At 41.5% G+C, this 144,179-nt stretch overlaps 6 protein-coding genes and 1 non-coding gene across 11 annotated transcripts in view; 4 read left to right on the forward strand and 3 right to left on the reverse strand.

Annotated features, from left to right (window-relative positions):
* Nucleotides 1–2,839, forward strand: part of LOC110527108 (nerve growth factor b (beta polypeptide)) — a 23,682-nt gene extending 20,843 nt beyond the window's left edge. The window contains exon 3 of the mRNA XM_021608267.3: nt 219–2,839. Within this exon, the coding sequence (XP_021463942.1) occupies nt 231–845 (615 nt within the window). The 5' untranslated portion in view covers nt 219–230 and the 3' untranslated portion in view covers nt 846–2,839. The remainder of the gene's footprint in view (nt 1–218) is intronic.
* Nucleotides 2,840–12,050: 9,211 nt separating this feature from the next.
* On the forward strand, nt 12,051–29,725 carry tspan2a (tetraspanin 2a). Its single transcript, XM_021609256.3, has 8 exons — nt 12,051–12,312; nt 20,252–20,354; nt 24,582–24,679; nt 25,788–25,862; nt 25,990–26,085; nt 26,209–26,271; nt 27,929–28,012; nt 28,153–29,725. The coding sequence occupies exons 1-8, from the start codon at nt 12,244–12,246 to the stop codon at nt 28,216–28,218; spliced, it is 654 nt and encodes a 217-aa protein (XP_021464931.2). The 5' UTR covers nt 12,051–12,243; the 3' UTR covers nt 28,219–29,725.
* Nucleotides 29,726–29,803: 78 nt separating this feature from the next.
* Nucleotides 29,804–46,305, reverse strand: LOC110527759 (solute carrier family 25 member 55a). 3 transcript variants are annotated; one of them, XM_090240799.1, is made up of 11 exons: nt 45,301–46,305; nt 41,685–41,829; nt 41,391–41,516; nt 39,338–39,393; nt 38,722–38,793; nt 38,122–38,212; nt 37,856–37,974; nt 37,580–37,769; nt 31,556–31,710; nt 31,370–31,445; nt 29,804–31,215 (listed from the first exon to the last, which is right to left on the reverse strand). In XM_090240799.1, exons 7-11 carry the CDS (start codon nt 37,947–37,949, stop codon nt 31,068–31,070), a joined length of 663 nt encoding a protein of 220 aa, XP_090096925.1. In that variant the 5' UTR covers nt 37,950–37,974; nt 38,122–38,212; nt 38,722–38,793; nt 39,338–39,393; nt 41,391–41,516; nt 41,685–41,829; nt 45,301–46,305; the 3' UTR covers nt 29,804–31,067. The 3 variants fall into 3 exon arrangements, with proteins under 3 accessions (XP_090096925.1, XP_090096926.1, XP_021464930.1); XM_090240800.1 differs by having other exon boundaries at nt 38,737–38,793; nt 45,301–45,411; XM_021609255.3 differs by lacking the exon at nt 38,722–38,793 and having other exon boundaries at nt 45,301–45,439.
* Nucleotides 46,306–50,406: 4,101 nt separating this feature from the next.
* On the reverse strand, nt 50,407–52,380 carry tshba (thyroid stimulating hormone subunit beta a). Of its 2 annotated transcripts, NM_001124543.1 has the most exon segments (3): nt 50,410–51,065; nt 51,972–52,173; nt 52,364–52,380. In NM_001124543.1, coding segments are annotated over 2 exon segments (444 nt in total). In that variant the 5' UTR covers nt 52,134–52,173; nt 52,364–52,380; the 3' UTR covers nt 50,410–50,783.
* Nucleotides 52,381–64,480: 12,100 nt separating this feature from the next.
* On the forward strand, nt 64,481–74,371 carry LOC110527761 (sodium-coupled monocarboxylate transporter 1-like). The gene is made up of 15 exons (XM_021609258.3): nt 64,481–65,472; nt 66,801–66,866; nt 67,097–67,148; nt 67,487–67,554; nt 67,809–67,963; nt 68,089–68,229; nt 68,342–68,471; nt 71,036–71,124; nt 71,385–71,497; nt 71,753–71,820; nt 71,913–71,999; nt 72,226–72,419; nt 72,667–72,776; nt 72,970–73,055; nt 73,297–74,371. The coding sequence occupies exons 1-15, from the start codon at nt 65,116–65,118 to the stop codon at nt 73,420–73,422; spliced, it is 1,842 nt and encodes a 613-aa protein (XP_021464933.2). The 5' UTR covers nt 64,481–65,115; the 3' UTR covers nt 73,423–74,371.
* A 528-nt stretch (nt 74,372–74,899) lies between these two features.
* si:ch211-105j21.9 (uncharacterized) lies at nt 74,900–84,175 on the forward strand. Its single transcript, XR_016497216.1, has 4 exons — nt 74,900–75,023; nt 77,884–78,458; nt 78,567–78,722; nt 78,958–84,175. It is a non-coding gene; the product is annotated as an uncharacterized si:ch211-105j21.9 (transcript).
* Nucleotides 84,176–100,223: 16,048 nt separating this feature from the next.
* Nucleotides 100,224–112,628, reverse strand: slc16a1a (solute carrier family 16 member 1a). 2 transcript variants are annotated; one of them, XM_021609262.3, is made up of 5 exons: nt 112,267–112,628; nt 107,897–108,165; nt 102,631–102,774; nt 101,100–101,885; nt 100,224–100,946 (listed from the first exon to the last, which is right to left on the reverse strand). In XM_021609262.3, the coding sequence occupies exons 2-5, from the start codon at nt 108,111–108,113 to the stop codon at nt 100,687–100,689; spliced, it is 1,407 nt and encodes a 468-aa protein (XP_021464937.2). In that variant the 5' UTR covers nt 108,114–108,165; nt 112,267–112,628; the 3' UTR covers nt 100,224–100,686. The 2 variants fall into 2 exon arrangements, with proteins under 2 accessions (XP_021464937.2, XP_021464938.2); XM_021609263.3 differs by lacking the exon at nt 102,631–102,774.
* Nucleotides 112,629–144,179: the final 31,551 nt, after the last annotated feature.

Genomic DNA, 144,179 nt, shown 5'->3' on the forward strand with positions numbered 1-144,179 from the left:
ACATTATAATCCTCAAACTACCTTTCTCTATGGACGAATAGGACAAAGTCCCTCACCTATTTTGAAACCACCTGTCTGTATGCTCTATGATGGATGAAGCGGGAATCCAAAGTCAGTTTCTACAATTCTTGAACAGGATTTGATCCCTAATGTTGATGTCTGTGCGTGTATTTGATCCCTGATGTTGATGTCTGTGTGTGTGTGTTTGATTCCGCCAGGTGTGTGAGTCCATGAGGTCGTCCATGCTGGTCCTGCTCCTCATGGTCAGTGCCCAGGCAGTGGCCACCATGGGAGAGGACTTCTGCCCCCCAGTCTCCGCTCAGCAGCAAGGCCCTGCCCCCAAAAGGATCCCTAACTCTGCCCCCACCGTGGATCCCAAACTGTTCACCAAGCGACGCTACCGCTCGCCCCGCGTTCTCTTCAGTGCCCAGCCGCCCGACACTGAGCCCATGGGACGCCAGGGGTCCGGGGCCAGCAGGGCAAGGCGCAGGGTTGGTCAGCCGAAGCACCGGGGGGTGTATTCTGTGTGTGAGAGCATCAGCGTCTGGGTAGGCAACAAGACCAAGGCCACGGATATATCTGGCAACGAGGTGGAGGTGCTCCCGGACGTGAACATTAACAGCGTGAAGAAGAAGCAGTACTTTTTTGAGACCACGTGCCGTGGCGCACGGGGAGGCAGCACTGGCTGCCTGGGCATCGATGGGCGACACTGGAACTCCTACTGCACCAACTCGCACACTTTTGTGCGGGCGCTGACTTCCTTCAAAAACCTGGTGGCCTGGAGACTGATCCGCATCAACGTGGCCTGTGTCTGTGTGCTTAGCCGAAAATCCTGGCGACAGTGACCGTACTCTCACGGGTCATGTGGTCACTTCAGTACTGACGACAGGACCACTTGGTACTATCATGTGGTCACTGCAGTACTGCAGTCCCAACCCCCCACCACCTACCCACTGGAGTGCTCTGAGACTCTGCCCCACTACAGCCCTCACCTAGCCGTCTGCACAAAGTAAATTATTGATTATGAGGACTGCAAGTATATAAACCAACCATTTCTTTATCACTTGTTGTTGTTGTTTTGTTGTTGATATTGTTATTTATTAAACACCTCAGTACATGCACTGCATGTTGTTTGGCATTATTGTCTGGGTGGTGGCTGTCACAGGGACCAATGTCAAAAGAAGTGGCTACACTTTTTTTAAACTGTAGAAATGTCTGCTCCATGAGAAAGTGGATGAATAGAAACACACCTCACTGAGGTCCTTTGGTCAGCATTTGGCTCACGGCTTCTCTGAGATGTATCTCTTTTACTCCAGAACAAATTCAGTTCTGTTTTTCCAATTGTCAATTTCAAGGCGGATGAACAAGCCATACCTAAAATAAAAAGTCCCTGTGGATAACATTTCTCTCCACGGGCTGACTTTCCTAAATGTCTCAATCTGTTTGCATCATGGAAAGAAATAACATGTAGAGAATAGCTAAGGTCCTTGTTAGCTACGAAGCCTTTAGGAAACTCACCCCAGGAAACGTATTTTTGCCACTTTTTATTTGACTTTTTATTTTTAGAAGGTGTGTGTCATGTTCATCACCCTTGAAAGGTTTCGCGTTAGCTCCGTAGCTGAAGTAGCACTTTAATTTCTCCCATATTTAGCTTTTTCACCCATGACTAAACGCAAATACAATACTGACACAGACCACTGCTTTCAGGAAACTCCCCGCACACAGCGTCCCTCACACACTTTTAATGTGGTCCAGCAGTCCTAGCTAGGTGGTCGAAATCAAGGGATTGGAATCTTCTCCTGGCTGCGTAGAGCATTTCCATAGCCCAAACACTCAGCTGGATAGCCATCCATCCACCTCCTGGCTGTGACCCCAGGACCTGGGCAGGTCGGGTGTAAACACTAATAAAGGTCAGGTTAACCACAGGGCAATGAGGTCACATCTGTGAAGTGAGCTACGGCACTGGTCTTCAACCCCAAGCCTGAAAAGACCCACATGGTCTGACTTGTTGTAATGTATGCATTGTATATTATGAAAGTTTGCACAGATAATGATGTATTTAATGTATGTTGCATATGTATTTCATTTATCATTTATTATGTGTGGCATATGCATTTATTCAGAACTTACTCATGGAAAAAAAATATTCAGCCCAGTGCTAACACAGCTGGTTCAATGTATTCAACTAATCAGGAAGCCCATGATTACGCTCTTAGAAAAAAAGGTGCTATCTAGAACCTAAAAGGGTTCTTCAGTTGTCCCCATAAAAGAACCCGTTGAAGAACCCTTGTTGGTTCCAGGTAGAACACTTTTGGTTCCAAGTAGAACCATTATGGTTCCACATAGAACCCTTCCCACAGAAGGTTCTACAAGGATCCCAAAATGGTTCTACATTGAAACAAAAACAATGGTTCTTTTGAAACCCTTTTTTCTAACAGTGTAGTTGAATCAAGTGTACTCATTGGCTGGATCAAACACATGCATACCTGTGGATTTCCTGGGACTAGGACTGAAGAACACGGATCTAAAGTCTGAGAGTTTACAGAAGTCATAGTTAGACAGTATACTTTGATCCCAAAGCCAGAAATATAAGAGCAGACCAGCATTAGTCGTTTTCAGAGCCCTTGTTCTGTTAATTCCAGACGAAGTAGAGGTGATGTTTTTGTTTACATAACCTAAGTGACATTGCGGTGAAGAATGCAGACAAACTATCAACCAAGGACGTATTGGCTAGTAATATGTATCTGAAACTACTATTTTGGACCCATGGTTCTATAACCAATGCTGTCTCGATTGCAACTCCCAGTCTCCCACATCTACTATTAAAACTGTATTTGGATGAATAGTAGGCCTACAGTGCTTATTTTCAAATTCACACTAAAATGCATTTTTATTCCACTGTGATATTTGAAAGGCGGACCTTTTAAGGGATGTTTTAAAGCTGAGCCAAACACTGAACTTTTGCCAACATTGAATAGTGGAGAGTAAACCACATGTCCACACTCCCCTCTGGTGTTCTTTTAGATGATCTACAACCTCCCTACAGTTCAAAGACTGCACAACACTGACCATCGCCCATCCCATTCATACTGTCATAGACAGCTGGTCCAATTCTGGTCATGGAAAAAGGACAGGTAAAGACAACTACACAACTCCTCTCAGAGAGTAATGTTAAACCAACAATCTCTATGAGTGATTTCTTTACCAACTAGTTACATTTAATAACCATGAACTATTCCTAGTTGAAAACAAACATTTTGCTTCAAAAACATTTGTCAAACAGGGATTTTCACAGGCTAGTTGGAGAAAGCAGCCATTCTGACACAGATCCAGAAGGGGTCACTGTTTACATCCCTTCAGCCAATACAGAGTCAAAACAAAGTGATCAGAGATACTGTAGCTTTGACCATCACTGCCACAATTGCTTGACCTCCTTCCTGCCCATGGACAAGAGGCCCAAAGAATACACGATTAGAGGTCCTCTGCTAGTCTTACAATGAAAAGAAAACAGAAGATAACTTAACTGTAAAAAAAATCTAATAAAACATCCTTTAATTTGGTTGAATGGAACAATGATATGTTAGTTAGGATCACGCAGACTAAGATATGCTCCAGGTTGCCTCTGAGAATAACATTGACTGAGTTCATCAGGACATGCATAGAGGATGTTGTTCCTACTGTGGAATCTTGGTGCATGTAAACCTGCATGTAAACCATGCAAACTCCCTCAATTCTTTTTTAGATTGCCAAATTGATTCATGATGATTTATAAAAATGTTACATTAAACCTTTATGTAATTAGGCAAGTTAGGTAAGAACAAATTCTTATTTACAATGATGGTCCAAACCCAGACAACACTGGGCCAATTGTGTGCCGCCCTATGGGACTCACAATCACGACCGGATGTGATACAGGATGGAATCAAACCAGGGACTGTAGTGACGCCTCTTGCACTGAGATGCAGTACCTTAGACTGCTACGCCACTCGGGATACCTTTTTTTTATGATGACTCCTTGTCTAGCTTGCTAGCTAAGATTTTGAAAGTATGACGTTGACATGATCAGTCTAATCCAAGCTACGGTAGATATAAAGTAATTTGACATAAATTTATATGTGGCCAATGACCTTGAGCCTTCTTGGATGGGCACTTCTAATGAATTTAATTGAATTTTCAAGCTCTCCCTGTAGATTTTGCGGTGAAGTAGTGTCCCCATGAGTGACAGAACACAGAGCCAATCATTGCGCAACTAGAGAACATTGAATATTTTCCACTGGCAATTTTTTAAATATTTTTTTTTACATTGTATGCAAACTGATACATTATGTGACATGTTTTAATGCAAAACAGGCAACAACAAAAAAAAACATGTATTTTTTTTATTATTGCTGAACAGGTGGGGCTCTGAATGACGGGTCGCCACTGGAAAGTTGGCAGCATTAGCACAAAACTAAAAGCACAAACCACCCCATTTAAACACGGCAAGATGACTGTGAACATGGACGTGCACAAACAGCCCAGTTATGCCCTCTGAAAGGCAATCAAGCAGGCAAAATGTCAGTACAGACACAAAGTCGAATCGCAATTCAACGGCTCAGACATGAGACATACAGTACCAGTCAAAGGTTTGGACTGTCCTACTCATGCAAGGGTTTTTCTTTATTTCTAATATTTTATACATTGTAGAATAATAGTGAAGACATCAAAACTATGAAATAACACATATGGAATCATGTAGTAACCAAAAAAGTGTTAAACAAATCAAAATATATATTACATTTGAGATTCTTCAAAGTAGCCACCATTTGCCTTGATGAAAGCTTTGCACACTCTTGGCATTCTCTCAACCAGCTTCATGAGGTAGTCACCTGGAAGGCATTTCAATTAACAGGTGTGCCTTGTTACAAGTTAATTTGTGGAATTTATTTCCTTCTTAATGCGTTTGAGTCAATAATTTGTGTTGTGACAAGGTAGGGGTGGTAAACATAAGATAGCCCTATTTGGTAAAGGACCAAGTCCATATTATGGCAAGAACAACTCAAATAAGCAAAGAGAAATGACATGAAGGTCAGTCAATATAGAAAATGTCAAGAACTTTGAAAGTTTCATCAAGTGCAGTCACAAAAACCATTAAGCTCTATGATGAAACTGGCTCTCATGAGGACTGCCACAGAAAGGAAGACCCCAGAGTTACCTCTCCTGCAGAGGATAAGTTCATTAGATTTACCAGCCTCAGAAATTGCAGCCCAAATAAGTGCTTCACAGAGTTCAAGTAGCAGACACATCTCAACATCAACTGTTCAGAGGCGACTGAGTGAATCAGGCCTTCATGGTCGAATTGCTGCAAAGAAACCACTACTAAAGGACACCAATATTAAGAAGAGACTTGATTAGGCCAAGAAACATGAGCAATGGACATTAGACCAGTGGAAATATGTCCTTTGGTCTGATGAGTCCAAATGGGAGATTTTTGGTTCCAACCGCTGTGTCTTTGTGAGATGCAGAGTAGGTGAACGGATGATCTCCGCATGTGTGGTTCCCACCGTGATGCATGGAGGAGGAGGTGTGATGTGTGGGGGTGCTTTGCTGGTGACACTGTCAGTATTTATTTGGAATGCAAGGTACACTTAACCAGCATGGCTACAACAGCATTCTGCAGCGATACGCCATCCCATCTTGTTCACGCTTAGTGGGACTATCATTTATTTTTCAACATAACAAAACACGCCTCCAGGATGTGTAAGTGCTATTTGACCAAGAAGGAGAGTGATGGAGTGCTGCATCAGATGATGTGGTCTCCACAATCACCCGACCTCAACCCAATTGAGATGGTTTGGGATGAGTTGGACCGCAGAGTGAAGAAAAAGCAGCCAACAAGTGCTCAGTATATGTGGGAACTCCTTCAAGACTGTTGGAAAAGCATTCCAGGCGAAGCTGGTTGAGAGAATGCCAAGAATGTGCAAAGCTTTCATCAATGCAAAGAGTGGCTACTTTGAAGTATCTAAAATTTTAAATATATTTTGATTTTTTTAACACTTTCTTTGGTTTATACATAATTCCATATGTGTTATTTCATAGTGTTGATGTCTTCACTACTATTCTACAATGTAGAAAATAGTAAAAATAAACAAAAACCCTTGAATGAGTAGGTGTGTCTAAACTTTTGACAGGTACTGTATGTGACAGGGACTCCAAACAATAATGGGTTATTGTTACGGATACAGATATTCTGTGTGTGTATCCTGTGTGTGTGTGTATTTCTTTTCTCTCCTTCTCCCCTCACAGGTGGCAATCATCATTCCCCAATCAGTCAACATAGATTCATCGATCAGAATACACACCTCCTAATTTTCCCTTATCCTATCACATTTCCTTTCCCTTGGTTTAAAAACCCAATCAGTTGTTTTCTCAGAAGCTCGATCTCTTTGTAGTTCCATCTCTCTGTCAATCTCTCGGTAGGGCTCTGGTTTTGTTTTCGCAACTACATGTCACTTTGTCCCCACCTGTGAGTATTGTTTTTGTAATGGTGTTTGATGGTGCGAAAAGGGGGAATCAAGACAAGTTGCCCATGGGCATACACTACCCACTACCCGTACTACTTTGTCTAAGAACACTAGTTAGAACTGGGTGGACCACCCACTGTATTTTTGGTTAGTTAGTTAGCTGTATGGAAGTAGGCTAGTCTAGCTTAGGGGTATTTTTTGATATTTGTTTCTTTCCTTGGGTCCAGCTCAGCCCCTTTTTCCTGCCCCCCCTTTACCGTGTGTTTGCAAATAAACCCTGAGTGTTTGACGGTAGACATTAGTTGTCTGTGGTTATTTCGTTCTCACCGTTACTTTGTCACTATTACACTTTGCATGATGTATGTTACGGGTCTCGATACCATACCCCCTAGACTGCCGGGCCAAAGGGATTAGTAACAGTTATAAAGGAAAAACCACCCTCTTTGCCTGCTTAGAGGAAAACAGTGTTGTCGAAGCAGCAGATCACCACTGCTCATGAGGACGGTAACTGAACTAAATTACTATCACCCCATGGCACTCACTTCTGTCATCATGAAGGGCTTTGAGGCTAGTTAAGGATCATATCACCTCCACCTTACCCAACACCCTAGACCAACTGCAATTTGCATACCTCCCCAATAGATCCACGACGACGCAATCGCCATCACACTGCCCTATCCCATCTGGACATCAGGAATACTTATGTAAGAATGCTGTTCATTGACTTCAACTCAGCCTTCAACATCAAAGTACCCTCCAAGCTCATTAACAAGCTCATGGCCCTGGGTCTGAACACCGCCCTGAGCAACAGGGTCCTGGACTTCCTGACGGGACGCCCCCAGGTGGTGAAGGTAGGCAACAACACCTGTTACGCTGATCCTCAACAGAGAGGTCCCACAAGGGTGTGTGCTCAGCCCCTTCCTGTACACCCTGTTCAACAATGACTGCGTGGCCATGCACATCTCCAACTCAATCGTCAAGTTTGCAGAAGACACGACAGTGGTAGGCCTGATTACCAACAACGACTAGACAGCGTACAGGGAGGAGGTGAGAGCCCTGGAGTAGTGTTGCCAGGTAAATAACCTCTCCCTCAACATCAACAAAACAATGGAGCTGATCATGGACTTCAGGAGACGGAGGGAGCACGCCCCCATCCACATCGACGGAGCCTCAGTGGAGAAGGTGAAAACAGTGGGGGGGAAAAGTATCCAATTGTCATACTTGAGTTAAGGTAAAGATGCAGTGAGGGGGAAAAAGTATTTGATCCCCTGCTGATTCTGTACGTTTGCCCACTGACAAAAAAGTATTTGCAAAACCCTAGCAAAACCCTTGTTGGCAATCAGAGGTCAGACGTTTCTTGTAGTTGGCCACCAAGTTTGCACACATCTCAGGAGTGATATTGTCCCAGTCCTCTTTGCAGATCTTCTCCAAGTCGTTAAGGTTTTGAGGCTGACGTTTGGCAACTCAAACCTTCAGCTCCCTCCACAGATTTTCCATGGGATTAAGGTCTGGAGACTGGCTAGGCCACTCCAGGACCTTAATGTGCTTCTTCTTGAGCCACTCCTTTGTTGACTTGGCCGTGTGTTTTGGGTCATTGTCATGCTGGAATACCCATCCATGACCCATTTTCAATGCCCTGGCTGAGGGAAAGAGGTTCTCACCCAAGATTTGATGGTACATGGCCCCGTCCATCGTCCCTTTGATGCGGTGAAGTTGTCCTGTCCCCTTAGCAGAAAAACACCTCCAAAGCATAATGTTTCCACCTCCATGTTTGACGGTGGGGATGATGTTCTTGGGGTCATAGGCAGCATTCCTCCTCCTCCAAAGACGGCGAGTTGAGTTGATGCCAAAGAGCTCCATTTTGTCCTCATCTGACCACAACACTTTCACCCAGTTGTCCTCTGAATCATTCAGATGTTCATTGGCAAACTTCAGACGGGCATGTATATGTGCTTTCTTGAGCAGGGGGACCTTGCGGGCGCTGCAGGATTTCAGTCCTTCACGGCGTAGTGCGTCACCAATTGTTTTCTTGGTGACTATGGTCCCAGCTGCCTTGAGATCATTGACAAGATCCTTCCGTGTAGTTCTGGGCTGATTCCTCACCGTTCTCATGATCTTTGCAACTCCACAAGGTGAATTCTTGCATGGAGCCCCAGGCAGAGGGAGGTTGACAGTTCTTTTGTGTTTCTTCCATTTGCGAATAATCGCACCAACTGTTGTCACCTTCTCACCAAGCTGCTTGGCGATGGTCTTGTAGCCCATTCCAGCCTTGTGTAGGTCTACAATCTTGTCCCTGACATCCTTGGAGAGCTCTTTGGTCTTGGCCATGGTGGAGAGATTGGAATCTTGATTGACAGGACAGGTGGACAGGTGACTTTTATACAGGTAACGAGCTGAGATTAGGAGCATGTTCCTAATCTCAGCTCATTACCTGTATAAAAGACATCTGGGAGCCAGAAATCTTTCTGATTGAGAGGGGGTCAAATACTTATTTCCCTCATTAAAATGCAAATCAATTTACAACATTTTTGACATGCGTTTTTCTGGATTTTTTTGCTATTCTGTCTCTCACTGTTCAAATAAACCTATCATTAAAATTATAGACAGATCATTTCTTTGTCAGTGGGCAAACGTACAAAATCAGCAGGGGATCAAATACTTTTTCCCTCACTGTAGCTTAATGGAAAAAGACTCAAGTCAAATTAAAGGTCACCCAGTAAAATACTACTTGAGTAAAAGTCTAAAAGTATTTCGTTTTAAATATTCTTAAGTATTGAAAGTAAAAGTAAACATAATTGCTAAAATATGCTTACGTATCAAAAGTAAAAATAGGAATCATTTCAAATTCCTTACATTGCTAGTTTTTTAAATTTATGGATAGCCATTGGCACTCCAACACCCAGACATCATTTACAAAGTAAGCATGTGTTTAGTGAATCCACCAGATCAGAGGCAATAGGACCTACAAAAGTCATGATGGTGTTTTGGGTATAACGAAGATTCCACAGGACTATTTCCATAATAAACATATTGATTCCAGATTAAAGACCATTGGACACTGCTCATTTATTTATTTCTAATTTAGGAACGCCTATAAAGGCCTACTTACACTCTTAGAAAAAAAGTTGCTAAGTAGAACCATGTAGGGTTCTTAGGTTTGTGCTCATGAGATCCCTTTTTGGTGCTAGGTAGAAACCTTTGCAGAGTTCTACCTAGAACCGTATGTAGGGTTCTTCATAGAACCCCCTGTAAATGGTTCCAGGACATCTACAGGGTTCTACAGATAACCACTTTATTATCTAAAGGCTCTTCCTAGAACCCTCTATGAAGGGATATTTATTTATTTATTTATTTATTTTACCTTTATTTAACTAGGCAAGTCAGTTAAGAACAAATTCTTATTTTCAATGACGGCCTAGGGGGCAGTTCAGGGGCAAAACGACAGATTTGTACCTTGTCAGCTCGGGGGTTTGAACTTGCAACCTTGCAAGTCCAACGCTCTAACCATTAGGCTACCCTGCCGCCCCATATACCGAGAACCCTTTTATCTTTGGAGGGTTCTTCCTAGAACCCTCAAGGTTCCACCAGCCTTATTATCCTTTAAAATTCAATTATTTATGACAAAACATTACATATATCATAAGGCCTTTCTTTGAAGGCCGAGTTATACCCTAACTCAGTGGTGATGGGAAACTCCTGGTTTACAGGCCACATCAGGCCTGTAAGTCACATTGTGCTGGCTTGCAATGTGATGTTTAATTCCTATTGGAATCCAGACAGTTAGGTAGTGATGTTACGTTTGATACTGGAGCTCCATGGCATGCATCGAAATGGCTAAGCAGCTAACTTCGAAACAGTGTGCCAATGAGTATCAATTTATCAGAAGTCCGTCATCAATGACTTCGGAAGGTTCGTTTGATCACATGCTTTTTGAAACCGTGTGTTGCAAAATGCGAGATCCCACTGATCTCGCAGTGGTTCCGGTGCTTTCTTCAATTAAGCTGCTTTCAAACACCAACCTCTACTGGATATCGTACCTATAAATATAGTTAGGATTTTCTACATGTCATTTCACCTGACTGGTAGCTTAGCAGGTAGAGTAGGGAACCTTGGACAATTCAGGGATGTGAGGGCATTAAGTCGAATCATGTTGAAGGCACACTATTTTGAAAATAGTTTTATGTGGAACCACACTTTCTGCACTGCTATAGATTCCATTTTGAAAAATAGTCCATGTGAAGGCAAAACAGGGAAGCATGATGTAAGATGGAATCCAACTGATTGTAGGCTATTAAAGCAAACCACCTTACAGCCGCGCCATGACGTTTTGATAAATCAGTGGAGAAAAAAAGAAACTGATACTCACACTTTGTTTTTAATTGCTGATCAGTAGACGTCATTAATGTGCATTGTGAACTGATAATGAACCTCTTTTCTACACAATTGCCTGGAAAGCTTCAATGCTTCAGGAAATGTCGTTTCCCATCAATAGAGATAGGATGTCCAAACAAGCGTGATTTTTTTTTTATTACCCACAACCTGAATTCCGAATGACTGCCAGGATTGAAACTTTTTCTTGAGACTGCCTCAATCATATAAACTCGAACAACCATCTCAGTAAGGGGTGCAAGAAATCCACCTACTAACAGATTGGATTAGTTTAGAAACATTTATGCTATATATCTTTGTCTAGCATAACATGAATCAACCAATCAATATACATGCAAAAAAAACACATCAAAACAAACAATTCTGAAAATCACCCTGCCATAGCGCATGCTGGGAAATATGATAATGTTCAATGTAGAACCCTTCTTGCCTTCCAAAGAATCATAAAAACAATATTTCTAGAACCTTTTGCATTCCACATAAATGTCACTCCCTGATCTGTTTCACCTGTTTTGTGCTTGTTTCAACCCCCCCACAAGGTGTCTCCTATTTTTCTACATTATCCCCAGTGTATTTATACCTACGTTTTCTGTTAATCTGCTTGCCGTTCTGGATAACCCTATCCCCCCCATAAAGAACCCTTTTGGAACCCGTTTTTCTAAGAGTGTATCATTACAGCCATGGCAATTTATCTTATTGGTGTAAAATGTCTTATGCTTTCTTTTGGCACAATGCACTTCAACGGGTTGGGTAGAAAGTTATTGAATGTAGACATTGGCACCCAAACAAGTTTCAGTTTTTGGAAATAAAATCTTAAACTATAATCTGTAAATAGAATGCCATCTGATTGAGCATGAAATCAACCCACACATTTATATTTAGCGTAGACATATTTTTCTACATGCTTGAATGTCTTTAGTGAAACATTACTGTATTTAAATAATATAGATTATAATAAACCGTTAATAGTTAATATTGCACGTGTTTAAAACATACACTTATAAATGCAGTCCTTCGATAAAGTGTTTCAGCCTAGGATAAAATAGGCTTGTTACAAGAAACAAATACAATCAAATTAAGTGGACGTTTAAAATCCCAAAATATTGATATTGGTTTATTTAATGAGGGCACAGTAGTTTTGCCATCTGATTAATTTGTACCACTCATAAACCAATGACGGAAATGGGCGGTTCAACAACGCGCGTAAAGCTTCTCCAATGTTGTCATTTTGAGATTGCAGCGCGGTTGTAGACTATTGTTGATGTCAAAGACGCATGTAGAACAAAGTATCGCTGTCTTTTCATTATTTTATTGGTCGTATTAGAGACGGATTTACAGAATCTTTGGAATCATGAGTAAAGTGCAAGGTGGGATGAAATGCGTGAAATATCTTCTTTTTGTTTTCAACTTCATATTCTGGGTAAGTGTTGATCCTACCACCGATACATTTATTCGATCATTAACATGGTTGCATGTGTGCAGAGTTGATTGTGATGTATAGTGATTCCTCATAAATTGCAGATGCTTTTTGCAGCAAATCCATCTCTCACGCTGCTGTAGCTGATTCATTTATATTCTTCTGCCGGTCCGGAGGGAAAGTACATTTCCTCTGTTGTTGTCGGATTTTTATCAACGTAACTCATTTTCATGGACGCATGCTGTTACCAAATATACTCATATTCTCTTATTTGATGGTTGAGATAGAAAGCGCGAGTGTGCGCGCTCTCTCGCACGTACACGTTATATTAAATGTTTACAGCCGTATTTCTTCAAAGACATGTTCTCATGGTAACTCCTTTAACCACGACTCACCTCCCTCCAGATATAGTTGAAGGATCTTAGTTTGATCACTCTTTTGTTGTTGAGAATTTGCGCATGAGCTTCATGATTTACATACATTTACTGAAAACCCGCACTAACACTTGGTAATATTAACAGTATTGCACTTCTCATTTAGCCTACTTTTGTCCATTTTATAGTCTGACCAAGCAACTGCACTAATGGACTAAATGTTCAAATCCTGTTGCAACTGCTCGGCATCCGACTGTAATGCGCTACAGACGATAGGTAGTGCGTATGTCCCAGTACATCAATGGAGCCAAGTTTCCTGCTATCCAGGACCGATATACTAGGTGGTGCCACACATCGACTAACCTCTGCCCCCTTTATATAGCCTCGTTATTATTATTTCATTGTGTTACAATAAAAATTATTCTTTACTTTAAGTAAATATTGACCAAATAAACTAAATACAATTTCTTGAACTGCATTAATGGTTATGGGCTTGTAAGTAAGCATCCTGTGGCAGACAGCAATAGCATCGAATAGTCCCTGCGATATGCAACTGTTCAGGGAAGTCAGGAACCAATACACACAGTCAGTCAGGAAAGCAAAGACTGGCATTTTCAAACAGAAATTAGCATCCTGTAGCTCTAACTCCAAAAAGTTTTGGGACACTGTAAAGTCCATGGAGAATAAGAGCACCTCCTCCCAGCTGCCCACTGCACTGAGGCTAGGTAACACGGTCACCACCGATAAATCCATGATAATCAAACATTTCAATAAGCATTTCTCTACGGCTGGCCATGCTTTCCTCCTGGCTACGCCAACCCCGGCCAACAGCTCCTGGCTACGCATCCCCTGCAGCTACTTGCCCGAGCCTCCCCAGCTTCTCCTTCACCCAAATCCAGATCGCAGATGTTCTGAAAGAGCTGCAAAACCTGGACCTGTACAAATCAGCTGGGCAAGACAATCTGGACCCTTTCATTCCAAAATTATTCTCCGCCATTGTTGCAACCCTTATTACCAGCCTGTTCAACCTCTCTTTTGTATCGTCTGAGATCGCAAAGATTGGAAAGCTGCCGCGGTCATACCCCTCTTTAAAGGGGGTGACACTCTAGACCCGAACTGTTTTAGACCTATATTCATCCTACCCTGCCTTTCTAAAGTCTTTGAAAGCCAAGTTAATAAACAGATCACTGACCATTTCGAATCCCACCGTACCTTCTCCGCTATGCAATCCGGTTTCCGAGCTGGTCATGGGTGCACCTCAGCCATGCTCGAGGTTCTAAACGATATCATAACCGCCATCGATAAAAGACAGTACTGTGCAACCGTCTTCATCGACCTGGCCAAGGCTTTCGACTCTGTCAATCACCGTATTCTTATCGGCAGACTCAATAGCCTTGGTTTCTCAAATGACTGCCTCGCCTGGTTCACCAACTACTTCTCAGACAGACTTCAGTGTGTCAAATCGGTACCACAGGGTTCAATTCTCGGGTCGACTCTTTTCTCTGTATATATCAACAATGTCACTCTTGTTGCAGGTGATTCCCTGATCCACCTCTACGACACCATTCTGTATACATCTGGCCCTTCTTTGCACTCTGTGTTAACTAACCTCCAGACAAGCTTCAATGCCATACAACACTCCTTCCGTGGCCTCAAACTGCTCTTAAACGCTAGTAAAACCAAATGCATGCTTTTCAACCATTCGCTGCCCTCACCCGCCCGCCCGACTAGCATCACTACTCTGGACGGTTCTGACCTAGAATACGTGGACAACTACAAATACCTAGGTGTCTGGCTAGACTGTAGACTCTCCTTCCAGACTCACATTAAGCATCTCCAATCCAAAATCAAATCTAGAATCGGCTTTCTATTTCACAACAAAGCCTCCTTCACTCACGCCGCCAAACTTACCCTAGTAAAACTGACCATCCTACCAATCCTCGACTTCGGCGATGTCATCTACAAAATAGCTTCCAATACTCTACTCAGAAAATTGGATGAAGTCTATCACAGTACCATCTGTTTTGTTACCAAAGCGCTTTATACCACCCACCACTGCGACCTGTATGCTCTAGTCGGCTGGCCCTCGCTAGATATTCGTCGCCAGACCCACTGGCTCCAGGTCATCTATAAGTCTATGCTAGGTTAAGCTCCACCTTTTCTCAGCTCACTGGTCACGATAACAACACCAACCCGTAGCACACGCTCCAGCAGGTATATCTCACTGGTCATCCTCAAAGCCAACGCCTCCTTTGGCCACCTTTCCTTCCAGTTCTCTGCTGCCAGCGACTAGAACGAATTGCAAAAATTGCTGAAGCTGGAGACTTACATTTCCCTCACTAACGTTAAACATCAGCTATCTGAGCAGCTAACCGATCGCTGCAGCTGTACATAGTCCATCTGTAAATAGCCCACCCAATCTACCTACCTCATCCCCATATTGTTTTTATTTACTTTGCTGCTCTTTTGCACACCAGTATCACTACTTACACCACTACACCATCATCTGCGCATCATCATCTGCTCATCTATCACTCCAGTGTTAATCTGCTAAATTGTAATTACTTTGCTACTATGACCTATTTATTGCCTTACCTCCTCATGCCATTTGCACACACTGTATATAGACTTTCTTTTTTTTCTATTGTGTTATTGACTGTACGGTTGTTTATTCCATGTGTAACTCTGTGTTGTTTCTGTCCTTTGCTTTATCTTGGCCAGGTCGCAGTTGTAAATGGGGACTAGTTCTCAACTAGCTTACCAGGTTAAATAAAGGTGAAATAAAAAATAAAAATTGTCACCTGTTGTATTCGGCACATGTGACTAATACATTTGGATTTGATTTGATTATTACATCTGTACCTGAGATTCTGAGGTCACAGTTCTACAAGACTGACTGAACTTCATGTTTAGTGTCAACTCAAAGTGTGAATGAAACTCCACATAAAATGTTATTTAAATATGAATGAAATGGTTTATGTAATTGCACTATTACGACATCTATTACAGCAGTATGCATAGTTTGCTACAGACTGTTGTGATTTACACTGTAAGACGTTTCTCTAATTTCAACAGTAAACACTGTAGAATGCACAGCAAAATACTGCAAATGTGTTTTACAGCACACTGTAATACTTTTCTGTAATTTCAACACTAAGACACTAGAATGCACAAAAACTCTGTGGCACAGCGGTAAGTTGAATTGCATCTTACGTCATACTTCCCTTTTTTGCCTTCAAGTTGACTAAGCTTATACTACACTAAATAAAATGAATGATTTGAACAACAGGTCAGAATGTTTGGTTTCACATAAAATGATTTTCAAACTAATGCACTTTAAACAGGATTCAACCTCATACCCTGATGTCCCTGAATGTTCCCTACTCAACATTCTAATCTACCGTTCAGGTGAAATGACATGTACAAAATCCTAACTATATATTTTTAAGTATGTTATCCAGTAAAGGTTGGTGTTTGAAAGCCGCTTAATCGAAGAAAGCACTGGAACCACAGTAAAATCTGTGGGATCTTGCGTTTTTGCAACACAGGGTTTGAAAATGCACGTGATCAAACGAAGCTGATGACGTACTTCTGATAAAGTGATACACACATCCGCACACTGCTTTGAAGTTACGCCTCGATCACACCAACAGTGTCCTTTGCGTTTTGGTACACCGGAAGTACATTCATTTACAAATCAATGCTTTGTGTGCCTTGCAGCATTGCGTTGCAGAGGCAGTTGCAGTGCGTTCTGTGTGGTGCACACGTTGGGTTTATCAAACATGCATCAAATTATATGTGTAGACAGCTTCACAGAAATGGTTGCAGAAGGTGAATATTGAACTTTTGTTGCACACATATCCAGATGATGCTGTGTACCATTTAACGCAAAAAAAAACACTGTAGGTGTGTTTGAGGCGTTAGCTATATCGACCCATATTTCAGAGCTCCAGTATTACACGTAACGTCACTAATAGTGAGTGCATGATATTGATGTTTCTGACTCGTTTAACATATTTTGAGGTGTGTCTTGTAAGAGGCTATATTCGTTGCACCCGTTAGTAAGAAGCTGTGTGAATTTAACTGATATGTTGTAGTGGTTCCCTAACAGTTACATGTATGTATATAGGGGAGAGATCAGAGTAGCAGCAGGTCTTAAACTTTTAATGGTTGAATATTTAACCACGTTCATTTGATCTGTTTTGCCATGTAATCACAGCCAGTTTGGAAGCCTTTGTTTAGGCCTCTAAAATGGTAAGTAATTTGAAACCCATAGTATTCGTTAATGTGCTGAACTTTACAAATGCCTAGCAGCCAACCTGCTTGCTCCAATCCCTTGTAAAATGCTGTGGAAAAAATTACGTTCTTACAGTTTATTAGTCACTTTTAGAGTATTGTAGTATGTTTCATTACTTTTACATTATAGTAACTTACAGGAAGCTGGCATCAAGTTCTCGTCAATATCTCCAGTAATGTATTGGCACTATCCAGAGATCATAAGATATCTCGTTGTAATTATTTTGAAGACCAGTGCATCCTCAACTACAGCAACATTTTCAGTAACTGTTACAGAAACGTTTAACTTGCTATGACTATGATTTGTGTGTTTTTTAAAAATATTTTTATCAACCTTGGTTGAATGCACCGAATGCAAGTTGCTAAGGGACAAGAGCGCCCGCTAAATGACCAAAATGTACTAATTAAAACTTGTAAATAATACTGGGTAATATGTCACTTGGTAATAACAGTAAGATGTTGTCATTCTAATTTATACTGTAAATGAGATTACTGTAACTGACTTGGTACTGTAAGTTATATTACAGTACACATTTAGGCCTATCGCTGCGAGGAAGTTACTGTACATTTTACAGGTAATATTTTACAGTGTGTACATATAGCATAAGCCTACTGAACTTCTTGCAGAACTGCAGTTTGTTGGTACATTTCCAACATACTGTAGCTACGATGGCCAACCGTATTTCTTATCCCCCTCATACAAGTTAGCACTGTGATGTGACTTTCTTTTTGCTGGGGAGAGTGATGTCACGTTGTCAGACAGCAGCCCTTTGTTACCAGTTAAGAGACAAAAAACAGTGTTGTTGTGAGACGAGCCAAAGAGGGCGGGTCATAGTGGACAGGAGAAAGCGTACAGCGTCAGTTTGGGGTACAGTGCCAACGGGCAGCCAATGCCAGTGTGTGTTACATCACCCATCTGTAGGCTGTAGGCCTGTGAGGCTGGCACAGCCTGTTGCTGAGACACTATGGGCTGTCCTGCTCTGAGTTTTAGCTGTAGGCACAGGTCTAGGATCAGCTTACTCTCTGCCTATACTTGCCATTATCATTAGGGGGTTCAAATGCAACACTAATCCCCATGCAATCCCCAGAGGTTAAAGACAGAGGAGATATGTCTTTTTTTTATTACAACATAACACTATTAGTTGTCTACTTGTAATCCTTAAAGGGGGGGGGGGGGGGTTGTAGTAAGCTAACATATGGAATTGCCTGAAGATGGTTATATCAAGGATCATTTAGCCATTTTATTTGGAATTGTATGACTCCTTTAATTATATAAAAAAAAGTATATACAAACATTGAATATGGCCTTACTTCTATTAGTCCATAGAACACACATTGAAAACCAGGTTCATACAGTTGAAGTTGGAAGTTTACATACACCTTATCCAAATACATTTAAACTCAGTTTTTCACAATTCCTGACATTAAATCCTAGTAAACATTCCCTGTATTAGGTCAGTTAGGATGACCACTTTATTTTAAGAATGTGAAATGTCAGAATAATTCCCAGTGGGTCAGAAGTTTACATACACTCAATTCATATTTGGTAGCATTGCCTTTAAATTGTTTAACATGGGGCAAATGTTTCGGGTAGCCTTCCACAAGCTTCCCACAATAAGTTGGGTGAATTTTGTCCCACTCCTCCTGACAGCTGGTGTAACTGAGTCAGGTTTGCTCGCACACACTTTTTCAGTCCTGCCCACAAATTGTCTATATGATTGAGGTCAGGGCTTTGTGATGGCCACTCCAATACCTTTACTTTGTTGTCCCTAAGCCATTTTGCCACAACTTTGGAAGTATGCTTGGGGTCATTGTCCATTTGGAAGACCATTTTCGACCAAGATTTAACTTCCTGACTGATGTCTTGAGATGTTGCTTCAATATATCCACGTAAATTTACTCCCTCATGATGCCATCTATTTTGTGAAGTGCACCAGTTCCTCCTGCAGCAAAGCACCGCCACAACATGATGCTGCCACACCCATGCTTCAAGGTTGGGATGGTGTTCTTCAGCTTGCAAGCATCCCCCTTTTTCCTCCAAACATAAGATGGTCATTATGGCCAAACAGTTCTATTTTTGTTTCATCAGACCAGAGGACATTTCTGCAAAAAGTACGATCTTTGTCCCCATGTGCAGTTGCAAACTGTAGTCTGGCTTTTTTTATCATGGTTTTGGTGCAGTGGCTTCTTACTTGCTGAACGGCCTTTCAGGTTATGTCGATATAGGACTCGTTTTACTGTGGATATACAGTGGGGCAAAAAAGTATTTCGTTTATTTTAGCTGGTACCGAGCTATCTTCAGACAAATCTTGTTGAGGCTTGTGGGTGTCTTAGAGCAAAACATAGAGGGGTCATATTAGTGTGTAGCCCAAACTGTTTGGATGCTACAGACAGAAGTTGGCAGATCGGCGGTCCCGTGCCGCTTGTGGGGGTCATAGAGCATAACAGAGAACACCCTCGTGAGAGTCTCATCTTTCCCTATAGGTGTCATATTAGTTAGTTTGGATTGCTACAGGCAGATTTTCGGGATGTCTCATGGTCTGACAAACACCAGTGTAGCTTGGCCACCTTCCACTGCAGATGCGGAAGGCCGCCATTGGCGGAAGCGGTGGATTGAGACGCAGCCCATTCAAAAAAAACTGATATCTCTAGCTTAAACTGACGGATTTTGATGGGGATGTTTTTATTATGCTAATTCGATTTCAGCAGTGGCGCCAACATCGACACCTCGGACACAAGGGCTAGTTAGCTGTGAAGTCAATAATTTGATACTGAATGTTCATTGAAACAGCCTTTTTGACAGTCATTGTGGTTTTCAGACTAAAACATTTTACTGAACAGTATCTGCCCAAGAATATCTGCCCAGGCCTCTACAAAAAGCCAGATGGTACATGTGACAAAGTCACATGGAGTCATGGGTGACACCACCTTGTGTTACTGGGTTTCAATCAATGGGTTATTCTATTTAAGCTCTCATGGGGACCAATGCTGTGCAGTGTCCTGATCTGTTCTCAAGGTCAGGTCAAGACTAGACAACGTTCATAGACACTAGACGGTCTCTACAGTATCTCACATCTGTAGTATGCAACATGAAGCTTTAAAAAAAGGTTAAGGTTTGTGATGACAAAATACACATTTGTGTAGACTAAACAATAGTGTGCAAGATGTGTTGATTGATTACTGTGTTGCGTTGTTGTTCAATGAATGTTCCCTGAATGTTGAGGATTTATTTATTTCATGTATGTGCATGCTTTAACTTTTCTGCTCCCCAGCTGTGTGGCTCGTTGGTGTTGGCAGTGGGGTTATGGTTGATGTTTGACCCAAAGACAGACCAGCTCCTGAATGAAGAGGGAGCCCCCGAGACCTTCTTCATAGGTGAGTCCACTGTTAGACCAGGACCCTAGACCGGCTGAACACCTTCCCCATTGGTTCTGTTGGAATTATTGTACTGTACTTAGTTACCATGGTCAGTATTGCACAACGTAGCCAGGGCAAAGTGTTACATTTCCCTCTGTTTCAAAAATGTTTTGCACATATCCTAGTACTGAACATGGCCCAGCCACCTACAACGTTTACTTAGGTAGGAATACATTTGATGTACAGTATTTAATGGGTGGGTATCTTTTAGAGGTTGACCGATTTAATCGGAATGGCCAATTTAATTGGGGCCAATTTCAAGGTTTCATAACGATCGGTAATTTTGGATTTTTTTATTATTATTTTTTTTACACCTTTATTTAATATTTATTTTACTAGGCAAGTCAGTTAAGAACACATTCTTATTTTCAATGACGGCCTAGGAAGGGTGGGTTAACTGCCTTGTTCAGGGGCAGAACGACAGATTTTTACCTTTTCAGCTCAGGGATTCAATCTTGAATGCAGTAAGAAGCCAAGGTAAGTTGCTAGCTAGCATTAAACTTAATCAATCATAATCACTAGTTATAACTACACATGGTTGATGATATTACTAGTTTATCTAGCGTGTCCTGCGTTGCATATAATCGATACAGTGCGCATTCGCGAAAAAGGACTGTCGCTGCTCCAACGTGTACAGGCTCCATTAGCAGGCTCGTAAGCATTCATTCAAATAGCACTTTCGTGCATTTCGCCAGCAGCTCTGCTGTTTATGACTTCAAGTCTATCAACTCCCGAGCTTAGGCTGGTGTAACGATGTGATGTAAAATGGCTAGCTAGTTAGCGGGGTTAGCGCTAATAGCGTTTCAAACGTCACACGCTCTGAGACTTGGAGTAGTTGATCCCCTTGCTCTGCATGGGTAACGCTGCTTCGAGGGTGGCTGTTGTCGTTGTGTTCCTGGTTCGAGCCCAGGTAGGAGCGAGGAGAGGTACGGAAGCTATACTGTTACACTGGCAATACTAAAGTGCCTATAAGAACATCCTATAGTCAAAGGTATATGAAATACAAATGGTATAGAGAGAAATAGTCCTATAATAACTACAACCTAAAACTTCTTACCTGGGAATATTGAGGACTCATGTTAAAAGGAACCACCAGCTTTCATATGTTCTCATGTTCTGAGCAAGGAACTTAAACGTTAGCTTTCTTACATGGCACATATTGCACTTTTACTTTCTTCTCCAACACTTTGGTTTTGCATTATTTAAACCAAATTGAACATGTTTCATTATTTATTTGAGGCTAAATTGATTTTATTGATGTATTATATTAAGTTAAAATAAGTGTTCATTCAGTATTGTTGTAATTGTCATTATTACAAATACATTTTAAAAACCGGCCGATTAATCGGTATCGGCTTTTTTTGTCCTCCAATAATTGCTATCGGCATCGGCGTTGAAAAATCATAATTGGTCGACCTCTAGTATCTTTGTGTTTGTTGGAGCATTTCCCCTCAATCTAACCTTGTTTCTGTCTCATAGGAACGTATACGCTATTAAAGGAACCTTGCATTTTTTTTAATGGATTATTCTAAAATTAAAGTTTCACTAAATCGCCTGCGGTCATACCCTTGTAGGACATAATAATAGGTTGATTTCTGCAACAACAGACACATATTCTCCACAAAAGCTTGTTGAAGAGAAAGTGCATGAAGGGGCATTTTCCTGAGCGTCCGGTTAAATGCAAACTACACTTGAAATAACATTTTATTCACACATTGCCTGCCCCATGTCGTGGCACAATCTATATTAGCCATTGTATACTGTATGTATTCAAAGACTCTGTCTTGTGTTTCAAGTGACCTCTCAACGTTCAGTATTAAGTATCGGTGTGCCGTATAATATCCTCTCTCTCAATTGGTCTCCTACATGGACATGAGTAGAATGCAGCCTATTCTTGTTACTTCAAATTTAGAGTGTAACCTAAAATGGTGACTCACTTTACCAACTCTTCACCATGCCTTCACCCAGTTGGCTGCTGCCCTCAGGGTGCTGTAGCTCATTGGGTGGCCTCTGAGGCGACTGTCTCCTAGCGACCGCCACTCCCATCAGCCAGAGAGTCATGATATCATCAAAAACTGCATAATTCATTGCACATTGTGATACCGACATCTGATGCCAGCGTTTTCTATTAAATCCTAGTTAAATGCAGTAAAAGAAGAGTAAAAAAGAAGAGCTGGGTACATGCCCAAGCCTTTTGGGTTGGTGTGTCATCACTGATGGGATGATGTATGCAATGTAGCTGGCTATGATGACACCATAAGTTCATTTTGGCTTTCAATGCAAATACCATACCAGCTTTTGCCTGGGCATCCAAACCATGTGGTACAAAGAGAGCTACCACCAACATAGGGATGTCTGAGTTTGGTCATGTCCAGGCAATGTATAACAATCACCTGTCCTGAACAGATGTGCTATATAAAACAAGGCTTGGGAATCGTGTTACATATAACTTGGACCCCTAGACTTTTCTGTGGAAAAGCAAGCAGTCTGCAGATAGTAAGTATGCGACCGGCTCACAGTAAAAAAAGCAAAGCCCCATAAAGCATCAGATGACAGCTTCGATTAGTAATGAAATGGTAGCAATAGAACAGCAGCAACAGGAATCATAAACCGAACTCAAAAATCATATCCAATAAGGCTTTCTGTATTTGTTGTGGCCAACAATACACGCATAGCCTCGTATTCGGATCCATTTTGAGTTCACATTTTAACGTGGAGACGTTACAAATGTCTGGGCAAAAACATAGCACTAAGATTGATCATGTTTTGTCATAGTCCAAGGGAGCCTTGGATACAATATAAATATTATATTGGGCAGCATAAGAACAATGTGTGGGGGGGAAAGGTTACCTTTTTGCAGTTGCACTGAAGACAAGACTAATTAGACAGGGATATCATAGAGGGACAAGGAGGCAGCATTCCCTACGGGTGATTCACTTTCCATTCTGTCACCTCTGTGCCTCTGTGTCTGTGTAAGCTGAGCCAAGCCTATGGGGAGCAGTGTACTTACAGTGCTCGTCAATTTGCACACTGAACGATCAAAGATTTGCATTGCCCATTGATAACCTCCACCAATGTTGGGGCAGCACAGAAATGCAAATGCTTAGATATCGCAGACACTGAAAAGGAGCTGTACATGTGTTTGGATTGGAGGGCTCTCTTCTCAACATCGCCGGCTTTGCTTGTGTAAAGCAAGGCGCCTGTCTTGTCTCATGATGTTTTCCATCGTGTAAAGCAGGAGATCAGTTATGAGCTTAGCCAAGCCCTCTTCTTTCCAGTTTCCTCTCCCAGCCAGAGTGCAGCCACAGTGGACCGCTTCGCCTCACCTCCTATCTATTGTTCTTAAACAACGAAAACAACCTCAGCGCACCACGGGCCCCCATGTGGTTTAATTAGGGAGCCGTAGCAGTTCCTGCCTGTGTCGTCAATTTTAAGCCAAACACTGAGCATGGGGACTTCCCAGGTGTACCATTACTCTACCTTATCATCGTCTAAGTGTCGCACTGTTTCACTGTCTCAGGGAAGGGCTGGTCGTGAAGGCTGGGCTGAGGGGGCATGGGGGAGCATCACAGGGGAGATGAGATGACACCATCCCAGCCGCAGTGCTATGGTGACCGTGACACTAGTCTCAGAGCAGATGCTACCCCAGCAGAGTCTTTGTTAGGCGTGCCCTGCGATGATGGTCTCTCTTCCTGCTCCTTGTATTGAGAGGGTTATTGTTGCTCAGGCAGGGGTGGAGCAGCTAATGAGGACATCCACAGGCCTCTGAAAATATGAGCGTTGTGTTGATGAGACAGATTACAGAGACATATACCGTACTGCTGCAAATTCATCAACGTGGAACATTGGGTTACCTTAGCAACACGTTGCTATCCAGAGTGTGCAAAATATATTCAAATCAACCGAGAGTAACTTTGAATAATGTGCAATGAGCACTTTGAAGTGGGAAAGTACTTTGTTTTAATGATGAGACTTTTCACCACTTTTCCCTCTGTGACTCATTTGAACTTACAGTTCATAAAGTCAGCATGAAGATAGTATTACATACTGGATACTCCCAACACTTTACTTTGTAGTTAGATTGTGTTGCTGCATGGTAGAATCCATGTCTAACACTCTTGCCTAATGCTTCCACCCTCTGTTGATTCACTGCTCTCTCTCGCTCTCTGTCTCTCTCTCTCTCAGCCGTGTACATCCTGATTGGTGCAGGCGGGGTCATGATGCTGGTGGGATTCTTTGGTTGCTGTGGAGCTGTGAAGGAGTCACAGTGTCTCCTTGCGTCGGTGGGTAATTGGTGGGAGATTTAGCCTTAGGTTGTGTCTTTAGCCTAAGGTCATTCATGTACTGTACATGTTAGATAATAATCTGTTCCACCTGTTGTGCCATCATCATGATTTGTAATTACGTAGTATGCTTTTTGAAGTTCACTGTTAAGTGGAATGGAATTTTAATGGCGTGCCAAAACATCTTAATGGCGTGCCAAAACATTGTGCCAAAACATCAAGACTTCTCTTATACAGCGCTGAGTGAAAGTTTACACATGCCTTGCATAGTCATCACATTTTTTTTGTTGCCTTAAAATGAAATCTAAAAAGGTGTTACAATTTTTTTTTATCCTACCGATCTACACAACCAACTTACTTAAAAAAAAAAGTGAATGACAACTATAGAACATTTTTTTTATTTTTATGGAAATGTCTTGATATGTCTTCACACCCCAGAGGTAATACTTGGTGAAAGCACCTTTGGCAGCCATCACAGCTGTGAATTATTTTGAATAAGATTCTACCAACGTTGCACAACTCTTAGAGCAACAGTATCCATTGGTTTTGTCAAAATTGCTCAAGATCAGTACTTTGATTGGGAATCATTGTAGGACAGCAATATTCAAAACTTGGCTTTGATTTTTAAGCAAATTTGAGTCCGAACTGAGACCAGACCACTCAAGAACAATCAACACCTATTGGAAAGCGGTTCTGGTATCTCTTTGGCCTTCACATTTGTGTAATTGTTCTGGTGAAAAATACAACTTTATCCAGAGTTAGGTTGTTTTTTTTGTAACTTTTAACTGGGCTTTTACCCAGTTCCTGCCGATAACATGATGCTGCCACCACAATACTTTCATTTTGAATTCACTTTGAAAATTTGGAGTCGGTTGTGGAGATCAGTTTAAAAAAAATATATATATATATATATTTTTTTTATATTTAAATTTAAGGCAACAAAATGTGAAGATTATGCTAGGGGTGTGTAGACTTTCATTAGTGACTGTATTAGCATACTGTAGGCCCTGACCTTTAGCTGACCATATGTCCTGACCAGGGAAATCTCCTGGCCAAATGTACAGGATACTCTGTGAATTAACATACCACTGTCCTCTCTGTTTTGCAGTTCTTTGCCTGCCTTCTTGTAATCTTTGGTGCAGAGGTTTCCGCAGGTGTGTTTGGATTCATGAGCAAAGACCAGGTATATCCACTTTAATCAATGTTCCGATATTTAATTAAACGTGAAGTAAAGACAACCACTTGTTTATACTGCAATCTCGATCTCTTACATATTTGAATTACTGATTCATCCTTAATCTATGTTTTAGATCATCGAAGACGTTCAACAATTCTATAGTGAATCTATTTCAGAGAATTCTGAAAATTCCAACGGCACTGCTGTAGCTGAAATGTACCACAATGTTGTGAGTTAAACTACATTTTTTTTTGCTCTCATATGTTCATGATCATGTGTCAGTGTTGTCCATTTCTATGCTTTGATATACAATATTTATTTTTGACATCCTATGTTTTTTTTGTTGCCGTAGCTGAATTGCTGCGGTGTCTCCATGCCTTCTTCTTTGTGTCCTGATGCTGATGAAGACACAAAGGTACAACTCTGATAGAGGCCTCTAGTGGCCAAAAGGCCATATTAATATGGGCAGCGACATTGACGGCTTCCACCATTATTAATTTAGTCAACTGGGTTGGACTTCCAACTTCATTGGCTAATCCCTCCTGGTGACCCTGTTGGAGTCGTGTCCGACCGGGTCATCAGGAGGGATCAGCCAATCGTGAAGAAAACTGACTACATCAAAGTGGAGGTTGCCTCAATGGTGTTGCCTAGTCATTTATACTATGCAGTGACTTTTGGACCTCATAACTTTAGGGGACTTTTCAAAATTATTCTATCAGAAAAGGGACATGTTTGACTTTCAGAAAAACATATTGGTCAATCTCAGGCACTTCATTTTTATTTTGGTGCATACATTTGGAGCCTAAATTAGCCAAAGCTCTGTCAGTGAGCAAGATTGAGCTAGCATAATGGAAATACCTAGTCAATTGTACAACTGACTGCCTTCGACTGAAATGTGTCTTCCGCATTTAACCGAACCTCTAAATCAGAGAGGTTACGGGGGGCCTGCCTTAATCGACATCCACGTCTTCGGCGCCTGGGGAACAGTGGGTTAACTGCCTTGCTCAGGGGCAGAACGACAGATTTTTACCTTGCCAGCTCGGGGATTCAGTCAAGCAACCTTTTGGTTACTGGCCCAACGCTCTAACCACTAGGCTACCTGCTGAGCACTTGAAAATAATTGTAATTTCTCTATCAAACATAGTGTTTGAACAACATAGAAATTTGGTAAATTTTCTCAAAAATATAGCCTAATAGGGTGGAAATGTATGAGTGGGACATACAGACTAACAACATGGAAAAATGTATGAAACATAGTGTTTATATTTAATTGAGCTTTTCACCATTGTTTTACCACCAAAGAAATTATGACACTTCCTGAATGTGGTGTCATTGTAGGAAGAGGTTGTTTTCTTAAACTGAGAATTTCAACAAATTAACAGGATAGAAAGTGATATCAGGAACACAAAGAAAATCTTAAATAAAATAATAAACACAATCATGAAAAAAAACGTTATTGATAAGAGAGAATTTAACTAGAACTATAAAATAATAAAGAAGGATTTTACATTTATTTATTTATGGCTTATATTTCTCGTGGAAGTTGCTGAATAACAACCGGGGACATGGCAAAAACTCCTACATCCATTGAATAAAAGTATTAAAAAGTTATTCAATTCCCTTTCAAGATCCATATTTTCGTGTATTTAAAGTAAAGGACACCTGACCTTTATATTTAAAGCCTTTTGGAATCCACATCCACACTAAATAAGAAGTGATATTTCCTAGGGACAGTAAAGACACCGCATTTCCTGGGGACAGAAGAGGCACCCTTCCCACACTTTCACGCTATAAGATGCAAAGATGAATCCTCTTATGTTGAAACAAAAATTGTTTTACCATAGGCCTACTGCTTTTCCCCTACTGAGCGCCATTACTGTAGACCTACAGTTGTGTTTCTCACATTACAAACTAAAAAAATCTAGTTTTATAAGCTAGTTAAAGTACACTGGTGCCGTTAACTGTGCTTAGAGCATATGGTTAATATACCCTTAATGTGATCTTATTGTTTTGTAAGAAATGGTAAATAAAGGTATTGTAAGTGACATGATCCTATATCTATATGTTTCCAGGACTGTCTGAATGCAATAATGGTATTTTTCAATGAAAAGCTCTACATTATCGGATATGTGGGGATTGGTGTAGCAGGAGTAATGGTAAGGATCTTACTGACACTCGGGCACAAATTACATTATGTTACATATGATTATTTACAATATGTTACACATTAATCTGCAAAAAAACTGTACAAGCTTATAGCCTACTAATATAGATGTTTTTTTTGCTCTCTCCTCAGGTCATTGGTATGATCTTCAGTATGGTCCTCTGCTGTGCAATTCGGAACAACAGGGAGGTGATATAGACTGACCCCGTATCTCTACCCCTCCCACCCTGCAGACCCACCAGCCCTTTTGTAATCGCCATGCCTGAATGAGGAGGTGACATCACATCTGGGCTGGATGACAAGGGGCGCCTTTTTTGAATCTTTTTTTTTTTTAACACAAACCATACAAGTCCATGGGGTCAATTTGGTGGTGTGGGTGTGATATCACACCCGACATATCACCAGGATTTCCCCATCCCCTAGACAGTGGCCAGCACTGTGTGGAGCCAATGGGACCAGGCCATCTCTCTTTCCTCTGGCATCTCTGTAAACTAAATATCTGGTCCCTCTCTGCGCTTCTCTCCAAGCGCAACATGGCTCAGGATTTGGCAGTACACTGAGACACTCCCCATTTTTCCCCTCTAACACTGCTAGCATTCCATGTACGTGTAATGTCTTCCTTTTTTGACGAAAGAAATGTGATTGGCGGAGGAGCATTGCTGTAAATACAGACTCCCCTTTTTTGTGTGTGCTTTTAAAAAAAAACGTATTGATCCAATGTCTTTGGTAACCTCAGCTTAAAAGGGCAATCAGCAGTTGAAACAAAGTGTGTTACCAACCCATTTTGGTAAAAAGCTGAGGGATGGGGCTGTAACCACTCTCAAATGAATAGACAGAGCTATGGATGCAAGGACTGACCATTCATTATATAAAAATGAGTTTTAACCATGTCTTGAGGCCATATGTTTGTTTACATTTACAAACATTGGAGTAAAACAAGCATTTATGGGGGTTCTGGCGGGGTACAAGAGTTGAACTAAACCCATGAGGCGTTAATACGGCATATTCTTCAAGTATCAATGCGTACATATTAACTTAAGTCCAAGAATGGATGTAGCAAATGCAGGTTTCCCATTTTAAGGGTTAATTGTGTGTACAGGGCTACTGTAGTCACCCATCATCTGCTTGTATGTCGGTCAGTAACAACTCCAGTCTTGGTAGTTTTACATAACTGTTGTTGGGACTTGCAGCATACATTTCGCATCTTTGTACAGACAAGCCCAAGTGACCAATCCTCACACAACTGCATATTTCACTTGAACAACCTGTATGGTTTTTGCCCTCACTTACCTCCATTAGCAAAGTGGTGCTCTGCTAAGAAGTATCCCCTGCATTTTTATGAGCTGGGAGTGTGGGCCTACAATCCAAAAAGAGCCTGTTTCAACTTGACTGACATTCTGAAATAACAATTGTCAGTGTTCTGGGTCGGGGAAGCAGCTACATTTTATGAAGTACTGTCATTCTGTAAAATGTCTAACCTTCTGAAGTCTAGATGATACATGTAATTTAGCATTGTCCCGAGTGATCTCTATTAGAGCATGCAATGTGTGAACTGTTAGTGAGTTAGTGTACATTGTGTGTGAATTCTTGTGGATGTTAAGATTGTGTGCGCACACCGGCTGTGTTGTAGAATCCAGTTTATGCTAATAATGCATGTCCATTTAGTAGCCGTTTAATTGCCTGTAAAATAAAACAGTAAATGGGAGCAAGTTTCTATTCTTTTAAAATGTTTGGGATACCCCGAGAGAAAGCGCAACTAAATATAAGAGACTATTCAACCCGGTTAAGAGCAGACGGCTGTTAGATGTTTATTTGATAAACATATACTAAAACAAAACTAGAAATACATCATACAAACCAATGTAACAGTTAATTCCTGTGTTAGATTACCTGGGTGCAGATAGTATTAGTGATGCCATTTGGCAGGCTCAGTCAGTCTGGATAAAGTATTGCTTCCTTACAGTGTGTAGAAATAACAATCCACTCATAAGGAAAATACAAAACTATTTGCATGAAATTTAGGGGCATGTTATTAATACAAAAAAAATAAAAAATAATGACCATTAACTAATCTAAGTCTTGACATATATATATATATATATATATATATATATATATATAGATATCTCCCTGATGTAACATGGACAATAACAGAACACTCCACAACTCTAATGTATATACTACATTATATGAATTAATCTCACAAGTATTCAGAATAAAAAAAATACAAAAAAAGATTAACAGTGCTGACAATTCATTAAACCATGATGGGGTCATCTGTCTGGCAACAAACCTTGAGGTGTTGATGTGGAATAGCCATTAAGTGCTTGGTCCATCGATCTCAAACTAAACCTTGGTGAAATGGTGCCAGTTAAAAATGTGCTTCTTTAAAAAAATGTTAAAGCTACTTCTAGAATATTTCGAGAGATGTTTGGCCTCAGTGAATTTAACAATTCAGACATGTAAATCAGATTAATCGAAGGCTTGAAGTCACATGATTGCAAATACAGTACTTGCTTTGAAATACCCACACAAAATCTCTTTACTCCACAGTATTGCATTCAAGCAACAGCACAGATGTGGAATCTTAAATTATCCCCCCAAAAATTGCAGACAAACAATGAATGACAAAAAAAATAAAAATCAAAGTTTGAAATGGCCTTCAGTCATTGGTTGTGTTGAAGTGGTCCCCACCTCCTGTCCCTCACAGAGAAAGAGGAACCAGAGGGACTCCCCAGCCAGAGCCCCTGCTGCAGTTCTCGGTCCCCAGTTCAGCAAACTGGCGAAAACATTGGTCACAGCCCATTAAATAAGCCAGGAAAACATTTGGAGGAAGTGCAGTACAGCCATTAGACCATACAGGAGGTTTTCCTGTCTTTTCCAGGCTCCAAAGCTCTGACACCTCAACAGTCCTTACGTGGGTTTATTTTCTGTAATATATACTGATGGTGTATAGCTGCAAGTCTTTTGCTGAGATACTTTTCATCTGACGTGTGAGAGTCCCATGCACAGCCAGCCAGGGTTGCTCATCTCATGCAGACGGGTAGTTAGTTGAAAGGGGACAGGTCCAGGATGAACTCTCCGATGCCAATAAAGTACATGACCTGTGCGATGCCGAAGAGAGGAGCGATGACCAGCGCCCTGCAGCCTGCTCCCTTCAGGAAGGCAGAGGGACCCTCCTTACGCATGATCTTACTGCCATGAGACAGAGTAAATAAATCATCATTGCTTGAACTTCAGGAATGTGTGTAAATCAATTATTATAGAACTCACTGGTTGTGAAGTTGCAAAAAGATCTAAAAGGCAGGAAAATACAAGTATTAAAATAGTGATAAAAGACTGACTGTACCTGACACAGTCAACCACACCGTTGTAGCTCTCCTCACTGGCACCTTTGTTTAGAGATTGCAATCTCGTTTTCACAACTGGAATAAAGTGCGAGAACTTGTTATAGCAGGTACTACAGCAGTAAATCAAACACACATTCCACTAGCTTAATAAAAGTGTGTCACAAACAGAGAGATTACGAACTCACCATCACAAGGATTGACTGCCACAGCTGCGGTAGAGCCAGCCAGACAGCCAGAGAAGAAAGCCCAGTAGAAGGGTGCTGATTCATCTTGAGAGGGCTGGCCCAGCTGGTTGAGGTGGGCAAATAGTGGGAAGTAGACCATGGAGAAGGGGACATCTCTGAAACATAAAACAAGTATTTTACTGGTGGGGGTCAAAATCAAAAGTAGCAGTCGGTATCTGCAGCTGCATTAAGTACTGCAGTGCATCTCCTCCTCATGGACTGCACCAGATTTGCCAGTTCTTGCTGTGAGATGTTACCCCACTCTTCCACCAAGACACCTGCAAGTTCCCAGACATTTCTGGGGGGAATGGCCCTTGCCCTCACCCTCCGATCCAACAAGTCCCAGACTTGCTCAATGGGATTGAGATCTGGGCTCATCGATGGCCATGGCAGAACACTGACATTCCTGTCTTGCAGGAAATCACACACAGAATGCTGGAGGGTCATGTCGGGATGAGCCTGCAGGAAGGGTACCACATGAGGGAGGGGATGTCTTCACTGTAATACACAGTGTTGAGTTCGCCTGCAATGACAACAAGCTCAGTTCGATGATGCTGTGACAAACCGCCCCAGACCATGACGGACCCTCCACATCGATCCTGCTCCAGAGTACAGGCCTCGGTGTAATGCTCATTCCTTCAACGATAAACACAAATCCGACCATCACCCCTGGTGAGAGAAAACCGTGACTCGTCAGTGAAGAGCACTTTTTTCCAGTCCAGTGATGGTGGGTTTGTGCCCATAGGCAACGTTGTTGCCGGTGATGTCTGGTAAGGACCTGCCTTAAAACAAGCCTGCAAGCTCTCAGTCCAGCCTCTCTCAGCCTATTGCGGACAGTCTGAGCACTGATGGAGGGATTGTGCGTTCCTGGTGTAACTAGGGCAGTTGCCATCCTGTACCTGTCCCGCAGGTGTGATGTTCGGATGTACCGATCCCATGCAGTTATTACACGAGGTCTGCCACTGTGAGGACGATCAGCTGTCCACACCTGTCTTCCCGTCTTAGGTGTCTCACAGTACAGACATTGCAATTTATTGCCCTAACCACATCTGCAGTCCTCATGCCTCCTTGCGCATGCAAGGAGCATGCCTAAGGCACGTTCACGCAGATTACCAGGGACCCTGGGCATCTTTCTTTTGGTGGTTTTCAGAGTCAGTAGAAAGGCCTCTTTAGTGTCCTAAGTTTTCATAACTGTGACCTTAATTGCCTACCGTCTGTAAGCTGTTAGTGTCTTAACGACCATTCCACAGGTGCAAATTGTTTATGGTTCATTGAACAAGGATGGAAACCAGTGTTTAAATCCTTTACAATGAAGATCTGTGAAGTTATTTGGATTTTTAGAAATTATCTTTGAAAGACAGGGTTCTGAAAAAGGGACGTTTCTTATTTTGCTGAGTTGAGTTATAGATTTAAGTGATAATGCCAGAGAAGCCGGTGTTTGGAGTATAAATTGGCACAGTTGTTGTTAGGCCTGAGGCGAAGCCCCGAGACTGGCTGACAACGTTCTTATCCCTTGCTTGCTAGCTAGCCAACTACAGCTAACTTACGGTCAGGTCAAGCAAGCAGTGCAGCCAGAAGTTTATCAAGTTTATAAATTGTCTGCCTGGGCTGATGAGACAGTGGATTGCGCAGTCAGGTGGAAAAGAGTAAATAGGCATTTCAAAGTCAAAGATTTAACAGGTGGTAACTTGTTGGAATAGACACTTGCCGGAATGCGTTTTTAACCAAATGGCATCCAGGATTAGACCAACACGTACGTATACGCCCGTGCTTGCTTGCTTGCTTACAAACACACACACACATTACATAATACCGGTCAAAAGTTTTAGAACTAACTCATTCAAGGGGTTCTTTATTTGACCATTTTCTACATTGTAGAATAAGAGTGAAGACCTCAAAACTGTGAAATAACACATGGAATCATATAGTAACAAAAAAAAGTGTTAAAACAAATCAAAAAATATTTGGCTCTGACATTTTTGCACACTCTTGGCATTCGTTCAACCAGCTTCACCTGGAATGCTTTTCCAAAGGTCTTGAAGGAGTTCCCACATATGCTGAGCACTCGTTGGCTTTCCTTCACTCCGCGGTCCGACTCATTCCAAACCATCTCAATTTGGTTGAGGTTGGAGGATTGTGGAGGCCAGGCCATCTGATGCAGCACTCCATCACTCTTCTTCTTAATAAAATAGCCCTTACACTTGCCTGGAGGTGTGCTTGGTAATTGTCCTGTTGAAAAACAAATGATAGTCCCACAAAGCGCAAACCAGATGGGATGTCGTATCACTGCAGAATGCTGTGAAGGCTATGCTGGTTAAGTGTGCCTTGAATTCTAAATAAATCCCAATCAGTGTCACCAGCAAAGCATCCCCCCCAATACACATGCGGAGATCATCCCTTCACCCACACCGCGTCTCACAAAGACACAGCGGTTGGAACCAAAAACCGCTAATTTGGACTAATTTGACATTTCCAACGGCCTAATGTCCATTGCTCGTTTCTTGGCCCAAGCAAGTCTCTTCTTATTGGTGACCTTTCGTAGTGGTTTCTTTGCAGCAATTCAACCATGAAGGCCTGACTCACAGTCTCCTCTGAACAGTTGATGTTGAGATGTGTCTGTTACTTAAACACCCAAAGCATTTATTTGGGCTGCAATTTCCGAGGCTGGTAACTCTAACGAATTTATCCTCTGCAGCAGAGGTAACTCTGGGTCTTCCATTCCTTTGGCAGCCCTCATGAGAGCCAGTTTCATCATACCGCTTGAAAGGTTTTTGCTATTGCATTTGAAGAAACTTTCAAAGTTCTTGAAATTTTCTGGATTGACTGACCTTCATGTCTTAAAGTAATGATGGACTGTTGTTTCTCTTTGCTTATTTGAGTGGTTCTTGCCATAACATGGACTTGGTCTTTTACCAAATAGGGCTATCTTCTGTTTACCAGTCTTTAAACTTTTTCAGGCTTGTATTCTGAAAAATGAGGGAGGTTTTTGGATATAAAGAGAGACTATCGAACAAAAGGAAAATTGAGTGAATAAATGAATGTCTTCAGAGTGCAAACATATGAAGATCAAAGGTACGGGATTAATTTTCTCTATTTCTGACTTGTGTAACTCTTCTACTTGGCTGGTTACAGTTTGTGATGATTTGTCTGCTGGGCTATGATCTCAAATAATTGTAAGGTATGCTTTTGCGGTAAAGCATTTTTTAAATCTGACACAGTGGTTGGATTCACAAGAAGTTAATCTTTAAACCTAATAGTTGTATCTTTTCTGAATTGTTATAATGAGTATTTCTGTATTTGAATTTGGTGCTCTGCAATCTCACTGGATGTTGGCCAGGTGCATACCCTAGAGAAGTTAACAAGGCACACCTGCTAATTGAAATACATTCCAGGTGACTACCTCATGAAGCTAGTTGAGAGAATGCCAAGAACGTGCAAAGCTGTCAACAAGGCAAAGGGTGGCTATTTGAAGAATCTCAAATCTATTTTGATTTGTTTAACACTATTTTGGTTACTACATGATACCATGTGTTATTTCATAGTTGAGGTCTTCACTATTATTCTACAATGTAGAAAATAGTAAAAATAAAGAAAAACCCTTAAATGAGTAGGTGTTCTTAAACACACACACATATATAAAAGTTATATTCCTGTTTGTTTTCAAGCCCAGCGCCCCATAAAAAAAAAGAACTCACATGAGTCACATTCATGTGTAACAATCCCTTACATACCTTAAGGGAACATTTTGACATTCACCATATGGTTAGTGAGAAAGTCCATACTGCAAATGTACGGTCCCTTACTAGACGTCCAAATACGTTTGTAAAATTCGGTTTTAGAAAATAAGCACATTTTGGTCATTTTTCCGCTGTCCCGGTAAATCCCACAAGAGGGCATAAGCAATCATATTGCAAATGTACAAAACATTACAAATCACAACGTGGCCTTATCTCCTAAACGGAAAATATTTTGAAGCCAAAACTTGGTGAGCATAGGTTTGGCATAATGGGCAGTTGGCCCCGAACAAGATGGCTTCTAGGCCTCAACGGTTTTTGAGTTATGGCCATTTTTCTGGGAAAAAAGGTCCAAAATGAAAATAGAGCAATAATTTTTCCACTTCACGTCAAAGTCAAGGAGCCTCCGGTGTCAATAAAAAAAGAACCAGCCATTTATCTATCGTCATTTAAGAGAAATCGTACAATGTCAAATTGGTGATGTTGAAAAATATATATTTTTTTTTAAACAGTTACAGATCCAGCTGCAGGGTGTTCATACAAATCTTTTTAAAGTGTGCTGCGGAGCTCTGCGAGATTTCTGTGATTTTCTATGATTTTCTGAAATAACACACACTCACTAAACCCTCCGTAAATAACTCAGTTCTTAACATAAAGACTTAGGATTATGTAAAGGCATACCCCAATCAGGATGAGTTTATTTATAGCTTCCTGTGCCAACCGGAAGTGCCTTAAATGGTGTCATAGTGGCTGTTTTGAAGGGTTAAAATGGTCAGACCTTTTCAAAGCTTCATATGTGTGATTAGGCAACCCCCATGAACTGTAAATCAGTCATGATTCCCATATAATTTCAAAGAAAAACTAAATCACACACACACACAGCTTGGCAGGAGGGACCCATTGGGGTGCGTAGAGACATACAGTGCCTGCAATAGTTATCTTTGTTCGAGCTAAAAAAGAACCGTCAGACCTAGAGTTCTGAAACTTTAGAAACCTGTTCTAGACCTCAGGTCGATAGTGTGTGGTGAGTTACGTGGCTCTAGAAGGTTCTCGGACCGAGAAACAGCCTCGTACATTTGCAATAACTTCAATTCATTTTTGCATCACGAAAATTACGACATTTAGAAATGTCCCAGAGTCGCAAGACTAGGTGCATTGCGACCGCCTCGGCCCATATAGACGGACCCCAACATTTCTGTCCGATAGCTCATTCAAGGACCCCGTAGCAAGGCATGGAAATAAGTGGATTTTCAGCACCAATTAGGGTCTTGCTCGGGCACCAAATTACCTATCAAGCCGAAACTTGGGATTAGGGGTCGCCTCAGCTAGGCCTACACATAACATCAGAACTGGACCCGCAGCTAGAACGTAACTACGTGTTTTACGTTTTTATTATGGTTTGAACAGAAGGTGTTGTGAATTTTGGGCCAGCTCTGAAGTATGTGATAGTTGGCTACTAAACGAGTTGGAAAAAGTGGGTTTGGTGTCAGTTTGTATCAGTTTGGTGTCAGAATGATATCTAATTGACTGATGGACGGTGACTTGCTGGTGACTCTTGTCCATTTGCAATGTTTAAACAGTGAGGTACCATCACCAAAGTGACATTCTGAAATCAACCCTAACGAGCGATTGAGAGGAACCAGAATCACTGCCCAGCCATCCCGAGTTCATCGGGCCAGTCAATTTAGCATTTCTGCAGGATTTTTGAGCATGACAAATTTGTGATGGTACATGCCCATTGAAACATATTTCAAATACACGTGCATTTGGCCCCAAAAAGAGTGAATTTTGACTTTGACTTTTGACTTCCTATGAAATCTTATTGCAAATGAAGAAAACAAATGCCTTATGCACAAGTAAAAAAATAAATAAAATGTGACTAAAGTATGTTGGTACAGTTCTTACACGTGTAATTGAAAAAAAAAAAAAAACGAAAGAATTTCGAAAAAACTGTACAGAAAACAATTTTTTAAAGGATTTCTAGGTTTTTGAAAAAATGTTCACTTTTTCAAAATGTTGCTTTTGGATGTTGACTTGTGTTGCATTTGCAATATGAAAAACCACGGTGGAGCTCGCTCGCCACCTGTTGGATTTTCAAAGTGTTACACCTGGCATTTGCCATATGGCATTTGCAATCAACTTTGAACGAAACGACGCCGAATTGAGTGGTATTGGACACCGTGTATATGGTTTGTCCAGTGCCAATGACTTCCCATTCATTTTTGTCCATTTCAGGGGGGTGTTCCCTTACCTCATGAGGGTGGCCCAGAGGCCTTTGTAGAGGCCCGGGATGCCTTGAGTGCGGAGAAGTTCCCGGGCGATTTGGGTAGCAGACAGTGCACTGGTTGCTGTGCTGGGCCCCGCGTTGTAAGACCTGCTCAGCACCCTGGTGGCAGCCAGCTTAGTGGGTGACATCGAGGCTGGCTTTCTCTGCTGAGCCGCTGGGATGAAGAACAAAAATACATGAATATATTTGCATAAACTTCCAACATCAATCAAATCAGGAAAATACTGTGACCCCGCTTACCTAGCCTTCCTGCATCCTGAAGTTGAATCTTGAGCATTTCCATAGGAGTAGTAATGACAACCTGGCACATGCCCGCACCACAACCTGCCAACATCTCCTTAAACACTGTCAAACCCTTCCTGCAACAAAGAATCAGATTAGAAAGCATGCATGGGATTGGTCTCGTCAATGACTAGTTGGACACATTAGTATACATCTATTACACTACATCAGTCTTCCTCTCAATCTACTGTCTTTAAATGGCAGAAATGTAAACGGTCACTTACTCATTTTTGCTAAGATGCTGCCGGAAGAAGTCATTTGCGGCTAGTTTGATGGCCTTCTCAGGAGTGACCAGGGTCAGATTCACAGCAGCACCTGAAGACAAAACAATTGACCATTAGTCAAACCTTAAAAATCATCAAGAGCAAGTCAACACAATAAGCTACATTAAAACATGAGAAACATGAAGAAAGCAGAACATGAATAAAAGAAGAGACCAGAAAAGGGCATGCAGAGAGAGAATGGGAAATGAAAATTGAGAATGTGAAAAGTTAGGCTCGTCTAATGTAAGAAAGACCAACATTTCTTTAGAAAACTATGTGGGAAGAAGACTTTAGATTAAGGTGTAGGCTAGTCTACGTGCCAGTGGGGGATGGACAGACGAGAATGAAGGTAGCCTTAGCCACTACTACAATATACATTTTCCCCAAGAACACTGAATGTCAATGATCACAAGTGTTGGTGAATGAACAGAGAAAGTCAAAGGAGTCAACAGGAGAGGTGAGAATAAGTTGTATAAAGACATGAAGGAGCAAAATATTTCACAAATAGCACATTAAAAAAACAATGTTTGCCTAGTTGAAATAGAGCAGTGTAGTAAGAACCATTAAATGATTTGCCTCCAGCGTGGCTGCGCCATATCGGCTAGCCTCTCAATATCCCAGGGGGATCCACGTCTGTAATATGAAAAACACAGATGCAAAAAAAACAAGCATTCCTCACACAAATGGAGCCCCATAAAACGGGCTCCAGCCTCCTCTCCACAATAGACACTGTTGCCACTCATAAATGTGTTACATACAATATTCAGTTTCAGTAAGGCTATAGTAATGCATTTCACTGAACACTGATCATGTGATCAATTGAAAATGTGGCAATTTCCTTTTATAAGGATTGACGGAGAATACCATTTGTCATTCAATTAAAATTCAAATGAGCATGAAGTAACAAACAATTTGCATAACGAAGGATGCATATAAACATCACTACATTGTGGTGACAATCTATCAATTTTTAAGATCACATGTGAATATTGCTTTTTGTCTATCAGTAATGAGCAACTACTGCATTAATTGTGAACAGCAACTTGACAGCTTATACTTTAAGTGAATATATAATTCAATTCTCATCCGTTTGTTGCAATTTTACTAATAACCCCCCTGTTGACTAGGTATAGAACCACTACTATAAAACTAAGACTAAAAATGAAATTACTCTTACCTCTATACATGCCAAAGTATCCTTCTGATCTAACGGTTTTGACAAGGCAGTCCATCCTGAGAGAGAAAAGACATGTCAGAACGAGGGAAGTTTCTCACAACAACTAATTACTATGAATTATTTCACAAATAGTAGCATTTGTGACAAAAAGTTTAAAAGGAGACATCATCCAACAAATAACATGAAATACAAAGTATAGACATTTCTACCCATGTAGGTAAAACTGAACTAAGGAACATCAAGGGGCTTAAGGCTGGGAGTGGAGAAGACAGCTGAATGGGTGCACAGAGCAGAGGGAAATGTCATCTCCCCTCGCACATTCCTCAGGATTACTCAACGGGAAAGAATAGGACAATGGCGGGAGTCAGTCGTTACAGACACCGGATTCAAAACCTGGCATTAGTCTATGCTTTCACAATGGCAACCGGATTCTTTGAAGTACTGACCAAGATATCCCATTCGATATATTTAGTGCAGACCTGCTAACCTTGAAGAATTTACCAGTTGAGCACCTTTTAAGCCTAATAATGATGTTGGCAAAAAAGACTGCCTCAATAAGAATGGTGGGCTATAGACTTATGGGTAGTTGGTAATTGCCTGCTCTTCAGTAGCGAACAAGAAATATGTTTAAATGTCCAATCAGGGTTCTCCCTGGGATCTTCTGACAAAGTGGTGCAAATGTAGGCCCAAGGTCAGGAAGGAAAAACTCCAACTGTCATTTCCTGAAACCTTGAGTCTGAAACTATATCAAACATTGTATCCAAGTCTTGTGTATGATCCTAAATAAAAATTGTAGTCCCAATGACAATTTTTCTAGGTAAAATGTTGGGGTAGTGATTATTCTAAATAATAGGTGACGATGTGGATAGTCTAGTGAAAATGTAAACTGGCTTCTTAATTTTATTTCGGAGAAAAAATTCGGAATAATTAAACTACTGGATGCAATGTCGTACTCTAGTTTACTGTAGGCTATTTGGAATATGAAACAACTGAACTAGGCCTATATGAGCTTGTTGCAGATCTTTATCCCTGACCTCATCCATCAAGTTAGGTCCGACTACTAGGCTCCCATTCATTCAGCATGCCCTGTTGTCATTGGTGAACTGACTATTGTCACATCATTAGCAGCCTACTGTTGACATACAGCCATATCAAGAAGACAGATCAAGTACTGATTAATGAACATACTGTTTAGATTAGTGGACCTAACAACTTCCTTGAAGGACAGTATTAGCGGAAACAGCTCTCTCTACCATGTCTGTTTCCATCCATGCAGCGACGCGCACTAAACTACCGCAACCCTGCACGTTTCCTTGCTCGTCAATGCCCTCACACCCACTACCGTTGCGGAGATCAAAGCATGCGCGGGCAAGAAAGTATTCTCACTTAGTTAACTAAACTCTGTAGCTAACTACCTTCATCGTAATGACGCGTTAACTAAGGAGCCAACTACAAAATAGTGGTTGTGTTTGACTAACACCAACATTTACATTAGAATCATTTAGCAGACACTCTTATCCAGCGCGACTTACAGGAGGCGCAATTTAGGGTTAACTGTCTTGCTCAAGTACAGACAGATTTTTCACCTAGTGGGCTTGGGGATTGGAACCAGCAACCCTTTGGTTACTGGCCCAACGCTAAGCTACCTGCCGCCATCTGAACAAATGTTATATATTTGGTTAACAGATCGCACTCTATTTTTCCCCTCACACATAAGTGGTATCAATGGACAAAGTGGGGAGCTGCCATCCAGTTGGCAGAAGGACAATAGTACTACGACCACGGGACCGAGCGCTACAGATTTTTCCAACTCGCCCAAGTCGTTTGATTGGCTCATCTCCAACTTGAGACGGTTGAGTACCAGCTACTTTGAACTGTAATTGTGCAGGTTGGCAGGTCTGTTAGTGTCATCCTTCCACGCCTTTGAGTTTATTTTTTTTTAAATTATTATTAGTATTATTATCATCATCATCATCATCCAATAAACAATCTAGATTTAGCTATGCAGTCACACGGCATGACATGAGAAGGGAGGACAGAGTGAAGGACTCACATGTTTTTGTAGATCTGTTGGCCTTGCCTCTGGTTCTGTAGCCTGGTCTTTACCAGGTCAATGGGAAACACACAGGTAACCCCCACAATGCCAGCAATACCACCATTAATCAGTTTAGCGGGAAGGCTGGAAAAAACAGTTTAAGATTATGTTCAGATTGGCATATCACAGAACTTCAAAGCACTTGAAATAGATAAAATATAATGGATGCATGCCCTTATGAAAACTGTACTGTAACATCTAGACATCTATTGCACATACAGTATGAGATAGAGAAGCCTACAGTGACAGTACCTGATCTGCTGCTTGGTCATGGTATATTTGAGATAGGTAGCAGATGTAGAACGCAGATGTAGAACAGAGCTGTGAGATCTTAGCTAGTTGTAAGTAGATTGTAGTGGTCAGTAGATCAAGTGCTGATGAGCAGCTGAGTAGAGTTCTGGAGGGGAAGAGGCAGGGAGATTATATTTAGACTTTTAGTCTAGAGGACGAGGTACACAAACGCAACATTACCTCCCAAGAGAATTCTCTTCGGTTATAGTCACAGTCGTGTATATTCCCCCTCAAGATGATACCACGACGGCCCTCAAAGAACTACACTGGAGTTGATGCAAACTGGAAACCACATATCCTGAGGCCGCATTTATAGTAACTGGGGGTTTTAAAGCACATTTTAGGAAAACACTACCAAAGTTCTACCAACACATTGACTGTTGTACTCGTGCTGGTAAAACATTGGACCACTGCTACTCAACTTTTCGAAATGCCTACAAGGCCCTCCCCTGCCCTCCATTTGGCAAATCTGACCACGACTCCATTTTGCTCCTCCCTTCCTATAGGCAGAAAATCAAACAGGAAGTACCCATGCTAAAGTCTATTCAATGCTGGTCTGACCAATCGGAATCCATGCTTCAAAATTGTTTTGATCACATGAACTGGGATATGTTCTGGGTAGCCTCAATAATATTGACAAATACACAGATACGGTGACTGAGTTCATCAGGAAGTGTATAGGAGATGTTGTACCCACTGTGACTATTAAAATGTACTCAAACCAGAAACCGTGGATAGATGGCAGCATTCACACAAAACAGAAACCGCGAACAACTGCATTTAACCATGATTGAGAATATGGCCGAATACAAATAGTGTAGTTATTCCCTCCGTAAGGCAATCAAACAGGCAAAATGTCCCAATAGAGCCACAGAGGATGCAATCACCCTTTCCCATCTGGACAAGAGGAATACCTATGTAAGAATGCAGTTCATTGACTATAGCTCAGCATTCAACACCATAGTACCCTCTATTCTCATCATTCAGCTCGGGGCCCTGGGTCTGAACCCCGCCCTGTGCAACTGGATCCTGGACATCCTGACGGGCCATCCCCAGGTGGTGAAGGTAGGAAACAACACCTCCACTTCACTGATCCTCAACACAGGAGCCAGAAGGGTGCATGGTCAACAACAACGAGACAGCCTACAGGGAGGAGGTAGATGTCGTTCCCCCCCCCCCCAAAAACGTTTTTTTTTTCTAAATCCAAATGTCGAGTTTCTCTTTGGCATGTGATGAAACGGCTGGCGTAACAAATACTGCCCAATTTGCCATTTGTGTGTGTGGGATTACCGCTGAGTTTGACACAAGGGAGGAATCACTGTCTTTGGAAGCCATGCATGGCACCACCTGAGGGCTTGTTTGAGAAACTTGTCTTGGCTATGAGCAAATTTGAGCTACAGTTTGAAAAATTAAGTGGCCTTACTATAGATGGAGGGCCAGCCATGGTTGGCTCAAAAAAGAGGTTAACCACATTAGTGAAAAAAATGTATGAGTTGTCTCAGTCTTAATCTAAGTGATTTAATTGTATGCAACAGCATCATACATCAAGAAAGTCTGTGCGCACAGTCCCCGAAGCCGAACAATGTAACGGCATCTGTTGTGTCGACCATCAATTGTATCAAAAGCAAAGGGCTGAATAACCGCCAATTTAAGGAGCTATTGAGTGATCTTGAATCGGAGTATGGTGATCTGGTTTGCCGGTGTGATGGTTGAGCCGTGGAAATATGCTCGCGCGGTTTTACAGACTGAAGGATGAAGTAAACAATTAATAGAGATGAAGGGGAAACCTGTCGCGGAACAAGTGGATGTGTGATTTGGCCTTCATGGTGGACATAACCAAGTATCTGTCTGACTTGAACGTCAAGCTCAAAAGGGCTGAACCAGCTTCTCAGCGATCTGCTGTCAAACGTGAAATCGTACGAAATTAAAGCTGTGGCAAGTCCAACTAGAAAGGGGTAACACAGTGCATTTTCCTACTCCGCAAGGACAAGAGCCTGAGATTACTTGGGAATATGCCGGTGAGTGTGGAAAGCTCGCAAAGGCATTTTGTGAGCAGTTTAAGGATGTAAAAAGTAAACAACTGGAGTTGAACATATTTCCAACCCCGTTTAACGTCGAACCAGCGGATCAGGTACAATCTCCCTCTCCTACAAAATGTACATTAGTGCAGAGCATTTTTCTGTTCTGAGGAGACATGCACTTAAATTCGCATCGGTCTTCGGGACGACCTACTGCTGTGAGCAGTTATTTTCCAATCTGACAAAGACTTGATTCTGCTCAAGACTGACTGACTGACACAAACCTGGAAAACCAGCTGCCAGTAGCATCATCTTCACTGCCAGCTGACATCAAATGCCTTGTCAAAGATAAGCTGTTTCAGCCATCGCATTAGAGGCGAGTTTGAACAAGCAATCATAATAACATTATGTACAATACTAATATCTATTTAAATAGGACTATCACTTTTCTAAATACTCAAGGACACAAGAAACATAAGTCATATTTAAAACTATGTAACCAATGTCCGTGATTAAAGTCACATTAACACATGAATAAAACAGAAGATTGCCAATTGTAATAATATGGCCCCCAAATGAATTTCTAAATATCCAAATGGCCCTTGATGGCAAGAAGGTTCCCCACCCCTGGGTTAGAGCGTTAGGCCAGTTATTGAAATTTGCTAGATCGAATCCCCGAGTTGACATGGTAAAAATCTGTCGTTCTGCCCCTGAACAAGGCAGTGAACCCACTGTTCCCCAGTAGGCCGTCATTGTAAATACGAATTTGTTAACTGACTTGCCCTGTTAAATAAAAATTAAATAAATAAAGAGCACGCCTCGTTGCTCCCAGTTCAAGTAGTAATGTCCGAGTTTCCCACTTATTACGAACGCAATATTACAACCTGCTTGCTACTCTTGAGTAAAATGGGCATGTAGCTAGTAACGTTAAAAGGTTAGTGCTAATCAGTGTCCTTTGGATGTAGCTACCCCCAAAGGCATCCGTTTGCATGAATTGAAAGTGTTCTTGGCCCCGAGGCACCAGCTCAGTTGTTTAGTTAGCTAAGACACAGTCCGTGTCAGTATGTGAACAAGATTCAGCTCCTGTCTAACTTGTGTATTCATCCATTATATTTTCTATAAGCAACCTTATTCAATAACATTCATATGCGTTATTAACATTAGCTAAATCAGTAAATGAGGCAATGTTAACATTACCAAGGCCAGGATAACGTATGATGACTAACTTATCGCTTGCTAGCAACCGTTAGTTAGCTTGTATTTATCTGGAAATGGCCAATTCAATAACTTCGCTAGCTATAGCTAACGTTGCTGAAACATTACTGATCAAGTGTATCTATAGCAACAACTCGTACTCAAATCTCTGACATGTCATTTAATAGCACTAGCGTGAGCTATTTGATGACGGGCAAGCTCGTTGGCTAACTTCTAACTAGCCGCTGCATTTCCTCTTCCAATAATGCATTGCTAGGAAAAAGAGCCACGATGACATAGCAATTGTAAATACAATGGTGATACATTAATATTGATATTTGCCAACGTTCGATAATGATACTCACCTAAAATAAATGTGAGATGAGATCTTTCGTTCTTGTACTTGAAAGTATCGTCAGCCTCGTAGTCTTGTAATTTACCGAACGCGAGACAATGGAAAATTCCATTCATTCATGTGAAGGAGGGGCCAAATCGTCAAACCTGGAGTTCCAATCCATCCAATCGTGGTTTGTAGATTTACATATTGACGGTTCATTGGTCCTTTTAGTTGTAGAAGAGCGTGTGGTGGGCGGTAGCATGCGCGCTACATTAGAATATGGTCAAGTCCAACCCAGTATCTAATTAATTAGTACCCCAAAACATTGTGCTTATTTGTACATAGTTAATGAGAGGCTGGGTTGCAACCAATAAACTGAATAAAAAGCCTTTTAATTAGATATTTGATGGCGTAGCTAGTTTATTTATGGTCTGTGTGTCCCATAGAAATATGATTACATATCTACACGGGTGTCTGCACATTTTAAACTAAACTGTAATTCTCATTTTGCTGTCTGTATACAAATTGTGTAAATGTCAATATGCAAATCTAGTTAATAAAGTTGAGTTAATGGAGATAAATAACAAAAACATGTTAACTGTGGAGGCTTTGCCTTTCGTTTTTGCACAATTTAAGGCAGTTCCCACGAGAATGAAAATCAACCATCCACAATGTATACCAATTTACTTCTGACATGTGAATCTACTATATATTTGACTGTCTCACAGTATATGATCACACATTTTAGTACTTGCTTTTCTATGTCAACATACAATAATGCTTATGTCAATGTTATAGAGAAAAAAAGCTTGAGCAAATAACGGGATGCACGTAGCTAGCTATAAGTGCAATTTCTTCCCAATTCCCCTCTATATTTTTAATGCAGTTGAATTCTGGGTACATACCACACTGTTGAAATTTGAACCACAGACAGATTCCCATTCTATGTTTGATTTTAATAAATAGTTTAGGATCAGAAGGAGCGAGCTGCAAAGCGAGTGACTTGCTCCTTCCGTTAGCCTTGCCCCTGTCCAATGGATGGAGTAGGACAGACGCAGCAACATAATTCACCAAAGACCTGGACAAAAAAAGGTTTAAGAATGCCTCAAGACATGGTAAATGTTATGTACCTATTTCGTTTTGTTTCTAAATAGAGAGCATATGCCAGTCCTGGCTGTCTCATGTTAATTGTATATGATTGTCATCAGAAGACACAGCAGAAGACATAGACCTCACCGGAACAGGTGACCATATTGCAGCTAATGGTGGGGGAGTATTTCCCTAAATAGAGCTTTACCCTGGGGCATCTGACCCTAACACAGCGTTTCTCCACCTGCCCTCCCAGAAGTTTCACATTTTGTTTTAACCCTAAATGGCCAAACCGGATTTAATTCATCAAAAGGATTGATGAATAGTTGACTAATTGAACCAAGTGTGCCAGTTAAGGGTTAAATCAAACATGTGAAACTTCTGGATGGGCCCAAGGAGAGGTTTGGGAAACCCTGCCCTAAAGGAATGCCAAGGGAGATGCCAAGAGCGATTTATCAAGGCTAGGTTCTTAACACTACTCCCTCGGTTCAGAAAACACAACATGTGCTTCTTTATCACAAATCCCTCATGCCTTAACAGGACGAGCCTTTGATCCTCATACACTTTTTTACTTCTTCTCATCAGAGCAGTAAATGGTAGAAGGGGGTATTAACCTGAGGTACGCTTGAAGCCAGGTTGCTTGACCCTAAGGAAATCACTCTGCATACAACAACCCCAAGAGAAGTAAGGGCCTCATCAAGGCTAGCATTGTTCAACTTGTCAGGCAGCACAATTACCCTGTTAGGACATTTCTATCTAGTACTAAATACAGTTGTAATATACCGACCAATTTGAGCTGTCTCACTGGCTTTCATTTCAATGTGGGATTAAATAAAAAGTAGTTCTATAAAACCTTCAAACCCTCAGACCGATTGACTGTAACATAAGCCTCTGTCTTGCAGGCATGAACTCTTAGGTTGCATGCATTGAAAATAGATACAAAATGTTATAATACTCCCAAAATAAGAGGAACCACAGCTAATGTACATTAAAACCACATAGTTAAGCACATGTCATTTAATGACATTCAGTACCAGTCAAACGTTTGGACACACCTACTCATTCAACAGTTATTTTTGTAACTATTTTTAACATTGCAAAATAATAGGGAAGACATCACAAATATGAAAGAACACATATGGAATCATGTAGTAACCAAAAAAGTGTTAAACATATCAACATTTTATATTTGAGATTCTTCAAAGTTGCCAGCCTTTACCTTGATGACAGCTTTGCTCACTCTTGGCATTCTCTCAACCAGCTTCATGAGGTAGTCACCTGGAATGCATTTCAATTAACAGGTGTTTCTTGTTAAAAGTACATTTGTGGAATTTCTTTCCTTCTTAATGCATTTGAGCCAATCAGTTGTGTTGTGACATGGTAGGGGTGGTATACAGAAGATAGCCCTATTTGGTAAAATACCAAGTCCATATTATGGCAAGAACAGCTCAAATAAGCAAAGACAAATGACAGTCCATCATTACTTTCAGACATGAAGGTCAGTCAATCCAGGAAATTTCAAGAACTTTGAAAATTCCTTCAACTACATTTGCAAAAGCCGTCAAGCGCTATGATGAAACTTGCTCTCATGAGGACCGCCACAGGAAAGGAATACACAGAGTTACCTCTGCTGCAGAGAATAAGTTAATTAGAGTTACTAGCCTCAGAAATCGGCAATTAACTGCACCTAAGATTTTACCTCGCAGAGTTCAAGTAACAGACACATCTCAACATCAACTGTTTTAAAAAATATATATTTAACCTTTATTTAACCAGGTAAGCTAGTTGAGAACAAGTTCTCGTTTACAACTGCGACCTGGCCAAGATAAAGCAAAGCAGTGCGACACAAACAACAGCACAGAGTTACACATGGAATAAACAACCGTACAGTCAATAACACAATAGAAAAAAAGAAAGTCTATATACATTGTGTGCAAATGCCGTGAGGAGGTAAGGCAATAAATAGGCCATAGTAGCAAAGTAATTACAATTTAGCAGATTAACACTGGAGTGATAGATGAGCAGATGATGATGAGCAGATCATGAAGGAAGATGGTGTGATGGTGTGGGGGTGTTATGCTAGTGACACTGTCTGTGATTGATTTAGATTTTGAGGCACACTTAACCAACATAGCTACCAGCTATTACAGCCAAGCTATTATTTTCATGTCACATTTTAACAAATTAATAAAAATAAATAAGTACTTTGTTGAAGCACCTTTGGCGGGGATTACAGCCTTAAATCTTTTTGGGTATGACGCTATAAGCTTGGCACATGTGTATTTGGGGAGTTTCTCCCATTCGTCTTTGCGGATCCTCTCAATCTCTGTTGGTTGGATGGGGAGCATCGCTGTACAGCTTCTTTCAGGTCTTTCCAGAGATGTTCGATTAGGTTGATGTCCGGGTTCTGCCTGGACCACTCAAGAACATTCAGAGAGTTGTCCCCAAGTCACTCCTGCATGGACTTGGTTGTGTGCTTAGGGTTGCTGTCCTGTTGCAAGATGAACCTTCCTGAGCGCTCTGAAGCAGGTTTTCATCAAGGACCTCTGTACTTTGCTCCGTTCATCTTTCCCTCGATCCTGACTAGTCTCCCAGTCCATGTCGCTGAAAAGCATCCCCACACCATGATTCTATCACGACCATGTTTCACCGTACGGACGGTGTCAGGTTTTCTCCAGACGTGACACTTGGCATTTAGGCCAAAGAGTTCAATCTTGGTTTCATCAGACCAGAGATCCTTGTTTCTCATGGTCTGAGAGTCTTTAGGTTCCTTTTGGCAAACTCCAAGCCGGCTGTCATGTGCCTTTTACTGAGGAGTGCCTTCAGTCTGGCCACTCTATCATAAAGGCTTGATTGGTGGAGTGCTGCAGAGATGGTTGTCCTTCTGTATGGTTCTCCCATCTCCACAGAGGACCTCTGGAGCTCTGTCAGAGTGACCATCAGGTTTTTGGTCTCGTCCCTGACCAAGCCCTTCTCCCCTTATTGCTCAATTTGGCCAGCTCTCGAAAGAGTCTTCGTGGTTCCTAACTTCTTCCATATGAAAATGAATGATGGTGGCCACTGTGTTCTTGGGGACCTTCAATGCTGCAGAAATGTTTTGGTACCCTTCCCCAGATCTGTGCCTCGACACAATCCTGTCTCGGAGATCTACAGACAATTCCTTGATCTCATGGCTTGGCTTTTGCTCTAACATCCACTGTCAACTGTGCGACCTTACATAGACAGGTGTGGGCCTTTCCAAATCATGTCCAATCAATTGAATTTACCACAGGTGGACAATCAAGTTTTAGAAAGATCTCAAGGATGACCAATGGAATTAGGATGCACCTGAGCTCAATTTCGATTCTCATAAGAAAGGGTCTGAATACTTATGCAAATCAGGTATTTCTGTTTTTATATTTTATCAATTTGCTAACATTTCTAAAAACCTGTATTCACTTTGTCATTATGGGGTATTGTGTGTAGATTTTTAAAATCTGTTTTAGAATAAGGCTGTAATGTAACAAATGTCAAAGAGTCTGAATACTTTCTGAATGCACTGTATATATAGAATAGATAGAGCTCTTCAGTAAGGACATTCTTCTTCCAGTGTTTGTCTATGGAGATTGCATGGCAGTGTGCTCGATTTTATACAACTGTCAACAACGGTGTTGCTGTAATAGCCGAATCCACTAATTTGAAGCGGTGTCCACATAGTTTTGTATGTACAGTGTATGTACATAGCTACCTCAATTACCTCGTACTCCCGCACATTGACTCAATACTGGTACTCCCTGTACATAGCCCTGTAATTTATACTCATTATTGTTATTCACTGTAATTATTTTGCGTGTCACTATTTATATTTTTATTTTATATTTGTTTTATCTTTATCTGTAACTCTGCATTGTTGGAAAAGGACCCATAAGTAGTTATTACACTGTTAGTCTATAAGTGTTGTTTTACGAAGCATGAACAATTAACAATTGATTTGCGATGTGTGTGGAGTGTGACCGCATGCTGTGTTCCTACACAGAATGTGATTCATTCAGATGAGTTACAACTATTTACAGACTTCAGCTTTAATAACGTCCCATTCATGATATTGGTTCACCGTAAACAAAATAGCTCAGTGAGTCAATGGACAGGAAAGACATGAGGCAGACAGAAATAGCAGGATCAGCCTCCATTGCAAGCAAAGTGGCAAACAAAAAGGCATATTCACATACCAAACACAACAGCAACAATACATGTCACAATGAATAGGATACACCACCCTGTAGCTCACTGTATCCACCACAAACACACGAGTACGACAATGCTGTTCTGTTATCATAATGATTAGGCTACTGACCATAAACTTGATTTGAAAGGACCATTCTCCTTGCCTTATTGGTCATTATGGTCATTACAGCCAAACTATCCAGGGAAGGGAGAGCGTTATCAGTTGGGGTGGATGTAGCTGTTCAGGCCAGGGTATGGGTAGATGTGTCTGAGTGGCTTGGAACACCTGGCGCCGTCTCCACTGCTGGCCTTGTGGGCACACTCATCACTGTCTGTGTTGCAGGTGCCACAGTGGCAGCTGAGGGCCACGGGGTAGGTGAAGAGAGGGTTGGCATGGAGCGGGCAACCAGGTAGTATGACTGTTCGGTACTCCACCTGGTCATAGGTACAGCCTCTCTGGATAAGGAAACGTGGTCCGGCCAGCTCCTTCATGTTACTGTCCTGGTAATCACACGCACACAAACACACATGCTTAACATACACTAAGTGTACCAAACATATTGAGTTGCACCCCCTTTTGCCCTCAGAACATCCACAATTCATTGGGACATGGACTCTACAAAGTGTTGAAACTGTTCCACAGGGATGCTGGCCCATGTTGACTCCAATGCTTCCCACAGTTGTGTCAAGTTGGCTGGATGTCCTTTGGGTGGCGGACCATTCTTTATGCACACCGTTGAGCGTGAAAAACCCAGCAGCGTTGCAGTTCTTGACACACTCAAACTGGTGCGCCTGGCACCTACTAACATACCCCGTTCTAAGGCACTTAAATCTTTTGTCTTGCCCATTCACCCTCTGAATGGCACACTTACACAATTTCAATTGTCTCAAGGCATAAAAGTCCTTCTTTAACCCATCTCCTCCCGATCATCTACACTGATTGAAGTGTATTTACCAAGTGACATAAATAAGGGATCATAACTTTCACCTGGATTCATGGAAAGAGCAGGTGTTCTCAATGTTTTGTACACTCAGTATATGCAGTACATTACATACTGTACATGCGATGTAGGTCAAATATGCCTCACGGTCGGCCTGCGATTGGAATTTGTTATAGTTTCAAGTTATACTTATATTTTAGCGTCTCTTCTGCAATGCAAAACGTGTGACAGGATATATAATGTATACGTTGTATTTTGCATATTGACCTTGTCTGTATCTACTAGTCTGCTGCTATCATGGCCAGGTCGGTCTTATAAAATATTATGCAAAATCTCGATGAGATTACTCTGATAAAATAAAGGTAAAACATCATATATTTTATGGGGGGATAAAAGTTTATGTGAGTGCATTTTACAGATCCATTAAAGAACTAAGAATGTCTGGTTGAGGTTATAGGCTACTTACCCTTGAGTAGCAGAAGCCCATGCAAATGGTCGTATTGATGGCCACGCAGAAGTCACATTCACGTCTCTCCTCATACAGAGTGTAATCCGTGGGCACACACATGGGCACAGCTTGGCTGAAGAGCAGGCAAAGGAGACCATACATGGCCACGGACAATTCCATTTGGCAAACAGCGAAGATGTTCTGTCACACAATCAAGAACCTGCATAGAAGTAGAGCAAATGGCAAGAATAAAATCTGAACAAATCTAAAGTTTTTTAGCTGGAAATATGAAAAAATTGAGGTTGACGCATTTGAGAAGCCATTTTAATGAAACACAACTCAGTCATGCACCAATAGCACGACAAAGAAGCTGTACCAGTGTTCCCATCAGGTCAGCTCTGCTCACTCACCTGGTAGAGCTGGGCACCTGCAGGTCTGATGATGCTGTCTGATGGAGCCTGATGGTCTTTATACAGTCATCCTAATCCACCTTGATCCTACTGGACCATTATCTCCCATCTCTGACAGTGTGGACACAGGAAACTCCTGGCCCATTATGAGGATGACATGCATTAATAAAAGGCATCCTCTGTAACTACAAACTTCCATTACCAGTACAGCAATGTGTGGGGTTAACCTGTAATAACCTCATAATAACCCTGCTCTTTGGCAGTATGTAATGCAGTGTGTGGCATTCCCACTTGGTGGCACAATAGAAAACTAAGTGGTAAATTCAAAGATTGGTCCGGTCCAGTAACAACACTGTGTCCAACTCCTAGACGAGCAACTCCTAGAAGTGTATGCTAAATAACAAAAATGTAAATGTTCTTCAAATCTAGGAACAGGATCTGCTAAGCATATAGGGCCTACAACAAGGTTCGCCAACTGGCGGCCCGCGGGCCTAATTTGGCTCGTGGGTGGTTTTATTTGTCCCCCCAAATTTACTGACAAAAAAAAAAAAAAAAATGTTTTTTGTTTTTTTTGTTAAATTTTCATTGTTGAACGTAAAAACACCGGGAAATCAGCTCCAAGTGTTTTTAATTTGGGAAATCTGTTCACAAGTATTTCCACGCATAATAGAAAGAAACGTGATCATATACAAATGAAAGCAAGATTTGAAATGATAATGTTAGTCAAATATTATATATGTTTGGGCTTCTTGTGGTCAGTTTGCAGTCTACAAATTATATGTAATTATGTTCCGGGCCCTCCGACCATCACTGAAGAACAAATCTGCCCGCGGCTGAATCTAGTTGATGATCCCTGGCCTACAATATGGTTAAAATCACAGGGCAAAGTGGAGATGCAACCATAAGCTTACATATCCAATTATTTCAGATCTACATGTTCCTATACATCATTTGCCTAGGGGTCAGGGGTGAGAGGTTATTTCTGGACATAGGCCTACTTTTCTTGTTTTGTTACACTTTCAATTGGTTGGAAAAAAAAGATGTGAAAGTGAGCTTAAAAATATCAAGCTTTGCAAGCAATCATGTGTTCTGAAATATGGTCAAAGTTCATGCAACGCCATAAAGACGTGTAACATCCTGAAATACCTTGTCTATTAAACTCTGATGAGCTCTATAACAAAGTCATTCAGGATTCCATGTAGGCCTATAACTGCAACCAACCCAATTGAACTATTTGCTGTTACATAAGACGTTTTTTTGTTTTTGTTTTGTAAGGAATTTGATACTTCCACTTTAGGTCGCTGTAGTGAAGTGAGCGTGAGGCTCCTCTCACCACCCATGTGCTTATCAAGGCCTTCAGCCACCAGAGCCATGGCCTTTTCACCCCACTGCCATCTAGAAGGTGGAGACAGTACAGGTGCATCAAAGCTGGGAACGAGAGACTGGTAAACAGCTTTTATCTCCAGGCCATCAGACTGTTCAATAGTCACCCGTAGCCGGCATTCGCCCATTACCCACCCCTGAACCTTAGTCACTGGTCTAGCCGGCTACCACCAGGACTCTACCCAGCACCTTAGATACTGCTGCCCAATGTACACTGCCTTCAAGAAAGCATTCACACCCCTTGATTTTTCCCCCCACATTTGGTTGTGTTACAACCTGAATTTAAAATGGATTAAAATGAGATTTTTTTGGTCACTGGCCTACACACGATGCCACATAATGTCAAAGTGGAATTGTGTTCTTAGAACATTTTACAAGCCAAATAAGTTCAGGAGTAAAAATGTGCTTAACAAGTCACAATAACTTATGTTATTGTGTGTGAGATAATTGAGATAATTGAACATGATTTTTTGAATCATCGCTGTACCACACACATACAATTGTCTCTAAGGTCCCTCAGTCGAGCAGTGAATTTCAAACAGATTCAACCACAAAGACCAGGGAGATTTTCCAATGCTTTGCAAAGAAGAGCGCCTATTGGTAGATGGGTAAAAAATATATATTTTAACATGGTGTAGTTATTAATGACACTTTGGCTGGCGTATCAATACACCTAGTCACTACAAAGATATAGGAGTCCTTCCTAACTCAGTTGCCGGAGAGGAAAGAAACCGCTTAGGGATTTCACCATGAGGCCAATGGTGACTTTAAAACAATTACTGAGTTTAATGGCTGTGATAGGATAAAACTGAGGATGGATCAACAACATTGTAGTTATTGCACAATACTAACATAAATGACAGAGTGAAAAGAAGGAAGCTTGTACAGAAAATTTAAATATTTCAAAACATACCTCCTGTTTGCAACAAAGCACTAAAGTAATACTGCAAAAAATGTGGCAAAGCAATTAACTTTTTGTCCTGAATACAAAGTGTTATGTTTGGGGAAAATCCAATACAATGTCACGCCCTGATCTGTTTCACCTGTCTTTGTGATTGTCTCCACCCACCTCCAGGTGTCTCCTGTTTTCCCCATTAGTCCCCGGTGTATTTATCCCTCTGTTTCCTGTCTTTCTGTGCCAGTTTGTCTTGTTTTGCCAAGTCAACCAGCGTTTCGCCTAGCTCCTATTTTTCACCAGTCTCAGTTTTTTCTTAGCCCTCCTCATTTTAACCCTTGCCTGTCCTGATGCCGAATCCGCCTGCCTGACCACTCTGCCTGTTCTGACCTCGAGCGTGCCTATCCCCTTGAACTGTTTGGACTCGGACCTGTTCACTAAACCTCTGCCTGTCCTGACCTCGAGCCTGCCTATCCCCTCGTACTGTTTGGACTCTGACCTGGTTTATAAACTCTCGCCTGTCCCTGACCTGCCTTTTGCCTAGCCCTTTGGGCATAATAAATATTGTAGCTCAACCATCTGCCTCCTGTGTCTGCATTTGGGTCTTGCCTTTTGCCCTTATATTATACTACACATCACTGAGTACCACTCTCCATATTTACAAGCATGATTGATGGCAGCGTCATGTAATGGGTATGCTTTTAGTCAGGAATGGGGAGTTTTTCAGGATAAAAAGGAAACAAAATGGAGCTAAGCACAGGCTAAATCCTAGAAGAAAACCTGGTTCAGTCTGCTTTCCACCAGACACTGGGAGATTAATTCACCTTTCAGCAGGACAATAACCTAAAACACAAGGCCAAATCTACACTGGAGTTTCTTACCAAGAAGACAGTGATCAAGATTTAAATCTACTTGGAAATCTATGGCAATACCTGAAAATGGTTCTCCAGCAATGATCAACTACCCAATCTGACAGAGCTTGAAGAATTTTTAAAACAATAATGGGCAACTGTTGCACAATCTAGGTGTGGAAAGCTCTTAGAGACTTACCCAGAAAGACTCACAGCTATAATCGCTTCCAAAGGTGCTTCTATAAAGTATTGACTCAGGGGTGTGAATACTTAAGTGAATAGAATATTTCTGTATTTCATTGTCAAACAATTTGCAAAAATGACTAAAAACATGTTTTCACTTTGTCAATGAGGGTTATTTTGTGTAGACTATATTCTTGATCCATTTTGAATTCAGGCTGTAACGCAACAAAATGTGGACTAAGTCAAGGGGTATGAATACTTTACGAAGGCACTGTACATAGAGTCCTTGAACACTGGTCAACGTAATAATGTTTACATACTGTTTTATGCCCACTTTATATATGTATAGTGTATTGTAGTCATGGCTCATCCAATATAACTACTGCTGTAAACATGTTTTCTATTCATATGCTGTCCATACTATCTATACACACCATTATTTGAATATACACTTTATATACAAAAGTATGTGGACACCCCTTAAAATGAGTGGATTCTGCTATTTTAGCCACACTCATTGCTGACAGAAGTATAAAATTGAGCACACAGCCATCCAATCTCCATTGACAAATATTGGCAGTAGAATGGTCTTACTAAAGAGCTAAGTAACTTTCAACATGGCACCGTCATAGGATGCCACCTTTCCAACAAGTGAGTTTGTCAAATTTCTGCCCTGCTAGAGCTGCCCTGGATAACTGTAATTTCTGTTCATGTGAAGTGGAAAGTCTAGGAGCAACAACATCTCAACCGCAAAGTGGTAGGCCATACAAGCACACAAAAAGGGACTGCCAAGTACTGAAGCACGTAACGCGTAAAAATCTCGTCTGTCCTCGTTTGCAATATTCACTACCGAGTTCCAAACGGCCTCTGGAAGCAACTTCAGCACAATAACTGTTAATCGGGAGCGTCGTTAAATGGGTTTCCATGCCCGAGCAGCCGCACACAAGCCTAAGATCACCATGCTCAATGCCAAGCGTTTGCTGGAGTGATGAATCACGCTTCACAATCTGACAGTTCGACGGACAAATCTGGGTTTGGTGGATGCCAGGGGAAAGCTACCTGCCCGAACGCATCGTGCCAACTGTAAAGCTTGGTGGTGGAATAATGGTCTGGGGCTGTTTTTAATGGTTTGGGCTAGGCCCCTTAGTTCCAGTGAAGGGAAATCTTAACGCTTCAGCATACAATGATATTCTAGACGATTCTGTGCAACAGTTTGGGGAAGGCCCTTTCCTGTTTCAGCATGACAATGCCCCCGTGCACAAAGCCAGATCCATACAGAAATGTTTTGTCAAGATCGGTGTAGAAGAACTTGACTGTCTTGCACAGAGCCCTGATCGCAACGCCATCAATCACCTTTGAGATGAATTGGAACACCCACTGCGAGGTAGGCCTAAATGCGCAACATCAGTGCCCGACCTCACTAATGCTCTTGTGGCTGAATGGAAGTCCCCACAGCAATGTTGCAACATCTGTTGGAAAGCCTTCTGACATTGCTCTTTCTGATACATCTTCATTTCTTAGTTATTTGCATGGACTCTACAGACTTTTTTTCTCTGTCCTCGATAGATTTAGTAACACTAATTCTGTCTATAATAGAAGGGGGAAAACTCCAATAACTTTTGAACGGACTATGAAAGAGACATGAGGTTTGGACCATTGGTTTTCTTAGAGTAGTATCTACACAATTCAAATATATGTTATTTTACCCATTGGTCAAAATAAGATGTTTTGATTGGACACCGTACATGGAGTAATGGAAACATTTTGCCGTTAATGCCCATTTCTCTCAATTTTACACATTTTCATGTCTTATGAAACCAGGATACGAATCCTGACTGAATAAAACATGTAATAATAATACTTTAAAAAATATGAATACAGGACCCGCGGTCCTGGGTCCGGATTCGGCCACGGTCTGCCTATTGAGTGTGTCTGGTGTAGAGCTTGTTCTGTGACACAGGCCTGACCGGATAACCAAGGCAACCTGACATTCAACTAATTGAAACACTAGTGGCAATGAAAAAATAACAGAACAAATTGTTCAGTGTTCCTCAGCAGTAGGCTCAAAGCCAATGAATGTTCAGTTCCTGGTTACAGTAAATATTCTTGTCAACATTAAGTACTGAGAACAGGGACTTGAAATCTAAAAGCTTTCAGGCTATGGCAGGTTTATTTTCATCTGAAATCTCATATTATACCCCACAATCTTAAACAAACTTAACCCAACTATAAAATCAACGTGCTTGATTGGCATATAGTAAGCCCTCAATACACCTTGTTTATGAGGTACTGCCTTCCAGGAAATGAAATAATCTACTGCATTGTTGGGAACAGATAACCAATGGAAGGTGCACAATGCAGAAATTGCTCAGTCATTTCCTGGTTTCTAAAATTCTAATTTGCCTAATTTCAGTGTATGTGACAAAATAAGCAAGATAATCATTGTACTCTCTAAACTTCTGTGAAATATATTTTCCCTATCCCAAAATATTGTATTTTCAGTTGTTTGAAGATGGTTAATACCACTAAAAATGGCAAAAACTTAACTTAAACCATCCTGTTGTGTTCCGGTTGAATTGGACCAATTTACAAGTTTTCTCTCTGAAAAATATAGTTAATTTAATCTGATTGTCATAAGGTTCCATGGCTTAGTCCTCACAGGGCATCTGAACACACAAATTACATTTGGATGATTTTCATTCAATTTTGGGTGTTTTATTTAACTTTTGTACACCTCTGGTGTTTCTGTTAAAAAATGATCCGTCTTTAGAAATTAATGGGTTTGACTACAATTAGTCTATAAAATTGAGTTCAGGCACATGCCCATTCATCAGCTGGACACACTACTACACCCCGCCCCCCCCACCCCCACCACACACACACACACACACACACACACACACACACACACACACACACACACACACACACACACACACACACACACACACACACACACACACACACACACACACACACACACACACACTCTTGTGTCCTACTGCCCGAAGGAAAAGAAGAATGTGCTCCTAATGACAACTCTGCACACCGCTGTGAGTATCAGGGAGGACAAGAAGCCCATCACTGTCCTGGATTTACAACAGAGGGGGAGTTAACAACCTTGATAAGGTATGTTATTTCTTTATCTTTCAAGTATCATTCCCTTTTTTTCTATTACCAGATTGTTTTATCTGCACCATAAACATAAGATGTTGTTGTTTGTGGAAATGCTCATTGAATTTGTGAACAATATGGAGTCAACTCTATTTGAATGTTTTTGTTATTGTTAGTAGTACTGTTATTGTTACTGTTGTTCTTTAATATGTTCAGACATTCATTTTGTAATATGGTCAAGTTTTCATGTTTAGTTTTGGGCCTATGTCCTTTCTTTACTAATAAAATCATACCGATCTGTTTTGACCAGGAACACAACAGATGTTATTTTGGGCCTACTATTTAAACATTTGAAACGATTTCAAAACAAATGTCCTTGTTAAACCTTGACACAAGATAGTCTGTGATAAATAGCACAATATGTTTAACCTGAGTATTTGTTATAGTCCAAATAATCCATACATGATGCTTTTTTTACTCAAAAACAAGTTGTTTGAGCTCAGGTCAATGAGGCCTACAGGCCATAAATAGCAAATAGAAGTTCAAAACTTGTAATGTTCACAATAACTTAAGTTGATAAAAAGATCTAACACGACATTAGGTGATAATATGTTTATTATTATGGATTTATAATCAGCTATAATGGGGGGGGGGGGGGGGGGGGGGGTAATTTTGGACCGGGAACACAAAATTAATTAACATGAAACGAACACAACAGGGAAGCATAGAAAAAACGCACATAGAGCAAACCGCTTCTTAGACTTGCTTTCATTGAGAAGGACAGATCTATAACTCACTTTTCCCTGTGAGTAGCCCAAAAAGTTACATATTACAGTTTAAGTGTTTTAATTTGATGTTCATGATTGTATAGAGGATTATGGCGTAGCAGTCAGAAGTCTTTGTCCTGTCGTGTCCCTTGTATATATCTTTTTACATATTTTTCTTTGCATATCTTTTAAAATATTTTCCTAAACCTCAACTTCTAAATACTCTCCTGCAACCCGCAACACCCAATGTGGCGTGGATCTGCTTTTTTCTTAAGTATTTCTATTTACTTCGGCTCTGGAATCCCTCAACTGAAGCTAGCCAGCTAACAACCTACCAGCTATCAGTCAGCAAACCATTGCTAGCGGTCATCAGCTAACCTTTAGCTCGGAAAGCTCTCGCCAGTTCGAACAACATGACTCAAACCAGAGCATAACAGACCTATTTCTCTCCATATCCCTGGATTCCTACTGCAAACTCTGAACATTTTTATCTGGATCTTCGCAACTAGCTAATCGCAATTCCGGGTGACCACTCCTGGCTAGCGTTTCCATCCCGGAGCAAGCACCAATTAGCCTGAAGCTAGCCCGGCCAGGGCTCTTGTGCTACCACCGAAGCCCACTCCGGGGCTACAATATCCGGACCCCTTCTACTGCCGGTACGGGGCACGAAACCCCGCCGATCCTCTACGACTGGAATACCGACATAATCTGCCCGAGGATTCCAACAGGCCCCTCAGGCGCGACACCCGCTGAAGGCCCATTCTGCTAACCTGCTAGGCCTGCTAGCTACCTAGAGCTACTTGGAACCCTACTAATTCCACGACTGGTCTATCGGCGTCACCGCATGAAGAGGCAAAACCAGACTTACCCTCATCTGCTAACTGCTAGATTGCTTGCCTAAGTCTGCTAACTACTAGCTTGCCTGCCCCGGTCTGCTACCTGCTAGCCCCTGCTAACTGCTTGCTTGCTAACCCGGTCTGCTAACTGCTAGCTTGCCAGCCCCGGTCTGCTAACTGCTAGCTTGTTTAGCCCCAGCCTACTAACTGTTAGCTTGTTAGCATCGGCCTGCTAACTGTCTGAATCGCCGTGTCCCGAGTCAGCCCAACCACTCACTGGACCCATATGTTCACTTGGCTATGCATGCCTCTCTCTAATATCAATATGCCTCGTCCATTACTGTCCTGGTTAGTGATTACTGTCTTATTTCACTGTAGAGCCTCTAGCCCTGCTCAATATGCCTTAACCAACCATGTTGTTCCACCTCCTACATAGGTGGAACAACACCTATGTTTTAAACGTCCCTGGTTTAAACGTCTCTAGAGACTATATCTCTCTCATCATTACTCAATGTCTAGGTTTACCTCCAATGTACTCACATCCTACCTTACCTTTGTCTGTACACTATGCCTTGAATCTATGCTATCGTGCCCAGAAACCTGCTCCTTTTACTCTCTGTTCCGAACGTGCTAGATGGCCAGTTCGTATAGCATTTAGCCGTACCCTTATCCTACTTCTCCTCTGTTCCTCTGGTGATGTAGAGGTAAATCCAGGACCTGCAGTGCCTAGCTCCACTCCCACTCCCCAGGTGCTCTCAGTTGTTGGCTTCTGTAACCGTAAAAGCCTTGGTTTCCTGCATGTTAACGTTAGAAGCCTACTCCCTAAATGTATTTTACTCACTGCTTTAGAACACTCTGCCAACCCGGATGTCTTAGCCGTGTCGGAATCCTGGCTCAGGAAAACCACCAAAAACCCTGAAATTTTCATCCCTAACTATAACATTTTCCGCAAAGATAGAACTGCCAAAGGGGGCGGTGTTGCAATCTACTGCAAAGATAGCCTGCAGAGTTCTGTATTACTATCCAAGTCTGTACCCATACAATTCGAGCTTCTACTTCTAAAAATTCACCTTTCCAGAAGCAAGTCGCTCACTGTTGCCGCTTGCTATAGACCTCCCTCTGCCCCCAGCTGTGCCCTCGATACCATATGTGAATTGATTTCCCCCCATCTATCTTCTGAACTCTTGCTACTAGGTGACCTAAACTGGGACATGCTTAACACTGTGGCCATCCTACAATCTAAGCTTGATGCCCTCAATCTCACACAAATGATCAATGAACCTACCAGGTACACCTCCAAATCTGTAAACACGGGCACCCTCATAGATGTCATTTAAACTAACTCACCCTCCAAATACACCTCTACTATTTTCAATCAAGATCACTGCCTCACTGCCTGCATCCGTAATGGGTCTGCGACCAAACGACCACCCCTCATCACTGTCAAATGCTCCCTAAAACACTTCTGCGAGCAGGCCTTTCTAATCGACCTGGCCGGGGTATCCAGGAATGACATTGACCTCATCCCGTCAGTAGATGATGCCTGGCTATTTTTTAAAAGTGCCTTCCTCACTATCTTAAATAAGCATGCCCCATTCAAACTAGGAATAGATATAGTCCTTAGTTCACTCCAGACCTGTCTGCCCTTGACCAGCAGAAAAACATCCTGTGGCATTCTGCATTAGCATCGAATAGCCCCCGTGATATGCAACTTTTCAGGGAAGTTAGGAGCAAATATACACAGGCAGTTAGGAAAGCTAAGGCTAGCTTTTTCAAACGGAAAATTGCATCCTGTAGTACTAGCTCAAAAAAGTTCTGGGACACTGTAAAGTCCATGGAGAATAAGAGCACCTCCTCCCAGCTGCACACTGTTCTGAGGCTCGGAAACACTTTCACCACCAATAAATCCACTATAATTGAGAATTTCAATAAGCATTTCTCTACGGCTGGCCATGCTTTCCACCTGGCTACCCCTACCCCGGTCAACTGCCCGGCATCCTCCACAGCAACCCCGCCAAAGCCCCCACCATTTCTCCTTCACCCAAATCCAGATAGCTGATGTTCTGAAAGATCTTCAAAATCTGGACCCCTACAAATCAGCCGGGCTAGACAATCTGGACCCTCTCTAAAATTATCTGCAAAATTGTTGCAACCCCTATTACTAGCCTGTTCAACCTCTCTTTAGTATCATCTGAGATTCCCAAAGATTGGAAAGCTGCCACGGTCATCCCCCTCTTCAAAGGGGGTGACACTCTAGACCCAATCTACTACAGACCTATATATATCCTACCCTGTCTTTCTAAGGTCTTCAAAAGCCAAGTTAACAAACAGATTACAGACCATTTCGAATCCCACTGTACCTTCTCCGCTATGCAATCTGGTTTCAGAGCTGGTCATGGGTGCACCTCAGCCACGCTCAAGGTCCTAAACGACATCATAACCGCCATCGATAAGAGACATTACTGTGCAGCCGTATTCATCGACCTGGCCAAGGCTTTCGACGACTGTCAATCACCACATTCTATATGCAGACTCGACAGCCTTGGATTCTCAAATGATTGCCTCGCCTGGTTTACCAAATACTTCTCTGATAGAGTTCAGTGTGTCAAACCTGAGGGCCTGTTGTCCGGACCTCTGGCAGTCTCTATGAGGGTGCCACAGGGTTCAATTCTTGGGCCGACTCTCTTCTCTGTATACATCAATGATGTTGCTTTTGCTGCTGGTGATTCTCTGATACACCTCTACGCAGATGACACCATTCTGCATACTTCTGGCCCCTCTTTGGACACAGTGTTAACTAACCTCCAGACAAGCTTCAATGCCATACAACTCTCCTCCCGTGGCCTCCGTGGCTCCAGCAGGTATATCTCACTGGTCACCCCCAAAGCCAATTCCTCCTTTGGTCGCCTTTCCTTCCAGTTCTCTGCTGCCAATGACTGGAACGAACTGCAAAAATCTCTGAAGCTGGAGACTCATATCTCCCTCACTAACTTTAAGCACCAGCTGTCAGAGCAGCTCACAGATCACTGCACCTGTACATAGCCCATCTGTGAACAGCCCATCTATCTACCTACCTCATCCCCATACTGTATTTATTTATTTATCTTGCTCCTTTGCACCCCAGTATCTCTACTTGCACATTCATCTTCTGCACATCTACCATTCCAGTGTTTAATTGCTATATTGTAATTACTTCGCCACCATTGCCTATTTATTGCCTTAACTCCCTTATCTTGCTTCATTTGTACTCACTGTATATATACTTTTTGTTTTCTTTGTTCTACTGTATGTTTTGTTTATTCCATTTGCAACTCTGTGTTGTTGTATGTGTCAAATTGCTATGCTTTATCTTGGCCAGGTCGCAGTTGCAAATGAGAACTTGTTATCAAATAGCCTACCTGGTTAAATAAAGGTGAAATAAAAAAAAAATGTACTGTATCTCATGTTTATGTAAGGTTGTAACTGAGTCCTTGAGTGATTCAGTATCCTTAATTTCCCCCAAAACTGGGCATTGTCTTCTATTTCAAAAAGTGCTCGCATCTAAAATTATTTTTACAATATACTGACTCATGCAATGGGATGGAATGACTCATCAATGGCTGATCAATGACTGCATGGGTTGTTCTATCTCACAGCTGACTTAGCTTGTCTGGAAAGTCTAATCAGTCAAGTTTTAATGTCATGTTCACTAGCACTGGGTTGTAACTGCATTGTAACTGCCTTTCTTGCAAGCTCTAAACCCAACGATACAGTAATCAATATAATTGTGGTACTAAAAATAACATAAGGTAGAACAAAAACACACACAAATGATACAAAATATAATAGAAAAGTTTGGTCTTAGAGTCCATAAATATTGCAGGAGTTCTTGATGCGGATCCCATGCTTCGACAGTTACAACAGTGTCAGGCTGACAATGCATGGCGTTTTACCTCAATAATAAAACCAACAGTATATTTCTATTGAATGGTAGAGCAGCCGGCAGGGCCAAACACACTTTATGAAGTCAGATATGAAGATCGTTCTGTTTTACAATCTTGGAAGGCGGTACGGTGAATTCTGTATCTGTTGTCCTTGGGTGATGATTCATTAAAGTGGTATTTATGGTTAACCAGCACCAATAGTGTGTTCTTCCATGCTTTTGTCAGGACAAGGGGAGCACACAAGGAAGTCTTGCTAAACGGGAGGATGCTTTGCTAGTAGTTTTCAGCGTTGTTCAACATCAACAAGTAAGGAAGACATAGGAATATTGGACATTAGTTCTTGGGATTCTAGGATGTTTGTAGAAGGACATTTCTTTCCATTATGGATGTCTATTGTAAGTGTTAAATAACTGCAATAATTTCAACACTTAATCTGTATTGATACTAGCATTCCTGAGGTGCATATCTAGTTGACTGAGAATTTATGTGCTATTGGTTTGTTCTCTTGGAAGACTGAAAAACGGTTGGCCTCAATTTTAGTAAAAGTGTTTTATTTTGACATTCTTGATTTAACTTTGTGAAAGTTAAATAATTCTGTAATTCATATAACATTCATTTGATCGAGTTTTAAATGGGAAAAATTGTGTGCGTTGGAAAGAAAGGAAATTAAATATTAGCAACATTGCCTAACAATCAAACTGTAAGATCTAAGTTATGAGCAGTGGGTGAAGGTGTTTAGATAGTAAAGGTAAGATAATTGTCGGTCCCTGCCTGAGAGATCTCTTCTGGGCTCATTAACCATGACGATGGGCACAGGGGGCCCCGTGGCCTCGTTCTCTGTGTGGGACTATGTGGTATTTGTGGGCACAGTCCTGGGGGCAGCTGGCATTGGCCTGTTCCAAGCCATCCGGGGCCGCAAGAACAACAACAGCGGTGAGTTCCTGCTGGGGGGCCGTCAGATGACAGCGGTGCCCGTTGCCATGTCCCTCACTGCCAGCTTCATGTCTGGCATCACCGTGATAGGCACACCAGCCGAAGCCTATCGGTTTGGGGCGGACTACTGGATCTTTGCCATCTCCTATGCCATCATGTCCATCATCACCGCCGAGATATTTGTCCCTCTCTTCTACCGCCTGGGCATCACCAGCACCTATGAGGTAAGGAGATATACCAGACAGTGTCAGACCCACTTGGGTCAAATACATTGTACTTTTGTGACCATTCCACTGGGTCTATTGTACCGGTCAAACAGCAAGTGCAATCAACGTGGATGGAGATAAAGTGAAGAGCAATAGGGGAACTTGGGTAAGAGGTTAGGGGTAGGAATTAAGATGAATCAGTAGGGAGAGGTGTTGATGAGAGGGTAGTGCTCTAACATGTCTATCCGTTGTAATTTAACTAATGATTTATCACTGATCCACGAAAGCAATCTAATCCAGGAGGGGTGTCTATCTGTTACATCTGTCACATTCAGCATCTATGAGGACTAAATGTGTGACTAACTGCATTAAAAGTCCATACAATTATTTCCTTTGTTTTGAAAAATAAACCATTGATGACTTAATCAAAAATAATGTTGAGGCTTTAGGCTTGCAGATAATAATGATGATGATTCTAATTTGTGAAGTGCTTTTCTCAGACCCAAGGTGCAAACATTTTGCAATAAATAGTAATAATAATAAAAACAATCCAGAACATAGAACACAGACAACAATCAAAGCTATATACAGGTGTCGCCAGATCCAGAGGACAAAATAACAGAATTAGCTGAGGTCCTTGTAAGCTTTTCTGAACAGCACAGTTTTGAGCTATGCCTTAAAGTAGGAACGAGACTCTGCAGCCCTAATAGTTTCTGAAAGCCCTGTCACCCATAGTTTTTAGTCTGCTGCTGGGGTGCTGAAGGTAGACAGACCTGGAGGAGCGAGGGGTGCATGTGGGGCAGGAGGGTAGAATGAGGTACAAGAGATACTTGGGTCCAGAGTTGTGGGTAGGTGTGAACCAGGATGTACTTATGAAAAGTCTATGCATCCTTCATTATCATCACTTCCTGATTACCCAGATAACAATTCTAGGGAGAAATAACATTTTTTGTAATGTTACCCGTAATGTACCCCTAATGTTCGAGTGTTCAGTTTTCCATTAGTTAGGGGAACAATCTGTGTTAACAAAGACCTTCTGAGAACCCTTTTAGCAGATTTTGATGTCAGAGTTAGTCCCTTAATTTGAAACAGAACATACTCAGAACATGGTTACCATGTTCTCAGAATATACAATATTAATGTTCTAGAACCATTTCATGGGACGTTACAAGAAAATTAACGTGTTCAGTTTTCTGAGGGTTCGTGACCTAATGAGACACTTACGGGAACGTTCTCAAACAATTTGGGAACATGTTGTTGTTAGCTGGGTAGAAACAAATATTTACAAGTGTAAAAAGCCAATGAAATCAGGCAGGTTTGACTAAAAATGTTTATTTTCTCTGCAGTATCTGGAGATGCGCTTTAATAAGTTGATTCGGGTGATCGGGACATCCATGTACATCACACAAACGGTAAATATTCAGTTAACATCATGAAGATGGGATGAAAAGATAGGCAATACTTCCCCAAGGATTTGGTGGAAACAATAATATCTGTAATACTTTAACGACAAAAAATGTCCCTTTTTTCCATTGCCTGTTTTTCTGAAGCCATCTGGCCATCTCAGGTAAACATTCCACCTTTATGAATGTGCATCAAGTATATGTTTACATCAATCAACTAATTGCTGTGTTTCTTTCAGGCCCTGTACACTGGTATGGTCATATATGCGCCAGCTCTCGCACTCAATCAAAGTAAGTCATATGCAAAGTACCTCTGTAATGTCCCTTATCCAAACCACAATAATATTATATGTGCGTTGATCGAGGGTCTGACTGATTATACATCTTTAGCTAATTCAATTGGTCTATGATCTGATGATTGTGTTGTCTAATTGTTCATGAATTGATGCTATCAGCAGCTCAAAAGAGAACATGCAGATATTGTTAGGTTAAGTGATATCATACATGATTCATATGTATATAGTTTAATCTCAAGGAAACAGTTGAAGAGTACTATTTGGACAAGTCATGTAAAGAGGTCTGTACCTCTAGGTGTTTCAGTCACATGGCTGAACTTCTGTGTGTTTCAGTCACAGGAATGAACCTCTGGGGAGTGCTGGTGGCCACTGGGGTGGTGTGCATCCTCTACTGTACCCTGGTCAGTGGCTCATCTCACACACTCCCAATCAGCAATCAACACCTTCCTGCTGTGACAATACACATGACCAAGGCCAGGAGTTTTTCCCATGACATGACCGTGCAGGGAAAACTGTAACCCAGTTATGGGCAATTACTAGGGTCCAGGAAACACAACAGAACCTACACATGAACATACCTCTTTTGTGTACATGAGGTTACGGCATGTTAGTCTACATTCCTTCCCCTGACTCCATGTTGTTTTGTGGTTCTCAGGGAGGTCTGAAAGCGGTGATATGGACAGACGTGTTTCAGATGGTGATCATGTTAGCAGGTTTCGTGGCTGTCATCGCAAGGGGGGCTGTCATCCAGGGGGGCCTGGGGAAGATCTGGGACGACTGCTACCAGGGAGGCAGGCTCAGCGCGTTTGAGTAAGTATAATGTCCACAAATGTCATGCAGGGATTGAATAGCTACAATGATAAAAATGCATTACCAGCACAGTATGACCCCGCATAGTTTCCTGAGCGTTTTCAATTTAATACCTTCTAATGCAGTTTTGATCCAGACCCTTTGAAGCGTCACACGTTCTGGACGATCGTGGTTGGTGGCAGTGTAATGTGGGTGTCCATTTACTCCATCAACCAGTCACAGGTGCAGCGTTACATCTCTTGCAAAACCCTAACCCAAGCCAAACTGTAAGGTGCACTCCTACTTTCCACAATTTAGAACAATCATACAGGAAAAGCTGTGAAAGAAGAATAGCAATATGAGTGTTTTTTCCATGTTTGCTTTCTTTAAACCCCTTAGGTCACTGTATGGGAATATAATTGGTCTCTGGTTGACTGTGAGCTTAGCAGTGTTCTCCGGCCTCACCATGTACTCCATTTACAAAGACTGTGATCCATTCACTAACGGTGATGTAGGGGCAGTTGATCAGGTAAGTAAGTGTAAGACAGCTATGGTTAATATAGGCATGGACGGCATATAAATTGCTGCACTAATATTAAGGAAGTCTCGAGGTTCTGCTCGCCTGAGTTAGAATATCTCATGATAAATTGTAGACCATACTTTTTACCAAGAGAGTCTACATCTATATTTTTTGTAGCAGTCTATTTACCACCACAAACCGATGCTGGCACTTAGACTGTACTCAACAAGCTGTAAGGCCATAAGCCAACAAGAAAATGCTCTTCCAGAGGCAGAGCTCCTAGTGGCTGGTGATTTCAATGCAGGAAAACTGAAATCCGTTTTACATCATTTCTACCAGCATATCAACTGTGCGACTAAAGGGAGAAAAAAAACTCTAGATGATCTTTACTCACACAGACATGCATACAAAGCTCTCCTTCGCCCCCCATTTGGCAAATCTGACGATGACTCTGTCCTCCAGATTCTTGCTTACATGCAAAGACTCAAACAGGAAGTACCAGTGACATGCTTAATTCAGAAGTGGTCAGATTAAGCAGATGTTAAATTACAGGACTGCTTTGCTAGCACAGACTGGAATATGTTCCGGGATTCATCCGATGGCATTGAGGAGTTTACCACATTAGTCACTGGCTTCATTACTAAGTGCATCGACAACGTCTTCCCCACAGTGACCGTACATACATATCCCAACCAGAAGCCATGGACTAAAGGCAATATCCGCACTGACATAAAGGCTAGAGCTGCCGCTTGAAAGGAGCGGGACACTAACTCGGACGCTTATAAGAAATCCTGCTACGCCCTCCAAGGAACCATCCAACAGGCAAAGCGTCAATACAGGACTAAGACCAAATCCTACTACACCGGCTCTGATGCTCGTCGGATGTGGCAGGGCTTGCAAATTATCATGGATTATAAAGGGAAACATAGCCACGAGCTGCAAAGTGACATGGGCCTACCAAATGAGGGAAATGCCTTCTATGCTCGCTTCGAGGCAAACAACACTGAACAATGTGTGAGAGCACCTGTTGTTTCGGAAGACTGTGAGATCACTCTCTCCGAAGCCGATGTGAATAAAACCTTTAACAGATTAACATTCAAAATATGGCAGGGCCAGACGGATTACCAGGACATGTACTCAGAGCATGCACTGACCAGTTGTGAAGTGTCTTCACTGACATTTTCAACCTCTCCCTGACCCAGTTTGTAGTACCTACATGTTTCCAGACATATCTACCACGCTGACCTTCAACACGGGGGCCCCTCAGGAGTGTGTGCTTAGTCCCCTTCTGTACTCCCTGTTCACCCACGACTGCGTGGCTTTGCATGACTGTAACACCAACATTAAGTTTGCCGACGACACAACAGTGGTGGGCCTGATAGCCAATGATGAGGAGACAGCCTATAGGGATGATGTTAGAGACGTGGCAGTGTGGTGCTAGGACAACAACCTCTCCCTCAACGTCAGCAAGACAAAAAAGCTGTCAGCGAGACAAAAAAGATACAGGGAAAGGAGGGCCCGAGCACGCCCCCATTCACATCTACGGGCCTGTTGTGGAGCATGTCAGAGCTTCAAGTTCCTCAGTCTCCACATCACTAAGGATCTATCATGGTCCAAGCACACCAACGCAATCTTGAAGAGGGCATGGCAATGCCTCTTCCCGCGTCGGGAGGCTGAAAAGATTTGGCATGGGCCCTCAGATCCTCAAAAAGTTAAATGGCTGCACCATCGAGAGCATCTTGACTGGCTGCATTTATCAAGGCACAAGGTGAGACCCAGATGCAGACACAGGAGGCAGCCCTTCCAAAAGGCCCTGTACCAACTCCTCATGTCTCCTAATGGTGGCTCCCTGCTGGGTCTGTCATGGACAGTTCGTACTATCAAGACACAAGGCGAGACCATAATGCAGACACAGAAGGCAAATGGTTGGAGTCTTACAATGTTTAATGATCCAAAGGGGTAGGCAAGAGAATAGTCGTGGACAGGCAAAAAGGTCAAGACCAGATCAGGGTCCAGGAGGTACAGAGTGGCAGACAGGCTTGTTGTCAAGGCAGGCAGAATGGTCAGGCAGGCGGGTACATTATTTTCTACTCCCTATATATAGCCATGTTATTTTCTACTTCCCATATAATGCCATGTTATTTTCTACTCTCTATATATAGCCATGTTATTTTCTACTCCCTATATATAGCCATGTTATTTTCTACTCCCTATATATAGCCATGTTATTTTCTACTCCCTATATATAGCCATGTTATTCACTGTGTCACTATTTTTTTCTTCTTCTCTTTAACTCTGCATTGTTGAAAAAGGACCAATAAGTAAACATTTCATTGTTAGTCTACACCTGCTGTCTACAAAGCATGTGACAAATAAAATGTGATTAGATTTGAATTTGATTTGTCTATGGCAGTGTTATCAAATGTTGAAACTGACCAGTGTGTGCATGTGTGTGTGTGTGTGTGTGTGTGTGTGTGTGTGTGTGTGTGTGTGTGTGTGTGTGTGTGTGTGTGTGTGTGTGTGTGCGCGTGCGTGCGTGCGTGCGTGCGTGTGTGTGTGTTTGTGTAAACAAGCTGCTTCCTTACCTGGTGATGGACATTCTGGCAGCCTATCCTGGAGTCCCTGGATTGTTTGTGTCTGCAGCATACAGTGGCACCCTAAGGTGAGAATACTCCCAAGGGGAACCCAAATAGAGAAGGTTTGGTCACACAAATGTTCTAGGTGGAAAAGGTCTAGATGGATATTTAAATTGATTGGCATAGTAAGAAAACCCAATCTCACGCCCCTCTACCCCGTCCTGGGTCCAAACACAAGCGGTATTCCACTACTAACCTATCAGTGAATGTGTTTAATTATGAATACCCTGCAGACAAAGGACATTCTTTCTCTTCCCCTCATCTATTGCCATTGTGTCTGTTTCAGTACTGTGTCCTCCAGCATCAATGCGCTGGTGGCTGTCACTGTGGAGGACTTTGTCAGGCCAGTGTGGAAAAACCTGACAGAGAAACAGGTGTCCTGGATCAACATGGGCCTCAGTGAGTTTCACACAAAACAATAACAATCTGAAAAAATGTCATGACCGCCACAGCCCTATGTAAGAGTAACAAAATGACATGTGGGTTCATTCAAATAATACTGTGATACAAATATAGAAGGTCAGTTAGAATTTTTCTTTAGTATGTACATTATATTTCATTATATGTTGTTACTTTACATGTAAATATAGTCTTAATCATCATATGTTCATCATACGTTTATGGGATATTTAATTATCTTTGGACATATTCCAGGTATTTTCTTCGGGTTTTTGTGCATTGGGATGGCTGCAATAGCTTCACTGATGGGAAGCATTTTGCAGGTAGGAAAAACAATCAGATGTGGCTCTGTAGCACCACCTGCTGTCTGGTAGTCATCCCCTCCACTTTATGTCTAACAGTTGTCTCTTTTCAGGCAGCACTGTCCATATTTGGAATGATAAGTGGACCTCTTCTTGGACTTTACGTACTAGGCATGTTCTGGCGCACAGCAAACTCAACAGTAGGCATCCCCCGATTTCTTTCATATCAATCATCATTCATACTCAAAGACTGATTAACTCATTACTCAAAGAGAAATGAACATCTGTAAACACTATAAAAGTCCTGACATAAAAATCAATGTTGTGTTGTTAAATACAACAACGTCAAAGGTTAGGCAATATAAAAATGTATGTGCGGTATCTCTAGGTAAGACAGTACTGAGACTGCTTCCTTATGCCTTGCAGGGGGGACTCACAGGACTGATTGTGGGCCTTGTTATTACCCTGTGGGTAGGGATTGGAGCGCAGATATACCCACCCCTAGCTGATAAGACCAACCCCCTGCCAATCAGTGTGGCAGGCTGTAACCGCACACAGGACCTGAACTACACCACCCTGGCCCCATGGACCGGGGCAGTAACACCGACCCCTCTGCCTGAGTGAGTTACTCACAGTCACTTTATAACCACTGTCTCCAAAGTCCCCTATTCCCCATATAGTGCACTACCTTTGACCAGTCCGATGGTGCTTATAGCTATGGGTTAGCAGCCTTGTTAAACCAGCCTGATCTTGCTAGTTTACATCCTGTGTCACCGAAAGGAATCTGATTTCACGAGGCTAATGTGTTAGGGGGGCTGAGATAAAGTTGCTCAGGTATGACTCTCTCTCTCTCTTTTGTTGTTACAGTGACCGGCCAGCTCTGGCAGACTCATGGTACTCCCTGTCCTACTTGTACTTCTGTCTCCTGGGCAGTCTGGTGACTGTGATTGTGGGCCTGGTGGTAAGCGCTATCACAGGTGAGGACACCTCCTTTAGCGCTAACCCTAACAGCATAGTGCATGTTATGAGTTATGTTTTGACATCATGACCCGACGAGGAGTTTGGTTTCGGAAAAACTCCTAGCCCTAAGTATAATGACTTAGGCTCATTAAAATTGATACTGGATGCATTTATTTAAGCCAGACATCTCCTTGTGTCGTGTCTTTCCAGGTGGTTGCAAGCAGGAGAATCTACGCTTGGATCTCTTTGTAAGGAGACGTGATCTATTCTGCGCTGGCTGTGGCAAGGACTCAGAGGTAAAGCCTCTTCCTCCAACCCTCTCTCTCTCTCTTCCTCCATCTCTCTCTCTCTCTCTTCCCCCTCTCTCCCCATCTCTCTCTCTCTCTCTCTTCCCCCATCTCTCTCTCTCTCTCTCTCTCTCTCTCTCTCTCTCTCTCTCATACTGTAGGCCTACATCTGTATTGAATGTTCTGTGGCTGTGTCTATCTGTCTCTGTGTTAACTGTCTCCTGGTGTGGTCTTTGTGTGTCTTCCACAGGCATTAGACTCTGAGATAAATGAAAAGGCTGGATCGGAGCTGAAGAATGGATCAAACAACGCTGGATTCAAAGACTCTCAGTTTAACATTGTGGATAAGGATGTGGAAAAGGTCACTAAAATGTGATGCTGCCACCAAGCTAAATACACTCTGTCAACTGGAGTGCTCCAAGAGAACGATTTGTCCTCTCACATTTCCATTCTAGTTTTATTGTAATGAAATTCGTTGCTAAGAAAGGAAGCCCATGTGTGTAATTACGCAGATGAAGTCCCTAATCAGCAAATGTGTGTGAAGAACAAGAACAAAGGACTAGCATTACTAACCCCATATTCATCAGGGTCAATATGAACCGTGGGTTTGACAAAACAGTCATGTTATTTTTATGTATTTATTTTAACTCAGCTGGGCTTTCAATTTCTTGCTGTCGAGAGTTGTAATAGTAAAGAATGCACAAGGCACCAATTCAAAATGTGTTTGTGTATGGGCAGTTTTCCTCTTGCTATGTCACTCACTGACAGACTTTAAAGAGCTATTTATAACCTGTTCAAAATGTCCAGTTGATCAACTAGGTAGCCTATGGTAGCTAGGTAGGTATGTTAGGCTAACCAGCTATCTTATAGTTGTAGTTATCATGGCCAGATTAATTGATCAGGGACCTCAACCCCAAAGCGGCCTCCTTTGTTTTTGTTGAGTAACTAAAGTATCATGTGAACACACATATGACATGGCAAAATGTCTATAATTGAAGGAAATTAGCTTTAAAACTGTAACAACAACAACAACAAAAAAAATTGCCTACAAGAGGGGTGTGAACAGTTTGGGGTCGATGGGTTGTGAGGTGGTGGTTTATGACTTTTCAACATTGTGTTAAGATTATAGATAAAATAGGTTTAATTAAAAATACATAAATTAAAATGTACATCTAACCTACTTGTCACTACAAATAATGGACTAATATGAGCATATGCAGTTGATATGTGATCATGTTTATTTTGTATTTTACAGCCCTTTAGGCTGATACAATACATTTGACTGTATATTCATTTTGTGGCTATAAAGATTGTGCTGAAATGTATACTGAGTTAGCTTGCTGTGATTGTTCTTTTTGGGATTTCTTTCATTGTCAAGTTGTTTTCATAAACATGCTTGGTAAAGGGCAATGAGCTAGACACAAATGCATGCTTATTTCTAAACAGGTTTGGAGTGCAACAGTTATACTGTATCTTGTATACATCACATGCATCTTTACCAAGGTGACCATATTCATTAACCACAAACAACTGTACGCTACTAACATACTACATAATACTCAATTTGTTTTCCTGGGGCAAATACCCAGGGTCACATACAGTTAACATGCAGTAGACAAAGCGATTTGTGCAGCCTACCATACACAAACATCCCAAAAAAGGTAGAGAAAACATTTTCTTCCTTTCTTACCTCTCCGGGAACACTGTTTTTAATAAGAAGTTAAAAGATAACGTATCTGCAAAAAGTTCTGATTTGTTGACTGTAAGCCTACATGTAAAGAGTTCTTCTGACTAATGACCAGGTCTCCTTGCCAACCAGCAGACAATAGAGGAAGTGAACACAGAAGGGGACCGCCCACTTCACATTTCACTGGGCCATGAAAGCAAGCCTTCTGCTGTCTGTGGTCTGTAGGGAGTGGAGAACAAAGCAATAAACCAAGTTCCTGGTTTCACTCTCACGGGTGCTGGCTGTGTAAGGTGAGCTAAAACTATTTTCTAAATGTTAACTGTGAAAATAAAATGGTAGGGTATAGGGAAGGTCAAAAACACAGTCGAAAGATAGCGTATTAATGAAACACCATATGTGCTTAATATTTCAGTTGCCCTCTACTTAGTTTCAGAAGGCAGGTGCATTGGTATTGTTCCGGTTCCGACCACACTTTATTGTCGTGCACGCATACTGCATTTTGCAGATGTTGTCGCAGGTGCAGTGAAATGCTTATGTTTCTAGCTTCGTCAGTGCAGTATACATAACACTAATTTAAATGAAGAAATATCAGAACGAGCAATGTCAGAGACCGGAATATATATATAACTTTTGAACAGTAGGGTATATATATTATAAACAGTAGTAAAAAATGGTAGGGTGATGGAGGAGTGATGGTTGCTGATAATGGGCCTCTGTACGCCTACGTAGATATTCCATAAAAAAAATCTGTAGTTTCCAGCTACAATAGTCATTTACAACATTAACAATGTCTATACTGTATTTCTGATCAATTTTATGTCATTTTAATGGCCAATTTTTTTTGCTTTTCTTTAAAAAACAAGGACATTTCTAAGTGACTTAAAATGTCCTTTTTTTTCTTTAAAAAGCTATTTTTTTTGTCCATTAAAATAACATAAAATGTATAAATATCTACATAGGCACAGAGGCCCATTATCAGCAACCATCACTCCTGTGTTCCAATGACAGACCTCAACTGGCAGCTTCATTAAATAGTTCCCGCAAAACACCAGTCTCAATGTCAACAGTGAAGAGACAATTCCAGGATGCTGGCCTTCTAGGCAGAGTTGCAAAGAAAAAGCCATATCTCTGTCCAGTGTCTGTGTTATTTTGCCCATTTTAATCTTTTTTTTAATTGTCTTATCTGAGATATGTATTTTTCTTTGCATCTCTGCCTAGAAGGCCAGCATCCCAGAGATACCGTATGTATATAATGGTGTGTATGGGCAGTACATGAATAGGAAAGGTGTGTGCATCAGTAAGTATATAGGATGAGCCTTGACTGGAATACAGTATATACATATGAAGTAGGTAAAACGGTATATAGACATTATTAAAGTACCCAGTGTTCAATGACTATGTACGTAGGGCAACAGTCTCTAAGGTGAAGGGTTGGTGGTAGCCGGCTAGTAAGTGACTAAGTTCAGGGCTGGGTACTGCGCGGAGACCAGCTAGTGGTGATAGAAGCTGTTCTTTTAGTCTTTATGTCCCAGCTTTGATGCACCTGTACTGGCTCCGTCTTCTAGATGGTAGTTTTTTTTTTATACTGTAGGCTCTCGTTTAGTTATTATGATGCTAATTCTTTAGTGGGCTGAACGAGGTGCGATTCTGCCTACCTCGGTCAAATACACATGTGCTGTAACATTTTGCTAATACAAAGGCTACCATACACAGCAGGACTACCTGAACACAATGACAAAACATGGGTCGTGACCAACGTTTCCTCCAAACTACCCGCGTACAGTAACCCGTGACTGCTGCGCAGCTCCCCTGGGACTACTGCGCAGAATAAATACTCCTATAAATCCACTGAGAGAAGAACGAGATTGAATTTCGCTCAACTTTCTAGAGTTTTCCATGTTAGTTAACACTATCCGCGTTTGCGTTACTGTGGAAATTGTGGTCGAATCAACGCAATATTAGCCACTTTCAATGCAACATACCGAAACAAAACGAACAATGCAAGATATTGCATTGTAGGCAGAACGCAACAGAGTAGGTTTCTATTGCATTGACAGGCATGGTCTCATCCCGTAAAGTACGCAGACCGGTGCGGCATAACCAATCAGAGCTGCAGTAAGCCTATATGCAAATAGACCATTGCCATATATGGATCCATGCCATTTGCTTTGATCTGGACTTTACAGCTGGGGTCGTGAGTAGATGTGCTAATTTTGCGATTAAAGCAAGAGCTGCATGTGGCCACCTGTGCACATTTTTGTTCATATCCTTTGCTAGTTTGTTATTAGCCCAGTTATAGATAATGTGTAGTCAGCAGCAGGGGAGTGATTTTTTTCCTACAAGAGCCCAACATGTGTACCTTTTCTAGACATTTTTGAAAAGTGAGTCAGGTAAAGAGCTTTTTTTATGTGTTAAAGGGGCAGTGTTGTATTTTGAGACAGGCTTGAATAAGCTAAGTAGCCAGTAGGCAGAGGTTAGCATAATTTGTCTGATTCTCTGTAATAATGGTATGGGAATAGTAACACATTTTATTTTGTAAAGTGGTTTCTTGCATCAAACAACGTAATTTTCAGTCACCTCCTTGTCTGAAGGACAAGTGGATAAACAGGTTAATGTCGAGCCCTGCCTAATTTTTTTCTTCAAAAGTCTCATGTAGGCCTACATTGAAAACCACACATTGGCTGCTACTGTGGGCTGAATGATAGAACAGCTGTTTACATGTTAAAATGTTATGGGATGCATTTTGTCCATTGTTTTTGATGGTAGGCCACTCTGGTAGGCCTACATTATGATCAAATAGCCACAGTAGCCTACTTGGCCACTGTTAATACTGTAACTTAAAGCGGGTACAGCCTCAGTGGTCACAGTAAACGCGCGCTGGAAGTTGCACAGAATTTTCACAACGTTCGAGCTCAGCAGACCAGAAATGTACTCATTGCCTAAAACATTTTAAGAGAACATTGGTTGTGACTCATATGTATGGTGTCCTTTGGGACTGTGAAAAATAGAACAAGTACAGGCTTGTGTTGTTTCTATATTAGAACACACAGCCTGAGGGACTTTAAGATATGGTTGGTCAACACTATACACAGCTGTTTTTTTTGTGTTTTTTTGGATCCTTATAATACTTTATTATGTTGTTCACTATAGGACCAAAGAGAACATGAGGGCCATTGATCACAGACTTTCTCTACCCCTGGCAAGTTTTATTATGGCCATTTCCTTGACTACAACTACAACCCTGACAAGCTCTTCTGAGAGAGGAAATAATGCCACTGTCGCAAATATCCGTTTGGTTACTGCAATCACAGAGACAATGGCGCCAAACCAGACCTACACCACAGCCATGTCAACTCCTTCAAATGTCACTGTTGACGGTGCTCTCTCTACTACAAGTTACCATAACTCAAGTCAGAACAGCACTGGAGCAACAACTCACAATGCTGTGCAGGACAACTCAACAACCACAACAGCACTGGCTGAGAGCTCAAACACAACCACTGAGTCAACACCATCAGCTTTGGCCCCTACAGCTAATGCTACATCTGCAGCCATTACAGTCCCAGGTATTGTCCCCTCCACTGCACCAACCACCCAAGCAGCCAAGACCACTGAAAACCAAAACAGTACATCAAATATCCCACCACAACAATCCACTAAGAATCTTCCTCAAACCACAAATGCTGCCATTTCGATGACAACCGCAACACATAATGTGACACAAGGTAACTGCTGCTGGTTGATATGTCTGTCTTTTAAAGATGATTAGTTATTATGCAACACAAATGTAAGTGAATTTCAATTATTCACATCTTTCCTGGTTTATTCAACAGGTTTTGGACTAGACAATTCAGAAAAAGGCATGACGGTTTTCTTCAGTGTTGTGCTTGGGGTGTTTGTTTTGGGAATATTTATGTACATGTTGAATAGATGGAACCAGATGAGGCAATACTCACACCGACCTCTCTATAACAACTCTGAGGCCGAAGGTAAGAGAATTCATACATCATGTTCTCATTAGATCTTTCTCCCATACCTCAAATGCATTTTGTCATTCTCACTAAGATGTAGACACATTGACAGTGCATGCAGGCTCCAATTGAATAATACATGAGTTTCATTCTTGTGTAGTACATTAATATATGTTTTATTACAGCTGACACATTTGTGCTACTGTAGTGAATGTTACATTGGTTCTTACAGCTCTACTCAATTCATTTTCAGTGGGTGGATCCCTAGCAGCAGACGACACACTTGTAATTTCAGGAGGACTCTACGATGGTTCACAAATCTATAATCCTACTATGACAACTACTGATATGACGGAGGATGAGTTCAATTTTGATAACCGTCTACATGTGTCCCAGCGATCACAGTTCCGCCTGGAGTTCTTAACTGAAGAACGAGAGAACTCCCCAGGCTATGAGGCCTCTACCTTTCATACTTTTCAGCCAATTGATGATGATTTTTAATGTCAAATCTAGCTTATTTTTGTTTTTTTTAACTCCAGTTTGTAAATGATGTCCAAACTAGCCAATAGGCTTTTTTTTAACATCACTTTAACAATTGCATTGTTTATACTGTTGAAGTCGGAAGTTTACATACACTTAGGTTGGAGTCATTAAAACCTTTTCAACCACTCCACAAATTTCTTGTTAACGAACTTAACAAGTTGGTTAGAACATGTACTTTGTGCATGACACGAGTCATTTTTCCAACAATTGTTTACAGACAGATTATTTCACTTATAATTCACTGTATCACAATTCCAGTGCGTCAGAAGTTTACATACACTAATTTGACTGTGCCTTTAAACAGCTTGGAAAATTCCAGAAAATTATGTCATGGCTTTAGAAGCTTCTGATAGGCTAATTGACATCATTTGAGTCAATTGGAGGTGTACCTGCAGAGGTATTTCAAGGCCTACCTTCAAACTCAGTGCCTCTTTGCTTAACATCATGAAGAAATCAGCCAGGACCTTGTGAAGATGCTGGAGGAAACAGACACAAAAGTATCTATAGCCACAGTAAAACGAGTAAAACATAACCTGAAAGGCCGCTCAGCAAGGAAGAAGCCACTCCCCCGAAACCGCAATAAAAAGCCAGACTATGGTTTGCAACTGCACATGGGGACAAAGATCGTACTTTTTGGAGAAATGTCCTCTTGTCTGATGAAACAAAAATTGAACTGTTTGGCCATAATGACCATCATTATGTTTGGTGGAAAAAGGGGGAGGCTTGCAAGCTGAAGAACACCATCCCAACCAATAAGCACATGTTGTGGGGGTGCTTTGCTGCAGGAGGGACAGGTGCACTTCACAAAAGATATGGCATCATGAGGGAGGACATTTACGTGGATATATTGAAGCAACATCTCAAGACATCAGTCAGGAAGTTAAAGCTTGGTCACAAATGGGTCTTCCAAATGGACAATGACCCCAAGCATACTTCCAAAGTTGTGGCAAAATGGCTTAAGGACAACAAAGTCAAGGTATTGGAGTGGCTATCACAAAGCCCTGACCTCAATTATATATAAAATCTGTGGGCAGAACTGGAAAAGTGTGTGCGAGCAAGGAGGCCTACAAACCTGACTCGGTTACACTAGCTCTATCAGGAGAAATGGGCCAACATTCACCCAACTTATTGTGGGAAGCTTGTGGAAGGCTACCCAAAACGTTTGAGCCAAGCTAAACCATTTAAAGGCAATGCTACCAAATACTAATTGAGTGTATGTAAACTTCTGACCCACTGGGAATGTGATGAAAGAAATACAATCTGAAAAATGTTCTCTCTACTATTATTCTGACATTTCGCATTATTAAAATAAAGTGGTGGTCCTAAGTGACCTAAAACAGGAAATATTTAATAGGATTAAATGTCAGGAATTGTGAAAAACTGAGGTTAAATGTATTTGTGCATGTAAACTTCATACTTCAACTGTATACATTTTTTGTATGTATATTATTTGTATTTTTTCTTCTTAGTACTTTTTTCACTCTACCATTCCATCCCTAGCCTAATTGGATTCAGCTAATGGACAACAATACTTATACCGCTACTTGCAGTTATTTCGCTCTATGATACCTGTAGTTAAATAATGATATATACAGTGCCTTGCAAAAGTATTCGGCCCCCTTGAACTTTGCGACCTTTTGCCACATTTCAGGCTTCAAACATAAAGATATGAAACTGTATTTTTTTGTGAAGAATCAACAACAAGTGGGACACAATCATGAAGTGGAACGACATTTATTGGATATTTCAAACTTTTTTAACAAATCAAAAACTGAAAAATTGGGCGTGCAAAATTATTCAGCCCCTTTACTTTCAGTGCAGCAAACTCTCTCCAGAAGTTCAGTGAGGTTCTCTGAATGATCCAATGTTGACCTAAATGACTAATGATGATAAATACAATCCACCTGTGTGTAATCAAGTCTCCGTATAAATGCACCTGCATTGTGATAGTCTCAGAGGTCCGTTAAAAGCGCAGAGAGCATCATGAAGAACAATGAACACACCAGGAAGGTCCGAGATACTGTTGTGAAGAAGTTTAAATCCGGATTTGGATACAAAAAGATTTCCCAAGCTTTAAACATCCCAAGGAGCACTGTGCAAGCGATAATATTGAAATGGAAGGAGTATCAGACCACTGCAAATCTACCAAGACCTGGCCGTCCCGCTAAACTTTCAGCTCATACAAGGAGAAGACTGATCAGAGATGCAGCCAAGAGGCCCATGATCACTCTGGATGAACTGCAGAGATCTACAGCTGAGGTGGGAGACTCTGTCCATAGGACAACAATCAGTCGTATATTGCACAAATCTGGCCTTTATGGAAGAGTGGCAAGAAGAAAGCCATTTCTTAAAGATATCCATAAAAAGTGTTGTTTAAAGTTTGCCAGAAGCCACCTGGGAGACACACCAAACATGTGGAAGAGGGTGCTCTGGTCAGATGAAACCAAAATTGAACTTTTTGGCAACAATGCAAAATGTTATGTTTGGTGTAAAAGCAACACAGCTGAACACACCATCCCCACTGTCAAACATGGTGGTGGCAGCATCATGGTTTGGGCCTACTTTTCTTCAGCAGGGACAGGGAAGATGGTTAAAATTGATGGGAAGATGGATGGAGCCAAATACAGGACCATTCTGGAAGAACCTGATGGAGTCTGCAAAAGACCTGAGACTGGGACGGAGATTTGTCTTCCAACAAGACAATGATCCAAAACATAAAGCAAAATCTACAATGGAATGGTTCAAAAATAAACATATCCAGGTGTTATAATGGCCAAGTCAAAGTCCAGACCTGAATCCAATCGAGAATCTGTGGAAAGAACTGAAAACTGCTGTTCACAAATGCTCTCCATCCAACCTCACTGAGCTCGAGCTGTTTTGCAAGGAGGAATGGGAAAAAATTTCAGTCTCTTTGATGTGCAAAACTGATAGAGACATACCCCAAGCGACTTACAGCTGTAATCGCAGCAAAAGGTGGCGCTACAAAGTATTAACTTAAGGGGGCTGAATAATTTTTCAGTTTTTGATTTGTTAAAAAAGTTTGAAATATCCAATAAATGTCGTTCCACTTCATGATTGTGTCCCACTTGTTGTTGATTCTTCACAAAAAAATACAGTTTTATATCTTTATGTTTGAAGCCTGAAATGTGGCAAAAGGTCGCAAAGTTCAAGGTGGCCGAATACTTTCGCAAGGCACTGTATATATTCCTAACTTCCTCTTTCTTCAAGTGTTGGATTTTCACCCACAGCGGCCAATCCATTATTCATTCTGATCTTAACTCCAACCCTCCGATGTCCACATATTAACCCATTTTTCCCAGTATAATGCCATTTTTTCTATTTTCTTTTACAATACATCCCTTCATTTTACTATGATGTCTTACGAGGGTCCTGAACTTCCCTAATTTAAGATTTCTACCGATATTGCCCTAAAAATGTATACTTTACCTAGGAGCATAATGATATTTTGCATTGACTGATTGTGGTTTTTCAGATCCCTTAACAATGCAGGTTGCAGGTCCTGCTGAACACAGACATTAAGACTGAACAACCATTCCTGGGCCTGACTCCAAATTCGAGCCACCAATAGACTGTACCATAAAATATGTTCTATAGATTCTGTGTCCTCATGACAGTCTGCACAAGGCAATATATTGAGCATTCATTTTGTAGCAAGTATTTTATACTATAGCTTAAATTTAAAAGAATTGATTGATGTGTCAATTGTTGTTTTATATATCAATTCATAGACCCGATGCCAAGGTATTGAGCCATCAAAAGCCTGTTCTCATATGACTTGAATTTTATACGGTATTGCTGTCAAACACTTTGACTGATACATTTTTCGATTTACACTACTCATTTTAAACCATTTATGATTTTGAATGGGTGGCAGACAGATTCATTCTTTAATTTCTTCAAAAAGTAATGGTCTCTTCCCATTTTGTGGCAGTGCTGCAATGAGTTGGTTATAATTTTGGATTGAGCATATACCTCCATACACTGTTGTTAGTATGCCTGTGTGACATAAGTTTACAATTTTTGTTCATGATTTTTCTGTATCAGTAAATTGGAGTTAATATTATTCTATTATTATTCTATTATTTCCTGTAAATTAGATCTTCCTTTTCTGGAGGATGGAATTGAAATCGTAGCCAACTCTGTAAAAAGGAGGATACTTGAAACAGATTTTACACTAAGTGTACAAAACATGAGGAACATTTGCTTTCTCCTTGACAGTCTGACCAGGTGAATCCAGGTTAAAGTTATGATCCCTTATTAATGTCACCTGTTAAATCCACTTCAATCAGTGTAGATAAACGGGAGGGCACAGGTTAAAGAAGGATTGTTAAGACTTGAGACATGGATTGTGTATGTGTGACATTTAGAGGGTGAATGGGCAAGACAAAATATTTAAATTCCTTTGAACGGGTTATGGTAGTAGGTGCCAGGCAAACTAGTTTGAGTGTGTCAAGAACTGCAACGCTGCTGGGTTTTTCATGTTCCACAGTTTCCCGTGTGTAACAAGAATGGTCCACAACCCAAAGGACATCTATCCAAGTTGACACAACTGTTGGAAGCATTGAGTAAACATGGGCCAGCATCCCTATGGAATGCTTTCGACCTACTTGTAGAGTCCATGCCCGACGAATTGAGACTGTTCTTAGGACAAAAGGGGTTGAAACTCGATATTATGAAGGTGTTCCTTATGTTTTCTACACTCAGTGTATATACAGTGCATTCGGAAAGTATTCAGACCCCTTCACTTTTTACACATTTTGTTACGTTACAGCCGTATACTACATTTGATTAAATATGTTTTTTTCCTCATCAATCTATACACCATACCCCATAATGACAAAGTGAAAAAAGGTTTTTAGAAATGTTTGTAAATGTATTCAAAATAAAAAACAGAAATACCTTATTTACATAAGTATTCAGCCTCTTTGCTATGAGACTCAATTGCGCTCAGGTGCGTCCACCTGTGGTATGTTAAATTGATTGATTTGGAAAGGCACAAACCTGTCTATTTTAGGTCCCACAGTTGACAGTGCATGCCAGACCAAAAACCAAGCCATGATGTCGAAAGGAATTGTCCGTCGAGCTCCGAGACAGGATCGTGTCCAGGCACAGATCTGCAGCATTGAAGGTGCCCAAGAACACAGTGGCCTCCATCATTTTTAAATGGAAGACGTTTGGAACCACCAAGGCTCTTCCTAGAGCTGGCCGCCTGGCCAAACTGAGAAATCGGGGGAGAAGGGCCTAGAAGGACAACCATCTATGCAGCACTTCACCAATCAGGTCAATCATTGGCCAGACGGAAGCTAGTCCTCACTAAAAGGCACATGACAGCATGCTTTGAGTTTGCCAAAAGGCACCTAAAGGACTCTCAGACCATGAGAAACAAGATTATCTGGTCAGATGAAACCAAGATTGAACTCTTAGGCCTGAATGCAAGCGTCATGTCTGGAAGAAACTAGGCACCGCTCATCACCTGGCCAATACTATCCCTACGGTGAAGCATGGTGGTGGCAGCATCATGCTGTGGGGATATTTTTGAGCTGCATGGAGACTAGTCAGGTTCGATGGAAAGATGAACAAACGAATGATGGCCTCCACAATCACCCGACCTCAACCCAATTGAGATGGTTTGGGATGAGTTGGACCACAGAATGAAAGAAAAGCAGAAAACAAGTGCTCAGCATATGTGGTAACTCCTTCAAGACTGTTGGAAAAGCATTCCTCAAGAAGCTGGTTGAGAGAATGCCAAAAATGCGCAAAGCTGTCATCAAGGCAAAGGGTGGCTACTTCGAACAATCTCAAATATAAAATATATTTTGATTTGTTTAACACTTTTTTGGTTACTACATGATTCCATATGTGTTATTTCAGTGTTGATGTCTTCAATGTTATTCTACAACTTAGAAAATAGTACAAATTAAGAAAAACACTTGAATGAGTAGGTATGTCCAAACTTTTGACTGGTAGAGTGTATAATAACAAAAAATATATGTGGGGGATTGGAAATGATGTAGACAATTACATTGATGGAAGCCACAATCTATCTGCAATATTAAAGTTGATCTACCGCCTACATTTTTTAAATAAATTGGCACCTCAGGGGTTTGTGGTATATGGCAATGGGCTGTATCCAGGCACACCTCATTGTGTCGTGCATAAGAACAGCCCTTAGCCTTGGTATATTGACAGTGGTGTAAAGTAAAGATACTTCAAAGTTCTACTTAAGTCGTTTTTGGGGGGTATCTGTACTTTACTATTCATATTTTTGACTACTTTTACTTCATTACATTACTAAAAAAAGTATGTACTTTTTACTTTATACATTTTCCCTGACACCCAAAAGTACATTTGGAATGCTTAGCAGGACATGAAAAGGGTCTAAATCACACACTTATCAAGAGAACATCCCTGGTCATCCCTACTGCCTCTGATCTGGTGAACTCACTAAACACATGCTTCGTTTGTAAATTATGTCTGAGTGTTGGAGTGTCCCCCCTGGCTATCCAGATAAAGCTAAATCAAAATGTTGCCATCTGGTTTGCTTAATTTATTTGATTTAACTAGGCAAGTCAGTTAACAACAAATTCTCATTTACAATGATGGCCTAGGAAGAGTGGTATACTGCCTTGTTCATGGGCAGAACAACAGATTTTTTACCTTGGGGATTTGATCTAGCAACCTTTCAGTTACTGGCCCAACACTCTAACCACTAGCCTACCTGTCACCCCAGGAATTTGAAATGATTTATACTTTTACTTTTGATACTTATGTATATTTTAGCAATTACATTTACTTTTGATTCTTAAGTACAGTATATATAAAACCCAATATATATATATATTTTTAAAGTGGGATTTATTTTTAAAAGTGGGATTTTAGTGGGTGACTTTCACTTTGACTTGAGTCATTTTCTATTAAGGGTTCTTTGCTTTTGTTTAATTATGACAATTGGGTACTTTTTCCACCCACCATACATTTACCATATACCGCAACCCCCCTCGGGCCGTATTGCTTAATTATTCTATACATACAGCAATGCATGTTCAATTCACACAGACCTGAAGTTGTGCTACAAGAATAGTTGCCTCTGAGGATTCATTCTGCATCTACTCCAGAATAGTCTTCTCCAGTTGCAGCTGATTGAAACTTTCTGATAGCTCCTCATAACTCACCCTAGGGAAGAATTCACATTCAGCATTATTTAAACGGAGACATGGAGGAAAACCCTCGGGTTATTGGATAAGTGATGTTTGAACATCAAAGGACTCACTCATGCTGGGCAATGTCTGTCGTGAGATTCTTTTTCACATTCAGCATTTTTTAATATTTTTTTTTATATAATCTTTACATATCATCTTTGCCAGTTCATCTTCAAGGATTTGTAGCTGGCTGTCTTCATTTTCTTTCTGTTCTTTGATCTCTCTCAGAAAACAAAACTGATATGTAATCTCTGGCTGCATACAAGATAAAAACAAATGTCAATGTTTGAAAAATAAAGCAATTGTACACAAGAGGGCGTGGTTACCTTCTTTTTTTTCACGGCTGTGCTGCTGTCGTAGGTACAAGGTGAAGAAGGCGAGCAATAGTTTCCCTAATTCAATGTTTCTTTTGTCAAGCTCCTCTGTGACTGAAGTAAGCATCAGTTCAATGTATTTTGCCATGGTAAGCAAGTAAAAATGAAAGGTAATATAAGAATGTGTATTACCAATCTGACTATTTGGGTTCACCAAACATGAAAATAGGAACTTCCTAAATGTCCCACCTATGTATCTCAACTGTAAATGTTTGAAATTCCTGTTCTGTGGCCTGAATCTCTACATGCTTGTTTGCTTGTTGATCTTTTATTTTGTTCCAGTTCTTCCAAGACTGAGTCTTTCTTGGCAATGCCCTTTGCATTCTCCTATTTGTTGAGCTCCAATGCCATCACAATAGCTTTTCTGCTTTCCTAAAGAGATATTGAAAGTAACAATGCATGTTTTCCATTGTCTCATTACGCAGCCACATAAAGCTAAATAACATTATAGAATGTAAAATGACCAACATATGCCCCATTGGAATAGGCATGATGAATTACATAACCTGTGTTTGGAATATTCTCTTCATCAGCATATTGGTGTAATAAACAACGTACTAACCTTGCAGTCTTGATTGAGCTGTTCTGCGCTGTTCTGCAGACGTTCTAACAGGGATTCTTGTTCTTGTTTGAAACATCAAAGGGCTTCCTGATGTTGCTCTGTCAAAATAAATACGACTCTGTTGTCATAAATCCTAATTTTATACAGGAGTGAGGCAGTGACAGTATGATGCAGCTTCCATGCTTAAAGTTTCACTTCCAGTAAAATGCACTAAGACCTATGGGATTAGTTTTACTGGGTAATGTAAGTATGTGCATGAGAACGATACACCACATCCATAATTTTAGTCCCGTGTGAATCTGACATGGCAATAATGTTTACATGGCAGGAGAGCAACACTTCCAGCCAGAATAACCGACTGTTTCTCTGCACACGCCAAGGTCCGCTGACACTACTAGTCTCAATTGACATCCCTGTGTTTTCCATGACATTACAGAGTTTGACAGTTTGACAAGATAGAACTGATTTGATCAATTGATGTTTAAAACACAGTGCTGTACATTCTTTTATATGAATGGCCTGCATTTATCAACTTTTATATTGAGTATTTTGTTTATAGGTTTTGTGCCAGTGAATTAAAGTTGAACATCGCCAAATGTGCAATAAAAAAGTATTGTGGCTATAGACTTATTTAATGAAACTCTGTCTGTTGATGTAGTAGGCAAAAGATTTCTAGATTGCAAATCGGGGCATCCCTGATTCCCCACTGAGCAATTTTTTTGGGGAAATGGCAAATACACTTTCTCTTCCAAACTCATCTCAAGTGTAAATAAGCTTGCTGTTCAGCAGCTCAAATCAGCGGGATGTGGGCATTTTTATTAGAAGGGACGTCAACGGTGGATAGCTAAATAAATTATTATGTTCACACTTCCTCAATTTAAATATTAAGGGGACACCTATACATTTGGCTACCAAGCACAAGTTAACAGTGTAGCCTACACTCTAAAAAAATGCTGTTTGATCCTCCTGCTTGGTTGCAGGCATTGGGTTGTTTTCCCACTTAGTTGGGTTGTTTTCTTTTCTTTAAAAACTGCTGGGTTATTGATGTTGGGTTATTAAGATATGAATCCAGCGGGTCAGATCAGAAGACTGGTGGCGTAGTTTAGTAAGGTTGTGGCATTCAGCTAGTTCTTTTTAGCCACTCATTAGAGTAGATGTCATTCCTGTTCATCTGTTCTGTTGCATAGATATCGCATGATAAGGTTGAACATTGACATGTTGTAGTATTAATGAAATTTACAGAAGTGTGTAAGGTTCGTCAAAGCCTACAGTGCCTTCGGAAAGTATTCAGAACCCTTGACCTTTCCACATGTTGTTACGTTACAGCCTTATTCTTAAATGGATTAAATAAAAAACATTCCTCCGCAATCAACACATAATACCCCATAATGACAAAGCCAAAACAGAAATACCTTAGTATTCAGACCCTTTGCTATGAGACTCGAAATTGAGTTTACGTGCATCTTTTTTCCATTGATCATTCTTGAGATGCTTCTACAACTTGATTGGAGTCTACCTGTGGTAATTCAACTGGACATGATTTGGAAAGGCACACACCTGTCTATAAAAGGTCCCACAGTTGAAAGTGCATTTCAGAGCAAAAACCAAGCCATGAGGTCAAAGGAATTGTCCGTAGAGCTCTGAGACAGGATTGTGCCGAGGCACAGATCTGGGAAGTGTACCAAAACATTTCTGCAGCATTGAATGTCCCCAAGAACACAGTGGCCTCCATAATTCTTAAATGGAAGAAGTTTGGAACATCCAAGACTCTTCCTAGAGCTGGCCGCCTGGCCAAACTGAGCAATCGGGGGAGAAGGGCCTTGATCAGGGATGTGACCAAGAACCTGATGGTCACTCTGACAGAGCTCTAGACTTCCTCTATTGAGATGGGAGAACCTTCCAGAAGCATAACAATCTCTGCAGCACTCCACCAATCAGGCCTTTATGGTAGAGTGGCCAGACGGAAGCCACTCCTCAGCAAAAGGAACATGACAGCCTGATTGGAGTTTTGCCAAAAGGCACCTTAAGACTCTGAGACCATGAGAAACAAGATTTTCTGGTATGATGAAACCAAGATTGAACTCTTTGGCCTGAATGCCAAGCATCACATCTGGAGGAAATATGGCACCATCCCTACGGTGAAGCATGGTTGTGGCAGCTTCATACTGTGGGGAAATGTTTCAGCAGCAGGGACTGGGAGACTAGTCAGGATCGAGGCAAAGATGAACGGAGCAAAGTACAGAGAGATCCTTGATGAAAACCTGCTCCAGAGCACTCAGGACCTCAGACTAGGGTGAATGTTCAACCTTCGAACAGGACAACGACCCTAAGCACACAGCCAAGACAACACAGGAGTGGCTTTGACAAGTCTCTGAATGTCCTTGAGTTGCCCCTGCCAGAGCCCGGACTTGAACCCGATCAAAAATCTCTGAAGAAACCTGAAAATAGCTGTGCAGCAATGCTCTCCTTCCAGAGCTTCTGAGGATTTGCAGAGAAGAATGGGAGAAACTCCCCAAATACAGATGTGCTAATCTTGTAGTACCCAAGAAGAATCAAGGCTTTAATCTGAATACTTATGTAAATGTGATATTTCAGTTTTTGTAAAAACCTGTTTTTGCTTTGTCGTTATGGGGTATTATATGTAGATTGATGAGGGGCATTTAAAAAAAATCAATTTTAGAATAAGGCTATAACCTAACAAAATGTGGAAAAAGTCAAGGGGTCTGAATACTTTCCGAAGGCAGTGTATGTCATTTCCATTGTTGGCATGCAATAAGGTTAGTTATATAAAGGTTAAATAAAAATAAATAAAATAAAAGTTGGTATACCCTATTATAATATGTAATAAATAAACGAGAAAAAAATATACAAATGTGTGTTTGCAGTATGAACAGAAATTACATTTACTCTCATACGTGGCCAATATAGCTCACCAGCTTGTAGTCAAAAACCCGGAAATTAGTTACCTCTGGTTCGTTCAGCCATCCCTATGGGGAAAATGAGGGTTTTGTGATGAACACCAACAATAAGGTATGAGGTTAACACAGGCTTAGTAGATCTTACACATTTTGTTCTATGAGATAATACCAGTCAGTTAACATTACTTTTATGAATTATGAAGCCTTTATGTGATTAATGTACTTTTTAAAAAATTACATAAATGCTTCAAAATTCACGAAAAATGACATTAGCTGATGAAGATTATCTCAAAGAACAAAACATATAAGATCTCCTAAACATGTGTTTAGAACAAACCTTATTTTCGGTGTTTATCCCCAAAAAACATTATTTTTCCCAGATGGTTTGTCCAAAAAGACGCCATTACTATTCCTTTCTATAAGAACTAGCTGAACGCCATGCCCCTAATAAGCAACGTCTCCTGAAATTAATCTAAAGGATTACATTAAAAATACCCAGGTGCTAGGTCAACCCAGCATGAGAGTAAAAAATACACAACTGATGGTTAAATTATCCCATGTTTAGGTAATCCCAACAACCCAATTTGTTGGGTTATTCACGCAACCCACCTGGCCGGGTCAAAATAATCATTCATGTGTTTTGTCCATTATATAACCAGCGCTGGGTTACCAAATAACCCAAATTGGGTTGTTTTTAGCCCATAATTTTTTTGTGTATTATTGTCATACATGACGTTGAAATATCTTCAAGCCTCATATAAAAACCGTCAATTGAATGAAAAAATAATAATTGTAGAATAAACTAATCCTGTGCAAATTGTCCTCTGAAATAACGCACATGCTGGGATAATAATTGCATAACCAACGTCTCTAGTACAGGGTTCATACATTACTTTCCCAAATTTTCATTAACAACAATTGCCGGCGTCTCTATGCACGTATAAAAAAGTATCGAAACTGGGAGGCTCGTCTCTGATCGCTGTCGTTTTACAAGGAACTCAACCCCCCCACCAAAGTAGAATACCTGTTAGGAAACTGCATAAAACCTTCAGTCTGGAGAGCTACTGGGTGTGTAGGCTTTTGACCCAGCCCTGCTCAAGCAGATCAGAGTCAGTTTATCAAGGTCTGGTTGAGCAGCTCATTTGTAAAATGTGGTTTGTTAGAGGGGGACTGGAATAAAAGCCTCCACAAACAGTAGACTCTTAGAAAGAAAGGTGCTATTTAGAACCATACAGGTTTATTTGGTTTGTCCCCATAGGTGAACCCTAAAACCCTCTATGTAGGGTTCCTCACAGAACCCCCTTTATATGGTTCTACCTAGAACCCTCTATGAAGGGATTTAACAAGAAGCATTTTATCATATAAGTGTTATTCCTGGAACAATCTATGAATGGTTCCACCAGCCTTATTTGCCTTTAGAGTTAAATTATTTATAACAATACATTATACAGTATACTGTGTAAACCGAACCCCCTCTGGGGGTAAGACTTTTTTTTCTATAAGGGATACAGCTTTTGTTCCCCCAAAAAGAAGTTGGCGCAAGGTTAAGGATAATTAACGTAGTAGGTTAGGAGAATTAGGTTAAGGTGGGGAAAAAGTTTAGGATTAGCTAAAATGACAAAAAATGCAACTTTTCACATCAGTTTGAATCAAATTTCAATCAAATTTATTTTATATAGCCCTTCGTACATCAGCTGATATCTCAAAGTGCTGTACAGAAACCCAGCCTAAAACCCCAAGAAGAAGAAGAAAGCTGAAGAAAGCTGCATTCCATTTAGACATGACTGCTTAAGACCTAGGTCTAATCAATGAAGAAAATCAATTAAATGTAATTTTCTTCAGGTGCCAATCTTACTTGCTGCCTCTTGTGATGTTAACCGTATTTCAACCCTCTTTGGTTTCATAGAGCTTGAGCAGGATTTCCTGAAGTTATTTTTCTTTGCCCTTCATTTTCATCTAAAGTATCACATCCTGTAAGATATATTTTCATATAACATATGCAAAGTAAAATACTGTTCATGTTGTTTGTGACAACAAGAGGTTTCCAAATATGTGTGTTTTGGGATAGAGAGGGTTCCCATCAATCTACTTATGTTGATTGAGTGCAGCTATTGAACGAGCTCTTCTTGTTCCATGCCGAATTCTTTCTCAAACTTCTCCTTTTTTCTCAAACTTTCTTTCTTTCTTTTCTCAAATTCTTGAAAGCCCCCTTTGACTGTTTAAGGTGTTCACATCAGATGAGTTATTGATCTCTTTTCATATATCTGTGTACAGTGCCTAGTGTTATGTTCACAACAATACAATATAAGTGCATTGATGATTACATATTTCAAGTATTCATACCTGTCAGCATTTCATGGCAGTCAGTTTCTGCTTGAAGACGTAGACTCTCAAAGGCAGCATTCATCTTCTATAACAATGACATGATGTAACTGACTCCAAGCATTCTTTACTCATGACGTCAACAAATAAATCATTATTTGAATTACAAACAAGTGATGGGCTTCCTCTCTTTCAAAGTCAACTAAGAGAACATATGTTGGTTTGAGGACAAAATAGACCACAAAATGTCAGAATTTCGCATTCAGGTACTGGCATGTACACTTAGCCTGAGTAGGCTGCATGTTTTACTCACATGGATGGATTTTCCCTTCTGATCTTTTAAACATATCCTTCAGTATATTACATGAGTTCCTTGTTGCATTGATTCTGATCGAGAAATAAACATTACAGATGATATAATCAAATCAAATCAAATCAAATTTTATTTGTCACATACACATGGTTAGCAGATGTTAATGCGAGTGTAGCGAAATGCTTGTGCTTCTAGTTCCGACAATGCAGTAATAACCAACAAGTAATCTAACTAACAATTCCAAAACTACTGTCTTATACACAGTGTAAGGGGATAAAGAATATGTACATAAAGATATATGAATGAGTGATGGTACAGAGCAGCATAGGCAAGATACAGTAGATGGTATCGAGTACAGTATATACATATGAGATGAGTATGTAAACAAAGTGGCTAGTGATACATGTATTACATAAGGATGCAGTAGATGATATAGAGTACAGTATATACGTATACATATGAGATGTGCAAAGTTTTAGACTGATCCAATGAATCAATGAATTGATGGAATTGATGGAAATTGATGGAAAATATATCACTAGCCACTTTAAACAATGCTACTTAATATAATGTTTACATACCCTACATTATTCATCTCATATGTATATGTATATACTGTACTCTATCATCTACTGCATCTTTATGTAATACATGTATCACTAGCCACTTTAAACTATGCCACTTTGTTTACATACCCTACATTACTCATCTCATATGTATATACTGTACTCGATACCATCTACTGCATCTTGCCTATGCCGTTCTGTACCATCACTCATTCATATATCTTTCTGTACATATTCTTTATCCCTTTACACTTGTGTGTATATTTAGTAGTTTTGGAATTGTTAGGTTAGATTACTCATTGGTTATTACTGCATTGTCGGAACTAGAAGCACAAGCATTTCACTACACTCGCATTAACATCTGCTAACCATGTGTATGTGACAAATACATTTGATTTGATTTGATTTGATTGAATATCTGTTCAAAATGTTGTATCAAGACTGCCCAAACGTGCCTATTTTGTTTATTAATAACTTTTCATGTACAAAATTGTGCACTCTCCTCAAACAATAGCATGGTATTCTTTCACTGTAATAGTTACCGTAAATTGTACAGTGCAGTTAGATTAACAAGAATTTAAGACTTCTACCAATATCAGATATGTCTATGTCCTGGGAAATGTTCTTCTTTCTTACAACCTCATGCTAATCGCATTAGCCTATGTTAGCTCAATCGTCCCGTGGACGGGACACTGATCTTCACCAACAATGCAGAGCTTTAAAAAGGTAAGTAAGAAAAATGTGCTAAATAAAAAAAAGGAAAAATTGTAACACAATAAAATAACAATAACAAGGGGTACCGGTACTGAGCCAATGTGCAGGGGTATGGGTTCGTCGAGGTAATTGAAGAAATACATGTATGTACATGTAGGTAGGGGTAAAGTGACTAGGCATAGACATTAAACAGAGAATAGCAGCAGCAGCGTATGTGAAGAGTGTAAAAGTGTGTTTGTGTGTGTGTGTGTGTGTGTGTGTGTGTGTGTGTGTGTGTGTGTGTGTGTGTGTGTGTGTGTGTGTGTGTGTGTGTAGTCAATATGCATGTGTGTCTGTGTGAGTGTGCGTGTGTGCGTGTGTGTGTGTTGGAGTGTCAGTCTAGTATGTGTGAGTGTGTGGTTAGGGTCCAGTGAGTGTACATCGATCTTGTGCAAGTGTTAGTGCAAAAAATAAGAATAAAATAAGGGGTTCAGTGCAAATAGTCCGGTTAGCCACTTGATTAACTGTTCAGCAGTCTTATAGCTTGGGGGTAGACGCTGCTAAGGAGCTTTTGGTCCCAGTCTTGACTCTCCGGTACCGCTTGCCATGCGATACCGGAGAGAACAGTCTATGACTTGGGTGGCTGGAGTCTTTGACAATTTTTAGGGCCATCTTCTGACCGCCTGGCATAGAGGTTCTTGATGGCAGGGAGCTGGATGGATGCTGAGAAGTTGCCATACCAAGTGTTAATAAAACCAATCAGGATGCTCTCAATGGTGCAACTGTAGATCTTTTTGAGGATCAGGGCCAAAACTTTTCAACCTCCTGAGAGTGAATAGGTGTTGTTGTGCCCTCTTCACGACTGTCTTCGTGTGTTTGGACCATGATAGGCCCTTAGTGATGTGGACACCAAGGAAATTGAAGCTCTCAACCTGCTCCACTATAGCTCGGTTGATCTGAATAGAGGCGTGCACGGCACTCCTTTTCCTGTAGCCCACGATCAGCTCCTTTATCTTGCTCACATTGTTGACCTGGCACCACACTGCCAGATCTCTGACCTCCTCCCTGTAGACTTTCTCATCATCGTCGGTGATCAGCAAGACCACCATCGTGTCGTCGGCAAACTTAATGCCGGTGTTGGCGTTGTGCATGGCCATGCAATCGTGGGTGAACAGGGAGCACAGGAGGGGACTAAGCACGCACCTTTGAGGGGCCCTTGTGTTATGGGTCAGTGTGGCAGATATGCTGTTGCCTACGCTCACCACCTAGGGGCATTCTTTCAGGATAACCAGGATCCAGTTTTAGAGGGAGGTGTTCAGTCTCAGGGACATTAGCTTCATGATGAGCTTGGAGGGCACTACGGTGTTGAACGCTGAGCTGTAGTCAGTGAACAGCATTCTCACATAGGTGTGTGTTCCTTTTGTCCAGGTGGGAAAGGGCAGTGTGAAGTGCAATAGAGATTGCGTCATCTGTGGATATTTTGGGGAGGTATGCGAATTAGAGTCAGTCTAAGGTTTCTGGGATGATGGTGTTGATGTGTGCCATGACCAGCCTTTCAAAGCATTTCATGGCTACAGTGTTGCTTGCTTCAAAGCGAGCATAGAAGACATTTAGCTCATCTGGTAAGCTTGCTTCACTGAGCATCTCACAACTGGGTTTCCCTTTGCAATCCATGATCGTTTGCAAGCTCTGCCACATCTGACGAGCATCAGAGCCAGTGTAATAGGATTCGATCTTAGTCCTGTATTGACGTTTTGCCTGTTTGTGTTACGGTGAGTGAATGAGGACCCAAAAGCGAACTAACTTAAACAGAGCTTCTTTAATAACCAAACATAGGTAGGCTCAGATAGACCGGCAGATTCCGACAGGACAGGACAAGGTTACAGCAAACATGACGATAGTCTGGCTCAGGCATGAAACACAACAAACAAGAATCCGACAAGGACAGGAACAAAAACAGAGAGAGATATAGGGACCTAATCAGAGGGAAAAAGGGAACAGGTGGGAAACGGGGTGAATGGGTAGTTAGGAGGAGACAAGGCACAGCTGGGGGAAAGAGGGGGAGAAAAGGTAACCTAACAACGACCAGCAGAGGGAGACAGGGTGAAGGGAAAGGACAGAAACACACAACATGACAATACATGACAGTTTGATGGTTTGTTGGAGGTCGTAGTGGGATTTATTAGAAGTGTCCAGCTACTGAACGCTTCAGCCTTTAGCTCCATGCGGATGTTGCCTGTAAACCATAATTTCTGGTTGGGATATGTACTGGTCACAGTGGGGGCGACGTTGTCAATGCATTTATTAATTAAGCTGGTGACTAATGTGTTATACTCCTCATTGCCATTGGATGAATAAGGGGAACATATTCCAGTCTGTACTAGCGAAACAGTCCTGTGGCTTAGCATCTGTTTCAGTGCATCACTGATACTTCCTGTTTGAGTTTTTGCTTTTAAGCAGGAATCAGGAGTATAGAGTTGTGGTCCGATTTGCCAAATGGAGGGCGAGGGAAAGCTTTGTACGGTACATGTTTGTGATTGTTCTCTCTTGTTGCATGTGCTGGTAGAAATGAGGTAAAATGGATTTCAGTTTTCCTGAAATAAAGTCCCCGGCCACTCGGGGTGCTGCCTCTGGATGAACATTTTCCAGTTTGCTTAGGGCCTCATATAGCTCGTTCAGTGCGATCTTAGTTTGTGGTGGTAAATAGACAGCTAAGAAGAATATGGATTAAAACTTTCTTGGTAAATAGTGTGATCTACAATCAATAGGTACTCTAACTCAGGCGAGCAAAACCTAGATACCTCCTTAATATTAGAGATTGCGCACCAGCTGTTGTTCACAAAGAGACACACACCACCCCCCCCCGATCTTACCGTAAGCTGCTTTTCTGTCTTGCCGATATCCTGAAAACCCAGCTAACTGTATATTATCCATGTCCTTGTTCTGTCACGACTCTGTGAAACATAGGATATTACAGTTTTGAATGTCCCGTTGATAGGATAGTCTCGAACGGAGCTCATCCAGTTTATTCTCTAGTGTTACAAAATGTTACAGTGATTTATTAAAGGTTCTAAAAGTTATAGCAGTTCCATTTTTTTTCACAGAATAATAAATTGCAGTTATAGAAAGTGCATTTATGAAATTCCAAACACAGTATAAACAAATGACCTGTATCTAATAATATTCAAAAATATATCACAACACTTATGCAGAAAGTTACTGAGCACTTCAGTATGGTACATTCTATTGTCTGTGGAGATTGCATGGCTGTGTGCTCGATTCTATAAAACTGTTAGCAACGGGTGTGGCTGATATAACAGAATCCACTAATTTGAAGGGTCCACATATTAACGGAGAAATTGAAAGTTAAATCATACCATAGTTGAATATTTATTTTCTTAATTTATGGTTAGGCATTATACTAATTGATGGAAACATTGTAGCCTATGTTAGCCAATTCATTCAAATAATCCTATAGCTGTGTATGGGGATACTTTATTTTATAATTAGGCTGCAATAAATAAATACAGACCTGATCCAGATAAAATGACAGCTTGTGTTCAGTTACTGGATTTTCTTTCTCCTGAATACATCTATTTAATTATATCATAATATCTCTCCTTGCTATATGAACACAATGTCCCGTATCGTTTTTTTTTTATTTTTTTTGGGGGGGGGGGGGGGGGGGGGGAACAACAACATAAAAGTGTTACAAAACCATTCACATCATGGCCATCATCCATGTATGAAACGCATGATTGAAAGTGTGTCTTTGTGTAATTATGTCAAAATGCCTCCTTCCAAGTCCCTTGAGCATATGAAAATGAGGATGATGACTAAAACGTATTGTCTGCTCCCTCATGGATCAGGGTACCGTCACAGGACAACAAATAATTCATATCAATTTTCATTGGATCGAACAATTGATTCCTGCGTTAACAATGACACGTCTTTGATCTCAGGTTTTTTAAATGACTTGAAAAATAAGTCAAAATCTAGCAGTATGAGATATACTATGTCATTTTGCAATATAACGTGCAATTTCTTCCAGGATAAGGATAAACCTTCAGGACTTAAGAACCAATTGATGCTGTATATGCAATGCAGTCGGAGACTCTGTAAGGAGGGTGTGAGGAAATAGCGGGGCATCCGGAGGCATGCAGAGGCCTAATTGAGCCCTGTACCTCCCAAATTTTGTAACATTGCGGAGGGCTCTGCATAGACATGATTGGTTGACGGTAATTGGGGGGCGGGAAGTCCTGTACAAACACAAACTTACTTCCTTGACAACTTCCTTCACACCAGCTCTGCTCAACAGCTCTGCGCTGCTCCACGAAGCTCAAAACATATGAATGCCCGGACTTCTGCAGAGTCCGTATCACTGTAAAGGCCAATGCAGACTGCAGATTGACATGTAGCACCTTTAACTGTCATTAATGTAACAGTAAATACTGACACCTAGTGGAAAGAAATAGATAATGGGTTAAGACGAATGTATTAAATTGACTTGTAAATAAACCCTGGATTGAGGATGCTATGTATTGGCCATTGTGAGGCTTTGAAGCCACAGGTCGGCCATATTGTCACTCCCCAGTAGGAGCAGTCCTCCATAGGATTGAATGGAATTCTACAGTGTTTCAAGGATGAAATTACATATATTTAGGTATTGTTTTGCATAGCTCACAAATCTAATTTCAAAGTATGCATTAAGGAGGCAAAAATGAATGTCGACATTAATACATGCATTTCTATAGCTTCCAAAATATTTTTTACAACGGTGGGTGAGTGCCAAGATGGAGGCACGGTGGCTTCAACACAGCACCCTCTATCAGTCATCTCTTGAACATACACTATATATACAAAGTATGTGAACACACCTTTAAATTTGTGAATTCGGCTATTTCAGCCACACCGTTGCTGACAGCTGTATAAAATTGAGCACACAGCTATGCAATCTCCATAGACAAACATTGGCAGTAGAATGGCCATAAAAATAATCTCTCCTCGGTTGCAACACTCACTACTGAGTTCCAAACTGCCTCGAAGTAACGTCAGCACAGGAACTGTTCGTCAAGGGAGCTTCATGAAATAGGTTTCCATGGCTGAGCAGCCGTACACAAGATCACCATGCGCAATGCCAAGTGTCGGCTGGAGTGGTGTAAAGCTCACTGCCATTTGACTCTGGAGCAGTGGAAACGCACTCTCTGGAGTGATGATTCACACTTCACCATCTGGCACTCTGACCGACAAATCTGGGTTTGGAGGATGCCAGGAGAACGCTACCTGCCCCAATGCATCGTGCCAACTGTAAATTTCGATGGTGGAGGTATAATGGTCTGGGGCTGTTTTTCATGGTTCGGGCTAGGTCCCTTAGATACAGTGAAGGGAAATCTTAACGCTTTAGCATACAATGACATTCTAGATGATTCTGTGCTTCTAACTTTGTGGCAACAGTTTGGGGAAGGCCCTTTCATATTTCAGCATGACAATGCCCCAGTGCACAAAGCGAGGTCCATACAGAAACGTTTTTTTGAGATTGGCGTGGAAGAACTTGACTGTCCTGCACAAAGCCCTGACCTCAACTGCATCGAACACCTTTGGGATGAATTGGAACACTCAACTGCGAGTCAGGCCTTAGTCGCCCAACAGCAGTGTCCAATCTCACTAATGCTCTTGTGATTGAATGGAAGCAAGTCCCCACAGCAATGTTCCAACATCTAGAGCAAAGCCTTCCCATAATAGTGCAGGCTGTTATGGCAGCAAAGGGGGGAACCAAATTCATATTAATGCCCATGATTTTGGAATGAGATACGTTTGGACATGAATTGTAGAAATAATTTGTTAAGACAGGAGTAATTGTTGTTAAGTTGTATTGAATAAAATTGGGAATACATGTCACATCAAGAGACGACACCTGACTATTCATTTTACTCACTAACAGTGTTACTTTAAGAAAATGTTTCTAGAAATGCTTTCAGAGGGAAAGAAACCTGACATGACAGTGTGAACAAAATGTTACAGTGATTTATTAAAGGTTCTAAAAGTTATAGCAGTTCCATTTTTTTTCACAGAATAATAAATTGCAGTTATAGAAAGTGCATTTATGAAATTCCAAACACAGTATAAACAAATGACCTGTATCTAATAATATTCAAAAATATATCACAACACTTATGCAGAAAATGGACCATCTGGAGTCCAGATTGATAACATAGAGTATATTTTTGCAGGGTGGCAGTACATGTCAGTAGAGATTGCATGCCTATATCATACACAAGTGTATCTTGCTCCTGTCATATTATACTAATAATACATTATTCAATGACAGAAGTGGAAATGGGGCTGAGAATTATCTTTACATGAAATCTGCTAGATGGCAAGGACTTGAACTGAATGAATTTGATGTCTACATTATCTTAATTGACTGTATTGCGACGACATCAAATTCACACATTCACACGGTAATGAGAGTTAGACTGTGTCTTCCGCAGTTTTTGCCTCATCAAATGCTCTCAACCTGTCGTTGCTGGCTTCTTTGGCAGCATTGTCCTTGTTGGACTCTTCTTCTTTTCCCTCCGGATTAGCCTTCCTTTCCTCCTCCTTTTTCTCTTTGTGCAACAACCGGTAGTTGATACCCATCCCCACGAACAGGAACACACTGGCAATAATAAGGATCACCCCACAGCTCTGGTAGGTGTATTGGTAGTCGTTGTAAATGTCTTTGAATTTACCTGTGGAAAAACAAAAGATTAATTCTAAATTGTATCATAAGTTAATAGTCTTTACTTTTCATAAAAAATAACCAGTTAGATGATTGTGTGTCTTTATATAGAAACACGGTGCTTAACTAAACTGCAAATACATGTCCGTGTGCACATACTCACCTAGTAAAGGGGGTCCTAACAAGACAGGCCCACACTCCACGATGGTGACCAGTCCCACTGCACTGGAGAAGCGCTGCGTTCCCACCAGGTCCATGAGCGTCTCAAACAGCACCGCACTCAGCCAGCCGAAGGCAAAGCCAAAGATGATGGCGTAGATAACAAAGCCTGTGTAGTCCACGGAGATGGGGGCCAGGATGTGGCACACGCCATTCAATAGCACAGAGCAGGCAAAGAAGTACTGCACCCTGGGTCGTATCCACTTGGTATTGGCCACAATGCCCATGGAGGGCCGGGCCACCATGTCCACAAAGGCCAGAATAGACAGCAGGAAGGCTGCCTTCTCTTTGGGGATGTCCCTGCTCTTGGCGAAGTTACTAAGGAACACCAGTGGGGAGAAGAGACCAAAGAACATGATGACGTTACCCATGAGGTAGAGCACGAAGCCCCGGTGTTTGAACAGCGAGAGGTCAATAAAAGTGTTGCACTTCTGCCCACATGTCATACTCTCTTTGGCAACATCTTCACTTTTCAAGGAAGACTGTGGTTTGGTTTCGATGGGTCTCATGAGAGAGCCAGCCACGCAGCAGTTGAACAGCAGGCCTCCCAGGATCAGGAAGCTGCCCCTCCAGCCAAACTGGTCAAATAACCAACTGTTGAGAGGGGCCAGGGTGGACAGGAACACCGGGCTGCCTGCCATGGCGATTCCATTGGCGATGGGCCGCTTATGGTAGAAGTACTTCCCAATCATAGTAAGGGCTGGGTTCAGATTGAATGCCAGTCCCAAGCCTGTTGAAATACATTTATAACAGTTCAAAACATATTTATGTTTAGTGATTTCCCATTGGTTTTAGTCTAGACTCAGGATACTAGAGTGGTGATAGAGTTCCTAAAGAGTTCCCTAGAGGGCGATAAAGGTCCTTAACAAAAAAAAGAAAAATGTGATCATAAATGAAAGAGGCCTACCTCTGACAAAGGTTGAAACAGTACCCATACTTAAGTAAAAGTAAAGATAACTTAACCTCGGATCTGACCCATTTTTTCAATTTTCGCCTAAAATGACATACCCAAATCTAACTGCCTGTAGCTCAGGACATGGATAGTCTCGATACAATTTGAAAGAAAACACATTGAAGTTTGTGGAAATGCATCAAGTACATCAAGTTCCTTATGTTACGCAAACTAGAAAGCACCATTCTTTCTTTCTTTTTTCCCTTTCTTTTATTTACGGACAGCCAGTGGCACACTCCAACACTCAGACATAAAAAAGTATTTATGTTTACCGAGTCTGCCAGATCAGAAGCAGTAGGGATGACAACGCGTTATATTGATAATTGTGTGAATTGGACCATATTGTTGTCCTGCCGGAGCAAGTATTTTTGGGCGTGAGGGAAAATGTATGGGAGTAAAAAGTACATATTGTCTTTAGGAATGTAGTTGTCAAAAAATATAAATAGTAAAGTACAGATACCCCACAAATCTGCCTAAGTTGTACTTCAAAGTATTTTTGACTTAGTTACTTTAGATCACTGACCTCCGACCACTCCCACACAGAAGTACAGTCCTTCCACTGAGTTACAGAAGGAGGCAGATATCAGTCCACACCCAGACAGTAATCCTCCACACATCATGACTGGACGACTCCCATACTTATTAACCAGGATACTGCTGATAGGACCTGAGACAAACACACACACACACACGTCACAAATGACAAATGCAATACCAAACAGTCAAGATGGTTCACGTGTAGGGAAAAGTCACATTAGGCAACCATGCCCAAGCAAAACTGACTTTACCATTATGACTATTGAAATCAAATGTTGATGACCTTTATAGGGTGGCATTCCTTTCTCTTTATTGTTATGTATTCACGTGGTTTTAAATATGTTCATAGAGAAGATTCCTTTCTTTATTCAAAATGTGATAAAGGGAAAATGTATGATAAGAAAAGCCAGATAACTTCAGAGAGATGTTATATTTGACCACTAGAGGTCCCCAAAGCCACAGTTCTGAGAAACACCGGCGCAGCCAGAGATTCAACACAACTTGTGCAATGATTTCTCTCACTGCAGCACTGCAGCAATTTCTCTGGTCTGGCGACTGTTCGCAATGCAATCTCACACAAAACAAGACAATCACAATGAAATTGTGAGGTGTCGCCGCGGCTTGTGTGCTCCTAACGTAGGTGCTGAGAATGACAAAAGAAGATGTCTCTAAAGAGCCCTTCAGAACAAGGCTACTGTAAAATCCTGCTTCATTCTGCTCTGTGGGTGATCGTGTGTGTGCAGGATGATGTGTGTGTGTGTGTGTAAGAGAGAGGTTTTGTATAGATAAAAAAAAGTTGAAAGTACTTGAACACAGGATACAATTAGGACTGAAACCATAAAGTACATTGCATTTTATGTCCACTGTCTCCAAGCAGCATACTTAGCACAACATAAAAACAGCAGAGTAGGCTACACTTAATGCGTCCACATGCTTCCCAGACAAAACAGTTTGTGCATACATTATGATGACATTTGGTGACGTTTTCGTTCGTTTTGGACTTTGGTAAGGGTTTTGTTGGCTGTTTGGGAACACAACATTTTTTCTCAAGGCCAGTCGAAGTTCGGGAGTCTACACCACTTCGTCGGTGACTGGTCAACATTAGGGATTCTTCAATAAAGTCTTTGTCATTCAACGAGAAAATACTGCATTTTTCATGAAAAATACTGCATCAAACATCATGTTAGTCATTTAGCAGACGCTCTTATCCAGAGCGAATTACAGTAGTACTAATGAGTGCATACATTTATCATACTTTTTCGTACTGTTCCCAAGTGGGAATCAAACCAACAACCCTGATGTTGCAAGAGCTATGCTCTACCTACATCTTAATTAGATGTACAATTGCGCAAGATCTCCTTGGCAAAAAAAATTAAAAATGTGTGACAGATTTCTTGAGTTATCTTCAATTAATTGTGACTATTTTGAGGACTGGCTATCGCGTCTCAAAGTGGACAAACAGTACTCTTGCCGATTTCTTCATTTTTTTCAAGCAAAGGTCTTTTAAGGGAGTATGCAAGCACACTTTTCGTTTCACCTAGCCGACATCAGCACTGAAGCACGGTGACTCCTTTAGGCAGACTCATTCCCTATGGGTATCCTACCATAAGTCCCATGTAATAGTAAATACTATCCCTTCATTTTGAAAGATGGGTACAATACATTGAAAGGGAAATTACTTTGTCCCACCCATTGTACCACCAATGTCTGAATATACAGTTCATTGTCTGTTGATGTGACTTGATAAACATACTCCACATTTTTCTAATCAATGATGGCCTCAGGTTCACCCCACAGTCTACTACTACAGCACATGCCCTATTATCTTCCCTACTGGAAACATTGGAGGCTGTTCACAATATCATAATTTTGTTATTGTCTTAGACTGCAACATATTCATTCCATTAAGGTGTGGCTGAATCTGAGGTTTTGGCAACACCAATTCAAGGTAACTACGGATTATAAACTGAGCCTAACCACAGCTAGCTCACTACACTATGTGAACATATGCCTACTCTCTGTCTGCATGCCCACCCTCTGTCTGGCTTACAACAACAGGGCCTAAATGGGAGCGAAGATCGACGTGGAAGATGCTTCAGCCTCCCTGCCAAATCTCGGCACCACTGAAGGAACCTAAATAGAATGTGACGGTTTTTATTTAGAGGTTGTCCAGACTCATTTGCCAGCTCGGAACACGACAAAGGCTTCTTAGATTCTAATGCAGGCTGGGCTAAACTCCAACAAAGAGCCTGTCCCCGCCCTTTTCAAAGATGAGCTGGTGAGGGGGTGGGGGGGTCTGAGGAGGTAGCCTATGACCAAACCTGACCATGTCAGACATTGTGAGAAGGATAGGTAAGAAATTCAAGAGGGGACAAGAGGACTATGTCCCAGTGTCCCAGTGAATGTATTAATTTTCCATAACAATCTTTTTTTCATAGCATTCATGGATGACACACAAATACTATTCAATAAACTGTTATGGCGACTTACAGTTAAATAAGGCAAGCAACACAAGCCATTTTCTGTTGTGCAAGAATAGCCTACCTATCAAAAATGTTACATGTATGGATTGCCACTGTGGTGCTGCTTGGTATTTGCGAGTCTAGGCAGGTTACTGTTAAGTACTTCAAGACAACTGTAAAAAAAGGTTTTTCTAAAGACAATTGATTCAATGACTCACTGACTCATTGAACTACAATCTAGAAGAACACAGGGTAGCCTAGTGGTTAGAGCGTTGGACTAGTAACCGGAAGGTTGTGAGTTCAAACCCCCGAGCTGACAAGGTACAAATCTGTCGTTCTGCCCCTGAACAGGCAGTTAACCCACTGTTCCCAGGCCGTCATTGAAAATAAGAATTTGTTCTTAACTGACTTGCCTGGTTAAATAAAGGTAAAAATAAAAAAAATAAAAAAAATATTGTGTGCCGTTGGACATCACCCCCACTTTAAGGCTTGCCAGGACTGGGTCGTAGACGTCATTAGGGTCTGATTTTGACAGGGCCTGTGTATTCTGGTCCTGTACAGGGGTTAGAGGTAAGCCCACACAGTAACATGTTCCTCATCATGCACAGGCAGTGATGTGTCCAGAACCTAGCTAACAGGAAACCTACTCAGAGCTCAGAGAGGGAGAACTGGAATCTACTGGGAACCATCTGAGACAATCTTACTGCATGACCCGGTGACCTGGCTTTCACCCATGCAGCTCCTGAATGTGTGCCTGAGCTAGGTGTTATCTTTTGAAGGAATGTACTGCTGAACAATAAATAGCAGTGATTCACTGATCTGGTGGGGGCCAGCCACGGCAGCTTTGTACTTCAGTAGGTTATTGACTGCTTATCTGTCTGAGTGGACTATACTTACACACATGATGCCGGTCGCTTATATACTAAATTAGGATTATGGTTCCGAGATCATTCAAGAATTCATAAAGTGCTGCTATTACTGAAGCTTGAACTACTATACTCTGTATGTAGTTTGTACTACTACACGTGAAACATATCGGCACTAATCCTCTCATGAGTTCAATGTTTTGGTAATTACTCGTACAGTTGTTTATCTTACACGTTATTCTAAACAGGCACTACTACTAAGCCGGCTGAAAACGCTGGCAATTTGTGCAGTTAATAACAATGTTTAGTAACTTTGATGAGACAACACCACGCCAGTTTATCTCCCCTCCTGGAGAGAAAACAGACAATGCCGACAACGCTTTGTTATCTGACGCCAGACCTCGGACAAGGAGCATGAGAAGGAGAGTCCCTCTGATTGCTGTTCTGTGTGTGTGTGTTGAATGTCATGCAGATGAAAAGAGGCGTGTCACCGGTTCACGGGGCAGACCTGTTTAACATCACCCAGCATTTGATTCACCCCAGTCCCCGCTGGTACAGGAAGCCAGACCAACCGACACACTCACAGTGGTCTGCCTGACTTTCATGTTGGCCATTTCATCTCCTCAGCCTCAGATGTCACCTGGGACAACATTGACGTGATCAGAGCATTAACAAGCACACTGGAAAGAGAGGAACCACATCCACAGAGAATCAGGAGACAGCTACCGTTGCACTATTAAAGACGATGCTTCTGAAGAGTAAAAGCATTCCCATTTCGTTTAATTTCAAAGACAGTGGTTTGATTCAGGCCTCGCCGTCTCGTTTTGGACAATACACTTCATCTTGATGTGATGCCCAGTGACCTCACGCCACATAGTCAATGGGTGGGAAACTATGGGAGCTCTGTGTGACTGAAGAAAAGAAGGTGCATGAACGGTCTACTGAGCAAAGGGTAGTGTGTATTTTTCAATCGCATTCGCACTGAAAGGTATACAGAGAATACAGAGAGGCCTAACATAGGCTTCCAGATTACATTCATGTTACAAGGAGCAGTCAGAGCATGAAGGACGATGGTAGACATTTTCTAAGTTGTTGTCGTATCTATCATTCACATTTTTTTTGCATCAAATTAAATATCTAAAAGAAAGCCAAGTTGAAGTTTCCAAAGTCTCAAACGTCATCTTGAGAGCTTGTAGTGCGACACGATTTGGGACACATGCTTAATGAGCTACAGTAGCTAAAAGGTGTCAGTAGCACTTAAAAATGATCATCACCATTCCCTTCATGGGATTCCCAAGCTTTAGTAGGACACTATTGGGGTGTTCAGCAGCTGTTATTACTGATGACAATATCAATGTAGCTAATGTGCTCTTAGGCAGCGGTTACATGCTGCCAACAACAGGCCTGGGTTGAAGTAGCGTTTGTTTTCTATAAAATATTTTAGCTCTGCTTGATTGAGTTACGCCTGGCGCAATGGAACCAATTAAATGGTCGCTTGGTCCGTTCCCTGCCAAGGCTCAATCAAAAGCTCAATGTATTGGAAAGAAAGCAAATACCCTTTGAACCCAGGTCTGTTACACAATGCTCCACTACTCACTCTGGCTGAGCATCTTACAGCTCACTTCTGCCACACACTATCTCATCACACTAGCTCTTCCTACTGGGAAATTAACACATTCCGTTTGCAATTCTAATATGTTCCATGGCATGTAAAATGTGTAATGTATTTAGGAACAAAAAAAATGCACCCCATTCTTGCTTTTCAGGCGTTTGTGAAAGCAAAGATGGCTGGAGTACACATTTAACATGTTAGAATTTAATTTGTGTGAAAAAAACGTTATTGTGTTATTACTGTATATCCAAAACGTTTTTAATTAACATGTACATTTCTGGGAGTGGTGTACTATTCCATCTTCCAGCTCACCTCCTGCGTACATGACTGCCAGCATGATGGAGGAGATCCAGGACACCTGGCTGCTGGAGCAGTCGAAGATGACCTCGATCTCCTTGAAGAAGACAGTGATGGACTTGGGAAAGGCAAAGGAGAAGCCGATGGAGATGAAGGCTCCCACCACCACCGCCCAGCCCCAGCCCCCCTCTGGAGGGGTGTACCCCTGGGGTCCTCCAGTGGCAGGCGGCATGGCTGCTGCTCACCAAGCTCCTCTGCACAGGACCCTACACAGCAATGGGCACCTGTTGGAGAAAGATGAATAAAGTTTTCAGAAACATGTCATCGTTTAAACAAAGCTAGAACTGTATGTTTTATTATTTATTTTTTATGAATCAAACTATGTTATTAAACAATGTTTCACAAAGTGAACATGAACATTAATCACAAAAGTAAATATGTATGTTCAAGGAAGACTTGTTCTTTACTGTTAAGGTCAGATCAATTAAAATATAACTTCATTTGTCACATGCTTCGGAAAGAACAGGTGCAGACTAAAGGTGAAATGCTTACTTACGGGCCCTTCTCAACAATGCACAGAGAAATAATATAGAGAAATAATAGAAAAGTTCATTAAACACGTGGCAATTTTTTTTGTTGCCGTGCTGATGACATCTATATCGGTCCACTAATTCAGGACTAGTAAAGGCACAGTCCAATACTTTTGTGATAAAAAAAAAAACGAAAGTGTTTACCAGCATTTGTAACGTGAGTCTGATAATTATTTGTACAAAACAGTACATCTGATAATAATTGTGGAATATAAAAAATTCTTGCTTGGTCTAACTGAAATGGTCTATTCATTTATTTTCCATAGATGCTTTTATTAAGAGCAACTTCCCATAGTGACTGCTTACATTTTCATACTTTTCTGTACTGGTCCCCCATGGGAATTGCACCCACAACCATAGCATTGCAAGCAGAATGCTCTACCAAGTGAGCCACATCCTCACCTCACAGCATTACAAACCACTTGATGTCTCAATTACTGTATTGTGTTTTTGTTCATGGTTATGAAAAGTCTACAGGTACAAACCTAGATGACCAATCAATATACAATACAGTAGTGCACATTTACATTACGTGGTTTGTAAGGATGGTAATCTAATACTGCACAAAAAGTGGTTGTTGCCCGTAACTTTGCACCTTTTTGATGTACATGTTTGAGGACAGGGACTTGTTCCTTCTGGATTCCATTAGAATGACAATCACAGAGAATGGGACAGGGTAACAACTCTTACAATTACAACTATTGAATCCTGAAAGATACTGTTCTTAATTATACAACTACTTTAATAATACTATTAAAGGCCCAGTGCACTACTATTGGGAACAATATTTCCTGCAGCATCGTCAGCACCCCTACTTTCGCGCGGCTATCTTTGGTAGATATCACAGGTGTGTCATGGTAATTTGCTTCAGTGAATCAATGTTATTGCAACAATAACTAAATATCAAACAGCGAGAGGGGTAAGGCACGCATGAAAATGTCCTGTTAACATCAATGGCTTGATCATTTAAATGTTGACTTAATCGGGCAATCAGTAGTCGCTTATTAACGCATAAACGCTTCATGAGCTTAGTTCAACTGTCGTACCCCATCAGAGCCAGAAATATAAGCTTGTTTTACTTCAACGTTTGTAAACAAAGTCAATCTAAATGAACAGGCTCCACTGGCTGTTTGTTTACATTTTGGTAAGAAGCCTCAAAACATCGTTAAAACTATCATTTTGAAATCATGGATGCTCAGTCCTTGCATCCATAGTTCCGTCTATGAATTTGATAGAGGTGACATTTCTCCAGCCCCACCCCTCGGCTTCTTGCCAAAACAGGGGTTGGGGAGTACGCTTTGTTATTGGTTTACCTGCTGGTTGCCAACTTTCGATAGTTTCAACTTTAGGCCATTTGCATGATTATTTCTTACCAGTGTATGAAACGCAGAATCCATAACTTCATCCTCCGGGATTTCACAAGTAAATGGATGAATTTGATTTGCCAAAAAGACGCATCCTAAAAAGCCCAATATTGACTGTGTGGGTGGCATTTCTGGAGCTGCTTTTTTACACCTTCTGTAATTCCAGCCGTCCATTATACTCCCACGACTCCTCACTTCTGAGCTGCTGAATACAGGCCCATCTCCAGAGTCACATGGCTTATTGTATTGTTTACACTGGGGAGCCCATCCGCAGTGCAAATGGATCAAACCGTGAACATGTGTTATATTTAGCTTCCTCCAAAAGCTAAGGCTTTCATAAAGAGGCTGATGATTTAGAGCTTCTGCATGTTCGGCGGAGAGGACTCTTGATCTAAACAAAGTTTACGGCCCTTTGTGGTGGTGAAAACAACATGGGATTAGCAGTTTGGTGTACGGTGCAGCGGTGCCTCGGCATGGACCGTATCTTTCCAGAGTTTTGAGAAACTGTGACGCCAAGCTGAGAGTTGAGCTGGGGGGGGGGGGGGGGGGGGGGGGGGGTGATAGGATTGCACTGATTGAATGCTGAAGTCTGGAGGAAAGTGGGGCGTTTTTTGTTTTGTTTTTCAAAAGCCCATTCCTCCTAACACTGTCCAGACAGAGCTTTGATGCAAAGGTAATATAACGAGTCAATGACCGACAGTGGGCTTTATGTATGGCAGCCTCTGAGTGTCTCGTTTGAACACAAACATTTTTCCAGGGTGGGACTACGTCTTATACAGAAACCCGTTAATGTCGGCGACGACATATTGCATGTTGCACAGTGTAACAGGAATTTCCAGGTAAACAAAAAGGAGAGCAGCTGTTGATAATATCGATCAAAGAGCTGCCTGTTTTAAAAAATATATATTTTACAATTTGCAGCATGGGAATTTAACCTAGATATAGGGAAGGTTAAGGGGGGCACCTAGTCAGTTGTACAACTGAATGCGTTCAACTGAAAAGGCTCCCATTGGAGTCTCTTAAAGTCATTCACCGTGCCATGCTGGTTTACAATGTTCCTTTGTTAGCGGCTGTAGAGAGAGAAAGGAAAAATAAGACGGTGTTTCCCTATTAACTTCAACTAATTCAGCCCATGCAGTTATATTGCACAGGAGTTTGTACATATCCAAAGTGCACTTATCAGGAGTGGACTGCACTGTTTAATAGGTGTGAGAATGCAATGTACGGGGTGTACTCTTACAGCCGTCACTTCCTGCCCTGGGAACAAAGGTCAGCAAAAAAGACATGTCTCTATCTGAAAATAGTCTTTACACTTTCAACAGGCAGTCTCTCCACACTTACATGTTTGTGCTAGAGCACAGGGCACACACGCCGTGTACATTTTGTACATTCTGTGCATGGGGTCAGGAAGTTTGTTGAGTCCCACACAAACAACACCGTGTAATAATATTCTGTTTAAATTCATGAATGGAGGAGAAAATCAGGACAAAGACAATAACGTATATTAACGATTTATAAACCCATCAAGGTTATGAATAATGAAATAAACAAGGGCGGCAATTTCCTCCACTCAAGAATACTGAAAACTTTGCAGACTCTTGAGTTGAAAACTCAATTTGATCCTGCTTTCTAGGTTTACCATGTGCAGACAGCATGCATGGAGGATGAAACATGAGTCAGGGGAACAGGGCGAATGGAGAATGGCCCCCTCATTGGCTTAAGTTCTGTAATAAGCAGCCAAAGTGGGAGGCCTGAGAGTGCCACTTGAGATGGAATATGCTGCTTCAAACGTGCCAGCGGCACATGTGCTCGGCGCTACAGGGTATTAGCTGTGCCACAACAAGGTCTATGTCTTATCTTATACAAGGTTCAATCCCTAGCAGACATCTTGTCACTTCAGAGAGGCGCACAAGCCCGGGGATCAGAAGCCCCAGGACTTTAAGCGAACATGGCCCCCCAAATGGATGTGTGACTAACAGAAACTAATGTGGATCAGGTCAGGACAAAAGTTGGGTTGCTGGACCAATATTAGGTTATTTCAGTATGCTCTTCTAAAGCCTACGATACAAGCAGTGGGATTTAGGCTTGAACGCTTGGTAGGAATGAGTTGGAGAGTTCAGGTCCTGGCCTATGGTTTTGTAGTAGGCGATCCCCATTGATTTCCATTGCAGCCATGCCTCAAACACCCTCCTCAATACTATAACGACCCCAAAGTGTGCCATCGTGATCATGACCATCTGTCAATGCTTTTCACGGCATGAACAATGAAAGAAATTGCCATGTTTTTTTTCCCGCACCCGTCACTCACATAACAACCTGACATACTGTATGTGTCACATCAAACGTACAAGTGAGATGCCCCTTTCTTTTCCCATGTCGACAAATCGACATCTCAGAGCTAATGCAGATGGATGTATGGGTTGCGTCTTACCTTGCCAGCAGATCTTTCTAAATCCAGATGAGCTCTGCAGGCTGAGATGGGGAGCTCTCACCGAGGCACTTCAGCGCAGGACAGACTGCATACTGTACTATATCCTAAGTGGATCTGTGGAAGAAGCAGAGACCTCTGCAGAAGTCTGGTCCAGAAAGTCTGAGAGACAGTCCCAAACTATAATTAATACTTCAGAGTCAGCATAAGGGCTAGTCTGTGAAGTGGAAGGGAAGTGGACAAAAGTTTGGTTCATTCAGTGGCCAGATCAAACAGCTGGGCCGGCCAAGGCACTAGAGTGCGAACTGGTGAGGTCAGTCCAGCCAGCCTCTTATTGGTTGTTTGAAGATTAGAGCCGTGCCCCTGAAATGTTTTCCCCTCCTCCTTGTCATGTGTCTCCACTCCAGCCCACACTAACTGTAGTACTGACCCTACAGGAGACATCTAACAGTGGGATACACACTAAAGTCTGGGCTTAAAGATCTAATTAAATGTATTGGTCACATACACATATTTAAACAGATGTTATTGCAGTTGTGGCAAAATGCTTGTGTTCCTAGCTCCAACCGTGCAGCAGTTTCTAACAATTCACAACAATACACACAAATCTAAAAGTAAAAGAATGGAATTAAGAAATGTATAAATATTAGGATGACCAATGTCGGATAGGCATGAACTAAATACAGTAGAATAGAATAGAATCTGTACATACACCTTAGCTAAATACATTACACAGTACATACACAATTTCTGACATCAATCCTAGTAAAAATTCCCTGACTTAGGTCACTTAGGATGACCACTTTATTTTAAGAATGTGAAATGTCAGAATAATAATTGAGAGAATGATTAATTTCAGCTTTTATTTCTTTCATCACGTTCCCAGTGGGTCAGAAGTTTACATACACTCAATTCGTATTTGGTAGCGTTGCTTTAAATTATTTAACTTGGGTCAAACGTTTTGGGTAGCCTTCCACAAGCTTCCCACAACAAGTTGGGTGAATGTTGGCCTATTCCTCATGGTTGAGCTGGTGTATGTAGCCTAGTGGTTAGCGCGTTGGCCTAGCAACCAGAAGGTTATAAGTTCAAACCCCTGAGCTGACAAGGTACAAATCTGTCATTCTGACCCTGAACAGGCAGTTAACCCACTGTTCCTAGGCCATCATTGAAAATAAGAATTTGTTCTTAACTGACTTGCCTAGTTAAATAAAGGTAAAAAAAACTGAGTCAGGTTTGTAGGCCTCCTTGCTCACACACACTTTTTCAGTTCTGCCCACAAATCTTCTATATGATTGAGGTCAGGGCTTTGTGATGACCACTCCACTACCTTAACTTTGTTTTTCTTAAGCCATTTTGCCACAACTTTGGAAGTATGCTTGGGGTCATTGTCCATTTGAAAGACCCAAGCTCTAACTTCCTGACTGATGTCTTGAGATGTTGCTTCAATATATCCACGTAAATTTCCTCCCTCATGATGCCATATAGTTTGTGAAGTGCACCTGTCCCTCCTTCAGCAAAGCACCCCCACAACATGTGCTTCATGGTTGGGATGGTGTTCTTCAGCTTGCAAGCCTCCCCCTTTTTCCACCAAACATAACGATGGTCATTATGGCCAAACAGTTCTATTTTTGTTTCATCAGACAAGAGGACATTTCTCCAAAAAGTACGATCTTTGTCCCCATGTGCAGTTGGAAACCATAGTCTGGCTTTTTATTGTGGTTTCGGAGCAGTGGCTTCTTCCTTGCTGAGCGGCCTTTCAGGTTATGTCGACATAGGACTAGTTTTTCTGTGGCTACAGATACTTTGGTGCCTGTTTCCTCCAGCATCTTCACAAGGTCCTGGCTGATTTATTTTAAATTTCTCATGATGTTAAGCAAAGAGGCACTGAGTTTGAAGGTAGGCCTTGAAATACATCCGCAGGTACACATCTAATTGACTCAAATGATGTCACTTAGCCTATCAGAAGCTTCTAAAGCTCAATATATCCACATCATTTTTCTCCATCATGATGCCATCTATTTTGTGAAGTGCACCAGTCCCTCCTGCAGCAAAGCACCCCCACAACATGATGCTGCCACCCTTGTGCTTCATGGTTGGGATGGCGTTCTTCTGCATGCAAGCTCCCCCTTTGTCCTCCAAACATAATGATGGTCATTATGGCCAAACATTTGTATTTTTGTTTCATCGGACCAGAGGACATTTCTCCAAAAGTTACGATCTTTGTCCCCATGTGCAGTTGCAAACCGTAGTCTGACTTTTTTTATGGCGGTTTATATATATATATAAATATAAATATATATAAATATATATCTATATATATCTATATATATCTATATATATATATATATATATATATATATAAAACTCAGCAAAAAAAGAATAATCCTCTCACTGTCAACTGCATTTATATTCAGCAAACTTAACCTGTGTATATATTTGTATGAACATAGAAAGATTCAACAACTGAGACATAAACGGACATAACAAGAGACATAAACAAATTCCACAGACATTTGACTAACAGAAATTGAATAATGTGTCCCTGAACAAATGGGGGGGTCTCTTTAGTGTCCTAAGTTTTCATAACTGCGACCTTAATTGCCTACCGCCTGTAAGCTGTTAGTGTCTTAATGACCGTTCAACAGGAGCATGTTCATTAATTGTTTATGGTTCATTGAAGCATGGGAAACAGTGTTTAAACACTTTACAATGAAGATCTGTGAAGTTATTTGGATTTTTACGAATTACCTTTGGAAGACAGGGTCCTGAAAAAGGGCCGTTTCTTTTTATGCTAAGTTTATATATATAACTTATATTGTATTATACAGGGCATATTTGGAAAAGAAACCTAGGCCTATATACGTCTTCCCTGTTAAATTGAAGGTTAAATAAAAATTAATATATAGGATATCGAGAGTCAGAGCAGTCAGACAACTTTCTCCCTCACAAGCAACTTGTTTTGCTCACTTCTGGCCTCAGAAAATAATGTCAGAAATCCTTCTGATCACTTCAGAGATTAGCTGTAGGCGAGGCCTTAGTCCAACTCCCTCAGGTGTTATTTTGTTTTCTATGCTCAGGGCCTGGGAAAGGAAACATCTCCGAGCACTGCAGGAGGTTAAACAAACACAGAGCACTACTGTATTGTAATCAGCACTGATTGCTTGTAGGAAACCACCAAGTGACATCATAGCACTGACTGCTATTGAACAGCAACCTTTAGTCCTAGGTTAATTTCGTTGTCCCTCCCCTCATTAGAATCTAATGAGGACTTCTGAGGCATTTCATAGGGAGGATGGAGGATGTGACTGTCTGCTCCACCCACTACACAACAGTTGCACAACTACCAGCCAGGTTATCAGCTATATGACATGTTCACAAAAAAAGATGTCCTCCTATACATTTCAGTGAACAGTTTTGCATATCATGGCTTTGGGGCAATTCTTTCTACTAAGTAATTCAGGTAATACCGGATTGCATAATTAATCCTTCCCATAATCTTTTTCTTCACTTCCAGTCAGGGCCATTTCTTCCTATCTGCTCTGCTCTCTTTTTGAAAATAAATATTTTACCATTGCCAATGTGGTATAATAGATTAAACCACCACAACATCACAGGGTGCTCTCCTCTTGCTCGCTCTCTGAGAAGATACATTGTTTCAGGCTGTTATCATGCATGCAGCACCTGTTGTACATGCAGTGTGGATCACAATGAGCCATGCCTTGTTGGCCCTGCTTATCAGTCCAATCATACACTCACAATAGCCACCACTAACCTGTACCCCTGCACACTGACTTGGTACCGGTGCCCCCTGTGTATAGCCTCGTTACTGTTATTCTTATTATGTTACTTGTTATTCTTATATTTTACTTTAGTCTATTTGGTCAATATTTTCTTAACTCTTCTTGAACTGCACTGTTGGTTAAAGACTTGTAAAGTAAGCATTTCATGGTAAGGTCTACACTTGTTGTATTCGGCGCATGTGACAAGTAAAGTTGGATTTGATTTGATGTAGTCAGCTACCGGCTCCCACTGACCACATCAAATCACATGAATTTATTAAGCCCTTTTTACATCAGCAGATGTTACAAAGTGGTCATACAGAAACCCATCCTAAAACCCCAAGCAGCAAGCAATGCAAATGTACTGTAGAAGCACGGTGGCTCGGAAAAACTCCCTAGAAGGACATGAACCTAGGATGAAATCGAGAGAGGAACCAGGCTCTGAGGGGTGGCCAGTCCTCTTCTGGTCGTGCCTGGGTGGAGATTAAAAGAGTACATGTGAGTGTAAAACTCTCCAATCTAATCATTATAATCATTGACTGTCCAATCAAAGGTGGATCTACACTCAGAGACAATGACATCATCCCTTCCCAGTTCAAGATGCAGTAACTGGATGTCTGTTGGCTATGTAGTGTTTTTCCTGGACAAAGCAGTTCATAATTTTTTTTATTTTATCTTTATTTAACTAGGCAAGTCAGTTAAGAACAAATTCTTATTTATAATGATGGCCTACCCCAGCCAAACCCTAACACGGATAACCCTGGGCCAGTTGCTCGCCGCCCTATGGGACTCCCATTCACGACCAGTTGTGATACAGCCTGGAATCGAACCAAGGTCTGTAGTGACGTCTCTAGCACTGAGATACAGTGCCGTAGTCCGCTGCGATACTCGGGAGCCCACCGAGTGATTATTAGTTAATACGAATAAAGAAGTTGACTACTAAATTTCACCTGGCTGCGGTAATCAAGGCTGTATTTTTTTTAATCTCCAACAACAGGCAGTATCTAATAGTATCTGGCAAAGGGGATTTGTATACAGACAACCCATAATGACAAAGAAGCAATAAAGGGGAATGGTTTACAGACAACCCTTAATGACAAAGAAGCAGTACTCATACAAAATATACAAACATATACTGGGAGGTTCCTATATGAGGGGTATCTTTCCAATTCCACCGTAAAACTGGAGAATATATTGAATGTATATAGCCTCCGGATCACATTTAGTGGGGTGTTCCTTATGTTAAAAAGTGCATTAGTCTACTAGGGCAGTGTTTCCCAAGCCTGGTCCTCGAGTACCCCCAACAGTACATGTGTTCATTGTAGCACTGGACAAGAACACCTGATTCAACTTGTCAACTGATCATCAAGCCCTCAATGAGTTGAATGAGGTGTGTTGGTCCAGGGCTTCAACGAAAATGTGTTCTGTTGGAGGTACCGGAGGACCAGGGTTGGGAAACACTGTTAGGGGTGTTCCTTACTAAATGGTGTTCCTTCCACTTGATTCTAGAGTGTTTGTTGCGAAGTTCATTACCTTTAGAGGGGTGTTCCTTAACTTACGAAGTGCATTACTTTTCAACTTTCGATCGCAATCCACGATCTTCCACAATACTTTACATTTTAATTGGCCCCATAATTATTTAAGTGGGCTTACTGTACATTTTAGAGGGATGCTTCTTATGTTCTAAAGTGCACTACCTTTAGAGGGGTGTTATTAAATATTCCTATTTTCCATAATGTCAGTACTTGACATCCTGAAATGCAGACTATTCATCCTAGCCCAGACCTGGCTCTCTAATTGATGTGTGTGAGAGAAGGAATTAGGACACTCTACCAAACACTAACAATAGTGCACATGGTTTTATCTGTAGGATTACATCTGATTAACACAGCTATGTGAAAATTAGCCATTGACTTCCCAGGTCTGGATTTGCTAAGTTTCCCTATAGAATGATAAGCTTCATGATAATAGGCTCTGGGGTTATTACCATGGTAGTTGACTTACTCCACCATCCTGCTGCTGCACGAAATGAATAAAAGAGAGTGTTGATTAAAAAGCCTCTGTCTGTACCACGGTGACAGTTCTCGCTAAACATTCCAGTCCCTGGACAGGAGCATGACCACCCGTAGTGCAGCTACCGAGCAAAGATGATAACACTTAATGATATTTCATGAATAACCATGCAACAAGCGGGACTTGTATACTATATACAGTTACTGCTTGTCGAACATCTCATTACCAAATCATGGGCATTAATATGGAGTTGGTCCACCCTTTGCTGCTATAACAGCCTCCACTCTCCAGTTGGTGTTGGATCTTGGAACATTGTTAGAGGACTTGCTTCCGTTCAGCAACAAGCATTAGTGAGGTCGGGAACTGATATTGGGCTATTAAGCCTGGCTCGCAGTCGGCGTTCAAATTCATCCTGTCACGCCCTGATCTGTTTCACCTGTCCTTGTGCTTGTCTCTACCCCCATCCAGGTGTCGCCCATCTTCCCCATTATCCCCTGGGGACTTAGACCCGTGTTTTCTGTTTGTCTGTTGCCAGTTTGTCTTGTTTGTCAAGCTTACCAGCGTTTGTCCTGTCAGCTCTGGGTTTTTCCCAGCCTCTCTTTTGATGTCCTCCGTGACATGTTGAACTGGATCATCTTTGTCTTCGTCTATATTGATGACATCCTCGTCTTCTCCCGCTCCCCTCAAGAACACGTGCTCCATGTCCGACAGGTCCTTCAACGCCATCTGGAGAATCAGCTGTTTGTAAAGGTAGAGAAATGTGAGTTCCATCGCTCCACCATCGTCTTTCTGGGTTACATCTTCTCTGTGGGAGTGTCACCCGGGAAGGTGAGAGCAGTGATGGATTAGCCTCAGCCTACGTCCAGGGTACAGCTGCCACGTTTCCTGGGGTTCGCCAACTTCTATCGCCGCTTTATCCGGGGTTACAGTGCCCTGGCTTCCCCACTGTCAGCACTCACCTCGCCCAAGGTTCCGTTCACGTGGTCCCCAGCTGCTGACCGGGTGTTCCCGGGACCTAATAATGCTTCACTACAGCTCCCATCCTGGTTCATCCTGACCTATCTCGTCAGTTCGAGGTGGAGGCTGATGTTTCGGCTGTTGGAGTGGGGGCTGTCCTGTCCCAGCGTTCTGCCTTCGACCTCAAGCTACATCCCTGAGCCTTCTTCTCCCATTGCCTCAATGCCACGGAAAGGAACTACAATGTGGGGAATCGTGAGCTTCTCATGGTGAAGATCATGATGGAGGCACTGGCTGGAGGGGGTGGAACATCCATTCATCACGTGGACTGACCACAAGAACCTGGAGTATCTCCGCACAGCCAAGTGCCTCAACTTCAGCAAGCCAGATGGGCCCTGCTGTTCACATGGTTCAACTTCTCCCTCTCATACCAGCCGGGATCAAAGAATGTCAAGCCAGATGTACTATCCCGCCGCTAAAGGCCCAGGACTACTACCCGAGGGTTCCCAAGTTTTTTAGTCTCTCAGTCCCAGCTTTGATGCATCTGTACTGACCTCGCCTTCTGGATGACAGCGGGGTGAACAGGCAGTGGCTCGGGTGGTTGTTGTCCTTGATGATCTTTTTGGCCTTCCTGTGTTGTTAGGTGTCCTGGAGGGCAGTTGCGCCTTCTTCACCACACTGTCTGTGTGGACCATTTCAGTTTGTCCGTGATGTGTACGCCGATTAACTTAACTTTCCACCTTCATCACTACTGTCCAGTCAATGTTGAAGAAGAGGTGCTTCCTCGGCTGTTTCCTAATGTCCATGATCACCTGTTTTGTTGATGTTGAGTGAGGTTATTTAACTGACACCACACTCCGAGGGCCATCACCTCCCTGTAGGCCGTCTCGCACTTGTTGGTAATACCACTTTAGTGTTGTCTGCAAACTTGATGATTGAGTTGGAAGCGTGCATGGCCACGCAGTCATGGGTGACCAGGGAGTACAGGAGAGGGCTGAGAAAGCACCCTTGTGGGGCCCCAGTGTTGAGGATCAGCGGGGTGGGGATGTTTCCTACCTTCACCACCTGGGGGCGGCCCGTCAAGTCCAGGACCCAGTTACACAGGGCGGGGTCGAGACCCAGGGTCTCAAGTTTAATGACGAGTTTGAAGGGTACTATGGTGTTAAATGCTGAGCTGTCAATGAACAGCTTGAGTGGGTCTAGGGTTAGGTAGGGTAGAGGTGACATGATCCTTGACTAGTCTCTCAAAGCACTTCATCATGACAGAAGTGAGTGCTAAAGGGGCAATAGCCATTTAGTTCAGTTACCTTGGCTTTTTTGGGAACAGTAACATTGGTGAGCATCTTGAAGCCTGTGGGGACAGCAGACTGAGATAGGGATTGATAGAATTTGTCCGTAAACACACCAGCTAGCTGGTCTGCGCATGCTCTGAGGAAGCAGCTAGGGATGTCATTTAGGCCGGCAGCCTTGCAAGGGTTAACCTCTCTGGGATATTCGGGACGGTAGCGTCCCACACTGCCAACAGCCAGTGAAAGTGCAGGGATACAAATTCAAAATAACAAAAATCTCAGAATTAAAATTCCTCAAGCATACAAGTATTTTACACAATTTTAAAGATACAAGTCTCGTTAATCCAGCCACAGTGTCTGATTTCAAAAAGGCTTTACAGCGAAAGCACCACAAACAATTATGTTAGGTCACCACCAAGTCACAGAAAAACACAGCCATTTTTTCCAGCCAAAGAGAGGAGTCACAAAAGGCAATAATACAGATAAAATGAATCACTAACCTTTGATGATCTTCATCAGATGACACTCATAGGACTTCATGTTACACAATACATGTATTTTTTGTTCAATAAAGTGCATATTTATATCCAAATATCTAATTTAACATTGGCGTGTTATGTTCAGTAGTTCCAAAACATGCGGTGATTTTGCAGAGAGCCACATCAATTTACAGAAATACTCATAATAAACATTGATAAAAGATACAACTATTACACATGGAACTTTAGATAAACTTCTCCTTGATGCAACCGCTGTGTCAGATTTCAAAACAACTTTACGGTAAAACCATACCATGCAATAATCTGAGTACGGCGCTCAGAGACCAAAACAGCCAAAGAGATATCCACCATGTTGTGGAGTCAACATTAGTCTGAAATTATCATTTTAAATATTCACTTACCTTTGATGATCTTCATCAGAATGCACTCCCAGGAATCCCAGTTCCACAATAAATGTTTGATTTGTTCGATAAAGTTCATAATTTATGTCCAAATACCTCCTTTTGTTAGGGCGTTTGGTTAACAAATCCAAATACGTGTGCAAGTCCAGCCGAAAGGTCAGACGAAAAGTCCCAAAAGTTATACTACAGGTCGTAGAAACATGTCAAACGAAGTATAGCATCAAACTTTAGGATGTTTTAATCATAAATCTTCAATTATATTCCAACCGGAGAATTCCTTTGACTGTAGAAAAGCAATGGAACGCAAGCTAACTTTCACATGACCGTGCGTCACGAGCCCGTGGCAATCTGCCAGACACCTGGCTCAATCCCCTCTCATTCAGCCCCCCTTCACAGTAGAAGCATCAAACAAAGTTCTAAAGACTGTTGACATCTAGTGGAAGCCTTAGGAAGTGCAAAATGACCTCACAGACACTGTATATTGGAATAGCAATGAGTTGAAAAACTACAAACCTCAGATTTCCCATTTCCTGGTTGGATTTTACTCAGGTTTTCACCTGCCATATGAGTTCTGTTATACTCACAGACATAAATCCAACAGTTTTAGAAACTTCAGAGTGTTTTCTATCGAAATATACTAATTATATGCATTTTCTACCTTTTATGGCTGAGTAGCAGGCAGTTTACTCTGGGCACTTTATTCATCTAAGCTACTCAATACTGCCCCCCAGTCACCAAGAAGTTAACTAGTATAAATGTTTTACTCACGTTTGTCATGGAGAAGGAGAGCCCACAGGCTTTGGTAGCGGGCCGTGTCAGTGGCAATGTATTGTCCTCAAAGCAAGCAACGAAATGGTTGAATTTGTCTGGGAGCAAGACGTCGATGTCCGCTACGGGGCTGGTTTTCTTTTTGTAATACGTGACTGACTGTAGATCCTGCCACATCCGTCTTGTGTTTGAGCCATTGAATTACGACTTTACTTTGTCTCTATACTGACGCTTTGCTTTGCTTGTTTGTTTGCCTTGCGGAGGGAATAGCTGCACTGTTTGTATTCAGTCATGATTCCAGTCGCCTTGCCGTGATTCTCTCTTTCAGTTTTGCGCAAATGTTGCCATCAATCCAAGGTTTCTAGTTAGGAAAGGTTTTAATAGTCACAGCGGGTACGACATCTCCGATGCACTTGCTAATATACTCGCTCACTGAGTCAGAGTATATACATCAATGTTGTTGTCTGAGGCTATCCGGAACATATCCCAGTCCACGTGATCGACACAACCTTGAAGCGTGGAATCCTTATGGTCAGACCAGCGTTGGATAGACCTGAGCACGGGCGTTTCCTGTTTTAGTTTCTGTCTATAGGCCGTGAGCAACAAAATGGAGTCATGATCAGATTTGCTGATCGCAGGGAGTGGGATGGCTTTATATGCATTCGGAAATGAGAGTAGCAATGATCTAGAATGCAACCAACTCGTGTTGTGCTTTCAATATGCTGATAGAATTTAGGAAGTCTTGTTCTCAGGTTAGCTTTGTGAAAATCCCCAGCTACAATAAATGCAGCCTCAGGATGTATGGTTTCCAGTTTACAAAGAGTCCAGTGAAGTTCTTTCAGGGCCGACGAGGTATCTGCTTAGGGGATATACACAGCTATGACTGTAATCGATGAGAATGCTCTTGGAAGATAATGTGGTCAGCATTTGATTGTAAGGAATTCTAGGTCAGGTGAACATAAGGACTTGAGTTCCTGTATGTTGTTATGAGTAATGACTCATGGTGTAATCATAAGTCATACACACCGCCCTTCTTACCAGCGAGATGTTTGTTTCTGTCAGCGCGATACATGAAGAAACCGGGTGGCTGTACCAACTCTGACAACATATCTTTAGTGAGCCATGTTTCCGTGAAACAGAGAATTTTACAATGTCTGTCTCTCTGGAAGGCAACTTGTGCCCTAATTTCATCCACCTTGTTATCTAGAGATTGGACATTGGCGAGTAATATGCTCGGAAGCAATGGATGGTGTGCTCGCCTTCTGAGTCTTACCAGTAGGCCACTCCGTCGGCCTCTCCTGCGGCGACTGAGTTGTTCTGGGTCGGCCACTGGAATAAGATCCTATTTCCAGTGTGGAGGTCCAAACAAAGGATTTGCTTCGGGAAAGACGTATTCCTGGTCGTAATGTTGGTAAGTTGACATTGCTTTTATATCCAATAGTTCTTCCCGGCTGTATGTAATAACACTTGAGATTTTCAATGTACGAAATCATACATAAAAAACAAAAAGCTGCATAGTTTCCTGAGGACCTGAAGCGAGGCGACCATCTCTGTCGCTGCCATCTTACACACAGGGTGGCATCCTATGACGGTGCCACATTGAAAGTCAATTAACTCTAAAGTAAGGCAACATTCTACTGCCAATGTTTGAATGTGGAGATTGCATGGCTGTCTGCTCAATTTTATACACCTGTCAGCAATGGGTGTGACTGAAAAAGCCCAATCTACTAAATTGAAGGTGTGTCCACATACTTTTGTGTATATAGTGCATGTCCATAATCTTTCAAAATGCTAAAAATGTCTAAATGTTGAAATCAGGTGTGAACCAGAACTCTAAATTGTTTTGCAGCAGTAAATTATATTGTCATTCAACAAACGCATAGCAGGATCAAATCAATGGAGGACACAAAGTTCAGAGGTTTGATGTGACAAGGCAATTCCCCAAAAATTTGTAACATGTTCCTGAGGGGTTATCTAGAACATAAATAGCAACACTCTACAATGTATAGTATCAGTCAAAGGTTTGGGCACACCTATTCATTCTACGTTGTATAATAATAGTGAAGACATCAAAACTATGAAATAACACATATGGAATCATGTAATAACCAAAAAAATGATAAACAAATGAAAATATATTTGAGATTCTTCAAATAGCCACCCTTTTCCTTATTGATAACTTTGCACACTCTTGGCATTCTCTCAACCTGGAATGCTTTTCCAACATTCTTGAAGGAGTTCCCACATATGCTGAGCACTTGTTGGCTGCCTTTCCTTCACTCTGCAGTCCAACTCATCCCAAACCATCTCAATTAGATTGAGGTCGGGTGATTGTGGAGGCCAGGTCATCTGATGCAGCACGCCATCACTCTCCTTCTTGGTCAAATAGCCCTTACACAGCCTGGAGGAGTGTTGGGTCATTGTCCTGTTGAAAAACAAATGATAGTCTCACTTAGCGCAAACCAGATGGGATGGCATATCGCTGCAGAATGCTGTGGTAGCCATGCTGGTTAAGTGTGCCTTGAATTCTAAATAAATCACTGACAGTGTCACCAGCAAAGCACCATCACACCTCCTCCTCCGTGCTTCACAGTGGGAACCACACATGCGGAGATCATCCATTCACCTACTCTGCATCTCACAAAGACACAGCGGTTGGAACCAAAAACCTCAAATTTGGACTCATCAGACACATTTCCACCGGTCTAATGTCCATTGCTCTTGTTTCTTGGCCCAAGCAAGTCTCTTCTTCTAATTGGTGTTCTTTATTAGTGGTTTATTTGCAGCAATTCAACCATGAAGGCCTGATTCACGCAGTCTCCTCTGAACAGTTGATGTTGAGATGTGTCTGTTACTTGAACTCTGTGAAGCATTTATTTGGGCTTAAATCTGAGTTGCAGTTAACTCTAATGAATTTATTCTCTGCAGCAGAGGTAACTCTGGATTTTCCTTTCCTGTGGCGGTCCTCATGAGAGCCAGTTTCATCATAGTGGTTGATGGTTTTTGCAACTACACTTGAAGAAACGTTTAAAGTTCTTGACATTTTCCGGATTGACTGACCTTCATGTCTTAAATTCACCTTAAATTAACTGTCTTTTTCCTTTGCTTATTTGAGCAGTTCTTGCTATAATATGGACTGTCTTTTACCAAATAGGGCTATCTTCTGTATACTACCCCTACCTTGTCACAACATAACCGATTGGCTCAAATACATTAAGGAGGAAATAAATTCCACAAATTAACTTCTGTCAAGGCCCACCTGTTAATTTATATGCATTCCAGGTGACTATCTCATGATACTGGTTGAGAGAATGCCAAGAGTATGGAAATCTGTCAAAGGCAAAGGGTGGCTAATTTGAAGAATCTTGAAAAAGGAAGAAAGCCGCACACTGCGTTCAGATGGAATATTTGAACCTAATAACCAAAGTTGACAGACAAGCTGTCTTCATCAGGGTATACTTTGAAGAATCTCAAATATATTTTGATTTAACACTGTTTACTACATGATTCCATGTGTTATTTCATAGTTTTGATGTCTACACTATTATTATACAATGTAGAAAATAGTTCAAATAAAGAAGAACCCTGGAATGAGGTGGTGTGTCAACTTTTGACTGGTACTGTAGGTTGACGATTAATCCAATTTTTTGGGATGAACTTATCAAAATAGGTTTTATACATGTTTTCAGATTTTCACAGACCTTCATGACACATAGCTGTGACTTTCCAAATTAAATATCAGCTGCAATTATTTTCCAGGGAGGGCTTCTCAGGTGAAAGAGGGGTAGATCCTGTCTCTATCCTCAAAAGTCAATCAACCCACTGACAAATCATGAGACATATTTTCTACTTTACAAAAACTGACCACGTAGCCTTGTTACACACACCTCCCCCCCCACCCCCACCCCCACCCACACCCACCACCACCACCACCACCACCACCACCACCACATACACTCACCTGCCTCCTTCTGTGTTTGGGCTTTTATTTGCAGATTGGGGACAGGTGGAGCTGATTGGGTCGTTAAGGTAACAAGTTGCACCTGGGTTTGGGATCAACTAGAATATAAAAGTTCCTGGTGCCCAGTCCAGGCTCTCTCTCTCTTCACAAGCACCATTTTGTTTTGTGATCTGGTTGATTATGGTTTTTGATTAGGTGCACCCTTCAACACAACCTACACACATTCTACCTTCATTCATGCATCTCCATTACACCCCTCACATGTCTCCTTCCACACTTCACATGTTAGTTTTCCTTTGTAGTTATATACTTTTTTAGTTATTTAATACATCATTTTGCTCCTTAACTGCCAACGTGTGGACTCCCTTGCTTGTCACCTTCTAAGAGCCAGGTTGTGACAGCCTACACAATACACTTCAGTATACAGTGTCTGATACATTAATTCGGTCACACTTTTGTATTTGAGAATTTTACTGCACTGCAGGAAATGCAGATGAGCTTTGTAATTAACATACATTTACTGAAAACCAACACTAACATATGGTTATATAAACAGTACTGCACTTTTCATGTAGCTTACTTTTGGCCAGATAAAAGTCTAACCACCGATCAAGCAACATTATGGACTAAACGTTCAAATCCTGTTGCTGCAAGATGATTTTGCTTTGACAATATAGGTGAAATGAAGATCCTAAATCTGTATGATACAATATGGGTGAAAATGTGTTATACACACCCAGACACACACAAGGAGTATGAGATCTTCCACAAAGCTTTTCTAAGACCAAGGATTCAGGTTAGTCACTAGGAGGCATTCCTCATTGTGGAGCAATACGGGACATGTAATGGCGCTTTTGCCATTGCAGGGCCACAATGTGCTGTGCTGTGCTGTGAATATCATGGTTCCTATTTCATTTCCATTGGCCCATGGCCCACTTTATTCCTGGAACCAAGCAGGATATTTAGCCCCGTTTCAAATCTGGTACTGACCTTGAACCAAGCAGCCTGGTGCATGGGGTAACAAATTATGTCATACTCAAGCACGAGTATTAACAATATAGGAGAAGGCAAATCTGACTACGAACAGTGCAGCCACAGATACAGTGCATTCGGAAAGTATTCAGACCCCTTAACTTTTTTCACATTTTGTTATGTTACAGCCTTATTCTATAATGTATTAAATTACATGTTTTCCTCATCCATCTACACACAATGCCGATATGGAGAGACAAATTGAAAACAGGTTTTCAGACATTTTTGCATATTTAAAAACAGATACCTTATTTACATAAGTATTCAGAACCTTTGCTATGATCCTCGAAATTGAGCTCAGGTGCATCCTGTTTCCATTCATCATCCTTGATATTTCTACAACTTGATTGGAGTCCACCTGTGGAAAATGTAATTGATTGAACATGATTTGGACCTACACCTGTCTATATAAGGTCCCACAGTTGACAGTACATGTCTGAGTAAAAACCAAGCCACGAGGTCGAAAGGAATTGTCCGTAGAGCTCAAAGGCAGGATTGTGTCAAGGCACAGATCTGGAGAAGGGTACCGAAACAGTTCTGCAGCATTGAAGGTCCCCAAGAACACAGTGGCTTCCGTCAGTCTTAAATGGAAGATGTTTGGAACCACCAAGACTCTTCCTAGAGCTGGCCGCCCGGCCAAACTGAGCAATTGGTTGAGAAGGGCCTTAGTCAGGGAGGTGACCAAGAACCCGATGGTCACTCAGACAGAGCTCCAGAGTTCCTCTGTGGAAATGGGAGAACCTTCCAGAAGGACAACCATATCTGCAGCACTCCAACAATCAGGCCTTTATGGTACAGTGGCCAGCAGGAAGCAACTCCTCAGTAAAAGGCAGATGAAAGCCTCTCAGACCATGAAAAACTAAATTCTCTGGTCTGATGAAACCAAGATTTAAATCTGTCCTAAATGCCAAGCGTCATGTCTGGAGGAAACCTGGCACTATCCCATTGGGGTGGCAGGGTAGCCTAGTGGTTAGAGCGTAGGACTAATAACCGGAAGGTTGCAAGCTCAAATCCCCGAGCTGACAAGATACAAATCTGTTGTTCTGCCCCTGAACAGGTAGTTAACCCAGTAGGCCATCATTGAAAATAAGAATTTGTTCTTAACTGACTTGCCCAGTAAAATAAAGGTAAAAATAAATAAGTGGTGGCAGCATCATGCTGTGGGGATGTTTTTCAGCGGCAGGGACTGGGATACTAGTCAGGATTGAAGGAAAGATGATTGCAGCAAAGTACAGTGATATCCTTGATAAAAACCTGCTCAGGAACTCAGACTGGGCTGGGCAACTCCAGCCCTCAGGCGCCTGATTGTTGTCACACTTTTTCTCCATCCTAGCATCCCTAGCAAACACAGCTGATTAATCAAACCTAATTCTAAACTGAAGATAATGATTAGTTGATTATTGGAGTCAGGTGTGTTAGCTTGGGCTGAGGCAAAACTGTGACACCAATCAGGCCCCCGAGGACTGGAATTGCCAACCCTGTAGTAACAGGACAACCACCCTAAGCACACAGCCAAGACAATGCAGGAGTGGCTATGGGACAAGTCTCTGAATATCCTTGAGTGGCCCAGCCAGAGCCCGGACTTTAACCCGATCGAACATGTCTGTAACTGCTGTTCCATGTGGGGTTAAGGTTTCATGTGGACAGTGTGATTAAAGCAGAGCCACTACCATTTCTGCATTTAACTTTGTACTTATTGTGCGCAGGTTATTTTTACGCACTTTACTAACAGAATTATTTCACTCGAATGTGATTTAGACAGATTTTTACTTCATGGTGACTTCACCTTGCGATGATTTTCCTCTTACATTATCCTATTTAAAATGGAAGTTTTGACAGAATAAACATTCCCAAATTAGTTTACTTTCACCAACACTCACCAACTTTTAACCAATGTCGCCAACATTTTGGTACCGGGAATTGGGTTCTGATAGAGTTGTTAGGGTAGTGAAATGTATAATTACGGTAGTGGTGAAGAGTGCTGCAGGGCCAGAGAGATCTGACGACGGATGGTTCCAGGGGTTTTGAGAACGGACAGCGAGGCCTGCCTGGGGTTGCTGTGGAGGTTCAATAACCAGACTGCCAGGATCCAGTGAGCGCCGTGGACCATCACAGACCAACACAGAGGACTATATGTCATCATCTCCATCCATCCAGCAACTTTCAGAGACTGTTTCTACTCTACAGTATATCCTTAAACTGAGTTTGAGTACATACTGTACATTATGTCAGAACCAGCAGGTTATGGTAACACCCCCCCTGGTGGTGAGGGTAACCCTGTAGTTGACTTACAGCCACAGATTGCAGAGCTATATAGGAAACATGATGAAGCAATGGCAACTATTGACGCTCTGGGTAATGGTCAACAAGGTCATATGTGTATGTACCTAGAGAGCGTCTTTAAAGATGGTTGGTCAGTTGACGAGTTCATTGAGGAGATTGTACGTGTAATTTGAGCCAGAGATCAGAGTACTGATGAAAAGGTAGATTTCATACTGTCTCCGTTGAGGGGGTCAGCCTTAGAGGAAGTGCGGTTAGGCATGGGTTGGGAGTCAAGCCAGCCCAGTGACCTGTTCTCGTATCTAAGGGGGCTAATATAGAGAAGTGTAGCACATCTTACACACCTTCTATGGCCTGCATCAGAGCGAGGGAGAGGATTTTGGTGATTTCTCACATGCACTCTCGCAGATTCTTAGCTCTGTATTGAAACAAGAACAAGACTCTGTTTCCGAGGATAAAATTGATAAAAATGTCAGAAACCAGTTCCTTGAGGGCGTCATAGATCCTGCCCTCAAGAGAGAGCTGCGGAAGTTAGTCAGGAAGAGGCCTCAGTCTACTCTGTTTGATGTACGTGAGGAAGCCATCACCTGCTCACTGGAGGACCAGCCCTGTAACACTAGAGTTGTCAATAGCAGGAAAGTGCTGTGTGACAAGAGAGGGAGTGATTGTCAGTGTTATGATCTTGAAGCCAGCTGTCTCTTTGGAAGATGTTCTTAAAGTGGTGGCCGAGCATTGTAATGTCATTGGGTAGCTAATAAATGCAGTCAGAGGTCTTGCTCTGAAGAATGGTAATGCCACCGGTGGGACACCTAGAGCCAAACCGAAGTTTACTGATGACGGTCAGACAATTTGCTTTAAGTGAAAAGGGGTGGGACACATTGCTAAGCAATGCACAAAGAAGAGCATGTCAGTAAACAATCGGTTCCAATAAGTGAAAAGGGGTGGGACACATTGCTAAGCAATGCACAAAGAAGAGCATGTCAGTAAACAATCGGTTCCAAGAGCTGCACAATTCGGGGAAGATTTGTAGGCTGATGCAACAGTACTTGTGATTGTGGCAGGTGTCTTGAGCGTGCAGTTGGCAAATGTCCAGTTGTAGATCTCAAGATTGAGGGGTGGGGGGTTGCTGCAAACTGTTTGCTATATACCGGGAGCCAAGTCAGTACTATCACCGAGTCATGAATACAAAATAAAAACCTTTCTCATTACAAATGTAGACATAAAGAACAGAGAAAAGCAGTCACCTGATATCATTTGGGATGCTTTTACTGCATACAATGGGGGAATGATAATCTCATACACCACAAAAGTTAGAAATTAAAGTTAAAGTAAAAGGCAATTAAAAATCTTTCGAAGGTAAAAAAGAAAATACAATTTCTGAACTTAAGGAGGAATATGATCTTTGACTTTTGAATAGAGCCAACAACTACAGCTTAAACTCAAATAAAGTATACTACTTAATGGCAAAAAAACCTTCCAAACATCTCACAGCCCTCACAAAACTAATACATGCCAAACCAGTTATATTTTTAAAAGATAAAGATACAAATGTGTTAATTAGAAACAACAATGTGATTTATGACTGTTAAAACATTTTAGATATTTATCTTGGCAAGTCTGCTAAGAACAAATTCTTATTTACAAAGACAGCCTAGGAACAGCAGGCCTTGTTGAGGGGCAGAACGACAGGTTTGTACTTTATCAGCTTGGGGATTTGATCTAGCAACCTTTTGGTTACTGCCTCAACGCTCTAACCACTAGGCTACCTACCGCCCCAAAATGGAGAAAAGCAGCAGGAAAGGACGGCTTTCCCATAGAATTCAATTTAACATTTTGGGACACAAATGACAACACACGTCATTTAATTCATTACTTACTAGTTCCATGTATCAAACAGTTATTTCAGTTATATTAAAACCAGGAAAATCTGGAGAGTCCCCTGCTGATTACAGACCCATGAGTTTCATATATTGTGACAATAAAATAATAACAAATCTCATAAGCAATATTATGCCAAAAGTCTTTACCAGACTTGATACATATCAATCAAACAGGGTTTGTTTAAGCAAATAAAATATGTTTCAGTTTAATACAATATGCTGAAAACTATATATAGATTTATCAATGATGGCTTTTCATGGCGAAAAAGCTTATGACCGTCTTGAATGTATAAAAGTACAAAAGTTATGAGCGGAGTTAGAAAGTTGGCTGTCAGAAGTATTACAATGTTAATATATATATATATATATATATATATATGTAATTAAAGCTCAAGAAAATAGTTTTGTTATTTTGGACACATATTTAACCCCTTATTTTTGTTGCCACAAAACTACCTTCATACTTCCATTCAATTGTATGGGTTAACTTCAGACGAGTCTTGTGACAACTGTGGTTGTGAGTCTCATCTTTCCATAGAGTGGTCATATTAGTTTGTAGGCCAAACTGTTCGGACGATGAAGACGTCATCGTGAGAAGATCGATTTTCGGGATTTTGCTTAGTCGGACAAACACTGATGGATTTGAATCTCCATTTTTTTATTATGTTACGTAGATTGTCACATGGGTAAATGCCATAATCTGTAATTGTTTTTATTAAATCAATCACTTTTATTTTTAGCTGTTACATACAAACAACTTGAAAAACAAATATTTTGGGTTGCTAATGCTTTTGCACAATTGTCTCTTTGTTCTGATTAGAAACCCTGGCACATGTCCTTGAAATGCAGGTTCAAGGCAGAACCTGCACCACTTGTCCACGGCCATGAACTTCTTAAGCCTAGGCATCCCGCCAGTGGGACAACTTCCAGTGAAACTGGAGGGCGCGCAAATCAAATAAATAATCATAAAAATGATGAATATTAAACATTTAGGTACTTACAAGTGTCTTATATCAGATGAAAGCTTACATTCTTGTTAATATAACTGCACTGTCTGATTTACAGTAGCTATTACAGCGAAAGCATGCCATGCGATTGTTTGAGGATGGCATCCCACAACAAAATATTTTCCACTGGCACAGGTTTCATAAATTCACAAATAGCGATTAAATATTCACTTACTTTTTAAGAATCTTCCTCTGATTTGTCATCCAAAGGGTCCCAGCGATAACATGTAGTGTCGTTTTGTTAGATAAAATCCTTCTTTATATCCCAAAAAATCTGTTTAGTTGGTGCTATTGATTTGAGCAATCCACTCGTTCAACATGCAAAGAAATGAGTCCAAAAATCTACCCCTAAACTTTGTTTCAACAAGTCAAAATACATTTATATTTATTCCTCAGATACCCTAAAATGTAATCAAACTATAGTATTTCTTACGGAAAGAAGTATGCTCAATGGGAAACTGATTTTAGCAGGTGCGTCTTGTCTTCTTGGAGCGCACACAAACACGGATTTCCAAGCCGGTGTCCTTGTACTAAAACTGTTATTTCTTCTTATTTGTTATTCAAGATACAAGCCTGAAACCTTGAACATAGACTGCTGACACCCAGTGAAAGCCATAGGAATTGCATCCTGGGAGGTAGAATTTAGTATTTAGAATTTTCCAATGCCCTTATACTGGCCATTGGAAGAGCATGGTCTCTCAAAAGAAAAATTCTGTTTGGTTCTTTGGATTTTCTCCTTCCATATCTATTGTGTTATATATTATTTTAACATTTCTGCAACCTTCAAAGTGTTTTCTTTTGGTACCAATTATATGCATATCCTGGCTTTAGGTCATGAGTAACAGGCAGTTTACTTTGGGCACGTCATTCAGACAGGAAGTGTAGAAAAAAGGGGCCTTGCCTGATTTAAAAGGACCAAAGAAATGTTTGGCCATGGGTAGAAGTCTAAGCAACCTGAGGAAACAACAAACACCGGTCGGGGAATAGAGCAGTCATCAGTAAGTTTAATTCTATCAGACTGATTACTCTCCAAGGGGCAATCCATAATCCAAAATAAACAAAAGGATAGCCCCGCCTCGCAAAGCCTGGGCATTTGTTTGGAGAAATATTATCACTCTAATATTTGGTGTGAAAGCTCTCTCTCGCTCTCTCAAATTCAAATGCAGATTGCTTTATTGGCATGAAATACAAATGGTAGATATTGCCAAAGCAGTATAGCGATACAGCATTTCAGTAAATAAAGTACAATGTAATGAGGATAATGAAATACCGTTCATGTCAATATTAATAATAACAGTACACACTGCTGTGTGTATTGTGTATTCTTTGGTCAATACGTTTAAATAAATACAAATAAGGTTATAAAAAGCATTATTTGGAAAGAATGACTAATAAATAAACAACAAAATGTACATGGATGATGGTTACTCTGTCTATTACTTGTACAATGCCTTGCAAAATTATTCATCCCCCTTGGTGTTTTTCCTATTTTGTTGCATTACAACCTGTAATTTAAATAGATGTCATGTAATGGACATACACAAAATACACCAAAAGTGGTGCAATTCAAAAAATGTCAAATAAAAAATGACAGAAAAGTGGTCAGTGCATATGCATTCACCCCCTTTGCTATGAAGCCCCTAAATAAGATCTGGTGCAACAAATTACCTTCAGAGTTCACATAATTAGTCCACCTGTGTGCAATCTAAGTGTCACATGATCTGTCACATGATCTCTGTATATATTAACCTGTTCTGAAAGGCCGCAGAGTCTGCAACACCACTAAACAAGCGGCACCATGAAGACCAAATAACTCCACAAACAGGTGAGGGACAAAGTTGTGGAGAAGGACAGATCAGGGTTGGGTTATAAAAAATATCTGAAATGTTGAACATCCCACGGAGCATTATAAAAAAAAATTTGAAAGAATATGGCACCACAACAAATCTGCCAACAGAGGGTGGCCCACCAAAACTCACGGACCAGGCAAGAAGGGTATTAATCAGAGAGGCAAAAAAGAGACCAAAGATGACCCTGAAAGAGCTGCAAAATGGAAGGAATGGTGGATGGTGCTAAATACAGGGAAATTCTTTCAGTCTTCCAGAGATTTGAGACGGGGACAGAGGTTCACCTTCCAGAAAGACAATGACCCTAAGCATACTGCTAAAGCAACACTCGAGTGGTTGAAGGGGAAACATTTTAAGGTCTTGGAATGGCCTAGTCAAAGCCAAGACTTCAATCCAAATGAGAATCTGTGGTATGACCTAAAGATTGCTGTACACCAGATGGAACCAATCCAACTTGAAGGAGCTGGAGCAGTTTTGCCAATAGAAAAAATACTTTGCATCTTCAAAGTGGTAGGCATGTTGTGTAAATCAAATTATACAACCCCCCCCATTAATCTATTTTAATTCCAGGTTTTGAGGCAATAAAATATTGCAAAATGCCAGGGGAGTGAATAATTTCGCAAGCCACTGTAAGATATATTACAATGTAAATACTTCAGAGAATTGATGGTAATGGAATGTTAAACTATGGCAATCATACAGTATACTGTCAGTAATATTTGCGGTTTCTCCCTTACCCAGTATAATTCCCAGCTTTGTCATTAGTAAATGCACAGAAGTAGAGAATTGATTGAGATATTTTCTTAATATTATTTTGTATTATTTCTCGCATTGGAGGAAAAAGTGCATTTGTCTCTACTTCCCCTGCTGTGCAGCGACCACATACACTCTTTCGGTATCCATGTCTTTTTTTTGTCTCCCTTTTCTATAGTCAATTGGTGGTGGCTGAGCCTGTAATTTGGCCAGAATCTGTCTGGTGGAGTAGAGATATTCTGCCAATTGGTATTCACTTTTGAGGGCCAAATAGCGATATAGTTTATTCTGCGTTTTTGTTTCATTTTCCCAATTTGTCAAATACGAGGTTTTAATTTCTGTAACAATTTGATTGATTTCCGTGTGTTTGGATAATAAGGTTGTTTAGTGTTTCTAACTAACAGGGTTCAGCTCTTGGGTTTCCGCTGCTTTGAATTGTAAGGATGTTTTGGGGCTTAATTTGAAATAGTGCAAAAATGTTTGTCCTTTTATTTACAGTTAAAGGGAATCTTCCAAGTTCCGCTCCGCATGTATTATTTGGTCATTTTATTTTGGATATGACATAGTGTACTCTGTATTTCGATTTTCCATTTGATTTCTCTCAATGCTTGTAATAATAGTTAAAGGTTGGACCCCAAACCTCACTTCCACATTTTATTTGATCATTTTCTTTTTAACGGAGTAAAATGCTTTGCAGGCTTTTCTGATGAACATGCTGGTTCATCAGTGTGTGTGTAATGTGTATGTGGTCTTTCGTTCTGTGTTTGGGTAGAAAGCCAATTTGTTTTTGCTGTGAGCGTTATGTTGTGTGAGGAAGGTCTGTAAATGGTCATTGAGAATACAGCAGAACAGTTTCCCCTTGTAGACACATTCCCTTTTTATTATTATTTATGTCCAGTTTGTCAACTTTTTTTTATATATGGGGGTTATGAGCCCCTGGTTCTAAATATCAGGTAAGCAAGCCACCCTCTAACACCAGATTGAATAGTTTTAATAAGGTATCCTGCAGCTCAGGATTACTGTTTAATCATAATTCCTGATGCTGTCAGGGCCACATGCCTTTCCAGGTTTAAGGCTTTGTATTTCATTTTAAAGGTCAGCCTGTGTAATTTGGTAGTCAATTGGGTTTTGGATGTTTTTATATATGGGTTCTAGGGAGCTGAGTTTGTCTTGTTTAAGTAAAGTCTCCTAATGCAATTATTATTCAAAATTATCATCTTTCCAAATGTTGCCACTTTAAATGGATAGGTTATTACTCAGTTTTCCATTTAGACCATTTCATTTCTCCCAGAACTGGCTTCCATCAATAAAATCTTCAATCTTTCAGGGTGTTATCAAAATGCTTCCGTTTCTTCCCATCTTCGGTTTGGTTTTATTCGTTCAATGTGTCAAAATAGTGTTGCCGACCGTTTCGATCCTGTGGTTGGTGATGTTTTCGATTTTATAAAGATCTCAGGTTTGATCCTTATGAGATTACGTTCACCATCAAATCATTTGTCTTTTTGAGGTTTCCAATTAGAACAGTATTTTTCATTTTCCATACATTTTCCCTCAGCTTGAAACTGGTTGGTCTCTCTTTGGAGATTATCATAAAACTGATGAATCTGATGGAGAAGCATACATCGCAGAATCTACAGTATTCTGCAATTTTCTATGTACTGGGGGGCTATGGTCAGTCTCTCCTATCTGGTAAAATTATCCCGTCTTACCTGATGTCCTGTGTGAACTTAAGTATGCTCCCTTCTAAATCTCCCAGCTCTCTCCCCTCCCAAAGGACCTGAGCCTTAGCACCATGCCTCAGGACTACTTGGCCTGAACATTCCTGGCTGTCCCCATTCCCGGTCCACCTGGTTGTGCTGCTGATCCAGTCTCTGCTGTTTTTCCTGTGGCTATGGAACCCTGACCTGCTCACCAGACGTGTTACCTTGTCTTACTGCTGCTCCAGTTTCAACTGTTCAGCTCGCGGCTATGGAACCTTGACCTGTTCACCGAACGTGCTATCTTGTCCAGGACCTACTGTTTTCGACCCTCTATCTCCCTCTCTTTCCCTCTCTACTGCTCTCAACCTCTGAATGCTCGGCTATGAAAAGCCAACTGACATTTACTCCGGATGTGCTGACTTGCTGCACCCTCTATACTGGCCTTCTAGGCAGAGTTGCAAAGAAAAAGCCTTATCTCAGACTGGCCAATAAAAAGAAAAGATTAAGATGGGCAAAAGAACACAGGCACTGGACAGAGGAACTCTGCCTAGAAGGCCAGCATCCCGGAGTCGCCTCTTCATTGTTGACGTTGAGACGGGTGTTTTGCGGGTACTATTTAATGAAGTTGCCAGTTGAGAACTTGAGGCATCTGTTTCTCAAACTAGACACTCTAATGTACTTGTCCTCCTGCTCAGATGTGCACCGGGGCCTCCCACTCCTCCTTCTATTCTGGTTAGTCAGTTTGCGCTGTTCTGCGAAGGGAGTAGTACACAGCTTTGTTTCTTGGCAATTTCTCACATGGAATAGCCTTCATTTTTCAGAACAAGAATAGACTGATGAGTTTCAGAAGCAAGTCCTTTGTTTCTAGCCATTTTGATTCTGTAATCGAACCCACAAAGGCTGATGCTTCAGATACTCAACTAGTCAAAAGAAGGCCTGTTTTATTGCTTATTAAACAGAACAACCGTTTTCAGCTGTGCTAACATAACTACAAAATGTTTTTCTAATGATCAACTATCCTTTTAAAATCATAAACACAGGAGTGATGGTTGCTGATAATTGGCCTCTGTACACCTACAGTATGTAGATAATCAATTTAAAAAATCAGCCGTTTCCAGCTAAAATAGTCATTTACAACAATGTCTACACTGTATTTCTGATCAATTTGATGTTATTTTAATGGACAAAAAATGTGCTTTCCTTTTAAAAAATAAAGGACATTTCTAAGTGACCACAAACTGTTGAACGGTAGCAAACTCAGCGAAGAAAGAAACGTCCCTTTTTCAGGACCCTGTCTTTCAAATATAATTCGTAAAAATCCAAATAACTTCACAGATCTTCACTGTAAAGGGTTTAAACACTTTTTCCCATGCTTGTTCAATGAACAAATAATGAACATGCACCTGTGGAAAGGTCGTTAAGACACTAGCAGCATACAGACGGTAGGCAATTAAGGTCACAGTTATGAAAACTTAGGACACTAAAAAGGCCTTTCTACTGACTCTGAAAAACACCAAAAGAAAGATACCCAGGGTCCCTGCTCATCTGTGTGAACGTGCCTTAAGCATGCTGCAAGGTGGCATGAGGACTGCAGATGTGGCCAGGGCAATAAATTGCAATGTCCATACTGTGAGATGCCTAAGACAGCGCTACAGGGAGACAGGACAGACAGCTGATTGTCCACGCAGTGGCAGACCACGTGTAACAACGGTACAGGATCGGTACAGCCGAGCATCATACCAGCTGGACAGGTACAGGATGGCAACAACAACTGCCTGAGTTACACCAGGAACACAATCCCTCCATCAGTGCTCAGACTGTCCGCAATAGGCTGAGAGAGGCTGGACTGGGAGCTGGTAGGCCTGCTGTAAGGCAGGTCCTCACCAGACATCACTGGCAACAATGTTGCATATGGACACAAACCCACCGTCGCTGGACCTCTTCACTGACGAGTCGCGGTTTTGTCTCACTAGGGGTGATGGTCAGATTTGCGTTTATCATTGAAGGAATGAGCGTTACACCAAGGCCTGTACTCTGGAGCAGGATCGATTTGGAGGTACAGGGTCTTTCATGGTCTGGGGCGATGTGTCAAAGAATCATCAGACTGAGCTTGTTACACTGTGCAATACAGGGAAGACATCCTCCTCCCTCATGTGGTACCCTTCCTGCAGGTTCATCCTGACATGACCCTCCAGCATGACAATGCCAACAGCCAAACTGCTCGTTCTGTGTGTGATTTCCTGCTAAACCGGAATATGTGAGTTCTGCCTTGGCCAGCGAAGAGCCCGGATCTCAATCCCATTGAGCACGTCTGGGATCTGTTGGATCGGAGAGTGAGGGCTAGTGCCATTCCCCCCCCCCCCCTCCCCCTGAAATGTCAGGGAACTTGCAGGTGCCTTGGTGGAAGAGTGGGGTAACATCTCACAGCAAAACTGGCAAATCTGGTGCAGTCCATGAGGAGGAGATGTACTGCAGCTGGTAGCCACACCAGATTCTGACTGACTTTTGATTTTGACACTCCCCCCTTTTGTTCAGGGACAAATTATCCCATTTTTGTTAGTCACATGTCTGTGGAACTTGTTCAGTTTGTCTCAGTTGCTGAACCTTTATGTTGATACAAATTTTGACACGTTAAGTTTGCTGAAAATAAATGAGTTGAGTGAGAGGACGTTTCTTTTTTTTTTGATGAGTTCATTCAGTTGAAGTCGGAAATTTACATACACCTTAGCCAATTACATTTAAACTCACAAATGTTTTTTTCACAATTCCTGACATCTAATCCTAGTGAAAATTCCCTGTTTTAGGTCAGGTAGGCTCACCACTTCAATTTAAGAATGTGAAATGTCAGAATGAAAGGAGTGATTTATTTCTTTCATCACATTCCCAGTGGTTCAGAAGTTTACATACACTCAATTAGTATTTGGTTGCATTGCCTTTCAATGGTTTAACTTGGGTCAAACTTTTCTGGTAGCCTTCCACAAGATTCCCACAATAAGTTGGGTGAATTTTAGCCCATTCCTCCTGACAGAGCTGGTGTAACTGAGTCAGGTTTGTTGGCCTCCTTGCTTGCAGACACTTTTTCAGTTCTGCCCACAAATTTTCAATAGGCTTGAGGTCAGTGCTTTGTGATGGCCACCCCATTACCTTGACTTTGTTGTCCTTAAGCCATTTTGCCACAACTTTGGAAGAATGCTTGGTCATTTCGAAGACTCATTTGCGACCAAGCTTTAACTGATGTCTTGATGTTGCTTCAATATATCCACGTAATTTTCCTTCCACATGCTGCCATCTATTTTGTGAAGTGAACCAGTCCCTCCTGCAGCAAAACACTCCCACAACATGATGCTGCCACCCCTATGCTTCACGGTTGGGATGGTGTTCTTTGGCTTGCAAGCCTCCCAATCTTCCTCCAAACATAACGATGGCCATAATGACAAAACAGTTCTATTTTTGTTTCATCAGACAAGAGGACATTTCTCCAAAAAGTATGATCTTTGTCCCCATGTGCAGTTGCAAACCGAAGTCTTGCTTTTTTATGGCAGCTTTGGAGCAGTGGCTTCTTCCTTGCTGAGTGGCCTTTCAAGTTATGTCGATATACGACTCATTTTGATGTGGATATAGATACTTTTGTACCTGTTTCCTCCAGCATCTTCATAAGGTCCTTTGCTGTTGTTCTGGGATTAATTTGCACTTTTCACACCAAAATACGTTCATCTCTAGGAGACAGAACGCGTCTCCTTCCTGAGTGGTATGACGGCTGCGTGGTCCCATAGTGTTTATACTTGTGTACTATTGTTTGTACAGATGAACGTGGTACCTTCAGTCATTTGGAAATTGCTCCCAATGATGAACCAGACTTGTGGAGGTCTACAATTCCTTTTCTGAGGTCTGGCTGATTTATTTTGATGTCGAGCAAAGAGGCACTGAGTTTGAAGGTAGGCCTTGAAATACAGTGCCTTGCGAAAGTATTAGCCCCCTTGAACTTTGCGACCTTTTGCCACATTTCAGGCTTCAAACATAAAGATATAAAACTGTATTTTTTTTGTGAAGAATCAACAACAAGTGGGACACAATCATGAAGTGGAACGACATTTATTGGATATTTCAAACTTTTTTAACAAAAACTGAAAAATTGGGCGTGCAAAATTATTCAGCCCCTTTACTTTCAGTGCAGCAAACTCTCTCCAGAAGTTCAGTGAGGATCTCTGAATGATCCAATGTTGACCTAAATGACTAATGATGATAAATACAATCCACCTGTGTGTAATCAAGTCTCCGTATAAATGCACCTGCACTGTGATAGTCTCAGAGGTCCGTTAAAAGCGCAGAGAGCATCATGAAGAACAAGGAACGCACCAGGCACGTCTGTTGTGAAGAAGTTTAAAGACGGATTTGGATACAAAAAGATTTCCCAAGCTTTAAACATCCCAAGGAGCACTGTGCAAGCGATAATATTGAAATGGAAGGAGTATCAGACCACTGCAAATCTACCAAGACTTGGCCGTCCCTCTAAACTTTCAGCTCATACAAGGAGAAGACTGATCAGAGATGCAGCCCAGAGGCCCATGATCACTCTGGATGAACTGCAGAGATCTACAGCTGAGGTGGGAGACTCTGTCCATAGGACAACAATCAGTCATATATTGCACAAATCTGGCCTTGATGGAAGAGTGGCAAGAAGAAAGCCATTTCTTAAAGATATCCATAACAAGTGTTGTTTAAAGTTTGCCACAAGCCACCTGGGAGACACACCAATCATGTGGAAGAAGGTGCTCTGGTCAGATGAAACCAAAATTGAACTTTTTGGCAACAATGCAAAACGTTATGTTTGGCGTAAAAGCAACACAGCTGAACACACCATCCCCACTGTCAAACATGGTGGTGGCAGCATCATGGTTTGGGCCTGCTTTTCTTCAGCAGGGACAGGGAAGATTGTTAAAATTAATGGGAAGATGGATGGAGCCAAATAAAGGACCATTCTGGAAGAAAACCTGATGGAGTCTGCAAAAGACCTGAGACTGGGCTGGAGATTTGTCTTCCAACAAGACAATGATCCAAAACATAAAGCAAAATCTACAATGGAATGGTTCAAAAATAAACATATCCAGGTGTTAGAATGGCCAAGTCAAAGTCCAGACCTGAATCCAATCGAGAATCTGTGGAAAGAACTGAAAACTGCTGTTCACAAATGCTCTCCATCCAACCTCACTGAGCTCGAGCTGTTTTGCAAGGAGGAATGGGAAAAAATGTCAGTCTCTCGATGTGCAAAACTGATAGAGACATACCCCAAGCGACTTACAGCTGTAATCGCAGAAAAAGGTGGCGCTACAAAGTATTAACTTAAGGGGGCTGAATAATTTTGCACGCCCAATTTTTCAGTTTTTGATTTGTGAAAAAGGTTAGAAATATCCAATAAATGTCGTTCCACTTCATGATTGTGTCCCACTTGTTGTTGATTCTTCACAAAAAAATACAGTTTTATATCTTTATGTTTGAAGCCTGAAATGTGGCAAAAGATTGCAAAGTTCAAGGGGGCCGAATACTTTCGCAAGGCACTGTAGAAGCACTGTGGCTAGGAAAAACTCCCTAGAAATGCCAGAACCTAGGAAGAAACCTAGAGAGGAACCAGGCTATGAGGGGTGGCCAGTCCTCTTCTGGCTGTGCCGGGTGGAGATTATCACAGAACATTTTCGATACTGCATGGTACTGTCTTTCCAAGCTAGTCGGAAGACTTCCAGTTTGGTGTAACGCCATTTCCGTTCCAATTTTCTGGAAGCTTGCTTCAGAGCTCGGGTATTTTCTGTATACCAGGGAGTTTCTTATGACAAATTATTTTTGTTTTTAGTGGTGCGACTGCATCTAGGGTATTGCGCAAGGTTAAATGGAGTTCCTCAGTTAGGTGGTTAATTGATTTGTGTTCTCTGACGTCCTTGGGTAGACGGAGGGAGTCTGGAAGGGCAACTAGGAATCTTGGGTTGTCCGAGAACTTATAGCACGACTTTTAATGATGCTTGGTTGGGGTCTGAGCAGATTATTTGTTGCGATTGAAAACATAATAAAATGGTGTTCCGATAGTCCAGGTTTATGAGGGAAAAACATTAAGATCCACAACATTTATTCCACGGGACAAAACTAGGTCCAGAATATGACTGTGGCAGTGAGTAGGTCCGGAGACATGTTGGACAAAACCCACTGAGTCGATGATGGCTCCAAAAGCCTTTTGGAGTGGGTCTGTGGACTTTTCCATGTGAATATTAAAGTCACCAAAAATGTGAATATTATCTGCCATGACTACAAGGTCTGATAGAATTCAGTGAGGAACGCTGTATGGCCCAGGAGGCCTGTAAACAGTAGCAATACAAGCAAGTAGGCTGCAGATTTCATGACTAGAAGCTCAAAAGACGAAAACATATATTTTTTATTTTTTTGTAAATTGAAATTTGCTATCATTAATGTTAGCAACACCTCCGCCTTTATGGTCACTAGTGTAACCAGGAGGTGAGGCCTCATTTAACACGGTAAATTCATCAGGATTAAGCCATGTTTCAGTCAGGCCAATCACATCAAGATTATGATCACTGATTAGTTCATTGACTATAACTGACTTGGAAGTGAGGGATCTAACATTAAGTAGCCTTATTTGGAGATGTGAGGCATCACAATCTCTTTCAATAATGGCAGGAATGGAGTAGGTCTTTATTCCAGTGAGCTTGCTAAGGCCAACACCGCCATGTTTAGTTTTGCCCAACCTAGGTTGAGGCACAGGCACGGTCTCAATGGGGATAGCTGAGCTGACTACACTGACTGTGCTAGTGGCAGACTCCACTAAGCTGGCAGGCTGGCTAACAGCCTGCTGCCTGGCCTGCACCCTCTCATTGTGGAACTAGGGGAGTTAGAGCCCTGTCTCTGTACGTACTGTAGATAAGATGAGAGCACCCCTCCAGCTAGGATGGAGTCCATCACTCCGCAACAGGCCAGGCTTGGTCCTGTTTGTGGGTGAGTCCCAGAAAGAGGGCCATTTATCTACAAATTCTTTATTTTGGGAGGGGCAGAAAACAGTTTTCAACCAGCAATTGAGTTGTGAGACTGATGTAGAGCTCATCACTCCTCCTAACTGTGAGGGGCCAGAGACAATTACTCGATGCCGACACATCTTTCTAGCTCATTTACACGCTGAAGCTATGTTGCGCTTGGTGACTTCTGACTGTTTCATCCTAACATTGTTGGTGCTGACATGGATAACAATATCCATATACTCTCTACATTTGCCAGTTTTAGCCAGCACCATCATCAGATTAGCCTTAATGACGGTAGCCCTGCCCCCTGGTAAACAGTGTTTGATCGCTGGATGATTCGTTTTAAGTCTAATACTGCGGGTAATGGAGTCGCCAATGACTAGGGTTTTAAATTTGTCAGAGGTAATGGTCGGAGGCTTCGGCATCTCAGACCCCGTAACGGGAGGAGTAGAGACCAGAGAAGGCTCGGCCTCTGACTCCGACTCGCTGCTTAATGGGGAGAACCAGTTTAAAGTTTCTGTCGGCTGAATGAGCGACACTGGTTCAGCATTTCCCACCAGAAGCCATGAGAAAGTTGTCAAGCTGAGTGGACTGTGCGCGGGGATTCATACTGCAATCTGTACTTACTGGCGGCACAGACGCTGTTTCATCCTTTCCTACACTTAAATTACCCTTGCCTAACGATTGCGTCTGAAGCTGGGCTTGCAGCACAGCTATCCTCGCAGTAAGGCGA

Source organism: Oncorhynchus mykiss, chromosome 7 (assembly GCF_057628025.1).
Source record: "Oncorhynchus mykiss isolate SJ-2025 chromosome 7, ASM5762802v1, whole genome shotgun sequence".
In the NCBI taxonomy this organism is placed as follows: Eukaryota; Metazoa; Chordata; class Actinopteri; order Salmoniformes; family Salmonidae; genus Oncorhynchus; species Oncorhynchus mykiss.

Coding starts and splice junctions, on each gene's coding strand:
- tspan2a (XM_021609256.3), top strand. CDS start 12,244: ATGAGTAAAGTGCAAGGTGGGATGAAATGCGTGAAATATCTTCTTTTT. Junction 12,313..20,251: donor TTTTCAACTTCATATTCTGG/GTAAGTGTTGAT, acceptor TCTGCTCCCCAG/CTGTGTGGCTCGTTGGTGTT. Junction 20,355..24,581: donor CCCCGAGACCTTCTTCATAG/GTGAGTCCACTG, acceptor TCTCTCTCTCAG/CCGTGTACATCCTGATTGGT.
- LOC110527759 (XM_021609255.3), bottom strand. CDS start 41,704: ATGACCAAGCAGCAGATCAG. Junction 31,446..31,555: donor GGCAGTCAATCCTTGTGATG/GTGAGTTCGTAA, acceptor ACTTTATTCCAG/TTGTGAAAACGAGATTGCAA. Junction 31,216..31,369: donor GGTGTGGTTGACTGTGTCAG/GTACAGTCAGTC, acceptor GTCTCATGGCAG/TAAGATCATGCGTAAGGAGG.
- tshba (XM_090239490.1), bottom strand. CDS start 52,133: ATGGAATTGTCCGTGGCCATGTATGGTCTCCTTTGCCTGCTCTTCAGC. Junction 51,066..51,971: donor TGGGCTTCTGCTACTCAAGG/GTAAGTAGCCTA, acceptor TGTGATTACCAG/GACAGTAACATGAAGGAGCT.
- LOC110527761 (XM_021609258.3), top strand. CDS start 65,116: ATGACGATGGGCACAGGGGGCCCCGTGGCCTCGTTCTCTGTGTGGGAC. Junction 67,555..67,808: donor GCATCCTCTACTGTACCCTG/GTCAGTGGCTCA, acceptor TGTGGTTCTCAG/GGAGGTCTGAAAGCGGTGAT. Junction 73,056..73,296: donor GCTGTGGCAAGGACTCAGAG/GTAAAGCCTCTT, acceptor TGTCTTCCACAG/GCATTAGACTCTGAGATAAA.
- slc16a1a (XM_021609262.3), bottom strand. CDS start 108,113: ATGCCGCCTGCCACTGGAGGACCCCAGGGGTACACCCCTCCAGAGGGG. Junction 101,886..102,630: donor CTGTGTGGGAGTGGTCGGAG/GTCAGTGATCTA, acceptor GTATTTCAACAG/GCTTGGGACTGGCATTCAAT. Junction 100,947..101,099: donor GTTAGGACCCCCTTTACTAG/GTGAGTATGTGC, acceptor GTTTTTCCACAG/GTAAATTCAAAGACATTTAC.